The sequence below is a fragment of the Eptatretus burgeri genome, chromosome 14, assembly GCF_056783735.1.
Source record: "Eptatretus burgeri isolate ZD-2024b chromosome 14, Ebu_testis_v1, whole genome shotgun sequence".
Lineage (NCBI taxonomy): Eukaryota > Metazoa > Chordata > Myxini > Myxiniformes > Myxinidae > Eptatretus > Eptatretus burgeri.
Window position 1 is genome coordinate 72,143,287 of NC_140974.1, and position 121,950 is coordinate 72,265,236.

Genomic DNA, 121,950 nt, shown 5'->3' on the forward strand with positions numbered 1-121,950 from the left:
TGCGTGTGCCACTTGAGCTGGCACGGAGACTGCATTTGTGCAGCCCATGCACCGTTGTGGTTCACTGCGTTCAGTTCAAACCATTCATCCATCCATTCGTTGTGTTCATTGCGTGTGCCACTTGAGCTGGCAAGGAGACTACGTTTGTGCAGCCCATGCACCGTTGTGGTTCACTGCGTTCAGTTCAAAAGGGAAGGCCTTGGACTGCGTGTGAGCAGCCAGCCACGTTCCCTGTCACCTGCATTGTTTTGAGCCAGAGACTGCATGCGAGCAGCCAGGCTCCCTGTTAACTGCTTTCTTTTTGCAGAGCTCATTGATCCTGGGCCATGGTTTAGTGTAAAATTTGTAAGTTAAGGTTAAGATGTACTGTAAATATGAGTGCGCCCCCGGCATGTCTGTCCTAGCGCCGGCAATTTTATTCAAGTCGTCCGTGTGAGTGAGTTTGTTTAGGTAGTTACGCAGCCCTCAGGTTATTTATTTTGGGGACACGAATACCATGAATGTCGCACTCAGGGATCCGTAGGTAAAATGTACTAGGGGAAAACTTCACATGATGGCACACGAAAATTTGACGACTCGGGACAAGTCTGTAAAAAGGGGAGGGGGTAGTGTTGTGGTTGACCAAATTCGCAAACCACCATTCAGGTCCCTTAGGTGAGGTATCTCGGTAAGTTTGTGTCGTTAGGCCCAAACCCGTTGTCTAGAGGGAATAAATGTCATTCATGCGTGCTGCGACTTCAGGATAGCCGTTTTTCTTTTACTATCTTTATTTTGGACCAACCGCCATTATTACCACCACCAACCACGTCTCAACAGTCATCACAACATCAACCACTCACCACAACAGCCACGACCTTTACCGTCACACCTCGCAACCGTCGCATCGCCACCGTTCTTGCGCCGCTTGTGGGTACCGGTATTGGACTCGTGCAGGGCGCGCACCGAACAGCGTGTACAAAACATCACGGACTTTCCGCAGAAAAACGGATCAAAAACGACTCACGCCCACTTTTGTTCCGTCCAATCGGTGAGCGAGGGGCGATTTGGCCCCGCCTCCAGGGCGTTGGAGGGCGGTCGCTATATGCAAATTCATGGATCAAAAAGCATTCACCCCCACTTTTTCTCGGGCCAATGGGGAGCGAGGTGAAAGGTCGAAGGCAGGGGGTCAAAGGCGAAGCCACGGGGCTTATATAAGCGGCTGCGTTCGTCAGAAAAGTGTCGTGGTGTGCGTTGGAAAGAGTGAGTTCGGAGTTCAAGAGAGTCGTCGGAAGTTGCGCGTTGGAACGAGCTGTGCGTTGCAACGAGTTGTCGGCGGAGCTGTGGAGAGGTGGCGGCGGCGAAGACGGACGAGGGGGTGCTCGCGTCGGTGCCGGGAGCTGAAGGCGGGACGCCGACGGCGCGACCTGGTCGAGGTGGAGACGCTCGTCGCGGGACCCGAGACAGAGTAAAAATCCTCCTTACCCCGAGCATCAGCAACCCCCTCCTGTTTCCCCCCGCGCTGAGATAGTGCGACAAAAGGGGGCCCCCTTCCCACCCCCTACCAGACACTGTCCGCGAGGCCCGCGGAGTTGGGGCACCATCGCCACTTCGCGCCTCATCATCAGACGGGTAGGCCCGACACGGTCTCGGCCCCAGGCCCGCCTACCCCCTCATCCTGGAGGGTGGTTCTCTTTTCTTTTGCTTTGGGAATATGTGTTGTCGGCGCCGTCTGTGAAGTAGAATTGTGTAAGTGTTGCCGTGTGCTCGGTAGTCGGATAGCTCTGCATTGTGTCTTCGCTTTTACATTTGCTTTTTGTGTAAAATTGCATTGTGTTTCTTTTCCTTTTCCATGTGCTTTTGGTGGAATTGTATATGTGTGCTTCCCGTGTGCCACGAAATAAATGTGCTTATTATTGAACTGTTTTCCCGCTTCGCTTCGTCATTTCTTTCATTGAATCCCCATCTTGCTTCACGTAAAGGGTTGGTCATGGGCTAAGACGCCCGATAATTAATCGAACCGTCGAGGCCGACGAATAACACCGCTCGGTTATCCCGATAGTACGGAACGGGTCGCTTAAGTGGCCCGTGTCCGAAGTCGACCTGCGGCGAGGTGCGATCGCCCGGTCTACCCTCCGTGTGGGTACTTAGGTAGGTCGAATTTGGCGAGCAACCCTATCCCACGCGGGGGCCGATTGGCTCGATCGCGGTGAGACCGAAAGGTCCACCCGTGACTGGTTCCCGGCGTTAGTCCGAGAGGGTCACGACTGGATTGTCCGTCCGGTGGGCGACGTGCGCGATTCGAGTTACGTGGCCGTTCGCACGCCGGCGGGCGCGAATCCGTAACAATACGTTAAGAGCACGCTGAAAAACCATGAAGGACGCTGTCATATTTCGTGGTACGTTTAGTACGTCGTGAAATTTCAAGCATGCTGAAAATTTTACGACGTACTCGCCGTATGGCTCACACATTCCGCTACGCTGGGAATAAGTTGTAGGCACGATATGCGATCGTTGACACACGTCAACACAAGTTCCTTGTAAGTTACTCACAAGTCGAAACGCGTCGAGGTAATGTTTAGCATACCCGAAACTTATTTTCTCCGTCAAGGCACATTTTTCTTTTCTCCTTGGCTCCGTGAAGGCACGTGACGAAATATCTGAAGTTGTTGTTGTTGTTGTTGTTGTTGTGTGTGTGTGTGTGTTTTTTTTTTTTTTTTTTTTTTTTTTTTTTTTTTAAATAGCCTATCACGAATTGTAAAATATATTCGGACATTTGCTTTTAAGTGTCGACGTGACAATATCCTCAAACAGAAAATATTCACAGAGGAGGAACTAAGAATAAGACATGATCAAACCGAAGAGGCAATTGAACGTGACGTAACGGCACGTGATGAAATATCAGAACTTTTTTTTTTTTTTTTTTTTTAAACGCTGCCAATACGCCATTATATAGTAGCTGTAAATTAGAAACACGTTCAGTAAGTTCTGTGGTCGTCCGGAAGACGTCAATCAAATACATCTACATACATCAATATGCGTTGGAGGTACGTTACACATGGGTTCAAAGCATGTTACTCATTGGTTAGAAAGAAGTTTTGGGTACGCTAAGCATTACCTCGACGTGTTTTGAGTTCTGAGTAACTTAGAAGTAACGTGCCTCAAAGTGTGTCAACGATTGCATAATGTGCCTCGACGTGTGTGCAACGATCGTGTAACGTGCCTACAACACGTTACTCATAGGTTATAAATAAGTTTCGGGTACGCTAATCATTACCTCAACATGTTTCGACTTATGAGTAGCTTACAAGTAACGTGTGTCGACGTGTCAATGATCGCATAACATGCCTGCAACTTATGGCCAGCGTAGCGGAACGTGTGAGTCATACGCTGGCATACATCGTAAAATTTCATGCATGCTAAAATTTGATGACAACTGCAAAGTACAACGATGAAAGCCAGCATACTACGAAGTATGGCAGTGTTTTTCAGCGTCCTCTTAACGTATACAAACTTACCCATAACGTATTCGACGTGTGCCGGCGTTTTAGCCCAATTTTGCATATGTTGGCTAAATCGTCAAGGTGTGACAGGGCCTTTAAACTCGCTCGAATTTTCATTCCAATCGCAAATGGGGGAGGGGGAAACCCCAGCAATGGGGTTGAGGGAGACTTGGTCAAATGAGGGGGCTGGGGGGGAGGATGCATGTGGTGGACAAGATCAATACAGAATCAAACTCGGGAAGGGAAAACTGGAAATTATGGTGACGGGGGTGGGTGTTCATGGTGATAGGAAAGATCATGGTTTGGATGGGGGATTATCTGAGCTGGTGGTGAACAGCAGTGTTGAAGGCATGGAGGGAAGGTTGAGATTGAAGAGCGTGTACAAGTTGGTTCTGCAGGTGGAAGAAAAGAAAAGGAACGAATGAGTGGATGTGAGCAGTGATCCTGGAATTTGGGTCATCTTTCGATTTTGATAACTTCTGGGGATGACTTATTATTTTACAAATTTATACTCATGGGATGGCAGGAAAGCTCACTGCACTTGCCTCTGAGCTGTCCAGCATGGGTTCCAGTCTTGGCCCAGCGATAAACTGCCATTCTGGTGTTTTGCTGTCAGCGATGCATCGATGTGTGCTGTCCCATGGATTAATGTCATGACTGTCTTGACTGTTTGCATTGATTGGTGGAGGTCAGCTTCTTGTTTCCCCCAACACTTCGCACACCTTTTTAATGTTCTGTTTTCATCCATTCTCCCTGTCAGACAGAGTGACATTTGCCAACACAAGCAAAACCGGTTCATTCTACTTTCTTCAGTTCACTCTCCACTCGACATGTTCATGTGCCTTTCCCTTTAATTTTCAGCTTCGCTGAGATTTAAAACTTTTTCAGAATCTTTTGTCCATTTTTAAAATCATATTTATTACTTTTTACCTCCACCACTGAAGATGGAAGGAGGTTGTTTTTCCCCTGTTTGTCTTTGTGAGCATGACATCTCGCAAGGTTATTGATAGATTGGGATGAAACTTGGTGGACAGGTTGGGTGTGTGACAAGGAATTATTGGTTTATTTATTTTATTCATATGCACCTGTGGCTGCTTTGCTGTATCATTTTTTTTTTAGGGGGAGGACATGGCGATGAACTAGAACTTTTCTTGAGCATTATGCAAAGGGCCATAGAAAAAGCCCTTTCATTTGAACTTTTCTGCAGCATTACTTGGTTCCTCCGAAGAACACAAGGGTAGTTGTTTTTTGGCACACGAGATGTTTTTTTCAATGTGCCTTATTTTTTTATCATCTGGCATTTTTTACAAGCTATGCAATGCCCCTTCTTTTCTATAGTTTGGCACATATCATATAAAGGAGCCTTTTCCTATGCCCCTGGCATTTTCCCCAAGAATTCACCTTGCCTGTGAAACTGAGATGACAGTTTATAGCTGGGTCGGGATTGAAACCCAGACTACATATAGCGAGCATGCATACCTCTCGGCTCTCCTGCCGTGCGTGATGTGGCGATTCATTACTTCATCACTGAAAACATTTTTTTCTTTTCTTATTGTGGTCATATAATTTATTTTGCCTTCTTACCTCTGGTATGGAGCCGTGGTATTGCCAGTAAAGCTTGAAGAACATGTGCCAAGTGGCTTCACCAAGTAAGTACTCCACCAAATGGTTGAAGAAACTTTAAAAAACGGAATGTTCAATTTTTATTTGTATTTATATATGCCGATGTGATGGGTTGTATAATGGAAGAACGAGCAAAAAGGGGAAACTTGGAAAATAAAATTTCACATTTTTAGCGAGCCTGTTGCACAACAGAACAACACGTGACCAACGCATGTGAGTGGCCCCTGGACTTTATTGAAGTCGATCGACGTACAGTATTCAGTGACAGTGCTAATATTGTACTGCGCTCGTCAAGTGGCTTAAGCACTCCAACTAAACGGTTGATAAATGGCTCGTTTGGCATGCGATTCTCAATCACCGAACCGTCACATTAAACAAGCACTTCCTGGAGATACCTAAAATATTAAACATGTCCGAATTAGACAAAAGAACACCTTTTAGGAGTCAGAACTGCTTCTAAGTTTGATTCTGGAGCTTAAATATTGTAATTCAGCTTGGTTTGAGGTTCTCGTGGTTATCGCATGTGTGAAAATGAAATAAAACCACGAGCACTGGCATCTCCGGGTGTTTTTAGCATTGCAAAGTACACAGTGATTCGTACCTGATGGACAGGCATTCGATAATATGAGTGAGGAAAGTGGGGGGGAAAAAACCTATCGTTGAGATCTTTGTGGCCTGTTCCAAATCAAGGCATGGTTGAGCAGGCCAAAAAGCATGGCAGCTTCATTCCCTACCGAGATCACCCAGGATATGCCTTCAGACCCCCGAGACAGCGGTGACTGAGGATATGCCTGATTCAGGATATAATAAGGTTGTTAATTATCTTCGAAAGTGGTGTTTCAAGTAACCCAAACACCCAATTTTCACTCTTTCACTTCCCTGGAGTTTTCTTGGTTTGCACACAAAGTTTCAGGCTGCTCGGTTTCATGGTTTTGGAGTTATGGAGGAGACGCTCTCACACACACATTTATTCGTGTTGATTAAATAAGATTTTGAAATGTTTGTTTAACGATGATATTTTTATTTTATAATTGTTTGGCTCTCTGCGGTGAAGTTTCAGCTCTTGTAGTATTTGCCTGATCAGTGATCGATTTGGTTTATGCTTATACTGATGTGTTTAATTTATCATTTAACGTATGTTAAAATCACCAGCAAAGTGATTCACAGTGATCGAGCTATTGTGTGCTTGTGCATGTTTTGTTTTGTTTCAAGGCTCTGTCTGTGAGAAACACATTTAAATAACACCCCCCCCTTTCATTCCATTTTATTAAGGATCTGAAATGCAATTATTCTCACACTGAAACCAACTCAACTTGACACTTATGACTTACTAAAATCAGATTCTCAGTTTTGTCAGTCACCTTTGTCGCTCAATTACATTGCTCTGAAGGAAAACAAACAAAAGTGGAAATGTGGAAACAAATGTGAATCTGTCAACAGAACCTGATGAAGTCCAGCACTGATCACACGCAGCTCTTCCCTCTTCATATTCTGATGCCACAGTATGACACCACAATCCTCTTCTGGTGGACCATCACGATATCTTTTGACATTTTACCTTTGTTGTGGGATTGTGATGGAAGTAAAATGTCAAAAGATATTGTGATGGTAAACCACGAGGATTGTAGTGTCATCATAATGTGGCGTCATTCATCATGGTTATTGTTCTTCGTCGTTCTTCTTCCTCCATGACGACCCCACAAAAGTAAGATGTCGTGATTGTAATCCATACGAGGATTGTGGTGTCATTTCTTCGTTTGTTTGTTTTTTTAAATTTGTTTTTTTGAAGTTTCATCCTTCTGTTTTTATTTGTTAATTTGTTTTAAAATTATTGTAGTTGTATGGATAGAGATGTTTTTGTTGTCACCTTTTGTTTTGTTTCTTCAAAATGGCCAAACTTTCAGAGGTTCATCACTGAGTGCCAGGGAGCATTAAATGAAAAAATGATCGTTTTGTCCTTCCTCAGGTTTTAGCTTTGTGAAAAGCACTATTCAATGATTCCTGACCTCATTCCTTCTTGGGTGTAGAGAAATGTTTTTGGTCTCCTCAAAAATTTTATAATTTCATCCAAATGCCAACAGGATTAGAACGTTGGGCAATGCTGGGTACCCCCAGCTCATAGTAAATCAGGCCATTGTGTGTGTGTGTACATCTGAAAATCTTAGGGGGGGGAAGGGCTGGGCCAACCAGCATGTGATGGTCCAACAAATATTGCACATGTGATGGTCGGGAGTACCCAGGGTCCAGGTCATGACCACAAATTTTTTATTTATTTTTAATCCCTGCCCCCCTTGTGAGGAGTGTAAAGGGGGGTGGGAGGTGAGGTTATACTTACGATTTTAGCTCTTGGGAGTGTGTTATATAAAACTGGCACAAGCCTGTGGTTTAAAAAAACAAAAAACACAATTGAAAAGTGAAGCTTTTTATTCGTGAGATGCTGGAAAGAGATCAAAATTGAGAGGTTCAATATGTAATGTCCAGAGTTGGTGTAAGCACTTGGTGCTGAAAGATAAGAAGATAGTAAAATGAGTTTAACAACTTAGTCATGTATTCAAAACAATTTGAATGGGTAAACTTACCATATGTAGATAATTTTAGGCTTGGGACCAAAGTACAGGCTGTCCACAGTCTTGTTCCAGTTTAAGGACTTTATTACCACTAAAACAAAAGAGATACAATGATGTGTTTTTATTTTATTTTTTCAATTTGTCACATAATTCATAAAGTTTCTTGTATTCTTCAGTACACCTCAAACTGTACACCTCTCGTGGCACACAGCACATCCAAGCAATAATCCACTTCAATCCACATGTTGGCCAACATCTCTCATCACACTGATTATGCAATTGGTTATCCTTGCACAAAATCTTTCGATGTCAGCAACAGAAGTTTTTTTTTTTTGACAATCCCTCCTTTCCCCATCGGTCTTCCCTTCAATCCCGTGGCCGTTCAGTCATCCCTCTATTTTCACTTCATTCGTCCAACGAAACCGTTCATAAGGAACAGCTGAGCTGATTGGAAGTGGGACACACCCCAGATGTGTTAAACAGAAGACCTTTTTCTGGTTCTGCCATTTGTGGAACGAAAAAGTTAATTTCGGGTGCTATTTATTTTTTTATTTGCCCCCCCCCCTTTTCGCGTCTCAAAAGAAAAGATTGTGGACCACGATCGGTCGTGTGGGGGACCCATGCAATCAATCGTGTAGACCACGATGGGTTGCATGGCTCACGCCACCTCTGCCCGGGGCCCACGTTAAGCTTGGGGTGCCTCGGTACTGACCCTGCACACCCATGCGTTAATCCGTGACTGATGGAGCAGTAGAGCAATTGCTTCAGTCTGTCTGGCAGTCTGTTAAACAGAATTGAAAATCATTACAAACAGGAAACGTACAATTTTTAGGGACCTTATAAAGGCCACAAATGACTATTGCTACGAATCTGCACGACCAGCTTAGGAGGCATCGTGACCCCCTTGAGGGGCTTGATCCTATTTGCACTTTGTTTCCTTGGGAACAAAAACAGGCAAGAATAACTAAATCAACATGTTAAATAAGGTGGTGTAAAAGACAGTGCAGCAATGGCAATAAACTTCCCATTACATGGTTTGTTTTTTTCTTCTACAGCCTTTAAAACTTTCATTTTATTTCAATTGAATCATATATTTGAACAATGTAAAACTCAAATCGCCTTGTTTGCACTTCTGAAAACCATTAGTTTAGCAGTAATTAGGTAAAATCTTACGCCGTCTCGACCAATCAAATTTACCACGTGCTCTGTGGGAGGAGTGACGGCGAGATTCAGACAAAAATGGTGGCGCTGCTGGTGCAACGACAGAGCTTACTTCATCCAAAAGATATTTGTTTAACTGTTTATTACCCTTTTTGTGCAATCCACATCATGGTCCTTTAGTTATGTCTTTCTTGCAAAAAAAACCCAACTAACTACTGCTTTGAATTTTCACCCTTTTTGAAGAACTACATCATTCTGCTTTGGCTGCTGCTGCTGCTGTTGGTTGTGTTCATTGGGGAAATTAAAATGACAATAACAGACTCTAACCAAAAATACCTTATTGATACCCATCTATTTTAACAATCGTCTTGTACTCAACAGACCCTGATGTTTGGGCACAATGTATAGTACGCTTCAACAACGTAAACATAATGAAACACTTAAACCATTTTATTAAATGTATTATTGTTGCAGATTTTACAATTTAAATTTCTCAAACAATGCAATATTTGGTTGACTTACCTGTGGTACCTTTTACTAGAGATATTTAGTCTTGGTCTTTACAGTGCAAATTGTTATAAAATTTCACTTCACGAGACGGTTTCCTTTTCCCACATCATCGGTTATATACACCTCATTACAGGTGTGACTGGAAGGGCACTCGGTACAGTACATACCTCCACCACGCAATGTCTGATCCACGAGAACATATCGGGCCCAATTCATTTTTGAAATATGCTACATGTCGTTTTTGGCCCTATCAATGGTGAAGAATCAGTTTACAATTAAATAATTCTTGGATCCGGATTCGGATCTTCACCAAAATCGAATAGATTCGTCCTTATTTCACCCATAACCTGTCCAAGTTTCATCCGAATCCGTCCATAACTTAAGATATTGTGCTGTATATCGGTTTAGCCCTATCTCTCAATGGAGAAGATTGCCCAAAAAAAATTTCGGATCTCCACCAAAATCGAATTGATTTGTCTTTGTCACACACCCAACATTCCCACCAAATTTCATCCGAATACATCCACATTCTGAGATATCCTGTAAACAAACAAAGATGTCGTGCAGAGCACGAGACTTGCGAAATCCGTAAAACAAATTTGACCTTAAAATTAATTTGTGGTTGATTCACTGTTTATCATTGTTTCTTAAATTCAATTAAAATTAATTCAATGACCAAATATGCAACTCCTCTCCAAATTCCAAGTGAATCGGATGAAAATTGACAATTTTGGAAATTTGGCCTATTTTGTCCACAAAAATAATTGGTGGTTGAATTCGGTGACCTGATATGCAAATCCTTTTCAAATTTCAAGTCAATCGGATAAAAATTGAGCATTTTATAAATACCACCTACGTTGACCTTTTGACCTCAAACGATAGGCTTCTTGCTTATGACAAACTCCACCATATGGTGAAGATCGGTTTAAAATTGTGACCTGTAGGTGATAGACAGACAGACAAACAAACAAACGGACAGACAGAATAACAAAATCGATTAACCAATAGACTTGAAAAATCTTCGATTTTGCAAGTGACAAGAAAAAGATGTTGTGCAGAGCACGATTTTTTTTTTGTTGTCTACATTGTCAAGGCTCATATGAGAGCTAACACACAACGCACAGCAAGGGGGCATGAGACAAGAGGGGCGGAAGTGGGAAGGACAAAACAGTGGGGAACAGAGACATTAGGAGATCTGTGGAAGAGAGAGGGATGTGGCAGGGAACATGGGGAATAAAAGATGGACATTTCAGGGAGGAAAGCAGAGAATTTGAAGGAGGTGGGTTTAGGGTGGATTAATGGGGGTAGAAAACCGAGGATTTGGATGGGGGATGATAAGTGGTGGTGAACTGCTGTTTTGAAGGCCTGGAGGGAAGAATGGGATTGAATAGAGCGAGGGAGTTTATTCCAAAGGTGGGAAAAAAGAGGAATGAAAGAATGAAGGTGAGTTTTTTTTAAGTTTTTGTGATTTTGGTAGTTTTACCAGAAGGGGGTTGCTGGCGGACCTTGAGCGCCCTGCGGAAATATGATGGGGACAAATCTCAGAGTGGGGGGGGGGCGAGACCGGAGAGGAGATGGAAGAAGACAAAGACCACCGACCAGCCTGCGGTGAGAGAGTGAGAGTTCCAAAGACAGCCTCATCGCGGGAGATACCAATGATCCGAAATGCCTTGGTTTCCACAGTGTGAAGCCGAGAAAGGTGAGAGGCGGGTACACCAGCCCGGAGGGGAAAGCAGTACTCCATCAGGCTGCGGACGAAAGCTTTGTAAGTGGTCAGGGGCTGAGGTGGGCTGAGGAAGGACTTTGCACGACGGAGGATTCCCAGTCGGCGATTGGCTTTGGAGGCGAGGTTTGAAATGTGGCTTTCACAGGAAAGGTCATGGCAGATAGTGAGACCCAGAATCTTGAAAGAAAGGACTTCTTAGATGTAGATGGGGGGGGGGAGGGGGGTTCCAAACGGTCCTTTCACAGAGACATAGTGAGAGTGTGGGATTTGTTCGGATTGAAAGACATGTTCCACGTGTTGGACCAGTTTGTGATTTTACCCAGATTTGCAGAGAGTGAAGAAGCTGCTGCTTGCCGGTCTGAGGGATGGCAGATGGTGGAATCATCAGCAAAGAGGATTTTCCAAAGAGTCGGAGAGATCATTGATGAAAACCAGAAAGAGAACAGGACCCAGAACGCTACCTTGAGGAACTCCAACCTGGACAGGAAGAGGGCCACACTCCATTGAGGGCCACACGTTGACTGCGACAGGAGAGGAAGTCTTCTTGTGCCAGTAAATACTTATAACATCCACCCCATCTCCAAGGTTGCCATGGATACATTAAATTATCCATTTCATCAAGATTAAAATTGACGATCGCAATCAAAGTTCAGGTTCATCAGATGAAAATGGATTTTTTTTTTGTCAGATTGAAATTGATTTTCAAACTTTGACATCAATTAAGGAGTTGGTTTCCCCAATTCAGTGACCGACGATGCAAATCCTGTTCAACTTTCTCGTTCATAAGATGTAAATTGACGATTTTTAGAAATCCGACTCCAACATGACCTTTGACCTCAGTCACTCTGCTTCAGGTGAGACGACCTCCACGACTTGGTGAAGTTTCATGACGATCGGTTTGTTATTGTGTCCTGTGGGCGATTAAACAGACAGACGGGGGTGAACACACAACCTTCTAACACTTACCTTCGGTGGTGAGATGTAAACGATCTCGACGAGAGGACGGGCGCTGGGTGCGTTGGGTGCGTTGGGTGCGCTGGGTACATCCCCCTCACACACCTGGGTACAGTTGAAGTATTCAGGTGTTCTCGTTTCCTGCATTCTCACAGGAACACTCATGTTGTATAATAATAATACTGTCCTGTAATAAAAAAAACCAAACAAATGGAGGAACTTTCTCTCAACGAGACCCAGGTATGTTCATTCAGCAAGTTTATACCGTTGCTAAGGAACGGCTGGCTTGGCAAGCGCGAGCTTGCTGCTGCCTCATAACACGTGCTCTCATACCACCCCCACCCAACTCTCTCTCTCTTGATCACGTGTTGGTTGTGTTTTCAGCTTTAATGTTTCCGCATTTATAATTGTTATATCCATTGTGACTTAATTTTAAAACTCGAATGACTTGTTCTCCCTGAACGATTGTTTCTGTACATCGTGAAGTAAAATGATCGTGTAATCAATTCCGATTTTTCGTTTCCTTCCCACAGCCCGTCCTCCTCGTCGTTCCTTTTTCCGCTTCATTTGTGAACGAATGTTTTGAGTCGTTCACCGACGTCATCGGAACTGAAATCACCATGCGGTCACGGTCGCTGATGACGTCACGGCGTCGATGCTCAAATTTTTTTTTAAATCTCATCACTTCACGCTCGTTAATTGACCGTTAGGGTTAATTGACGTGAAAAAGAAGATGTACAAAATTTCAACTTGGTTTAAAAAATACTTTAATTGACATTGTCAGGATAGACGGTGGAGCAACTTTGTGGTCGTTCTTCCGTGCGGAGATATCGTGAAGATGATGGGTGTAAAGGAAGGTTGGAAATGCCGAAGGGATGTTTCAACAACGGATGTAGGTCTATAGTACGTATTATGTAGATGCTTGTACAATGTACAGTATCACGAGAGGCGGAGATAGATATCCCATCATGATACCTTTTGAGGAGTCTCACAAGCAATGTAAGCTCGTTTGGTGTTTCCTCCGCCTCTCCCATTCCGACCGGCAAGCCTGGTTTGTGTTGGCTCAGTGGTTCGGGAGGCTGGTGGACTCAGAGTGGACGCTCCAACCATTCCTTACACCACCGAGTATCTTCATTCCTGTCCCTCAACTACAACGACGTCCCATATTGATTTTTGTGAAGAACAACCATAATTTTACAAATTTACCTCAGGAGTACAACGACGTCTTGTATTGATTTTTGTAAAGAACAACCATGATTTTAGAAATAAACACATTTACAAATTTCCTTCAGGAGTACAACGGCGTCCCATATTGATGTCATTCCCTTGCGAACTACACAAAGGAACATTTCGTTCCGTGAACTTGTATCCTTTCCCTCTCCGGTTTAAAGGGCGTTTTGACGCCACACGGAGCGGTGAATCATAAATCCTCCTTTGACGTCATCGCGTCATGTCACGTGACTCGTTTGAACGTAGTGACGTCGGATGGCTGTCAGTTGGGCGGACAATGGTGGTGCGGGTTGAGGCAAGCTGTGGCGATCTGAGGACTCAGTGTTTACCTCAGCCACAGTTAAAGCCTGCCTTGCCGCCTTAGTGCGGCTTCCGCCGCCATTCTCAACATTTTATTTTATCTTATTTATATTTTTTGTTATTTTCAGCGGTTGTTTGCTTGTGTATTTGGAGTATCCCGAATTGGAGGCCCGTCGTCGCCCCGTGCAGCGCGATCTCCCTCCGGCTTGGCCTTCGAGGTCCGGACCGTCAGGATGACTTCGAACAACCTGGGTAAACCCGGGCCACCGAAGAAGGACACTACGAAAATGCGGATCCGGGCTTTCCCTGTAAGAGTTCTACATTCCCTCTTCACAAACCCCATGGGTTCCAGCACCCTTCGGACCCCGAACCGTAAACCGTATGTTCTGCTGCTTTTACTGTCCCCTCGGGCCTGCAATAGTCCCGCGCGGGTCTCGGCTAGATCGGTGTGCGGGACTCTGTGCTCGTTCGCCTCATGCATTTCTAGGCAAGGCTCTGATCGCGGCCTGCTATTGGGCCCGCACAGGTCTCGGCTAGATCGGTGTGCGGGACTCTGTGCTCGTTCGCCTCATGCATTTCTAGGCAAGGCTCTGATCGCGGCCTGCTATTGGGCCCGCACGGGTCTCGGCTAGATCGGTGTGCGGGACTCTGTGCTCGTTCGCCTCATGCATTTCTAGGCAAGGCCTGAATCGCGGCCTGCTATCGGGCCCCATTTAATTCCGTTATCACTCGACGGTGAAGGCAGAAGTTTATTCACTTTGTCTCTTCGAAGCGAACGGTTTGTAGAACCTGGCGATGTCCGATGCCCGACTCGTGGCTTGTTTTCCATCCTGACATATGGTGGTCGTGCCACGAGATGACACACGGGTCTCCGGTATAACATAAACACAGCACACTACTCTGTCTGTCTCTCTGTGTCTGTCTCTCTGTCTCTCTTTGTCCACTTAATTGACCCTCCTGCCTGTGAACGCCACGACTCGTAAAAAGAGATCTATTTTTATTTTATTTGTTTTTGCTCGTTTGAGTGACGTGTAGTTTATTTGTAAATGCCTGATTGTTCTTTCCTACAAGAAAAACAATGAAAAAGAACCTGCAATGACATGGTGTCCTGTAAAGAAGCAATTCGTTACATTTACACATTTGTTCGTTTACTAAAGGCAAGGAGGGTTCTTTTGCTTCCGAGAGAAGTCGACTGACCATCGGGTTACCTGTGATGAAAGAACAGGTAGAGAGAAGTCGACTGACCATTGGGTTACCTGTGCTGTGATGAAAGAACAGCTAGAGAGAAGTCGACTGACCATCGGGTTACCTGTGCTGTGATGAAAGAACAGCGAGAGAGAAGTCGACTGACCATCGGGTTACCTGTGCTGTGTGATGAAAGAACAGGTAGAGAGAAGTCGACTGACCATCGGGTTACCTGTGCTGTGTGATGAAAGAACAGCGAGAGAGAAGTCGACTGACCATCGGGTTACCTGTGCTGTGATGAAAGAACAGCTAGAGAGAAGTCGACTGACCATCGGGTTACCTGTGCTGTGTGATGAAAGAACAGCTAGAGAGAAGTCGACTGACCATCGGGTTACCTGTGCTGTGTGATGAAAGAACAGCTAGAGAGAAGTCGACTGACCATCGGGTTACCTGTGCTGTGTGATGAAAGAAGAGCTAGAGAGAAGTCGACTGACCATCGGGTTACCTGTGCTGAGTGATGAAAGAACAGGTAGAGAGAAGTCGACTGACCATCGGGTTACCTGTGATGAAAGAACAGCTAGAGAGAAGTCGACTGACCATCGGGTTACCTGTGCTGTGTGATGAAAGAACAGGTAGAGAGAAGTCGACTGACCATCGGGTTACCTGTGCTGTGATGAAAGAACAGCTAGAGAGAAGTCGACTGACCATCGGGTTACCTGTGCTGTGTGATGAAAGAACAGCTAGAGAGAAGTCGACTGACCATCGGGTTACCTGTGCTGTGTGATGAAAGAAGAGCTAGAGAGAAGTCGACTGACCATCGGGTTACCTGTGCTGAGTGATGAAAGAACAGGTAGAGAGAAGTCGACTGACCATCGGGTTACCTGTGATGAAAGAACAGCTAGAGAGAAGTCGACTGACCATCGGGTTACCTGTGCTGTGTGATGAAAGAACAGGTAGAGAGAAGTCGACTGACCATCGGGTTACCTGTGCTGTGTGATGAAAGAACAGGTAGAGAGAAGTCGACTGACCATCGGGTTACCTGTGCTGTGTGATGAAAGAACAGGTAGACTGTATGGAGGGAGGTGCTTCGGTGTAACTTCAATGAGACTTCAGTGCCAAGTGCGTTGATCGTTTGTTCGTTTGAGTTGTGACAGCACACATCGATGCTCTGCCTACTGTTTGCTTTGTTTGTGAAATCTTATTGAAGAGCTTGCTGTGATCCTGCATGGTTTTCCCATTGAATATTCAATGATACACTGGAGCAAAGTAGTGGTGGTGGTGGTGGTGGTGGAGCACTGTACGGCAGAAAGTTCAACGGAACGGTTCGATTGATGCGTCATAAGTCGAGGCAAGAGTTTTGTGATGAGACAAAAATTTGACAATCTATGGGGGGGGGGGATCCTAACATGGATGATACACCTGGCTTTACACTGGATTGGGGATTATAACATAAAGTTGTGGCCAAAAATATTGGCACCCCTGCACTTTTTTGAAACGACTCACAATTTTCTCTGAAAAGAAGTTGAAATTAACAAAAGTATTTTGTCTCCACAATTCTTCATTTCACATTTAATATTACAGAACCTTTGTTTTTGATTCTGGACTTTAATACATATCCTTTTAAATCAAAAAATAAAAATAAATGGCATTGACAATTATTCACACCCTCGATTTAATATTTGGTGTCAAGATTTTGATAATGTGAAGCACTTCCTGTGCCTTTGGACAAAATAACTACGGTGAAGCATTTCCTGTAGCCATGAATGAGCTTCCTTCACCTCTCTACTTGCAGATTGACCCACTCTTCTTGTGCAAACTGCTCCAGTTTTCCCAGATTTGAAGGGTGCCTTCTATCAACTGCTGTTTTCAGATCTCCCCACATGTGTTCAATGGGATTTAGATCTGGACTCATTCCTGGCCACTTCGAAAAAGTCCAGTGTTTTGTCTTGAACCATTCTTGGGTGCTTGGGGTCATTGTTTTGCTGCAAGACCCATGACCTTCGACGGAGACCCAACTTTCTGACGCTGGGTTGAACATTGCGATCCAAAATGCCTCCTTGGTAATCTCCTGATTTCATGATGCCATGTACACATTCAAGATACCCAGTGCCAGAGGCAGCACAGCAACCCCAAAACATCACTGAACCTCCTCCATATTTGACTGGAGGGAAGGTGTTCTTTTCTTTGAAGGCTTCATTTTGTTTTCTGCAAACAAAGATGATGTGCTTTATCAAAAAGCTCTGATTTGGTCTCGTATCTCCACAGGACATTCTCCCAGAAGGAATTTGACTCGTTCAGGTGTGCTTTGGCAAACTCCAGTCAGGCTTTTTTTTTTTTTGCCTCTCTCTCTCTCAACAGTGGGGTCCTCCTGGGTCTCCTACCATAGAACCCACTTTCATTGAGTTGGCGACGGATGGTGCGAGTTGAAACTGTCGTACCTTATTTCTGAAGGTCAGTATGAATCTGTTTGGTAGTTGATCGAGGTGCTTTTCTCCACCATTTAAACAATCCTTCACTGCAATCTTCGATCAAGTTTTCTGTTGTGGCCACATCCAGGGAGGTTGGCTACAGTGCCATGGGCCTTAAACTTCCTGATAGCATTGCGTACGGTGGACACAGGAACATCAAGATCTTTGGAGATGGACATGTGGCCTTGAGATAGTCCATGCTTGGCTACAACCTTGTATCTGTCCTCCTCAGACAATTCTCTGGTTTTCTTTTCTCCACGCTCATTGTGGTACACATGGACACAAAGCAGCAGAATGACTCCTTTTCTCTATTCAAACTGGTTGAATGAGTGATTTTTTTTAATTTTTTTTGTACTGCAGGTACCTGCAACTCACCACAGGTTTTTGTACTGCAGGTTCAATTCCAAAGTAAAGGAGAATCACCTGCTTGAAATATAATTATTTCTAACGATTTCTAAAAGGTGCCAATAATATTGTCCGGGCCATTTTAGGATTTCTGTGTGGAATAAGTGAAGATTTAGTAATTAATTTTTTGTTTGTTTGTTTCATTCCACTTGCAAACCCAACAAATACATCTGTGAATACCAAAAGATTTTATAATTTCAACAATTTTTCTGGAAGAAATGATGCATTATTTGAAAAAAAGTGCAAGGGTGCCAATATTTTCGGCCACGACTGGATGAGACACCAGTTTTACGCTGGATTGTGCATTGTATCATGGATGAGACGCCCGGCTTTACACTGGAATGTGTTGCGGCATCAAGGTCCTCGCCAGATAGGAGGATTTCGCTCTAGTACTTGGTGGACCAGTGTTTCTGTTTTAAGGACAGTTTGGCATGAAAAAAGGGATTCACACCCAATATGGAGTGAAGTTGTCTAATTACCCCCAACACCGAAAGTGGGTAGAGGTTGTGCTTTCGCCACTTTGTCTGTCTGTGAGCAGGATATCTGAAAAAAAGTTACGGACGGATTCTGACGAATCTTGGTGGACAGGTTGGGTGTTTGACAAGGACGAAGTGATTCGATTTTGGTGAAGGTAGGGTTGCAGATCGGGCCTATCAGTGGGATACGAAACGTAAAGTGTTCAGTGTGGCGGAGGTACACACACTACCGAGTCTCTTTCTAGTTTGTTATATATCTGTTTCTTAGAAACTGATCAATTGTAATCAGGCATTGTTAAAATAAGGAAAATTTTGGATTTTTTTTTTCCTTGTTCTGTAACATGATGTATTTATTTATTTGCACATAATTGGGGTTAATTTCTAACCTGGTACCATGCAAGTTTTGTTTTTACCTCAACTGTATCATCGATATTTTAAATGATTCCTCAAAGTTCTGTTTCATTTTGTTTCCTCTTCAGGCTCTTAATTGTGGACAAGACATGAGGTCACTTCGACTCGGCACAACGTAACAGGGCGAGACGTCATTGTCACTCTCGGTTATAGTTATAGTATTGCTGGTTGTAGTATGTTATATTAACCATCGTCGACTTTTGTTTGTCTTCCACCCGGGTTTTGATCCGTTCTGATGCTTTGGTAAGTCTTGCAGGCCAAAAAGTTGCCATCATTTACCGTGGCTTTGTCGACCTCCCTCCTTCCCGTCACTCCATCCTGTCGCTCCAGATGACCATGGATGAGAAGTATGTTGCAAGTATATGGAACCTGCTCAAAAATGCAATCCAGGAAATACAGAAGAAAAACAACAGTGGGCTGAGTTTCGAGGAACTGTACAGAAACGCGTACACCATGGTTCTGCACAAGCACGGGGAAAAACTCTACACGGGACTGCGGGAGGTTGTTTCTGAGCATCTTGTTAACAAGGTCAGTGAGGCGATCGTTTACACTTTGTACACATTCGTCCATCAACAAGACATGCTTTTTAAACGAGGAAGGAATTTGAAAAGGGATTGTTGAACCCACAATGGTTTTTCCACAAAGGAAGACAAGACCATTTGTGCACACTCTTCTCATTATATGAGGTTTGTTCACATTTGACCATGACCTTCTTCCTCTTCTTTTTTTTTGGATTCGCTATATATGCTAGATATCCCTTATTGTGTGTGTGTGTGTGTGTGTGTGTGTGTGTGTGTCTGCAACGCGAGGCTCCACAGCACAAACGAGCAAACCGATTTCGATGAAACTTTGCCAACATGTGCAGTATTTGTTGGGAATGTGCGCGTTTGAATTTCGTTGCCGAGCAACGACCCTTTGCTGTGCAGCGGCCAAAAAACCGCGTACAGTATTTTCAATACTTGTCCTTCAGTTTTGAATGTAGAGAAGCGAGACTTCGGAATTAAACACTTCGAGATATTTAGAAAATTTTACTTGAGCCGATTTTTGATTGAGGTTTTATTTTTCAAATGGTAGTCCTTCAAAAATCGGGTGTCTATTTACCGTCATTTTTTATGAGGAGTGCCAGTTGGCAAAATACGCAATAGGAAAAATCTTGCCAGGCAGAGGAACAATTGTATGTGAACCAATACGTCTTGGCAATGAATCTTCGTCGGTGGATCGGTCAGAATGAAAAGCATCGTATCCAGCGCTTCGACCCTAGCGAATCCCTCGTCGCCTACCGGCTTGTCTTTTTCTTTTTTGTTTTTCTTATTTTTTTCTTTTTTTCTTCTTCCTTTTTCCTGCTTCCTCCCTTCTTTTTCCTGCTTCATTTTTCCTCCTTCTCCCTCCTCCTCCTCCTCCTCCTCCTGTAGCAGGGAAGAATGTGGAAGATTTGGCCTGCTACTTACGTTGGGGGTACAACTACCGCAAAGAGACAATCCTGGTAGTTAAAATGATTCGGTGACTTGTTCAGGGGAGTGTAAGTGAAGTTGGTCCAGATCTACACTTGACGAAAAGTTGTATCTACGTTGTTCGTTTCTTTATTGCAGGTTATGTTTTCACCCCTGTTCGTCTGGGAGCAGGATATCTCAAAAAGTTATGGACGGGTTATTACAAAACTTGGTGAATGAGTTGGGTAGGTAACCGAACCAACTGATTAGATTTTGGTTAAGGTACGCACGCAGATCTGGTCTATCAGTGGGATACAAAACGTATACTGTTCAGCCTGGTGGAAGTACGCGCTCCACCGAGTGTCGTCGTTTAATTTGCTCTTTTAGTGCATTTTGCAATGTACAAGAACCTTTCTCAAACGTCGCCCTTGCTTGAGACACGTTGGCTTAAAACGTGCCGTTATTATGCCAAAGGCCTTCAACCGATGTATCCGTGTGACGTGAACTCTCACTGTGTACCCGTGCATACGCAGCTTTCGAAACACTCGACAACAACGTGCGGTGAACTAAATGGAACGATTTGAACATTTTTGGCAGCATAGCTCCATCTTTGCGCTCTACTTCTTGGGGTTCCTTCTTGGTCTTCCGTTTGATTCCAGTGCATTGATATATTTCGCTATCACCTCCCGTGGCGTATCCCATGATGAAGATATTTGTGTTCATGGCTCTGTGGATGTTCTTGAGCTTGTAAGTAATGAGACGTAATTGCCTGACATGATCACCTCCAAGCTGCCTCGTCGAGGTTTGAATCCTCACCCAGCTATAAAATGTCATCCTGGTGATTCACAGGCAGGGCCCCTTGGATGGACGTTGAGGAGCGTCCTGTCTGCCGGCATGAGTTGGAAGACGTTAAAAATCCCATGGTATCCTTCGCAAAGAGTAGGCGAGCTATCGCCAGCACCATTGACAAATTACAAATTCCTGCTCCAACTTACAGGGGGCACTGCATCAGCGGTACGTACAGGCGCACTCCCAGCAAAGAATCAACCAGCAGCCATAGGCTGCGTAGGAATGAATGAATTGCCTCTTGAGGAAGGTTGGAAGCAATAATCGGTGTTCACCGGTAATAATGACAAAAGTAACAGTTGGAGAATTATGCAGAACTTGAGGTAACCTGCTGGTAATAAATTAATTGTGAAATGGTATATGTCGTCATAGTAGTAGTAACGTCAGTGTGGTGCACGCTCTCAGTTACCCCTTTGATTCAGAGCTTGTGGGGAGTCACTGTCTCCCCCCCTTCTCCCCCAAGTATATGTAAGCATGCTCTTCACTTTGCTGTTTTTTTTTTTTTTAAAAAGAAAAGTTTTTACTGTGGATATTTGTGCTCATGGAGGAGTTAAATGAGAGAGAGCAACAGGTTCACAGACTGGTATGGGATCAGAGAGCAAGTCTGCACACCATTGGCAGAAAGGGTAGGTTAGGGGGGTTGGGGTTAGGGTCTGTGGAGAGGATCCGTGAGAGTGCGGTGGAAATGGGAGAAAGAATGAGGTGACTATTGGCAGCACTTTAGGAAAAACCAGAGGGAGGGAAATGAGATTATAAACAGAGTTTGTTCAGAAGATGAGATAATGGAGGTGTGCGTTCAGGTTAAAATCGGGGAGGGTAACTCAAGTCCATCCTGGCCTGGCTGGGGGGGCGCACTGACGAGAGGGCGTGAGGAATGGGGCCCGAAGCGAGGCGATAGAAAACTGAGACCACCAACCCGCCTGCGGTGGGCGAGAAGCAGACCTTGGGACTTGGTCTTGTGCCGAGAGATGGCAGTAACGTGGGGATCGGAATTATTTGTCATTATTTTGTGACAAGTTTGAGGTTGCCTTGTTTGGTCTTCCCATCCGAACATTTGAGTCACGACGCAGGCAATCCAGGTGAACAATCCCTCGTACTATTGATTTGTCCATTTCACTTTAATGTCTGTGTTGTGTATGTGATGTATGTATATAAGCTCCTTCAAAATAAGTAAACATTTTGGATTCCCCTTGCTATGTTTTGAATATTTATGTTTGGAACTTGCTTAGCCTGTTCAGGAGGTCTCCCTTTTTGGGCCTCCAGCAGCATTTGGTCGTCGCTGCTGTGATTTAATTGTGATGATATTTGTGACCTGTGCCAGGTGCGGGTGGACGTATTGAACTCTCTGAATAACAACTTGCTGCAGACGCTAAACCAGGCGTGGAACGACCATCAAACCTCCATGGTTATGATCCGTGACATCCTAATGTACATGGTACTGCTGTTGAATATATTCTCCGTTGTCATTGTTATTCGTCAAACACTTCTTACTGTCATTGTCGTCGGATGCTTTTGTGGCGCACAATGCCGACTTGTTGACCGCTTGCCCCCACACTAGGATCGAGTATACGTGCTGCAGAACAATGTGGAGAACGTGTACAACTTGGGACTTATCATCTTTCGAGACCAAGTGGTTCGTTACGGGAACATCCGTGAGCACTTGCAGCAAACCCTACTGAATCTGATCGCTAAAGAGCGGGGTGGAGATGTGGTTGATAGGTGAGGTAGAGTTAAATGAGGTTTTGGAAATGCAATTGGGGGGGGGGGTGAGGATTGAAAGAAATGGCAGTATTTATTGCAGATTCCAGTTTTGTCCGCAGGCTGTACTGGTAGGATGACCTTCCCTCTGATATTGCTTTTGCTGACGTGCTTTCTGCCATAATTGAGCTCTATTTATTCATCCGATGAGAAGAGCCATTCTTGTCCATGCTCCTCCTTAGTTGAACAGTCAAACTCTTACTTGATTTATCTTGCTTATCTTGCACATGCTGAGGGTAAAGTGGGGTTGAGTAATTGGTTCACTTTGTCTGTCTGCAAATGTCAGTTTATGATCGAGGAATAACTTTGTTTCGATTGAATGTTAACCTGCAGTAGTACAATACTTTGGCGCTGAATTTGTCCCGATCGTGCAGTACGTGCGCAGAAAGGAGTGAGATAATCTTTTTACTCCGTCTGCCTGTCTGGCAGTCAAACCAAATTGAAAATCATTCCAAACAGTTGAATAATACACTTGAACACTGTGGAACACAAGTCACCGCCTTGGAACGTTCAAACCCCTTCCGATTAGCAGTACGTGGACAAAAGTACACAGCATTTTACATCAAATTTGCTGCTCGCAGAACCCGCCCATGTCCTTGTTCTCAACACAGCATGCAGTAAGGTGTTCTATGAACTCTTTCGCTACCTTCGCCACCAAAGGTGGACGGATGCTATGTTTTCACATCTGTCTGTCCGTCTTGTTACTTGGCAAAAATTAATATATATATATATTTTTTTTTTGCCAAGTAGGTTAATCTGTTCCATGAGTTTGTTTGTATGCTCGCCTTCAGCTCAAACCGCTCGGCCAATTCTGAAAGTTTCGCAGACTGTAGGCACCATCACTGTGATGGTCAAGCAACAAAGTTTTGTGAGGTCAGTGTTGGCCAAAAGGTCAACATAGGCCAAATTTCTAAATTGGCGATTTTCATATCGGCTCACCGAATCCAACCACCAACTATGTGAAGGTCAAATTTGTTTGATGGATTTCGCAAGTATCGTGCTGTGATTGATGTCTTTCTTGTTTGTTTGTCTGAAAGCAACATATCTCAAAAGGTTGTGGGCGGATTGGGACAAAATTTTGTGGACAGGTTGGGTAGGTGATGAGGACGATGTTGTTAGATTTTGGTCAAGATTCAGTTCCGGATCCGAACACTAGAATTTTTGAAGTGATTCTTCACCATTGAGAGATAGGGCCAAAAAAACTACACACAGTGCGATATCTCAAAATGTTTTGAACAGATTTGGCTGAAACTTGGTGGACAAGTTGGGTGTGTTGCAAGGACAAATTGATTTATTCTATTTTGGTGAAGATCTGAATCCGGATGCAGATTCGAGTACTTTCTAATTTTCATACGGGATTCTTCACCATTGAGAAATGGAGCCAAAAACGATATAGAGCATGATATCTCAAAATGTATTTATAGATTATGACATAACTTGATGAATGAGTTGGTTAGATGACAAGAACAAGCCAATTAGATTGTGGTCCAGGTCAGCAGATCTGGCGTATCAAGTGGGATGGAAAACCTAAAGTGTTCAACCTGGCGGAGGTATGCACTCTACCGAGTACTGTTCTAGTTTTGTGTCATGTGGGACGGCGACGAAATCGGTTCCAAAACTTCCGTGCCAATTTCTAGATAATCGCACTGAGAATCCCAAGTGTTTAATTGGTAATTACGAACTTGCCTGAAGACCAATTTTATGTTCAAACACCAGTTTGGCTCAGAAACAAAGCATGAGCAATTTTCTGTTTCTTTCAACAATGAGGAAGTGAAACTGAATTCCATGAAGTTCTCGTGTTAACCCGTCAAAAGTTGAATTGCTATTCTTGTGTCTTCCACGGACGATATAACTCACGTACAACGATCCTCTAATGGAGAACCATCATTGTGACAAAGCAGTTGAAACGTGATTTTAGTCGAATGTTGATTGGGGAAACCTCCCCGTGAAAATGGTGAACTAACAAGTGCGAATGCCAATAGTACAAAATATTTGGAGGAACATTGAATTACGACAACTGCACAAACACCAGCAAGCTCGATGCAATGTCGTTTACATAAGTGGTATTTTGCATTTGCGCAACTTAGTGAAATGACTGCAGTGTCATCCTCGTCTCCAGAGAGGTCGTTATTCCCGCAAAGACGCGGAAGTTATGGAATATTTAACCTTTTGAAAACAAAGTGTGATTGGCAAAGAAAGCTCAGAAAGGTGCTGCTCTCTATTCCCTTCAGGATCTTCACTGGATTGACTCCTTTTTGTGGCCAGGTTTCCTGGCATTTCAATTATTTTTGATTTTTCTTTCTTTACTGCAATTCATATGCTGCATATGCCAAGCACCTTGTAAACGCGGCAGCAACACGATGGCCCAACCTTGTGGAAGACACAGTGGGGTGTTTACCGTTCTCCAGAGAATGGTAATGGTCGTGACGTCCAGTTTAACGTCCCGCTCGATGACTGCCCTTCCTTTGATGTACTCGTTTGACAGTTCAATGTTCATGTCAGAATCGAACCTTGACCAGACGGCTGAAAACGTGACGACGTTCACAAAACCGCACCGGTGGATCCATTTCTGATTTGCAATGGAAGGTTTGTGATCATTTGAAATATTTGTTCTTTAGCCTGTGAGGTTTTCTTTCTGTTTTGACTTCTATATTTGTAGTTTCTTTAACCTTACAGAGCTTTTGTGTTTTCATTGTATTACTTGAAGAAAATTTTGAGCAACATTCTCCAATGTTAACATTTTTATTCCTCCGTTCCTCTGGGAATTTCTTTTTCCTATTCTGTTATCAACTCCAAGCGCATACTTGCTTATACTTGGGAATTGTTTTTTTTAATAATTTTTTTTTTGCCCGATTTGAACGAAATTTGATACTGCACACCGCAGGAGAATGGTGAGTAAGGTAGGTTGAATTTATTTGGCTATCTTCTACCGTTTCGGCTGTATTTTGGGAACATACATACATACATATATACATACAAGATGAGAGTTTTAGTAATATTGTTGCGGAAATGGGCCCTTAGTGGGTTATTAAATATAGGATTAGCCCAGATCCCCCCTTAAATGCATGTTTAGCCAGGTTGTTTGGTAATCGGACGTTAAATGTGTGTCGGAAGGTGTAGCAGGCGGTCCAGTGTTCATACAGTGGTGGTGTACCGAGAGGCGCCTTCTTCTTCCTTCCCCCCTCTTAACCAGCGCCCTGACAGAGCCAGTCAACAAGACATACCAGCAACCCATTGGCGGAGAGCTGCTGCAGAGTCTAACGATGGACCAATCACGTGTCCCCGGAGGTGGTCCGAAAAGCCCGCCCCGAAAGGCAAGAGGAACTGCTTTTTCCTGTCTGCGATCTGCTTTATGAGGAGTCACTTGACCAGCTGTTCCTCCTTGGCCATGGATCCAGCATGCAGGTCATCCCCAGGTTCATCCTGAATCCAACCACAAAGCCTCTGACTGTCCTTACTCCCTGCACAGCTCGACCGCGTCTTTTCATCCCATCGATCCACCTGCAGAGTCCAACACCCAGATTTGGCCTAATCTGGTGGACTGGCCAGGCCTGGATTTGCGTACTGGACCTTGTGAAAAACCAGCTGGAACACACACCATAGAACTCACTCTCTTGTGCCGTCGACCTCACAGCAGCACCGAGGCTGCGTGCATGAGCTGTGCCGATAGGAGTACATCGCCGCCATTTTGCCACGCTGCGTGCTTGGTCTGGGCGCTCGAATCCAGCGACATCGGCTTGTCACGAGCCCCATTCGTACCTTCCACACCTTTCCTCTCGTCCATGAGGCACCACCAAGTACTCCGTGTCTTGTATGCATGTTGTCCAGGCCTAAGGCTTATTTTGCTAGAGCCCCCTGCAAAACCCGTATCCGTAGCTCCCGAGATAAGGACGGGTTATAGATGAATGATAACGTTATCGTGAATGCATGTGTCGTGTTCCTCTGTTTCCCCATTAAATCTGGCTGATTCATACGAAATTTGCCGCACTGAATTTATTTGTGTCGCGCTGAAGAACAATCGCTCGATTTGTATTAAAAACTAAACTGGCTACGGACTGCGGCAGACTTCGCTCGGTCTCTGATCAAACCCAGTCTGTAGCCGGGGGTATATCCCCAACTGGGAAGGCACAGGGGTACTTTGGTATTGTGATCTTAGGCGCGTGACCCAAGAACTGTGCCGAACTAGCCGGCGATATAACCCCTGAGATGCAGTGCTGTTAAGCGCTACCGAATCAACAACAATATATATATATATATATATATATATATATATATATATATATATATATATATATATATATATATATATATATATATATATTTACATACATTTATTATTTTTTTTCAAAGAGTTGTGGATGAATTATGATAAAAGTTGGTGGATGGAGTGGGTAGGTGACAAGAACAAGCCAATTAGATTTTGGTTCAGTGGAATTCAAAACGTAAACTGTTTATCCTGGAAGAGGTCCGCGCTCTACAGACATTCTCATTACCTCTGCCACTGAAGGTGAAGGAGGTTATGTTTTCACCCGTTTCTGTCTGTTTGTCTCTGCTTGTTTGTCTGTGTGCAGGATATGTCAAAAAGTTGTGGACAGATCCGGATGAAATTTTGTGGACAGGTTGGGTTCCCATCGTGTGCTGCCTTTTTGGCTGCTGGTCGCATCATTGTTTAAGGGCGCGGCTATGCCGCTGATGTAGTGCCCCTATTACCAGTATACTGGTGCTCACTTCGCCAACCTCAGAAGGATGACAGGCTGAGTCAACCCCCTGGTGTTAATTCAGTGGAAAAATGGGTCTCAAACTCAGGACCCGAGGATCCCAAGCCACCACCCTAACCGCTAAGCCAACACCTGGCAGACAAGGACCAACTGATTAGATTTTGGTGAAGATCTGGATCCAGATCGGACTACTATAATTTTTTCAATGATTCCTCACCATTGAAAGATGGGGCAAAAAATTATATGGGGCACGAGATCTCAAAAAGTTGTGGACGGATTCGGACAAAACTGGGTGGACACGTTGGGTGTGTGCCAAGGACGAATTGATTCAATGTTGGTGAAGATCAGAATCTGCATCTGGATACGAGAAATATTTAACTTTAAAGTGATTCTTCACCATTGCGAAATCGGGCCAAAAACGATATCGTACTGTATTGCGTGATATTTCAAAAATGTAACGGGCCCGATATGTTCTCGTGGATCAGGCTTTATGTGGTGGAGGTATGTGCTCTACCGAGTGCCCTTCCAGTTCACCATGTGTTTGTGATTTTTCTGCAAGAAGCATATGTATGTATCCATATTTTTAGGCCCCACACACAATTCTCCTTCCAAACTCCTCGTCGTCCTTCTCTCCGTCTCCGTCAGACCCTATTAACAACCAGCCCTTCTCCTTTCTTCCCGCTTCTCTTGTTTTTCACCATTCATGTTCTCAATATAATCCAAAGTGTTGCAGCGAATAAATAATAGTTAGTAGTCGAAGATGATTGTTCACATGTAACGTGAGAACATTCAGTTTGAATTTGTACTTGCTGCAGAAGCTGCAGCCGATACAACAACTAAACTCAGGGATAGCAAGCGATATAACTTGGTGTTTAGGAACACCTGAGAAGAGATGATCATTGGCTACCCGCAGTGTTTATTATCTTGCCAAAACGAAGTTTTTGTAAGATATGTTAGTCAGCTTGTATGTTTTTTTATTTTTTGTTTGTTTGTTTGTTTGTTTTTCTGTAATCATGTATAAAAAATTCTGCAGAGCACAGTTATCATTGGAAATTTTTGTAACTTCGCATATCAGAGGCCTATAGAGGTCCCTTTCAGCGCACAAAATTTTGTAGGTCAAAGGTCAAGGTCACTGTCGCAAATCAGGGGAGTCGACGAAACCCTTATTTTTTGAGTAATCTTGATCGGATCGTCTTCAAACTTCATGGGAATATAGTTCATGGTCTGGCGCTCAGCTGATTAATTTTTGGTGGCGATTGGCCTTGACCTTCATGGTTAGCGCCTCAGGTCAAACATATTTGACCCCAAGGTCAAATTTTCAAGTTTTAGGAACCATATCGTGTAGTACCTCAAATTGAACACCTCGATGAGTGCTTTCTAGATATGTCAAGCTTGAGACGTTATGATGTCATTTGGTGACGTTATGAGGCAAAAGCATATTTTTCATGGTTACTCTGTAGAACGATTCTCATCGGAATCTCTCGTAGGCAGATATTCCTCAAGGAGTCGCTCCTGGTGGATAGCAGCTCTGTTCACCTCAGTGTGACCTTAAAGAAGTCACACGTGGTCACCTTTTGGCAAGATACGGGTCACCCTGCGGGTGACATTGGTTTATTTTATTTTATTGTATACATGGTCAAGGCTTGTGAAACAGCTGGAACACAGAACAGATCAGGACGTAACATAACAAGAGGAACAGCAGGAGAAGGGAGGAAATAGATGGAGAACAGAGAAACCACAGAACGGAGAAAATAGACAGACATGGACAAACAAGGGATGCAGGTAACGATGAGGGGTAGGGGAGAATGCAAGGGGTGGACAAGATGGATATGGAAACAAAGTTTTGGGAGGGGTGGTTTAACGGGTGTAGAAAAGATCATGGTTTTGGATGGAGGATGATTTGAGGTTGTGGGCAACAGCTGTCTTGAAGACCTGGAGGGAAGAATTAAATTGAAGAGAATGTGTAAGTTGGTTCCACAGGCAGGAAAAAGAATAACAAGAGAGTGGAGGTGAGCAGTGGTTCTGGATTTAGGCAGTTTCAGTAGAGGCTGGTGGACTGTGTGCACCCTTTCGATACCTACATTGGGGTGGGGGGGTGTGGGAGTGGGGGTGGAAATATGGTGAGGTCATGGATGCAAGACCAGAAAGGAGGCGGAATATGACATAGACCACCGACCTGTCGGCAATGGTGAAGTGATCGGCTCATAGACTCAGCTTCATCATGAGAGATTCCAGTGATCCTGAAAGCATTGGTTTCCACAGCATCAAGCTGAACAAGATATGGGACAGGGGTGCCAGGTCATAGGGGAGAGCAGTACTCCATCAAGCTGTAGATGAAAGCCTTGTCGGTGGATTGGAGCTCAGGTGTGCCAAGGAAGGACCTTGCACGATGGAGGGATGCCCATTTGGCATCTGGCTTTGTAGACCAACTTTGATATGTGGCTTGCCCAAGAAAGATCATGACTGAGTGAGACCCAAGAGTTTGAGTGACAACTTTTTCGAGAGGGTTGTTGAGTCAGTAGATAGGAGGGTTTGTGGTATGATTCAGAGAGGGTGAGTGTGTGTGATTTCTCAGCGTTAGAAGACATTTTCCATGTCTTTGACCAGATTGTGATTATTTTTTGTTGTTGTTAAGGTCTGAAGAGAGGAAGTTTTGGTCTGCATTTATCTTTCAGAAGGATGTGTGTGCTTTTTGGCCATCCTCCCAACCCTACTTTTGCTGATAAAAGGAACAGTAATGACTGCTCGCCAGGCCTGGCATTTGACTGTGGCAGGAACTTGTAATTTGTTCAGGGTGCTGGTGATAACTCGCCGCCTCTTCCCAAAAGACACCGTGGGAGCTTTAACACCCACCAATGAAATACCATTGCTGGCAGACTGGTCCTCCTGCTTCAAGTCCTTCTGATGGATGGCACACGTCCACAGTCCTGCGTGCGAGATGCCAGGAAGGCAGTTTATAGTTGGTTTGAGATTCGAACCCAAACCGGAGGGCTCAACAGCACGGGTGGATAGCTCCAAGTTCTGCTCGTCCGATGAGTAAATAGATATCTCCTGGTGCAATGAATATGCACATTTTGATGAGTCTTAACGTCGGTCGAAGGAAATTGTTGATTGAAAGGAAAGTGCAAAATTCCTTTTCCGAAATTACCAACCCAGCTTGAATTTGGCAATCTTCGGTGAAAAGTAGTGAAGCAACAGAAATATGAATTTACGAGTTACTTGGTTGCTTCTGCATTCTGCCCGTTTGTAAAAACTTCGTTTTTAAGGGCTCAAGTACCTTCATTTGATACCTTGGTAACGAATCAGATAATACTTGTGAAATTTCTACCAACGGCTATCAGCAGTCTTGAATAAAGAATGCTCACGGACACTGTAATTTCATTTGATTTTACTCGATTGTAATATTTTTTTTGGAATAACCCAAATCTGAAAATTATTTAACCAGAGTCCATTTCACTGAAGGTATTTTTGCCTTTCCTTCCAGGATCTTGCATTTTTCCTCCACTCAGTGGTATAGCTTGCCTTGTTATTTACTCGTACTTCGGCTCCGTGTCCGCATTAAGTCGGCTCGAGCGCCACTTAACGTCGCGTGCCAGAAGTGATGCTGAGCCACGTTGCGTCTGTCTGGTATGTCCTGTTCGTCCAATTGGTTTCGAATCACATTGACTTGGGAATGCTTTGCACGTGTGACTGAATATGTGGGAAATCCATTAATAAGTGAATTGCATTTTCTGCTCGGGCGGCTTGATGACGTGTTCCTCACAGTTTTCTTGGTAGTGTGGACATGAACAGTCTGCAGCTCGGTCTCTTCTTGGCACGGATAAATCATTTGCAGTGAAGTGGAGGCATGGCATAAAATTAAAAAAAAAATTTTTTTTTTTTAAATCCAAGATCGAAAGGTTCTTAATGACGCACACAGACGCACACAGGCCACTGAGTTTGGAGGAAGTGCCGTCACTTCCTTGGATACTCTGGGTAGCAATGACATCGTAGCAATGGCACCGCATTCAACAGGGCATTTCCTCCTCCCCGTGGACATTGTCCGTGTTCTATACATTTAAATGCTGAACATGAAGCAATGAAGCAGCACTTCCTTTTTTTGATTAAGTCTTTAATATGACTCTGCCAGAACTTGAACCACTAACCTCCCAGACTCGGAGCAGATGCTACAACCATTACACCACCGAGTCTGGGAACACATCAAGGTAGTGTGTTTCGGTATAAAGGTATCAATACTTGCTGAAGGTGTAATTTCATGAGTTGCTCAAACGCTAATAAATAAGGCCCTCCCACAGCCTAAAGTATCTATTTCTCACCGGTTGTTTTTAAGAGTTTAATGTTTTTGCACTTGCGAAAAAATATCCGATAAAGCATCGTCTCGGGATTCATTCTGCAGTGTCTTCATTTGAGACTTTGTTCATGGTTGTGATTGGAAACTGACTGCAGAGAATAATAATATTAATATGGATTCCAAGCTTTTGGAAACCAAGCTCATCACAGAGAAATTAGAATGTTGCAATCGGATGCTGAGTAAAAAAACCAAACGGACTCACTGATGAACTTCACACAGAGGGGAGAATCACTCTGCCTTGCTTCCTCAAGACTGCATGTGATGTCATTCCGAACTCCTCGATACCATCGGTGCAACTTGCAACGGGCACTGAAGTTTTGCTTAAGAGCATGTCACTATCCTCGTACTCCAGCGAAATTGTAACAAGTTTTAAAAATCTCGGCAGCAAGCACCTCATTTTGCTTCAACCACAACTTTTAAATATCCTGCCGTTAGGTGACGCAAAAAGGTATGTATTATCATTTTGCTTTTCCAGCCTCCACTACATCTGCAATTTTTCCCCTTCATCACCACTAAAACACAAAAACGTGTGATGAACCTTGGGAATGTGATCATTTCTCAACCAGTAGCCATCCTGGCTTCGAAGTCGAGCTTACTTTTAGAGAGCTGCATGGGAAACTGAAATGTATAAGTTGGTAAAGTATACACGCTTCAACGTAGAAGGCCTCTCTTGGGCCTAACATGCTGTATAAAATGAGCCTACAATCTGTATTATAACTTTCATTCCATTGATGCTGATCTGGCAAAATAGTGGTTGTCACAGGTGAACGTAAAATGGTGGCCGTGTCTCAGGATCTGCTTCTTGCTCACTGCAGGCAGGTTGATGTCCTTGCAATCTTTCACTGGCTCTTTTATGGTGTGGCTCCTCCTTCACTCCAGCCCCCAACCCTGCCCCTCTAGGTCATGTGCATCGTTTCAGAAAACCTTATCTTGTTACCCTTCCCGAGTCTGAGTTTAACGATCACCTATGTTATCCCCAAGTCCGTTTTGCACTCTTCTCTCCAGGCCTTCAAACGTGCTACTTTTTCACACCTCATGGTCTCTCTCATTTCTAAAGCTTCACTTTTCTACAGTCCTTAAATCAACATCTCCCTTTCACCCACAACCCCTTTCCTTATGCTGTGGTTCATCCATGCATTCTAGTCCTGTTTCCCCTCTGCCCCATCATTTTGTTTGTTGACCCTTTGCCCTTTGTTACTCCTCTTTTTCAATGAGCCTCGGCACCTGGATTTGAAATAAATAAATAAAAACCACTATATTTTAGGCTTCTCAAATGATTTTTAAATGCCAGGGTTACGTTTTGGGTTTTTTTCTCAAGGTGTCCAGTATTTTGTACTATTGGCTTACGCTATACTAAAGTAGTGAAAAAGTTACTCAGTAGCAAACAAGTAAAGTAGCAATATGCTGCTATGTGAAAATAAGGTTGTGAATTTACGAGCTACTACAATTTGAAGAAGCTAATGAACTATCCAATTTTTTTTTTTAACCCCCCTTTTCCCCCATACTTTCTGCCCAACAGGGGATACATACGGAATGCATGCCAGATGTTAATGACACTTGGCATTGACAATCGTGTGGTTTATGAAGAAGACTTTGAAATCCCCTTTTTGAATATGTCTGCGGAATTTTTCCAGGTGAGGACACAGGAAATATGCAGGAAGACAAGCCGTCTTCAAGGGCTGAACTGGAACTATTTTGTTATGCATTCATGCTCTTTAACATTAATGCTTTTCAGGCTTTTAACTGGAATTTAGAATTAGGTCTGTGATCTTGGACACCAGCTTGGCCGGCTCAGCCTCCATGGGTTCCAGGGGCAGTGCCCTCATTCGGGTCATCATTTTGTGTGCAGCCTCGGCTGCTAGTTTACATTACTGCTGAGAGCGTGGCTGTCTGCTGATGCAGTGCTCCCTGCTTGTTAGGGCAGGAATTTGTCATTTGCTCAGGGTGCCAGCGAATACTCACCTCCTCTTTGTGAAGGTCACTGTGGGATTGTTAACCTCCACCAGCTGATGTCGGTGGACGGGAATTCCATTTAATATCCATCCAAGAGATGGCACGTGCATTGATGAATCACCCTACCTGTGAAACACTGCGGTGACCGTTTATAGCTCGGTTGAGATTCAAACCCATGCAAGACAGCCTGGAGGCAAGTGTGTGTACCTCTAGGGTCTAGGCCATCCTGACAGTCGCTCTCGATTATATAGCTACAAGTGAAAAATACAGGGATTCTACATATAGGATGAAAGTGAAATCTATATGTATAGTGTATACATACAAACTTTGTATTGAACAATCCTTTTTAATCTCACCTGTAACATATTTCAGGTGAGCTTATGGGATAGCGCATCATCTGTCCGAACACACTTGTAACTTTTCCGAAACTGCTGATTGGATTGTGACTAAACTTGGCTAAAATTTTCTTTTGTGTGGTAGCATTCAAGTTTATTCCCGACATCCCAGCCCCCCACCCTCATCTATAAGTAAATCATCGTCAAGTTTAAAAGTCCCGAAGGTGGATATACACGACCGGTCAAAAGATTTATAACACTCCAATTTTTCCAGTTTTTACTGAAATTTAAGCAGTTCAAGTCCAGTGAAAAACCTGAAATGGAACAAAGCTAAGTGGTAAACTGCCAGAGGTTGAAAAACACAAGTTTATGTTACCAAAAACTGAAAAATAATGTAAATTTCAGAGTTGTTAAAAAAGGCCTTTTCCAGGGAACAAGTAATGGGTGAGCAACTGCAACTGTTCTGCAGCAATGGCAGTAAATTAATCCTTGAAAGTTGATGCAAACCATTCCTACAGGTGTCCCAATTTTTGTTGATTAGTTACAAACCCTCTGTCTGTATAAAAGCAGTGTTGGAACAGACTGTGTTGCTCCAACCTCTGAAGCATTTTTTGGGCAATATTGCACTGCAGGAAGTCGTATATTGCATTCATAATGGTGAGAAAAAGACAATTAACGAAGGAAGACAGACAGACCATTATAATCCTTAAAAGTGTAGGTCTTTCCTTTAGAGAAATTCCAAATCGCCAAGGTGTCAGTGAGTAGAGTTTCCTACACCATCAAAAGGCACTTGGAAACTGGAGGAAACTCTGACAGGAAGAGATCTGGCAGACCCAAAGCCACAACACAATCAGAAAACAAGTTTCTGAGAGTCAACAGCTTGCGTGATAGGTGGCTCCCAGGACAGCAGCTTCAAGCACAACTTAACACTGGTCGAAGTAAGGAAGTCTCAGTTTCAGCTGTGAAGAGAAGACTTCGAGCTGCAGGTTTGACAGGTCGAGTGGGTAAGAAAGGGATTGCTAAGATTGCAAAATAAGAAAAAGAGGCTTTCCTGGGCCATGAAGCACCGCCAGTGGACAACTGAAAACTGGAGGAAGGTCTCATGGACCGATTAATCAAAATTTGAAATCTTCGGTTCATCACGCAGGGTTTTTGTACGCCATCGAGTAGGTGGAAGGATGATTCCTCAGTGTGTGACACCAACTGTCAAACTTGGAGGAGGAAGCGTGATGATCTGGGGCTCTTTCGCTGGATTCAGAGACGGCGACTTGCACAGAGTGACTGGCACCTTGAACCAAAAGGGCTACCACAGCATTTTTCAGCGCCATGCAATACCCTCTGGTCTACGCCGAGTTGGTCAGGGGTTCGTCCTACAGCAAGATAACGACCCAAAACATACCTCCGGGCTATGTTCGAACTACCTTAGAAGAAAGGAACAAGACTGGAGGCTTTAAATCGTGGAATGGCCAGCACAGTCTCCAGACTTAAACCCCATCGAGCTGGTTTGGGATGAACTGGACAGAAGGGTGAAAGCAAAGCAACCTACAAGTGCAACACATATGTGGGAACTTCTGCAACAGTGTTGGGAAGAACTTTCCAAATTATATTTGATTTCCATTGAAGAAAGAATGCCACGAGTATGTTTGGCTGTTATATCTGTAAAAGGTGGCTACTTTGATGAGTCAAAATTTGGATTGAATTTTGTTCAACAAAACGATTCCGTGAATTATTTTTTATCTGCAATTGTTTATTTGTTGTGTGCTTTAATTTCAGAGTATATTGAAACATTAAACTGCTTAAATTTCAGTAAAAAACTGGAAAAATTGGGGTGTTTTGAAACTTTTGACCAGTAGTGTATGTACATATTTGTGTATATATAAATATATGCAATATTTATATATATATATATATATATATATATATATATATATATATATATATATATATATATATATATATATATATATATATATATATATATATATATATATATATATATATATATAGCCTGGTGTTGGCGCAGTGGTTCGGGCAGCGGCTTGGGATCCAAAAGGTCCTGAGTTCAAGCCCGGTTGGGCCACTGAATTAATACACCAGGGGGTTGACTCAGCCTGTCATCCTTCCGAGGTCAGCGAAATGAGTACCAGTATACTGGGCCGGTGTATACCCCGGTTAAAATAGGTGTACCAAATCCCTGTGTTGTAAGAGGCAACCAGGGTTGCGTCAGGAAGGGCATCCGGCGTAAAACATGTGCCAAATCACTATGCGGATCATACGGATGATCCGCTGTGGCGATCCCGAACGGGAGCAGCCGAAAGAAGAAGAACATATATGTATACATACATACATACATACATACATACATACATACATACATACATACATACATACTAGACGACCCGTGAACCCGTTGGGTTCCCGATGTGACAGCGATTGATGAAAAAAAAAAAAATCATTTCAAGAAATAGAAAAAAAAGATAGCTCCAGCGAACTACACAGCTGAGGTTGTTTGCATTGATCAAATCCTCCCGAAGAGTACTTGACTGAATCAGGAATTGATTAAATTTTTGTGCTGCCGTGTACCGTTTTGGCTGTATTTGGGGAACATTCAAACATATATATATATATATATATATATATATATATATATATATATATATATATATATATATATATATATATACATATATATATATATATATATATACACAGCTCTGGAAAAAATTAAGAGACCACTGCAAAATTATCAGTTTTTCTGGTTTTATAATTTATAGGAATGTGTTTGAGTAAAATGAACATTTTTGTTTTATTCTATAAACTACTGACAACATTTCTCCCAAATTCCGAATAAAAAATTGTCATTTAGAGCATTTTTTTGCAGAAAATGACAACTAGTCAAAATAAAAACAAAGATTCAGTGTTTTCAGACCTCAAATAATACAAACAAAACAAGTTCATATTCATTTTTAAACAACACAATACGAATGTTTTCACTTAGGAAGAGTTCAGAAATCAATATTTTGTGGAATAACCCTGATTTTCAATCACAGCTTTCATGCGTCTTGGCATGCTCTCCACCAGTCTTTCACATTGCTGGTGGGTGACTTTATGCCCCTCCTGGCACAAAAATTCAAGCAGCTCGGCTTTGTTTGATGACTTGTGACCATCCATCTTCCTCTTGATCACATTCCAGAGGTTTTCAATGGGGTTCAGGTCTGGAGATTGGGCTGGCCATGACAGGGTCTTGATCTGATGGTCCTCCATCCACCTTGATTGACCTGGCTGTGTGGCATGGAGCATTGTCCTGCTGGAAAAACCAATCCTCACAGTTGGGGAACATTGTCAAAGCAGAAGGAAGCAAATGTTCTTCCAGGACAACCTTGTATGTGGCTTGATTCATGAGTCCTTCACAAAGACAAATCTGCCCGATTTCAGCCTTGCTGAAGCACCCCCAGATCATCACCGATCCACCACCAAATTTCACAGTGGTTGTGAGACACTGTGGCTTGTAGGCCTCTCCCGGTCTCCGTCTAACCATTAGACGACCAGGTACTGGGCAAAACTGAAAATTGGACTCGTCAGAGAAGATAACCTTACTCCAGTCCTCTACAGTCCAATCCTTATGGTCTTTTGCAAACCTCAGCCTGGCTCTTCTTTGCTTCTCATTGATGAAGGGCTTTTTTCTAGCTTTGCACAACTTCAGCCCTGCCTCTCGGAGCCTGTTTCTAACCGTCCTCGCCGTGCACTTCACCCCAGCTGCCGTTTGCCATTCTTTTTGTAGGTCACTTGATGTCATCCTACGGTTGTTAAGTGACATTCGAATGAGTCTGCGGTCATCCCGATCAGTGGAAAGTCGTTTTCGCCCTCTGCCAGTTTGTAGCTTTGTTGTCCCCAATGTCTGCTGCTTGACCTTGTTCTTATGAACCGGTTTTTGAAATTTTAGGGATGGAAGCAACGTAACGCTCACTGTATCCCTCTGCCAGTAAAGCCAGAATTGAACCCTTCTTTTCCTCACTCAAAACTTTTCTTTTCACCTCTTTTGGCATGGTCAATAGTTATTTTTTTGATTCCAATTACTTTTGAGGTACTACTAGCACTGTTTTTGCCATCCAGCTGGTCCTATTGCAAGAGGATAGTGATGACCACAGCAGTGGTTTTTGTACTTTTCCTTGTTAAATAAGATTTGGTTCAGGTGATCACCTAATCAGTACCTCACTAAGTAGAATCAGGTGTGCCTGTGTTGGAATTCAACAGACACTGGAATGGAATGGCTGCCATACATGTGGAGATGCTGATTTAATTTTTTTTGGAGTGGTCTCATAGTCTTTTCCAGAGCTGTATCTATATATGTATGTATGTATGTATATATATATATATATATATATATATATATATATATATATATATATATATATATATATATATATATATATATATATATATATATATACATATATATATATATATATATATATATATATACACACACATACATACAAGATGAGAGTTTTAGTACTATATAGATTACTGTATATGTCAAGGCTCGTATAAGAGCTAACGCACAGAACAGAAGATGAGAGGGAAGCACAAAACAGTGGGGAACAGATAAATTAGGAGATCTGTGCAATGGAGAGGGATGGGACGGGATAAACAAGATGGACACTCCAGGGACTTTCAGGAAGGAAAACAGGGAATTTGAAGGAGGTGGGTTTGGGGTGGATTAACAGAGGTAGAAAAGATCATGGTTTTGAATGGGGGAAGATCAGAGTTTGTGGTGAACAGCTGTTTTGAAGACCTGGAGGGATGAGTGGGATTGAAGAGAGTGTTGGAGTTTGTTCTCAAGGTGTGGGGAAAAAAAAAAGGAATGAAAGGGAGAAGGTGAGCAGTGATTCTTGATTTTGGCAGTTTTAAAAGAAGGGTGTTGTTGGTGGACCTTGAGTGCCCCACAGAAATATGGCGGGGGAGCGGGGGGGGACAAATCGCAGATAGAGCAGGAGGGGTGAGGCCTGAAAGGAGATGGTGGAAGACAGAAAGACCACCGACCTGCCTTGCCTTTGGTAAGAGAGTGAGAGACCCAAAGACAGCCTCACCGTGAAAGATACCAATGATCCCTAATGCCTTGGTTTCCACAGCGTGAAGCCGAGAAAGGTGAGAGGCAGGAGCATTAGCCCTGAGTGGAGAGCATTTCTCGATCGGGCTGTGGATGAAAGCTTAGTACGTGGTCAGGAGCTCAGGTGTGCCAAGGAAAATAATGTGCCACTACTTGAATTTCGATCTATTTTGGGTGCCATTTTGAATTGCAGGTGGGTTTTTTTGTTTGTTTTTTTGTTGAACCTTTAACAATCTTTTTCTACAAAATATATTTTGTGAGAGTCTGCCATTGTGTGCTGGTAGCCGGGTCAAATTCTAAATTCCTGCCCTAACCTCTAAAATCTTGCAACAGAGTAGTCTTGGGATGGGTCTTAGCCAGCAGCTTTCGCAACTTATCATGAGTGCCCCGATACTCTGTGACGAGTATGGGAAAACCTTGACTTTTTTTTTGTAATACCTTGACTGTTCTTGCATATTCATTCTGGAGATGGCCTGTGATTTGATGCATTATTTGTATTGTTAATAACTCTTGCACATTACAATTACACAGGTGGAGAGCCAGAAGTTCCTAGCAGAGAACAGCGCGTCAGTGTACATCAAAAAGGTGGAAGCACGCATTACGGAGGAGACGGAGCGTGCCGTACACTACCTCGACAAGTCAACAGAGGAGCCGATTGTGCGTGTTGTTGAGGAGGAACTGATCTCAAAACACATGAAAACCATCGTGGAGATGGAGAACTCTGGCTTGGTGCACATGCTTAAGCATGGCAAGACGGAAGGTGTGTGTTGAGGCCAAAATATGTCACACTCAATGATCCGTCACTTAATTTTCCCTTGTGAATAACCGCTGACCCCATCTTGTCGCTATTAATTGCACGTACTTTGGGTTGGCAATTTTAATGACAAGCTGTTGGTTGTTTAAGTTTATAGATATGTACTTGTTTTTTTATTTTTTATTTTATTTTTTAAGCTTGGGAGAGCTTGGTCATTACCAGAGTGAAAAGCCTCTTCATGGAAGAAGCTGTTTTTAATGAAAAAAAAAAAATTAAATATTTTAAAGAAAAATTGTAAAAGGATTTATGGATGGCATGCCAAATAGTAAGTAAGCAAGGTCGAGATGGTCACAAGAAATGATCATGTGAAACCATCCCGACATCTTTCTTTAAATAATGGTTGTTCTCTGCAAGTACTTGCGTCTGCACGCGCGCATTATTACTATTCATGTACATGTACAATCACAAACATGCACGAGTGTGTATGTATAATCGGTATTCGTGTGCGTGTGTATGCACCACCGCCACCGGTTGTCATCTCCACTTGTGAGTCTCGAAGGTTAAATGGTGCCTTCCCTTGTCCCAAAACATCCATCTTCATCCATCAAGGAACCACGACTCATGGACCAATCCATCTCCTTATCCGTGCTCTGTTTCCCCATCCATCCCCAAAGTGGCAAAAATGTTAATCTGCGCAACCTCCCATGTGACCTCCGGGGTATTCCCAGGTACGCCGATCCTATCCCGGGACACCTCTGCCCGCTCGGACATGGCGCCCCACTGCCACCAATCATCATCTCCACACATGGTCCCACCGTAGTTTTGTCTTTGTCTTTGTCTCATCCTTCCTTGGTCTCCCATCAAGCTGCAGTGCCAGGCTGCATCGCAAACACAAGTATAATGGCTTGATACCAGGCTCTTAGTGTGCAGTCCTCATCCCCACCGAAACCATGCTTGCGCCCCATCACATTGCTACTGCTGAGACACCATCGGTCGCCGATCATCTCCATTAGACTACATCGTTTATCACACGGTTGTGCCACTTGATGTTTAGTAGGTGTCTCCAGATGTTTCAACGGTGCATCATTAACCATTATATAAGCCGAAAGGCTTCAAAGTCATGAAGTGGATGAAACAGCGATGTGTTGCCCTGGCAAGCCCCAATAATGGCGAAACTGTTTGGTAGTTTCACTTTTCATCGCTTTGGTGACAGCATTTGACTTTGACATTTTTGCACTGCTGGAAGGCCTTTTGGGTTTGCAGTCATGATTTTGTCTTGATGGTATCATCACGGCATTTGTCCAAGTTGGAGAATTTCAATAATTGCATTCATTCAACTCCCGATTGTTTAAAAACAATGGTGATGCTTCCTGGTTGTGATTGGTGGGGGAAACACAATGTGTCCATGTGACCCATGTGGGTTCAAAATACAATCTGGCCTCACCAATCACAATTGGAGGTGCCTCATTAGCTCGTATCTGTATATTTATCGCACATCTGGCAACGATGTTGTCCGACTCTACGGTTATATCCCAACATTAACCACACCTCTAAGTAGTTTTTTTTCTGTTGGCGCTACTGTTGGTCTGTCCGTCATTTTACGCAATTAACCACACCCATTGTGTGATTTCCCCTAAGGCAATTGTCACTGGCCCCACCCCCACCAAGACTCATTGACAGGTGTGGTCCCGTCTACCCCTCGTTCCCACCATATTGTTATGCGTAGTTAAGCAGTTATGCCTACTTTGTGGAATCCTTTCAAGTTATGAAAAATTGAGTTGTCGTGGATTTTCAGACTACAAAATGTAGTAGATACAGTCCGTGTTTAAACCAAGTACTATACATAGGTTGAACCAATTTTGTAGCTCAGCGATGCTGTCCAAAAGTTTAATGAGTCTTATTGGATGTGAAATCCTCCACAAACAACTGATATGTACTTCATAGGTTATTCTCTTGGTAGATTGTTGTTGTTTTTTTGAGGATTTGTGTTGTATTAAACATACGGAGTGTTGGTGCCATCTCTGCATAGGAAGTCTGTTGACTTCCTGATTCATGTGAAAGTATGCTGATGTGTCACTGGTACCCTGAACAAATTACCTGTCCTGTGTACCTCCACTACAGACTTGGCATGTATGTACAAGCTGTTTGGACGCGTGCCAAATGGTCTGAAGGCGATGTGCGAGTGCATGAGTGGGTACCTGCGAGAGCAGGGAAAAGCTCTTGTAACAGAGGAGGGTGAAGGAAAAAATCCAGTGGATTATATACAGGTACAGATTTTTGCCAATTGGAGTATCTTATCTTGATCATACGAAGGTAAGTCAAAAAGTATCTGCAATATATTTTTATTTAAGTAATATAACTACCATTGAGCATGTACAAGAGCATAATTTTTCCACATAGTCCCCCTCATTTTCAACACACTTAGTCCATCGGTTCATAAGCTTCTGTATGCCCTCAGAAAAAAAATGTTTTTGGCCGAGTGACGAGCCACACATGCACCGCTTCTTTCACTTGTTTGTCACTGGCAAAGTGGCGGGCTCTTAAAGCGTATTTGAGTGGTCCAAAAGGGTGAAAGTCCGAAGGGGCCAGGTCAGGACTGTATGGAGGATGCTCCAACGCCGGAGAGTTTCCACAGTATGGGCGGCAGTGTGTGGACGAGTGTTATCATGCAACACCTTTTGACAGTAGCCCTCGGCGTTTCCATCGAATAGCTGATTTCAACTGGTCCCGGAACATTTCACAACAACGGACACTGTTTAACGTTGTGCCCCCCCCCCCCCATCTTGATCGGGTTCCAAAATTGAGCCTTGTGAATCCCAGAAAAGTGTAACCATCCAGTTTTCCAGCCTATGCTTGACATTTGAACTTCTTTTTGACAAGTGATGTCAAATGTTTCCACTCAGTACTCTGGCGTTTGCTCTCTGGCTCATAATGGTGGATCCACGTCTCATCTCCATTGACAATGCATCTGAAATATGCATTCCCTTCATGACAAAAGCGGTTCAGAAGGCTTTGACAGATTGTCACATGGTTGTGCTTGTGCCCTTCTGTGAGTTGTTTTGGAACTCATCTTGCAGAAACTTTATGAAAGCCAAGTTGGTTGTTGTTGATTTCATGTGCAGCACCATGATTTATGTTCAGATGTTGTGTCACTTCGTCAGGAGTCAATGTTTCCTTCTGTTGTGGATGTGGACGGGCATCCGGATCGTTCATCATCAGTGATACTTGAGCGACTGTTTTTGAACATGGTAATCCAATCATACACACACCGCTGCGGTAAAGCACTGTTCCCATATTGTGCTGAAAGTCTGCGATTGATTTCTGCTCCCTGGTATGCCTTCAGACCACAGAAATCATATCGCTACACGCTGCTCTTCTTTGGTGCAAACGGACAGCGGAGTGGTCATGTTAACTCCTTGCAACGACACAACTACTGATTTCTCAAGGTTGAAACTGCTTCACAATGGCACCGACAGTTCGTGCTTGTACCTGAAAGTACAAGAAGCAATGTAGTCAACACAACACAGTTTTAATAAATCATTGCGGATACCTTTTGACCCACTCATATACATACATATACAGTATACATACGTACGTACATACATACATACAGTACTGTATTAGAAAAATTTATGGAAACATTTGAAAAACTGGGTGTAAAATGCCAATAACATGTGACAGAATCACATCTCATGTGTATAAATGAAATGCTCCATAGTACACTGTAATTGGTCATCATGCAAGTGGTCAGGAAGTGCTACATCTGCAGAAGGACTATAAAAGTATAGAAAGTGATATCATTGTATTGTGGTGAACACTATAGATCTTGGGAAGGAAATGTCACATGACAATCATACATAAATCAAAGTCTGCGTTTTTGACTGAAGGTTACTCCATGCGGCAAGTTGCAGCCCGACTTCGTTTCAGTAGGAGCTGCATGCAAAAGTCTGAGGAGGAAACGTGAAACTGGGACTGTCGACAATAGAAGCTGTTGAGGAAGCAAGCTCAAACTCTCCAAAAGTGATGTTAAGTACTTCAGGGTATGTTCTCCACACGACGGGCAACAATCCAGAGGTTTTGCTGATGACTGAGCTGAAAGTACAGGCATTAACATTTTGGCAAGAACAATAAAATACACATAAGTGCAGTATGGTCTCAATGGATGTGTAGCTGCCTGAAAACCTTTGCTGAGGAGTGGCAACCAAGCAAAAATACTGAAATGGGCAATATAAATTAAACAGCAGGATGATCAAACCTGTAAGACTGTGCTCTTTGAAGATGAGTTCAAGTTTGAACTGTTTGACAATAATCAATGGCAGTTTGTTCAAAGACACCTTGAGGAAGTGGCATAAGAGTCAGTGAATAACAGCAACAGTGAAGCATAGGGGTTGATCAATACAAGTATGGGGCTACATCTTTGTTGAGGGTGTCAGATTTACATGGTATCAAAGTAGCACCAACTGCCAACAGGCACAAGCAGGTTCTGATCCCTTGTGCCATTCCTTCAGGAACATGTCTTGTTGGGTTTGGGTTGATCTTACAACATGATTATGACCCCCAAGCACATAGTGCTGATAGAAAGTCTACACCCCCTTTCAAAATTTTTGCCTTATCGCCTGGAATTAAATTACATTAAATCAGACTTTTCCTCCTTTATTTACACATCATAAACCACAACTTCCAAGTGAAAAACAAATTAAACAAATTTCAGAAAATTAATTAAAAATACAAAACTAGAATATCTTGGTTGGATAAGTGTCCACCTCCCTCATAATAGCAATTACAAATTAGCTCAGGTGTAACCAATCACCTTCAAAATGACACACTAAGTTAATTGGCCCCCACTTGTTTTAAATTGTAGTGATTATGATGATTTCAGAATAAAATCAGCTGTTCCTGTAGGTTTCCTCTGCCGGGAAGTGCATTTCACAGCAAAGACTCAGCTATGAGCACCACGGAGTTTACAAAAGACCTCTGGGATAAAGTTGTGGAAAGGCACAGATCAGGAGATGGGGATAAAAATATTTCAAAGGCCTTGAATATCCCTTGGAGCACAGTCAAGACAATCTTGAAGAAGTGGAAGGCGTATGGTACCACCAAGACCCTCCCTTTATCAGGCCGTCCCTCCAAATTGGATGACCAAGCGAGGAGGAGAATGATCAGAGAGGCCACAAGCCAATGGCAACTTTGAAAGAGCTACAGGCCTTTATGGCAAAGACTGGTCACTGTGTGCATGTGACAACAAGATCCCAAGCACTCCTCAAGTCTGGCCTGTACGGTGGGGTGGCAAGAAGGAAGCCGTTTCTCAAAAAGGCCACCTTGAGTCCCGTTGGAGGGATGCAAGAAACCACTCCGGAGATTCTGAAGCCATGTGGCAAAAAGGTTTTGTGGTCTGACGAAACCAAGATGGAACTTTTTGGCCTAATGCAAAATGTCACGTTTGGTGCAAACCAAATATAGCACATCACCCAAAGAACACCATCCCTACTGTGAAACATCGTGGTGGCAGCATCATGTTATGGGGATGTTTTTCATCAGCAAGGATTGGGGCACTTGTCAGGATAGAAGGGAAAATGGATGGAGCAAAACAAAAAAATCCGAGAGGAAAACTTGCAAGAAAGCTGAAATTGGGTTTGAAGTTCACCTTTCAGCATGATGACGCGAAGCACACAGCCAAGGCTACGTTGGAGGGGCTAAGGAACAAAAAGATAAATGTGCTTGAGTGGCTCAGTCAGAGCCCCAATCTGAATCCAATGAAAAATCTGTGGTACGACTTGAAGATTGCTGTCCACCAACACTCCCCACGCAACTTCACTGAGCTTGAACAGTTTCGTACAGAAGAATGGGCAAATATTGTCCAATCGAGGTGTGCAAAGTTGGTAGAGATCTATCCCAACAGACTCACCGCTGTAATTGCTGTCAACGGTGCTTCCACCAAGTATTAACTTAGGGTGAGACACTTATCCAACCAAGATATTCTAGTTTTGTATTTTTAATTAATTTTCTGAAATGCAAAGAATTTGTTTTTCACTTGGAAGTTGTGGGTTACGATGCAATAAAGGTGGAAAAAGTCTGATTTAATGTAATTTAATTCCAGGCAATAAGGCAACAAAAGGTGAAAATTCTGAAAGAGGGTGAAGACTATCTTGAACGTGAATAGTCTGATAGAACAGTCACAACAAATCCTCTGCCTGCACACAGTCCTTATATGAACATCATAGTGGTGATACAGCATCTATATGGCTTGAGAGAGTCCAACAGAAACCAGACACCTTGGACATATTCTGGAACATGCTACCGGACATTTGGAACAACATTCCACAGTCAAGCATTGATAAACTGTATGACGGCATTGAAAACAAGGTGCCCCATTCTATTCATAGCAAAGGCCTCACATACCAAATACTTGCGCACTGTACCATCTGTTCATTTTATTTATGTTACATTCTGTACTAATGCATTGTGTGTATTATATTTATCTGAGTTGTAATTATTATTATTTGTGCATATCCTATGTTTACATAATTATTTCCATTAGTGCATGGTTTATTGTGTTTAGGTTGTTTTACATGCTTATTGCTTTGGTTCATCGTTTCCAACCCCTGGTAATATACCATTCCACACTCTCTGCCATGAGACAAACCAAACATATAATTTATGATGTAATCAGCCCCAGAATGTTCTGCATGCATGCGCAGAAACTCCGATTGATAGCGATATTTGGCTCATGTGAACTGCTAGTGTGTGTGCGTGCGTGCACGTGCGATAAGGATTGTTACCTAAATTGGCTTCCAAAGGTTCCAAAAGAGGCTGAAAATGTTTGGAAAAGTACATGAGAAAAAGCTGAGTTGTGGGCTCTACCTTTGCACAACAAAAGACTTGGAGGGAGAAACCATATGTAGTTTGAGTGTTTCTAAATACGAACAGGGAAAAGTATCTGGGGTGTGTGGATGCACTGGGTACGTTAAACATCTACTTTGAGAATGATATTTACCAATAATCATGTGGTTTTTTTTGGGGGGGGGGAGGGGGGTGGGGGCGAGGGAGTTAACTGCAGACTTATAAATACAATATATTGTTTGTCCATTTTGAAATTGCTACTCTTTCATTTAAATGCGGAAAATTGTGTTTAAAAGACTTTCATTCACAGATTTCACCCTATCAATCCATCCACTTGTAGTGGGGCAGATAACAGCAATTTTTGAGAGGAATCGTGCAAATGATGATACAAGCATCAAATTTGGCACGTTTTTTTCTCCAGGGGATTCTAATCAAATCTGCCTGATTGGCCATTTGAAAATCCAAATTTTGATATATTTGGAAAAAAAAAAAATTTTTCAAAAAAGTCAAGATCACGAATCAATGTTGGATGCTGGCTGAGATTGGTGAATGTTTCAGAAACATCATCAAAGACGTTCCAAGTCTGCCATGCAGTTTTCTTCCCTTTACTGCGGAAGGCAGACACGACGTCTCATCCAGTGAACGCATGGAAGTATGGGATCCCTCTCGCTTTCTCAGGCCCAATTGCAGAAACTACCTCATGGACTGAAATCCATCGTGCCTTGGCTCCTTGGCCAAAGGCAATCCACATGTTCTCAAGACCTATTTCCTGTAAGGATGGCAGTACAGATATTGCTATGACTAGTACGTCCGTGTCATTCGCCTTGATGATAATGGACTTGCTACCATCCGTCGTTGCATCCCTGGCGTGTACAAATATTTGAGTGTCAGCTTCTTCATGACAACATGGAGACACAGCATCCAGTGACTTCCTTGTGTTGCTAATGGCATCTTCTCCTTTTGTGACAATGACTGTGCTTGTTGTCCGTGCTTCACACATCTTTTCCGCAAGGAAGTGAAACAGCTCAGTCTTGTTGCTGTCATCTCGAAGAAAGCTTCTCCAATTACTTGGGGTCTTACTGGTTCCTGTCACTTCTTCTGATTCCTTGCCCCCTTTTCGACCTTGCCTCGGACTTCAGACTTGAATTCTTGAACACATCAAACACTACATCCACCCTCTCGTACCTGGCACCATAGGATTCCACCTTTGGGATGATGTCTTCTTTAGCATAGTCATCAAATATCTTTGAAGTGTGAGGAGGTAGGGCATTGATAAGTACTGAGCCATCAATGATGACTGCATCTCCCCTTGGTTCTCTGTCTGGGATGTTCACTTGTGTTTCAAGAATTTCAGCCAGCTGTGACTTCAAATTTTTTTTGAAGTATTTTTTTTTTTTTCAAATTTTTCAAAATTTGGATTTTCAAATGGCCAATCGGGCAGATTTGATCAGAAAGCCCTGCAGAACAGAAATGCCAAATTTGATGCTTGTATCATAATTTTCACGATTTTTCTACTATGTACTACACTATGGGACCACACTCTGTACAGAGCGTTGATGCTGCCTTCGCGGTCTCCTTGGCTATTGGGTACAATCCAAGACGGGTCGCCGCTCTGACACAGGATACCAGCAAGCTTGCACTCATTTTGCCGACCTCGGAAGGATGACAGGCATAGTCAACCCACCTGGTATTAATTCAATCGGAAGTGTGGGATTTGAACACAGGATCCTCAGATCCCAAGCCCAGCACCCTAACCATGAAGCCAACACCAGGCATACCCTATCAATGACAGGTTAAAAGAGCCCTGTCTCACAGAATTGAGGTACCAAAAACGCGCAGTGCATTCATGAAAGGCCTCCATAACAAAAGGATATGCGTTATAGCATTCATTCGTCATTTTGAAAGTCCAGCATTAATTCCAAGTGCCTTTTCAGCACAAGGGAAGTACAGAACACCTGATTGCAAGTTTCCACAAAGCTTTTTTTTTGTTTTGTACACAGAGTCTAGGCTTGAGGATTAGCAAGAACACTTAACGGATTCGGACGCATCAGAACAAAAGGAACAGCAGAGAGAGAGGGGGTAAATTCCAATAGCAGAGTTGAAGGACAAAATAGTGGGAGACTTTGACAAATTACGGGAAGAGGAGGATGCATGGGGAGGACAAGATGGACACAGAAACAAACTCTCAGAAAGGAAAAAAAAATTAGAAATTTAGAAGGTGGTGTGCTTGGGCACCGGGCGTAGTGGCGTGCACCTGTAATCCGGCTACTCGGAAGCTTGGATTGGAGGATCGCTTGAGGACGGGAGCTCTGCACTGGGCCACGCTATGAGAGGGTGTCGGGCAGCCCAGAATCATGGCGAAACCCAATCCTTATCCCTGTGTCGTAAGAGGCGACCAGGGTTGCGTCAGGAAGGGCATCCGTCGTAAAACCTATGCCAAATCAGTATGCGGATCATAACGGATGATCCGCTGTGGCGACCCCTCACGGGAGCAGCCGAAAGACGAACAACAACAAGGTGGTGTGTTTGGGCATGGATATGAGGGAGGGCTGGTGGGTCGGGGTTGGGGGTGGTTAATGAAAGTAGAAAAGATGGTTTTGGATGGTGGTGAACACCTGAAGGAAAGAATGAGACCTGAAGTGAATTTGGAAGTTCATTCTCCAGATGGGGAAAAAGAGGAACAAATGAGTGGAGGTGAGCAGTGATCTTGGATTTTGGAAGTTTCACCAGGAGGTTGATGGTGGATCATGTGTGCCCTGCAGAAACCTGGGGGGGACAAAGCATGGAAAAGGCAGAGGGTGAAAGACCAGAAAGAAGGCGGTTGAAGACAGAAACCACGGACCTGTCTGCGATCACGAAGTGATAGGCCCATAGATTCGGCTTCATCGTGGGAAATTCCAATAACCGTGAAGGCCTTGGTTTCCACTGCATCAAGCTGAGCAAGATGTGAGGTTAGGGTGCCAGCCCAGAGGGGAGAGCAGTACTCCATGGGAGTTCAGGTGTGCTAAGGAAGGACTTTGTGCAACGGAAGATGCCCAGTCAGCGACTGACTTTGGAAGCCAACTTTGAAATTTGGTTTACTCAAGCAAGATCATGGCTCAAAGTGAGTTCCAGGAGTTTGAATGACTGAACTTCCTCAAGGGCATTGTTGAGAAAGTAGATAGGAGGGTTTGCCAGATGGTCCTTTTCAGAGAGAGATCGTGAGAGTGAGAGATTTGTCATGATTGAAAGAGCTATTCCAAGTGTTTGACCAGCTTGTGATTTTTATCAAAGGCTGAAGAGGTTAGAAGCTGCAGCCTGCCTGTTTGAAGGATTTGGGATGTCACAGCAGTCATCAGTTGTTGGAGTGGAGTTGTTATCAAACAGATAAATGTCATTTTCGATTGTCAGAGAGATCATTGATAAAGATTAGGAAAGGACTGGGCCCAGAACACTGCTTTGTGGGAATCCAGCCCAGGGAGAGGAGATGAAAGGATTCTGTAGAGTTGCTACACATTGGCTCTGAGAGTGGAGGAAGTCAGCAAGCCATGTGTGAAGTTTGCCTTGGTGGGATTCCAGACTATCGAAAGCTCAACATATGTCCAGAGGCGGCCCTGATCTCATTTCTGATATTGACACCCTCCATCCATTGTTAGGTGAGTGGAAGCAGAATGTCCAAGGTAGAGTGATCTGGTCTGAAACCGAATGGTGATCTGAGATGAGGTTTTTGGCGATAAGGAAAGATTTCATATCAGCTGCGATGATGGATTACATGACCTTGCTGATGATTGGAAGTTGAGAGGTCTGTAGTTAAGCAGATCAGTTTTTGCACCTTTTTTTAGGAAATGCAGTGATATTGGCTGATTTTCAAGTCGATGGAGGATGACCTCGAGCAAATGAGAGGGTAAAAAGGGCAAGGTTATTTAGGACACGTGAGCTGATGCTGTCCGGTCCAGTTGCAAAATCGGAGTTGACAATTGCCGGAAAGTTTTCCACCTTCTCAAGTTTAATAGAGACAGACTCCAGGAGGAGTTGGGTGTTGGGTAGAGTGGGTACAGAGAGCGAGGGGTGGGGACACAATATTTGGAAGCAAACACAGAATTGAGGCATGAGGCCTTCTCATGAATGAAGTTGGCTGTGATGCTATTTGTGGAGATGGAAGGGATGGAAGTGGAGCATACTCAAAAGACAGACCTAACAAGGTGCCACCAGGTTTTAGAGGAGGGAGTCGAGTTTGAAAGTTCAATCTTGAGGTTGGATAGATGTTGATTTCTGGCTCTCCTGAGAGTGGACTCACACCTGTCGTGGGATTTGTGGAATGCACTGAGATTTCCTCCGGTCGGGTTTTCTTTCCAGGAAGAGAAGGCAAGCTGTTTCAGAGCAACCGCCTCACAACAGGATTCAGTGTACCATTGGTGAGAAGAAGGGGGGGGGGGTCAAATAATTGAACATGAGATGGGATGGATCTGTGCCAGAGAGATAGAGATAGAGATAGAGATATAGAGATATTCTGTGGAAGAATTCCCAGGCTGAGTTAATATCAGGAGCAGTAGATATGGGAGACCAGTCCCGAAGAGAGATGGCTGCTTGCAGTCCCTGGTCAATCTATTTGAGTGAAATGCCAGACCTGTCAGTGCTGAGGCAGCTCTCTGAGAATTGCCAAGGAGATGTTGACTCAAGCATAATTCGACAAAGCAATTGGAGCAGAGGAAGGGCAGGAGACATTTTCAGGGAATTTGTCATCACCAAGTCCAGAAGGAAGGATTTGCCATTGGGAGAAATCCGGGTCGGTAAGTTCACTGATTGAGTCAATTTTGTGGAGTCGCAGAAGTCCTTTGCTGAAGTGCCATGGTTGGTGAGAGGGACATCAACACCATCACCCAGCCAGTTGACATGGTGACAATTGAAATCACCTCGTATGAGGAAGGGAGAGTTGGTATGAGTGGTTAAAAGTTTAATTGAATCTTTACCAAAATTGATCTGAAAAAATTCGGATCTTTACCAAAATTGAATCAAGTTGTCCTTGCCATACACCCAACCTGTCCACCAAGTTTCGTCGGAATCCGTCTAACTTTTTGAGATATCCTGCTATATATCGTTTTTGGCCCGGTCTCTCAATGGTGAAGAATCACTTAAAATGTTCTAGTAGTCGGATCCCGATTCGGATCTTCACCAAAATCGAATCAATTTGTCGTGGTCAAACACCCAACCTGTACACCAAGTTTCATCCAGATCCGTCCACAACTTTTTGAGATATCCTGTACAAAAACAGACAGAAAGGGGTGAAAACATAACCTCCTTCACCTTTGGTGGTGGAGGTAACAATCAATCCATTACATTGCCACATATGGCAGAAAAATGAGAGGAATTGTATAATTTACAACCTTCAAGCAGGATTTTCTATTAGCCATGTTGCAAGCCTCCTTAACATGAACAGAGGAAGAGTTTATGACCTCAGACGTTAAGCCACTCGATCAAAAAGAGATGTGTCAAGAAGTGGACGTCCAAGGATAACGACTCGGGACCGATACGTCTGCACAACCCATCGATGCAATCAGTTTCAAACTGCCCAGAGTACTGCAAACACACTTCCTGAACCTTGCAGGATAAATGTCAACATCATCTTGAGGAGTGTCTGTGATGGAGGGATCTGTGTTCTTTATCCTCTTCTGCACCACGGCACATCCAAGCATTTTTGGTGGTCAAATCAGAATGTCTGATGGACACAGGCAATGGGCAAGTGTGAAGTTCAATGACTAAACAAGGTTTCTCCTTGAAAGGCATGATGATGATGATGATCATGATGATGATGATGATCATGATGATGATGATGATGATGATGGTGGTGGCCGTGCACGAGTTTACAGAAAACGCAATGAGCAGTATAATCCAGTCTGTGATCAGAAAGCCCCAACATTTGGATGTGGAAGTGTCATGATGTGGAGTGGTATTGCTGAAACCTTTCACAGTGACTTGATCCGTATCCATGGCAATCTTAAGGCAGATCGATATGTTTGAGATCTTGCGACAACCTGTGTGCACTATCCCTCAACAACATGGTCCAGAATCATCTTTATGCATGATAATGCTGCTGCGCACAGGGCCATTTGATGAAGCAATATTCTTGTGAATGCCAATGTTGATGTCTTGTCACCCTGGCCTGCCATCTCGCAAGGTTTAAACACGATTGAACATTTCTGGGATGTCATTGATTGTCACATTAGAACTTTGCCAAGACAGCTACAGACCCTCTGAGCTGAAATAGGAGCTGATTCGGGAGCTGGAATAGGAATGCCATTCCAGAGGCTCAGATTTCAGTGCTTATATGGTCAGTGCGACGACGGTGCAATACAATGAATGCTGTCAGAGGTAGACGTACCCAGTATTTAGATTGTTGCTTCCATGTTAGATGCGATGTGAAAACATTCGCCACAGTGCAGCATTACTTGATTATCATAATGAAATGGACTGAATTATTCAGCATTTACCTCAATCAGAACTTTCCACCTCACCTGTGTCCCATCAGGTCAGGTCAAGTATGGCAGCATGCGCCGGGGCAGCGCGTTGTTGCGTCCACTTTTGCCGGTACTCCACGGCCTCCGTCTGGCCCCCAGCAGATGCCTGGCCCTTCCCCATCTCCTCGAGATGCTGATCAATCTGCTGCAACCACGAGGCACATGGTCAGCCCATTGGCTTCCTCCACTTGCGACGCTCACTCGCTGAGAGAATCTGGTGAGAAGGATCAGTGTCAGGAACACGAGCCACATGTCCATACAGCCACAGCTGGCGCTCACAGACTATGCAGGTAACGATCTCATTTGAGTCTCTCTCAGCAACCGCTCGTTGGACACAAAGTCCGACCAGCGATAGCCAAGGATTATCCGAAGAGACCTGGTGCTAAAGGAATTGAGTCTCCTTTTCAGATCCCTGGTCAGAGTCAAAGTCTCACATCCGTAGAGCAAGACTGGAAACACCAAGGACCTGAAGACTCAGACTTTTGTCCTGCACAGATACCGAGAGCACCACACCCCATGATCCAGTGAATCCATGACTCCTCAGGCCCAACCCAGACGTCTATTGACCTCCGGCTCACAGCCAGGAGAGACATGAATATCACTGCCAAGATAAGTGAATCTCTCCGTCACCTCAACATCCTCACCACAAACAGGTACATACAAAATACCAGCATCCAAGATGTCATTGAAAGCCTGGATCTTAGTTTTAACCCAGGAAACACATAATCCCAGCGGTTCAGACTCCTCATTCAGCACCTCGAGGGCCCCCAAAAGGATATCCAGAGTCTCCGCAAGGACGACTGCATCATCTGCGAAATCAAGGTCTTAGATCTTGACATTCTCAAACGATGCACTGCAGCTTGATCTCTCCAACTTCCTCCACAGAATCCAGTCCATTAAAGTGCTGAAAAGTGTGGGGGCCAGTGCACACCCCTGACAAACTCCAGTAACAAGTGGAAATATGTCGGAGATGGTATCATCACATCTCACAGCACTCTCAGTACCAGAGCATAGTTCAAACATCAGATCGATCCGTTGTGGTGGCACCCTACGAAGACCAAGAATCCTCCAGAGGGCATCCCGATTCACTGAATCGAACGCTTTGCAGAGATCAACATAGGCTGCAAGCAGCCCCTGCCAAAACTCTCGTTCGCGTTCGGTGAGGACACGAAGAGCAAGGATACGGTCAATCGTTGACCTCTTTGGTGTAAAGCCCGACTGCTCTGGGTTCTGGTGCTCAAGCAGATGGTTGCGAACCCTATCAATAATTATCCGAGCAAAGACCTTGCCCGGCACTGAGAGCAGCGTCAACCCTCGGTAGTTGTTGCAGTCCTGGCGATCACCCTTCCCTTTCCAGAGAGGGACAACAAGGCCCCTCTTCCAGTCAGAGCACAGAATTGCATTCAATGACACGAGTACAGCATTTCCACCAGCCTTGAGTAGTTCAGCAGGGATGCAACAGATCCTCAGAGCTTTACCCCATTTCAACCAATTCACCACAACCTTTGTTTCCACAAATGAAGATGGATCACAGTTGATTGGAAGGTCAGCAATAGGGATAGTGACACCCCTGACATCCATCTCAACAGCTGTTGGATCAGCGTGGTACAGCTGCTCAAAGTAACTGGCCTAGCGGGTCTTCACTTCGGACTGCTCTGTCAATAGCCCACCACCCTCCGCTCTCACTGCAGTACACCGAGGGACGGGCTTGGGTGAACGCAATGCGCGAATTCTCCTGTAAGCAGGGTGAGAATCATTTGACCACAGGTGATACTTTACCCCCTCGCAGATTCCTTACACATAGGCGTCCTTGTCCACCCTCAGCGCATGTACAGTTTTATGCCTCAACTCCCTGAACAGCTCAGCTCTGCCATTAAGCCTGGCCCTGTGATTCTGATCAATGGGATCCAGTGTCCCTTGAGAGACAAAATTCTTCCTCGCCCTTTGGTGCGTTCCAAAACATCTATCGGCAACATCAAGGATGGTGGTCTTGAAGGCACTCCACAACTTTTCAGGATTCCCCAAAGCACACAAACCCCCCAAAATCTCCACTCATCCTGTTCGCAAACTCCTCAGCTCCCCTCTCATCCTTGAGCTTGCCATCATCCAGCCTAGCCTGGGATGGTACCATTCTCCCAGATTTAAGCTGCAGCTTCAGAGTTGCTACAACAATTTTGTGGTCAGTATTGAGGAAATGAGCACTTCAGTGGAGTCTGCAGTTCTGGATCATCCTCCAGTGACCATCAACGAGCACATGGGTCAATGTCCTTTGTCACATCACCAGCGTTGGAATATCAAGTCCAGCGATGAGCTTGTGGGTGCTGAAACCATGAACCAGCCACCCTAATCCATGACTTCTTGCAAAGTCAAGGATCTTAATGCTATTCTGGTTCACAGTTCCACACCCATGGGGACCAAAACATGTCTCGTAACCATCCCTATCAGTTCCAGTTGATGCATTGAAATCTTGCCTGAGGCACTGGTCAACTACAGACTCCAGTGTGGCACAGAATGCGTCCTTCATGGTGAGATCACTCGTCTCAGTCGGAGCATATACAGGGACCAGGGAAACGACACCCAAGGAGTGATGAATCCTTCGTCTCATAATACGCTCGTTGACCGGTGTTACCTAAATTATCATTGGAGTCAGCTTATTGGACACAACTACAGCAACTCCTTGGGTATGGTAACCATCAGAGCGACCAGACCAATCGTAGGTGTAACCACCCGCCATGATCTCGCCACTATCCGGTCTCCGAACCTCAGAGAGTGCTGCAATACTGATGTTTACATGCTTGAGCTCGGATGATAACAGAGACAGTTGATCATCCTCTCGGGATAGGACATTCCAGGTACTCACCCGAAGGGAGCGCCTCAGGTTAACTCGAGTAGACCGCCGTCTGGTGGATAACACCTCAGCATCACCCTGACACACAATACCGTAATCCAACCCAGGAAGGTTATGCCGTGTTTTTCTTGCTGTCATCAAAGAATGGGTGGGGGGGGGGGGTCCCGAAGGCTTTGCCCCAATCCCGTCATCTGGTGAGCTGCACTGCGAAGGGCAGCAGCACAGGAGGTACTCCCATGGAGTGGGTGCGTTCCATGATCTCACATAAATATATCGCATCAACGACAATCAAGTCTTCGGGCTTTTTTTTTCTCTTGGCACTGTCAGTCTGAAAAAAGTTTTCTACATTCTGTTTAGTTTTGTATCTCAAAATATGTTGTCATATCATCATGAAGCCGTAACACTGCATAGGAATGCTTTAACTCTGTCAGCCATAAAATTGGCCAGATGCACCAAAAACATAACCTCTTTCTTGAAAATCTCTCGTGTGTATTATATGTGGGATGAGTGCACCATTTTCTCTAATGATCCCACTCATTCTGCTTCCACCCCAGGGTTTGCTTGACCTGAAAGATCGGTTTGACCATTTCCTTCAGCAGTCCTTTGCCAACGATCGTCTATTTAAGCAGACTATCTCGAGTGACTTTGAACATTTTTTGAACCTGAATGCACGGTCCCCTGAGTATCTCTCCCTTTTCATTGATGATAAGCTCAAGAAGGGTGTGAAGGGGGTGAGTAATGCTTGAATAACACCAGCAGACATACTTTGTGAGATGGGAAATGTTTTACTCTTGCTGTATGTTTCTGATGTCATCTTGTCACTTCCCATTGAATATACATACGCCTGTGCCTGCTGCTTCATCGCATTGGCTGCAACATTCCTTTTGGTGCAATGCTTTTTTTTCTCTTGGAGAAAAACTCTTTTAATCCTGCATTAAATGCCAACCTGTAAAGCAGAAAACGTTTGCTTTTAGTATTTGTGATATTGTGGTACATGATGTGTTGCAGCTTTCGGAGCAGGAAGTCGAGGCCATCTTGGACAAGGCAATGATTTTGTTCCGTTTTTTGCAAGAGAAGGACGTGTTTGAGCGCTATTACAAACAGCACTTAGCACGCCGGCTGCTTACCAACAAGAGTGTCTCTGATGACTCGGAGAAAAATATGATCTCCAAGCTTAAAGTATGGCTGCTGAACTGCTTTTCCACTTCTGCACCCACACCACCATTTCATAATCTTCACTTTTGTGGACCTCGAGAATATGAACTCTGCACGCTATTGCTCACAGTCACTTTGTCAAAAAATTTAAATTTGCTTCGGGATAGTTTGGATCGCCTCTGTTATGTATATGGCATCAGTTCTACATGATGGAGAATGACATTCGGCACTTGTTGGTGTGGTTTCTGAAAGATAGCTAACTGAAGTCTTGCACAAAATACAGTAACTGTGTAGAAGCCCTGATGAGATGATCTAACATGTTTCATACATGCTCAAAACAAAGTTGTCCCTTACGAATGCACCATCATCAGCAAATCATATTTCATGTGAACAAATTTTTTGGATCTTGCACTTAGCTCTAAGTCTGGTAAGATTGAACACTTTGCCATCTGATCTTGATCATAATGTAAAAACACAGGTTGGAAAGTTTATTGAGATTGTTGGAAGAATGGCTGCAAGAAATGTGGAGACTTGGTGGTGTAATGGTTAGAGCTTCCGCTCCGAGTCTGGGAGGTCAGTGGTTCAAACTCTGGTCGAGTCACACCAAAGACTGTTAAAATGGGATGTGTTGCTTCCGTTTAAAAGGATCCCCATAGGTTGGGGATCTGAGGGATGACACGGACAATCTCAATAGGTTGGCATCCATGGGGAGGAGGAAATTCCTCCATAGAAAACATCCCGTGAAGTGTGGCGAGAAAGGCGGCGCGATTGTTGTGACCTCACTCGTACACAGAGTAATGTGTCTGCGTCTGCGTCAGCCAGCTGCACTATGAGCCTCATATTGTGTAAAAAAAAAAAAAAAAAGTGTTGGAGCCAATATTTCGCCCTGCTTTTCACAATGATCGCCAAACAATTTGAGGTAATATTGTTGTGGGCCGGGGGTCGGTAGTGAGGGCGACCGCTAGACAGAGCAGTCGGGCCGTCTCCCACCGAACACCAGAATTGAAACGTCGTCACCCTGGATAACTCCGGAGTCAACGGGTCACTTAAAGGACCGTGGTCACCAATATTCTGGCGGCGTGAGGTAGGGTCCACTTGTCTATTCCAATTTACCCAAGTACCCACGCCGTCTAACTACCAGGGAAGCCACACCCTCGGCCGACTTTGTCCGAACCGAGTCGCTGTTACCGACTCTGATCCGGCATAACCGAGCGGAAGTTACCAAAGCCGCGCCCGACAAAATGAACAACTTGCGGCACAGACGGCCTCACTATTTCTCAAACCCGCACCGTGCTGGGTCAATTGTCCATTGTAAGCTTTTGTCCACAGCCTGATTGAGTACTGCTCTCCCTTCTGGGCTGGTGCTCCCACCTCTCACGTTTCTGGGCTTCACGCTGTGGAAACCAAGGTATCTGGGATCATTGGTTTCTCCCGTGATGAAGCTGAGTCTTTGGGTCTCTCACTCTCTCACCGCAGGCAGGTCGGTGGTCTTTCTGTCTTCTACCGTCTCCTCTTCTACCTTGCCCCGGCTCTGTCTGAGATATCCCCCCCCTCCATATTTCTGCAGGGTGCTCCAAGGTCTGCCAGCAACCCCCTTTTGGTAGAACTATCAAAATCAAGAATTACTGCTCACCTTCACTCTCTCATTACTCTTTTTTTCCCCCCGCCTTTGGAACAAACTCCCACACTCTCTTCAATCCCACTCTTCCCTCCAGGTCTTCAAAGCAGCTGTTCACCACCATCTCTTATCTTCCCCCATCCAAAACCACAATCTTTTCTACCCCCGTTAATCCACCCCAAACCCATCTCCTTCAAATTCCCTGCTTTCCTTTCTGAAAGTCCCTGTAGTGTCCATCTTGTTTACCCTGTGTACCACACCCCATTCCTCTCCCTTCCACAGATCTCCTCATGTCTCTGTTCTCACTGCTTTTTCCTTCCCTCTCCTGCTCCCCTTGTTGTGCGTTTGTGTGTTAGCTCTCATACGAGCCTCGACAGTGCATACAAAAAAAAAAAAATCTTTTGAGAAACCCTGCTCACAGCCAAACAGGGGTGAAAGCGTAACCTCCGTCCACCTTCGGGAACGGAGCCAAATATGCATTTGGCCAGTGATTGTAATTCAACATTTTGCATTTTTGTTGTATTTGTCAAAACCACTTGGTTTCACTTCAAATAAATGTTCAAAAAGCATTTCTTGAATTATTTTTCTTCTACCCATGTTTTTATGACCCCGACATTTGACTCTGTCAATAGGAGGGGTTTTCAAATTGTTTTCTCCTCCTCATCCTCCTCACATTTACGTCATTGCTGTGATTGGTCATCAGATTTGTCGTCGGACCGTCCACGAGATCAGTAACCAATCACAGCTCGAGCGCTTCAGAGCTCCTGTCAATCATAGAGTTAGGCCACGCCGAGGCACGTGGTCAGTCCGTCTTCACAGTTTAAACAGTCACCGCACAAAGGACATGTCTTCGTTAACATATGGATAGATTTGTGTTTCTGTCATCTTTAACTGCAATGTCACCTTACATTGTGTAGTCAAGCTGACAGGAACTTGTATCGACATTCATTTTATCGAAGAAATCGACATCATGATGTACAAGGGGTGGGGGTCGCGCATAGTCTCCATCTTGTTATGTTTGGTAATGGGCTATGTATTGTCAACATCATTCGGTAATCAGCTTTCATTCAACATCAGGGTCATTCGTGGTATCAGCTTGCTTATAAACGAAATTTGTTTGCTAATTTATTTTATTCACTTTTAACAAGGTGGGTTGCCGTCTCTTGGTTGTTTTATTTGTCATCTCAAGAGTTGAGAACAATTTTCTCCTGCTGTTGTTTTGGCACCACAAAATCTGACCTTTGGGACCGCGTGCAGACGGAGTGTGGTTGCCAGTTCACGTCGAAGCTTGAAGGAATGTTCAAAGACATGTCCATCTCGAACACGACCATGGAGGAGTTCAGACAACATCTGCAGATTACTGGGGTGAGGGCCCCTTTCTTCTTTCCTGCATGCATGTAAAGGGCTGTAATTGTTGTTCTTTGTTCAGAGGCACATCTGCCTACTCACTGGCAAGGCTGCAAAATGATTTATTCATTACTGTAAGGAAACCCAGTTATGCTTTAACCTTTGCCATGGGGGGAGTACGACTGGTATGTCGTCATTGGTGGAGAGGTGTTTGCATTACACCTTTTCCTTGAAGTTTGTGATGCATTTTAATTTTCAGTGCTGACAGTGTAGACAGCTTCAGGATTTGGTCAAACACGTTTATGGTCTTGTTTTTTTTTTATCAACAGTTATGTGCTTGCCATCTGTGGACATTATTTGGTTCAATACAGCCTGGGCAGATTGTGGGGAAGGGGTGGGTGCATCATGCCACACCTCTCCCTGCTGTAAATCTTATACCACAACCCCCATGAATTCAACAAATGCTGTACATACAGTTAGGTGATTAAAAATGGGGGTTTTTTTTTTTTAAGTCGAGGACAACAATGTGACTCTTGTAAGACCTTCAACAAACACCTGAGTAAAGCGGACGATGTGATCCTGCCACAACCATCCAACCATTGCCTCGCAATAATGAATTTGTTGCTCGTTGCACAGCAATAAAAAAGCAGATTAGGAGATTTATGGGTAAAGGTTGGGGCTCATAGCCTGGAGTGCCCCGAGTCAGTGTTCTGGGCTCAGTCCTATTCATAATCTTCATCAACAGTCTCTTCGACTTTCTGGAAAACCCTCTTTATCGATTTGCTGATGACTTCACCCTCTTCCGTGACATCCTTCATCTTTCAGATTGGTTGGCAGCATTTCCTATCTTCAGGCCTTGACAAAATTACAAGTTAGTCAAACAATGGAATATGTCTTTCAATCCTGACAAATGTCACACACTCACTATCTCTGAAATGACCATCTGGCAAGTTGCGGCTTTCAAGGAGATGACCTGCATGAGCAGTGGACAACCCATCAGTTCCTGTCTGACAGGATGGTTGACAGCCACCCGTGAATTGATGAGACTCGGTGTTACTTCAGTCAACTGAAACACGAAGAAGGGATTGCCAAGTTTGACGTGTTGTTTGAGGTGGCCAAGCACATACTGGTTTTGCCTCACGGTAACACCAAAGAAGAGAGGATGTTATTGACGGGGGGGGGGGGGGGTTGACAATGCCATTGTTTATCCATTTTGTTCACTCCTTCTCCCTTACAATTTTTTTCTGATGCTATGTTTTTAATCTCAAGCTGCCCTTCATGGGATGGGATGTTTTTATTTTTATGTTGAAGGCTGCAGTCACGGACTAAATAGTCCTCATCGAGGCCAGGCCTTAAATATATAAAGAAAAGTAAAAGAGAGAATGCAAAGTGAGGAGTGAAAATGAGTGAGTCAGAAAAGTGTGTGTTGTTTGTTTACAAGGAGGAGAGATTAAAGCTTGCCTGGTAGTTGTAGTTTGAGTGAGACAGAAAGTAAGACCAGCAATCCTGACACCGAGAATGTAAGATGATTCCGAGCACCACTTTAACGTTCCAAGTACCACCCTGAGTGGTTGCTGTCGACAACCTACTACCTAAGGATAAGTTGCGTGTGGATAAGTGAAAGGTCTTTTTGCATTACGGTGGATGCACAATATGAATGTATTTGGTTCAGACGTCGCTGCATGGAGTAGATTTGACTGTACGTGTGCTCACGACCGGTTACTGGCCTACGCAAGCTGCTACGCCAAAGTGCAACGTCCCTCATGCTTCTCGCCATGCCTTTGAGGTGTTCCGCAGGTGAGTGTGAAGTCATCAATGATGGGCCTAACCCGAAAGAGATAATGGTCTTTATGTTGAACTCCCCATCCCTACCGATTCGGAGATTTTGGAAAAGTTGCAAACCACCCATTAATTAGATTAATACGTATGAAGGTCGAGACGTGGTGTCGTAATATTTGGCTTGGCTAGGATGTTGAATCTGGGTTAGATTTTTTTTATACCGATTAGTTTATTCATGGGTTTATTCATGATTTGGCAGAAGTGTAGAGATCTGATTGTTCAGTTTGGAACTCATGACACGGGTGGGTTTAATTATCTCACCCACTGATACAAACTGAACGCCCTCGTTGAGTCAAGAAACCACGATTTGAGTGGACATTTGCTAAATAAATTGTTTTTCTTTGTTTGGTTGTTTGTTTCCATGGATGTTTGTTCGGTTTGTGCTGCCGTCGTCACGATGTTCTCATATGCCTGATAATGTTTCTTCTGTTCTTTAAAATAAAAATAAAAATACATACATGTATATATATATTATTGTTCTCTTTTACTCCAATCACTGTAGGTTTTATCTGGCAAAGCACAGTGGGCGACAACTTACTCTGCAACATCACATGGGCTCAGCTGACCTCAATGCCACATTCTATGGGCCTGTGAAACGTGTATGTATACTGCAATAGGAAACGACTGATTTGAGCAGCACGTTTATCATTTATTCTTGCCTGTACTGGCGATCTCAGCCAAGATGCGTCTAGAGGCACACATGCAGCAGCTTTTGTGGAACATTAATTTTAAATGGAGGGAACATGTGGGTGCACTACAAATCCCACATTAATATTATATATATATATATATATATATATATATATATATATATATATATATATATATATATATATATATATATATATATATATATATATATATATATATATATACATACATATACATATATATTATCTAGCAAATCCTCTACGTCATCAAAGAGCAGTTGTATGGTACAGTAACAATTTGGGCCAAAAAAACCCAAAAGCTATTTTCAGCATTTTGGTGGGGATGCCAACAAAATGAATTCTCCAAAGTCTAATCTCATCTTCTCAAATGTTGAGTAACTGCTTTTTTAATAACCATGAATGATGCAACTCATTTATGATTTTCCTCTTATAGAGAACCATCTTTTTCCTCTGAAAACGTCCACAATTATTCCCACTTTCTTGTGGGGGTTAGCCCAAGTCTTTCACGAACCAGCTGGTCAGGCCTGACGTTCGACAAAGGTTAGGGCAGGAATTTGTAATTTGTTCCGGATGCCGACAATAGCTTGGTTATTCTTCGCTGCAGACACCGTGGGATCTTTAGTGTCCCACCGTGTCGTGAAAGACACCGTGGGATGACGCAGCCCTGCCATGACGCAGCCCCGCCATCACACATGTTGATCACCCCCCCCCCCGTTTGTTTTTCTGTCCACTCGCCTCCAGCCCAAACTGCTCAGCCGATCGTTCTGAAATTTTCGGAGATTATGGTTACCCACCCTGCGACGGTCCCGCATTGAAGTTTCGTAAAATTTGGTCGATCAAAAAGGTCAACATAAGCCAAAAGGCCAATTTGGGCCGAGTTTTCTAAAATCCTCAAATTTCATCCGATTGACTTGAAATTTGAAGAGCATTTGCATATCAGGTTTCTGAATTCAACCACATATTAACTTTTAGGTCAAGACAGACCACAGTCCAACATAGGCCAAAAAGTTCAACATGAGCTGAATTTCTAAAATTGTCAATTTTCATTCCGTTTGCTTGAAATGTGAAGACCATCTGCATATCAGATCACCAAATTCAACCAACTATTATTTTGAGGTCACTATCGCCCAAAAGGTCAATATCGGCCAAAAGGTCTACCTGGGCCAAATTTTAAAATTGTTTCTAAAATTGTCAATTTTCATCCGATTGACTTGAAATTTGTAGACCATTTACAAATACTTGCAACTTCTCTGAAACAATACATACGATTTTGATGAAACCTTACTACAACCTTCATCACCATGTATGCACCAAAGTTTGTTCATGCAATTCGAAACATCAGGGTCCAAGGGGATTTAAGGGGGGTTGCCCCCCAAAATATATATTTGCTTGCTACTCCAAAACTACACACATAATTCCAAGGAAACTTGACCACCACTTTTATCACCTGTGATGTACCAAAGATTGTTCACACCATTTCAAAAAATCGGGATCTCATGGAGTTTGCGGGGGGAGGGGGGGTTGCCCCCTCAAAATATGCATTTGCTTTCTTCTCAGAAACTACACACACAATTCCGATGAAACTTGACCACCAACTTCATCACCCGTGATGTACTAAAGTTTGTTCACGGCATTAAAAAAAATATCCATCGGTATTTACTTTCTTCTCCGTTACATATTTTTGTGGTCATCCATGCCGACCAGTGATTCTCTAGTTATCTTATCCAGCTGCTTCCAGGTGAGCGCCCAGGGTATTACTCCTATGTTTTTGCCAATACAGAGCTGTCAGTTGCCTTTATAGCGCCCAAATAAAGGAATGCGTCATAAGAATGTGTTGTATGCTTGAAACAAGATTGCCCGTAGCTCAGGTATTACTCTGCAAGTAATAATAATGCAGGAGAATAAACAGAAGAAAAACAATAGGTTACCCACCCTGAAAGGCTTGATGATACCCTAATAATCCGAACAATAACAGTAGGTTTCCCAGCTTTATATGTTTGGAACCATAACCATAATAATGAAAATTATTTTAAAAAAAAACTATTAATGTGTTCGTGTTCATCCATATTCTCATTTTGAAGCTTTGTTGAAAATTTGGTGACAAAAGCTCAAATAGTAAAAAAAAGTTACGGCCCAGACACACACACACAGAGAGAAGTGATTGCAAGATCCGGTCTTCCGTTGCACGGTGGACGGGCTAACAAAATCCACTCCGTGGGAGTACCTCCTGTACCTCAGGTTGTGGTGGTGCGTGTTGGGGTGGTGCTGAGGTGTCGTCCATCAGGTGGTCTCCTTGGGTTAACCTGAGGCATTCCTTTTGGGTGGGTACCTGGAATGTCCTCACTCTAAGAGTGGATGATCACTGTCAGCTACCATCTGAGCTCCAGCGATTGAACATCAGTATTGCAGCACTCTCTGAGGTTCAGAGATGGGATAGTGGTGAGATCATGGGGGGGGGGGGGGGTGATTACACAGTTTTGTCTCCCAAGGGACAATGTACACCATTGACCAGGCTCCCAGGGACAGGCTTTTTGGCAAAGCTGACCTGTTCAGGGAGTTGGGGCATAAATCTTATTTGTGCTCAGGGTAGACAAGGAGGCCAATGTGCAAATAATCTGTGAAGGGGTACATCATCACCTGTGGTCAATGATTCTCGTCCTGCTAACAGAGGAATTTGTGCATTGCGTTCCTCCGAGCCCGTACATGGGTGTACTGCAGTTATAGTGGACGGTGCTTGGCTTTTGACAGAGGAATCTGAAGTGAAGGCTTACTGGGCCGGTTACTTTGAGCGGCTGGCTGTACCACGCTCATCCACAAGCTGTTGAGTTGGGTGTCGGGCGTGTAACTATCCCTATTGCTGACCCTCCAATCAACTATGAACCGCCTTTGTTTGTGGAAACACAGGCTGCGGTGAACCATTTGAAAGGGGATAAAGCTCCTGGGATCTGTGGCATCCATGCTGAACTTCTCAAGTTTGATGGAAATGCTGTACTCAGGTCGTTGCATACAGTTCTGTGCTCTGCCTGGAGCACAGGCATCATCCCAACAGACTGGAAGAGGGGCTGCTCCACCGCATGCTCCCATACCTGACCTGTCCTGATTATCAATATCATGTTTTCCTATTATTTTCGAGCTTCAACTTATGCCTATTTTTGAAGAGAAAATAACTTATTGACTATCACTTCAGTAATGTTTTTTTTTTTCACCCAAATCTGCCAATCGTGTGATTGAATTGTCTGTTTGAGTCGCAACTGTACACCATGAGATTGAAATCGAGTCTCATTCACCACGTGGTTCCATCATTTTAATCATTTTGATTTGTTTTTGGGTGGTGGGGGGCGGCTTTCAGGATGATAGCGACGTCAGTGTTGGTGGTGCCCAGTTGACCGGCAGCAACACTCGAAAGCACATCTTACAGGTGTCGACCTTCCAGATGACGATCTTGATGTTGTTCAACAGCAGAGATCGATGTACTTTTGAGGTGAGAAGTTTTCCAAACTTTTGTCCTCTCGGATGTTTTTCATTGGCTGTTTTGCTGTGATTTCTTCATTTTTCACCGGGTGACATATTACCTCTTGGTCCACAGTAACATTTTTGGTATAGCCATCGTTTTAAGAAAGAACCGAGTTTAAAATAATAGCTTGGTTGTGAGTAGGGAAAGAATACTGGTTCTGGCTCACTTTTCCCCATGTAAATGAATGGGGGATTTTCAGCCATGAAATTTTTCTTTTTTTTTCCCCTGAAAAAATAAATCCCCTTTTTAGCCCAAGGTATATTTATTTGTCTCCCCTTTTAACCTGGAGCCTGGTGTTGGCTTAGTGGTTAGGGTGGCGGCTTGGGATCCCAGGGTCCTGAGTTCAAATCCCGTTGGCTGCTGAATTAACACCAGGGGGTTGACTCAGCCTGCCATCCTTCCGAGGTCGGCGAAATGAGTGCCAGTGTACTGGTCCCGGTGTATGCCCCGGTTAGAATAGGTGTACCATATCCCTGTGTGTCGTAAGAGGCGACCAGGGTTGGTGTCAGGAAGGGCATCCGGCCATAAAACATTGCCTCAAGAAAAAGCCAAACCCCTGCACAGCAGGGAAAAATGGCTGTAAAAACGGTCATTTTTTATTTCCCCTTTTAACCTAGGGGCTCTCTATTCAAATAACCCATACAACAAGATAAAGATTTGTTAAAGGTGATTCGAAAGAAATATCTGAAACGCCTAAGCCCCGGGACACTCTTTATCAAATAACCAATGCATATTGTTTAGCTCACTCATTGAACCTATAAACATTTGTTCATTCTCAAATTCCTTCAATAGTTTAATTTTCTTTGCACAATAATCCCCATCTAAAATATTGAAAAACAAAACATTTGAATCTTTATATTTTTTAAGATACCCCTTTTGTGCCATTACGAAATGATAAACTTCTCTTAATGATCTCATCTGACCACCTCCTGAGTTGCATATCATTTTGATATTGTAGTAAATTATTTTTCCATTGTTCAATTGATAACCATCAAATTTTTCAGTCCATTCAAACATATTTATTATTTTCTTTACATCCTCTAACTTATTGGTTTTTAAATTGATTCGCATATTTGTTTTATTTACCTTTGTTTTAGATATTTTTTCAATAAGACTTATTTGATATTTTTCACATTCATTATGTTTTCCATTTATATACCAAGACTGAGATTTTCTCCACTCTTTAGTTTGACTAATACTTGGTTCGACCATTTATATATTGTGAAAAACGCGGCGGAAGCCCTTAAAAACCCTAACCCATCTTCCCATCGTTAAAACTTGTGTCCATATGGAACACAATATTCTATTCACTCTATCATACAATACCCATATGGAACACAATCTATTTTATACACTCTATCATACAATATCCATATGGAACACAATCTATTCCATTATCTAAAATAAATCTCTTATCATCAAAGGCTCCTAATGCCTTTTTATTTACTTCTTCACTATATATCTTATGTTTATAACTTCTTATTGTATTCATTTTCCTATATTCTTCTTTGTTATTCATCAAACAATTATAATAATTTCTAAAAGTTATTGATTTCTTTATTACATATTTCTTTATTCCCTTTAACCTTTTATCAATCTGATCACCATACTTATAAGCATATGCCTTTGCTCTCAATCCAATAAACTCACTCATTACTTTTCCACCCAACTCATCCTTAAACTTACCAATAACCTTTTCATTCTTTTTTGAAAATAACTCACTCTTCTTACTAAAATTACTTGTATCATATACTCCAATGTTTTTCTTCATATCCTTATAAACATCATCAGTTTTTATATCTAGAATAAAACTATCGGTGTCCATATACAACAATGAAGCATTTTCACCATACTCTTTCTTTAAATCATTATACAAATAATCATACATCAATATCTTTGATAAATCAAGAACTGCTGTTCCAATATAAATTGGTTTATCCATGACAATACTTTCCTTTTTCATATGAATAGCAGAAAAGTTCTCTGAAAAAACCTCTTCTCTCTCAAAACTTGGTTTATTTATCAATCTAGAAGCTTCTTTCCAAGATGTTGCAAATCTAATGTTTTGCCTGTTTCTAACATTCTCCATTGTCTTTCCAAAGACAGCATTATTCATCAATTTATAGAATTCCCCTTCAAATTTTACTTTTGTATTTGTTCTCATATCTGTATTGAATTTAATATACTTTTTCATCCAAGGACTTTGTTTAAATTTTAAAACTCTATGAATTTTAGCTACTCTCAACCCAGCAGATAAATATTGTCTCAAGTTCCTTTGATGCAAAACATATCCCTCTTTATCATAGAATGTTGTTAATAACTTTTCTGTTGATTTGCCTTTAATATTAAAACTTTTATGATAATCACTGAACCATTCTTTCTTTGGGGTTTCTTTCTCACATGCAAAAGGAAGGTCTTTATGCTTATTATGAAGATCACTCGGGTACTTCAAATCAACTTCAAAATAATAACCTTCTTCTTTGTCATTCAATTTCTCTTGAGAAGAAATAACAATATTCATCAAAGCCTTTTCATAATCCTTTTCTTCCACCCACTCTAATTTACCATAAGGCAGAGATTGAGACATTGCCCATCCATACAAATTATTAGCATCAAAGTACATCAAATAATTACTATCTTTTTCACTCTCATAATTTGGAAGATATTTATTATTTGCTTTAGCATATCTTTTGAACATACTTGTGATATTCCACCTCTCTTAGACTTCTCAATCATCAAAAGCATATCTACATCACTGACTAAATCTATATCTTGTTTTGTCATTTTCAACATTGCACTCCAAGCTAAACCAGGAGCTGTGAAATAGTGGGCAGGATCTAATCCATAACAATTTTTATTATGACAGAGTGATCTAAAAGCTTCAAACACATCAGCTAACAATAAAACATCTGTTTTTAGATACAAATCATGATATTCTCCAAGGTTCTTTATCTTAAATATTTTCCAAATTTCTTGTGCGTGTTTATATTCCTTTTCACTTATCTCTTCTTCATAAAGGTTATTATAGAAACTTTCTTTTGAAGGAAGTTGTGTTTCTTTAAATCTCATAAATGAATCCATATAACCATAAGGATAAATTCCCTTACTTGTAAGAATTTTCTCTTTACTTTGAATTTCATTCCTTGTTTCAATTTCCTCTCTAGTTAGAATTCCCTCTTTAATCAGAATTTCATCTATAATCAGAATTTCCTCTTTAGTTAGAATTTCATTCTTTGTTCGAATTTTGTGTATAATTAGAATTTCATCTTCAGTAAGAATTTCTTCATTCATTTCCCCATTAATTAGAATTTCCTCTTTACTTTGAATTCTCTCTTTAATCTGAATTTCCTCTTTAGTTAGAATTTCCTCTTTTGGAAAGAATGAATTAAGATTTGGAAAAGAGCCCGTGGAGCTTAGATTTGATGCGAGGTTGGCTAGTGGCGTTCCCATAAACTTGTAAGAATCAAGAAACCTTATACGAGTTATAGGTTTTGTGAATATCATTTTTGTAAATGAAATATACTTTTGACTTGTGTTTGTTATGGCAGAAATATTCCCTGGTGTTTTTGAAAGTTCATTTATAAATAGATGTGTGTCATAGTTGGCGCTGTTGTGAAGAAAGACTGGAATAAAAGAAGGTAATTTATAATTAAGATTACAACAGGAATGAGCGGGACCTCTATATTTACCAGTAAGATGACAATGATCCCTAACTTTAGACTCCTCAATTTCCTCCTCACAAATATGACAGATATTGTTCTTTCTAAATTCTAATTTTTCTTCTATGGTTAATTTCATCGGTTCATTTGTTTCTTTCATTAATTTACTTAGTCTTATACAATCCTTTTCTAATCGTTTTACAAACTCTTGTGAAGCATTTTTTCCACTATACTGTTCAAGTTTATTATACTTTTCTCCAACAGATGATTTGATATAATAACAGAAACCACAAGGAATATGTTTTTGATATTTATTTGTATATGGTTCTTTTGGATTAGGAGAAGCAGTATTTATCTTTTTAAGGATACATTCAAAATCAGCGTATATCACAAATGGGTGCATGATAGATTTATTATAATCTTCAAAAGAAATCTTTTCACCAGGTTTAGGCATTGTAATTACAGCTGATTTATGATTACTACAATATTTTGAATGTTGTTCTAATCGTTCTTTTGTATGAAATGAATTAAGACATCGCTTACAAGGATATATTTTGTTTGCTGTTCTGAATACCTGAGAAGAGATTAATCTTGATAAATTATTGATGTATGTGTAATGTGAATTATTTCCAACACTAAAATATAAAAGATCAATGTGTGTTTCTTCATTTTTATAGTTGTTTGAAATTTTTAATATTTGAACTTTGTTTGTATCCGTTAATCCATATACATTAATAGAAAGATTATTCTTTTTCTCAAATTTAGGAATATCTGTTAGTGGCATTGGGAAATTAAAATCTTTAATGTCCAAGGTATTCTCATATTTCATATATTGTTTTACTCTTTCTGAATTACATTTTGGTGGATGTAAGTGAGCAAGAACAGACCAGAGAAAACATTTATTATCAATATTCTTAATATTAACAACTGCCTTCTTTCGTTTTATTTCTTTTGGTAATTCAATATAAGAAGAAGCTTTAAGAGGGTTTGATTTTAGAATGTGTACATCTAAAAAGATGATTTTTTAATATTGAATCCACTTCCTACCACTGTATTATCAACATCCTCCTCTTGTCTTGATAGTTCTTCATAAACCCCACTATTCAAAAAATCTTGAAATGATGTTATAAAATGAAGATCTGTCCTCATATAAGGAGTTTGTTCTTCATCTTGTCTTTTCATATTCATTTTCACTCCCATATAAAACTTTAAAGTTTTCATTTCTTTTAATGTTTTTTAATAAATTTTTTAACATCAGGTTTCACTATTTCAATTGATTCAATTATTGATGATGGACCGGGTTCTCCAAATTGAAAAATCCTTATTTTTATATGCCCTTTAAATGCCCCATCAGTGTTTTCAATATAATAGTCTCCCTTTACTTTAAACTCATTTTTCTTGTGTTTTTGTGATTGAAGATGCCTATTATAACTACTCTTCAAAACATCCTTTGAGCAGGTATCACAATGTTTTCTTTCCAACTCAAGAGGGGATATTTTGTGAAATAGATTAAATGTGTGTTTGTTGGTTCGGAGGTGTTTTCTATAATGTTTATATTCGTGATTACAAACATCGCAGTATGTTGTATTCACCATATTTATATAATAAAACTTTGCTTAAACTAAAAATTTCTTGATGAAAATTTCGTTTATTTTACAGGTGAATCTGTGCTTAAACTAAAATTTTCTTGATGATAATTTCGTTTATTTTACAGGTGAATCTGTGCTTAAACTAAAATTTTCTTGGTGAAAATTTCGTTTATTTTACAGGTGAATCTGTGCTTAAACTAAAATTTTCTTGATGAAAATTTCGTTTATTTTACAGGTGAATCTGTGCTTAAACTAAAATTTTCTTGATGAAAATTTCGTTTATTTTACAGGTGAATCTGTGCTTAAAACCATTTTATCCTCCAACTTTTTCACTTAATAAATACAATGTTTCAAGACACAAAAGACAAGTTTCAATCAATCTCTTCATTTGTTAAAGATGCTGAGAAATATGTCAAGGATGTAAAATTGAACAAAGATAAATATAACAACTATTGGATAAAAACAATTATGGTGGATATGATGAGTTCTTCAATTTACTTCAGTGGAAGGGCTTTTAGTATACCTGGAAGAACATCAATTAAGGTATCTCTAACAAAAGTTTCTCCTCTCCTTCTGGCAATATATTCAAAACTAGAAAAAGCAATGAAACAAGAAAAGGTATCAAAAAATAAAAACCTTATGGATGAAGCTTTAGAAAGAAAAGATAAGACCATCTGTAATATGCAAGGAGAAATTTGTATTTTTTTCAACAACCCTAAAGATATAAATCCTGATGAAATAAAGGATGTTAATATATCAGGTGAAATGACATTTCGTTCAATTATAGTTAAGGATCATTTTAAAATTACCTTTAATATAAAAAATGTAGCAGTTGAATCTGTTAATGAAAAAATGTATATCGATATCGATGGTAATGTTTTTTCTACTAATTAAATGAGCCAATATTCAACTGAAGATTTTGAAGATTATGAGAGTGATTATGATACCGAGAGTTTGCATTCAAACGATAGTTATGACACCGAGAGTTTGTGTTCAAATGATAGTTATGAAAGTATAGATGATTCTGAAAGTATCGAAGATGATATCGAAGATGAATTTCAGTTTAAGTAAAGTTTTACTTTATAAATATGAATAGTTTACTCGATTTTGAGCCTCTTGAATTCCATGATTCTCCATATGACAAATTTGAGAATTGTCCTGCGTGTGAAAGACGGGATTAAACACAGAGTCAAAAGCCTATAAACAATGTATATTCTGTGATTATCTTCTAATTAATGATAATCAAAAATATAAAAAGGAAAATAATTCTTTTAGATTTACACCAAAAATGAATTACTTTACAAGATTGATTCGAGAAATGAATGTAAAGAACGAGGGTGAGAACACACCTTTCCTTACAAGGGAAGAAACTGAACGTATTAGAGAAATGTTCAAAGGATTGTTGTTATATCTTATTCATGGATGTGATTTTCAGGGAAATATCAACACAAGATATTGCATAAATAAAATAATGGATTATCTTGAAATTAAACCTGAACTTAGGATAAAATATAGAATTTCGAAAAAAGCCAAGAATAAATTAAATAACCTGTTTTCCAAATATATAAATGAATGATTTTTTACCTATTTGGGAAAATAAGATAAAATTTGACAACCATAAAAATCTCCCAAATTCATTAAGATGCCTCATAGTTGGTTCAAGTGGATGTGGAAAAACCTGCTTACTTTTAAAGATGCTCCTCACTCCCAACTTTTTAGATTATGATAATTTAATAATTTTCACAAAGTCGAGTTTTCAACCAGAGTATCAACTACTCTCACAAGGTTTTAATGCTGGTCTTCAAAAAGAAGATATAATCGGTTTATTTAAACTTCAAAAAAACCTAAATGATTTTAACATTGAAGATATAATACAACTATTTTGTGATACACAGAGATGTAAAAAGAAATCAAAACCGATAACTTGTATTCTGAGTGATAATACGGATGATATACCGTCTCCCCAAGATTTGGATAAATCCAAAAAGAACCTCGTTATCTTTGATGATTGTGTTAATGAGAGAAACCAAACGGTAATGGACAGCTACTACACAAGAGGGAGACATTCTTCTTGTAATTGTATTTATCTTAGTCAATCGTACTTTCAGCTTCCTCGTCGTTCCATCAGAAACAATGCTAATACTTTTATTTTATTCAAGTTAAATTCAATAGATATAAACAATTTTTGGAGAGACAATTGTTCTACATTATGTAGTAAAAAGGAATTTGGGGATTACATGAAACACACGACTGAAAAATATAAATATATTGTTGTGAAACAAGATGAGATATTAAATGATATTTTTCAATAAATAAATGGATGCGAAAGAAAGAGCAAGAAGATTTAGGGAACATCAAGAGTTGGTTTCAAAAGTTGTAAAACAGCAGGAAGACATAAAGAAGAAACGCAGACAGAAACTAACGGGCGAAGAAGCATTTGAAAGAAAACAAGAGAAATTTTTTAAACCACTTTTAAAAACTTCCCAAGGAAAAATGAAAGATGTTTCCACATTTCCCACGGTAGAATATACTCCTAAAAAACTTCAAATGTTAAAAGATTTCAGTCAAATGACGGAGGAAGAATTAGAGCATTTAGGAGAATTAGAATATGATGATGAAGGTTTATTTCAACAACTGGAAGAGATTAATCGACCCCCTGATTATATTGTGAATGCTCTTCAAAACAATGAATATTCAGCGGATTCAAAAACCAAAGCAGGACTCATTCCAACAGAACAATCAGCAATATTTCATCTTGTTCAAGAAAAGGTATTGATATTTAATGATGAATTAAGGTTCTTGGGTTCTGCTCAACCCCCTGTTAAACTAACTCCAAGATTAATGTTTCTTCTCACAAAAGATGGAAGACAAGGTTCAACTGTGAGGGATGAATCAAAGTATATTGATAAACCATTGGATATGGAAAATAATGATGATAGAGTATATATTGATCTGCTGAACACTCTAAATTATAAGGTTATTCTTTCTGGTAAAAGTAGGAAGAATGAGAAGGAGAAACACATTATTCAGGCTTTAAGTATCCTTGGTTCAGGTGTTAGTTTTCTTCCAAATGACCCATCGCAATTAGTTAATAGACTGTTATTGTTGTTAGGCAGTAAGAAGGCTGGAAATAACAATTGTTTTAATGAAGCATCAGCCATTTTAGACCAGTTGATGAACATGAAAATAATTAATAAATATCAATATAAAGACATTTTATCTCATATTAAATAAGATGAGAAGCACAATCCTTAGTTTCAATTTCACAACAAGCGACCACACATCTTCATTCCCATACCCACTACAACTTGACACAACAAAAGAATATGAGGCATCTTTATTGTCCATGGAAACTTATAATACCTTATTTAATATAACCGAGAAAAATGACAAGTTTAGTTATAATCCAGGAAGTGGATACAAAACGATAACAGTCTCACCCGGAGCATATGAGATTTCTCAAATATCTTCCGAAATTGCTCGTCTTATGAAAGAACAGGGTGATGAACCAAAAAATATTGTTATAAACATTCAAAAACATACTTCAAAATCAACGATTAAAGTTAAAAATAACTACAAGGTTGATTTCACAATTGATAATTCATTTAGAGAGTTATTGGGTTTCTCCTCAAAAAAGATTGAAACTAATGGGACGTTTTACAGTGATAATGTCATTCAAATATCCTCAGGAATAAATTCGGTGTTAATTCACTGTGATTTGATTGATGGTGCTTATAATGATGGGAAAAAACAAATACAATATTTTCATTCAGCGCATACTCAACCCCAATTGGTTATAAATTCAATATGGAACCCAAAAATTTGGTTTATCTTCCTGTGTCAGGAAAAACCATACACAGAGTAAATTTTAGGATAACCGACCAAGATAATCGTGTGATTTCTTTTAATGGAGAAGTTATATCCATCAGAATTCACCTACGTGAAGTTTTCCAATAAATAAATACGATGGTTATTTTGAGGAAACACGAGTTGGGAAAATATAAAATAATTACAGGGGATGGGATGTTCCTTTCCCCATACTACAAGGGTGAAGGTATGTATCTTGGTAGAGGAGACTATAAACCTAAGAGACAAAGGGGTGTTGGACATCAATTTAGAGGAGATGGGATAATTGATACTCTCATGGGTATTGGTTCAACTATTCTTAAACATAAAGATCTAATTGGTTCAACTGCTTCTGCTGTGGGAAATGTAGCAGGTGCCGTAAAGAGTATAAAAGATGCTCAGAAGGAATCTCATAAATTACAAGCAATAAAAGAAATTAAGAAAGGCAAAACTCAGTTGTCCCCCCAAGAACGACAGAAAATAATTCAAATACTTGGATCAGGGTTTCAAAAGTTTTAACATCTTTTTTTCCTAAATAAATACAAGTATGGAAGCAATTGATAGTATCTATGATTTGGATGATACTATTATTATCTCAAACTCCACTAAAAAGAAGATTACTTCAAGGTAAATGCAATAACTGGAACAGACTGGAATACGAATGGTACAAAAAGTTTTGAAATAAATAATCAACAAACCTATTTGAATCTCTCCGAAAGTTTCTTGTTGTGTAAATTTAAATTCACTAAGGCTGGGAATAACACAAACGCTACACTTGTAAATGATTTCTTCTGGAAAATGTTTGATAGTGTGCGTTTGTATATTGGAACACAAGAAGTTGAAGCGGTTGATTATGTCTCTGCTGTATCTGAAATGATAAAATTTACACTCTATACATTCAGTGATAGAATGGGAAAGGGGTCTGTCGAAGGTTTTATTCCTGATATGTCAACGGGAACAAACACAGACCCTGGGTATACTCAAAGGAAAGGAATGTATAATGATGATACAAAAGCAGAAAATAGTTTTACTGTGGCAGTTCCTCTTAAAGGTATATTTGGATTTTGTGATCATGATAAAGTTCTGTATGGCCTTAAAATTAGATTTCAACTACAAAGGAATGATAATGAAAATCGATTGCTTTTTGGTGTTGGTAGTGCTTTTGGTGATCAGAATAAATTTGTAATTGAGGAAATGAGTTGGTATATCAGTGAATATACTCCTAATCTTAAAACAGAAGAGATGTTGAATCGAAGACTTAACTCAAAGAAACCACTCAGTGTATCATACCTCAAAAGAAGATGTCAACACGTTAAACTCAATCAAACAACTTACACGTGGAATTTGGGTGTTCTGGAAGGAAAGCCACGATATCTGTGGATCATTTTTAAAAAGCCAGATGGTGATACTGCGACTGATAAGAATAATGCATTGAGTGATAATGCTAAGGTGAAACAACTTCGCGTTTCTCTAGATGGAACATTTTACCCACGAGATAGATTGGAAATTAATTGGGAAAAAAATGATTTTGCTGAAGCATACAAGTCTTACCAAAAGGTGTGTGAAAGTAATGGAAATAAAGAACCTATTTTGGATATGACAGCATTTAAAAGTTTGTATACAATCTATGCGTTTGACCTGAGCGCTCAAAAGGAAACTATAAAGTCTAATCGAGTGGATACTTCCCTATACATTGAAAGAGGAGAGAGTGAAGAAGTTGATACATATTGTTTGCTTTTGGAAGAAACAGAATTGCAGATTAATACAGATAATGGTGTGATGATTAGTCTCACATAATTTTTTGTTAAATAAATGAGTGGCAAAGTACCAACTGGGGTATATGTTAATCAAATCAATCTTCATAAACTATCATCTTGTGTTCAAAATCAAAAGCCTTGTACGATTAACGTTAATACAATTCAGAGAAAAGGAGCAGTAAGAATTGATGTTTTTCTCACAAGAGAACAGGTTAAAATCTTGAATGACACTGGCTCACTTAAAATTAAAATGACAAAACCAATGTTGAAAAAATATTCAATAAGAGAGACGAGTGGAGGATTTCTCCCATTTCTAATTCCTTTATTTGCTGGTTTAAGTGCGGTTGGAGCATTGACGGGTGGTATTTCAACAGCGGTGAAAACTGCCAACGAAAGGAAGGCTCAACTCCAGGCTCAAAAAGAATTGGAAAGACATAACAAAGAGTTGGAGAAACAAATTAGTGGAAGTGGTGTAATTGTAGATTTTGCTGAAAAACTTGAAGGTCTGCCTGATAAAGCGAGATTGTTAGTTGGAGATATGCTTTCTTCTATAGCACAAGCAGGTGTAAAATTAACGAAAAGAGGTAATGGATTATATCTTTCTAATAAATAAATGAGCATTGATGAGTGGTTGAAAAAATTTGGAAAGAATACAACATCAAATTTACAACTTGTCAAATATTGTAAGAAATTAAAAATTCATAATGTGGTTATTTGTATGAGAGATGAATTAACAAATGTGCCGAAACATACAAAGAATATTATTATGAACTTAGAAGATAATAATGGGAACGGTTCTCATTGGGTTTGTATTTTTAATAGTCAAGACAAATATTATTTTGATAGTTTTGGTCTTCCACCACCTGTTGAAGTCATAAAATTCTTACAGAATGGTGTTTATCAAACATTTCAAGTCCAAGAATTAAATTCCAAGTGTTGTGGCCAATTATGCCTATATGTGTTATTTCAACTCAACAAAAATAAAAAATTTTATGATATTATTTTTAATCTAATATAAATGACTTATGTTGGTAAAGATGGTTCTATCTTTGGTTTATCTCAAGAACTGGATATTGATTTCTCAAATTATTACACAAAGGCACAGGCTGAACGACATAAATATAATATAACCAAAAATATTAACATGAAAAATGCTTATAAATTAAAAAATTATCCAAGCCCGACTGACGCGAATGACTTGGTGAGATTAAGCGATTTATCACAATATATATCCTTAAATAAAACAGCCGTGTATTCCAAAGATACAGAAGTGTTGATATTATCTCCAGGTCATACAGAATTCACAGTTCGAATTAAAATAAATTTTTATAAAGAAGGGCGTATCGTTTGTATGAGAATAGAACAATGGGGGTATGATATGAATGATTTAGGGTATAATTGGTCATTTAAAATTAACCTCGAAGACCTGGAACAATTAAATCAGTCTCGTAAGGAAGAATATTATCCACTTGGTATCGAGAATGAGTTTTGTGGGGCTACGATTAGTAAACAACAAATAAAAGAATTTAATAAGGGTAAATATAATAATGGTTTTGCCCTTGTTTATCTCATGAAAACAGAAAAAACAGGATTATATATAATAAGTAAGGAAATACAAAATGATTTAACTATGGGAAGATGGGGAGGTGTTTCGTGCCATAATATTGTTCTAACATATATTTCTAATACATAAATGACAGCAAGAAGGCTTCAAGAAAATTATCATTTCTGTGTCCAAGCATACCTTCAAGAAAAGGGTATTCGGTATTTTAATAAATATGTTCTACAACATAAGAATGAGGTATTTTCAATAAAAGATTGGCATTATGCTGATGTTGATAAACCGACAACTTTAGATTTAATTAGAATGTTAAATAATGAAAAAATTATAAAGTTAAGAAAAGGTAAGGCTCTTTTAGAAATTCAAAAGAAATTTTATTGGTTTCCTGTTGTAAAAAAAATTATTTTGGATACAGGAATAACAAGAAATCCTGATGAATATATGTATAATATTCTATGGGGTGTAAGCGATTCAAGGATAGTAAGGGATGAGGAGGGAGTTGAAGAAGAGAGGGAAGAGGAGGAAAAGGAGAAGAGGGAGAAGAAAGAGAAGGAGGAAAAAGAGAAGAGAGAGAAGGAGGAGAGGGAGAAGAGAGAGAGGGAGGAAAGAGAGAAGAGAGAGAGGGAGGAGAGAGAGAAGAGAGAGAGGGAGGAGAGGGAGAAGAAAGAGAAGGAGAGGGAGGAGAGGGAGAAGAAAGAGAAGGAGGAGAGGGAGGAAAGAGCGAGACAAAATAAATATCAAAATATGGAAACCAGTGAGATTAAAAAAAGATTAGGGGTATTACAGAAAATAACTCAACCCACCGAGGAGGAAAACAAAGAATTGATAAGTCTATTTACAATACTTTCGACAAGACTATTGACATCGAGAAGACAGGTATTTTAATTCAAGTTTTTCATTTTTATTTTTTTTTCTTAAATAAATGGGGGAGAGAGTGAAGGCATTTCTAAGGATTCTTTATGTTTTAAAAATCAAGATTCAAATGTGCATGTTGGAAACTAAAAAGGTTTTTGCACTCTGCAGGAATTTTTCTCATAAATAAATGAGTTATTGTCTCAAATGTAAAAAGAAAACTAATACTAAAAATATTTCATATATTAAAAGTAAAAATAACAGGGTTATACAAAAAGGTATATGTTCGGTGTGTGGTTCAAAAAATCAATTTATCTCCCAACACAAACTAGGAGGAGATATCCAAAAGTTTTTATCAGGAAGTAAATTTACAACTACTGGAATACCAGGGGAATTACATCTTCCAGGGTATTCTTTCTGTGGCCCAGGCACAAACTTGGATAAAAGATTAGATGAGGCAGACAATCCTAAATCCTGGAGTCGGCCTATCAATAGAGTTGATGAAGTGTGCATGAGACACGATATTGATTATGGGAATACCACAACGTTGGAAGAAAAGCATGAAGCCGATAGAGAAATGTTGTATAATTTGTCTCTGATACAAAATCCAACCTTGAGAGAAAAAGTTGATCGGTTCATTGTGAAGAAGATGATCAGTGCTAAATTGAAACTTGGACTTGGAAATTCAAAAAACTTATAGGCTCTAATGATGCCATTAAGACTGAAGAGCAATTAGCTGATGAATTACATAAACCAATATTCACAAAGTTTCAGAGAAGGAAAGTTTATTCCAAGGAAGTAGATTATATCTGGTCTGCTGATTTGATTGAACTCAATAATGATAAGGGGTACAAGTATGCTTTAACCGTTATTGATTTGAGGAGTAGATATGCGTGGGTTGTACCATTAAAAAACAAAACAGGTAATACTCTTATGTTAGCCTTCCAACAGATATTTAATAAAAGTAAGAGAAAACCTAAAAAATTGTGGACTGATGAGGGTAGGGAGTTTTATAACAAGACATTTATGAATTTTCTAAAAAATAACAGTATTACATTATACAGTACCTTTAATGAAGGGAAGGCAGTTGTTGTTGAACGTTTTAATCGTACCTTAAAAGAGAGACTATATAAAAAATTCACACAACTCGGTTCACAACAATGGTCATCTTTTATTCAAGATATTGTGGATAAGTACAATGACACGATTCACACGTCAACAAATATGAAGCCATCAGAAACATTTACAAAATTAAAATATGAAAAAGAGATTAATGTCAGAAAACCTAAGTTCAAAGTTGGTGATATCGTAAGAATATATAGGTGGAAATCTCATTTTGAAAAAGGTTATACGAAAAGATGGACCAACGAGCTTTTTAAAATTGTTGATGTAATAGATACGGTTCCTTGGACTTATAAGATATATGATTTGGAAGGGGAAGAGATTTTAGGTTCATTTTATTCACAGGAATTACAAAAGACAAAGATAAATTGAAATTTTTTGACTCCGCCCCTTTTTGGCTCCACCCACACAAGCCCCCGCCCACACAAGCCCCGCCCACACAAACCCCACACAAACCCCACCACACACCCCCCACAAGCTCCAATAAATTGAAATTTTTGACTCCGCCCCTTTTTGACTCCGCCCACACACGCCCCTCCCACCGAAGCCCCGCCCACACAAACCCCACACAAACCCCACACAAGCTCCACACAACCTCCACACAAAAACTCCACACAAGCTCCACACACACAAACCCCACACAAGCTCCACCCATATTCATCATATTCACATAATTAGTGATTAGTTAATTAGTTCCCCACACACACAACGTGTTTATTTAATTAAAAAATTATCCACCCATCCACACAAGCTCCACTCATCCACCCATCCCCCCATCTCTCCACCCATCCATTTATCCACATAAGCCTCATCCACATTCACCCCTCCCACACAAGCTCCACCCACATAAACCCCTGCCCATATAAACCCTGCCCACATAAACCCCTCCCACATAAGCCCTGCCTACACAAGCTCCACACAAAAACTCCACACACATAAACCCCTCCCACACAAGCTCCACCCGCATAAACCCCCGCCCACACAAGCCCCACCCACACAAGCCCCACCCACACACACACACCCCGCCCACACAAGCCCCTCCCACACACACCCCACCCACACAAGCCCCGCCCACACAAGCCCCACCCCCTCATCCCCCCTGTGCGCCCCCACCTTTGACCCACCACCTCCCTCATCCCACCCCCACCCTTCCCCACCCACACACATGGGGAGGGGAGGGATGGGAGGAGGGGGTGATGGGTCATTGGGGGAGCGCAGCTACCCCCTCCCCCCCCAACCCCTCCCCCCCAACCCCCCCTTTACATCTCTTTTATTCTTTTCTTGTAATTCAGAATCAAGTAATTGTAAACAAAACAAATATAATTTATTAATATTGAAAATATTAAATATTCATTTGCGAGAATGTACAATCTTTCCCAGCAATCTTCTTCAGATGCCTTGTGATTTCGAAACTCAGACACCATATTCTGTTTTGAAACAAAAAGTGGATAATAATTAGGTTCTATAAAGATAATTACATGGTAATATGAATAAGCCTCGTTGACCACTGAATTAACACACCAGGAGCCTGTCATCCTTTCAAGGTCAATAAAATGAATTCCAGTGTACTGACAAAACCACGTCCAAACTAATGATGCAACCAACATAAGGCGACATTCTAAAGAGAGAGTGATATTAATAATAATTCAGAAATATTTACCTCCAGAAAATCATGTGTTGTACGAGTGATATTAATAATAATTCAGAAATATTTACCTCCAGAAAATCATGTGTTGTACGAGTGATATTAATAATAATTCAGAAATATTTACCTCCAGAAAATCATGTGTTGTACAAGATTGCTTCAACAGCTGATGTTGTGCGATAGTGCTGAAAAAAAAAAAAAAATAAGTCAAGGGTATAGATGAAGAGACAGACAGGGAAAGCAACACACACACACACACACACGCACACACACACACATACACACACACATAGACACACACACACACGTGCCTCACCATTGGTTTAATTCATTCGAGATCAGAGACCAGTCATTATAAATCATTGGCCTCTTCAATAAGAGCAGAGAGAGGTAGGTAGAAAGACAGACAGAGAGAGAGGCACACACACGTGTCTCACCATTGGTTTAATTCCTTCGAGATGAGAGGACGTGATAAGACTTCATGCCACTCATTGAAAATGTCTTTCAATTCTCTTCTAAAATCATTGATCTCTTCAATAAGAGTATTAATTTCATGAACCACGTCGTGATATGTGAACTCAATTTCTTCCAATGCCCTGTCAGGGAAAAAATATATATATATCAGAATTATCATGATTTAATTAATAATCATTTGCTTCATCGTTCAAAGAGAAAAGCATACACAAACTTACCAACTCTGTAGTGGGCTGTTGGCTTCATCGGAAGAAATATCGTCCATGCCTCAGTTGTAAAAATGAAATCCCGTCTGGCAGAAACTTTGTCTGGCGAACCGCTTATAAAGCAACGATGAGGAAATTGCTTAATCATTGGGTGTGGGCACAGGAAATGACAAGCTTCTCTTAATGATCTCATCTGGCCACCGCCCGAGTTGCAAATCGTTTTTGGACATAAACCACGCCATAAAAGTTTTGATTCAAATGTTTTCAGTTCGTGTTCTGAGATAAAATATAAACACGAGACCTTGTCTCACAGAATAGTTCCTATTTTTTCACAGCATGACAGTCCAAAACCACTTCCTCATTCACACAGCACGGCCGTGTCAAAAACACTTCCTCATTTTCACGGCATGAACTGAAAACATTTGAAACAAAACTTTTTTTCTGGCATGGTTTATGTACAAAAATGATTTGCAACTCAGGAGGTGGTCAGATGAGATCATTAAGAGAAGTTTATCATTTCGTAATGGCACAAAAGGGGTATCTTAAAAAATATAAAGATTCAAATGTTTTGTTTTTCAATATTTTAGATGGGGATTATTGTGCAAAGAAAATTAAACTATTGAAGGAATTTGAGAATGAACAAATGTTTATAGGTTCAATGAGTGAGCTAAACAATATGCATTGGTTATTTGATAAAGAGTGTCCCGGGGCTTAGGCGTTTCAGATATTTCTTTCGAATCACCTTTAACAAATCTTTATCTTGTTGTATGGGTTATTTGAATAGAGAGCCCCTAGGTTAAAAGGGGAAATAAAAAAATGACCGTTTTTACAGCCATTTTTCCCTGCTGTGCAGGGGTTTGGCTTTTTCTTGAGGCAATGTTTTATGGCTGGATGCCCTTCCTGACACCAACCCTGGTCGCCTCTTACGACACACAGGGATATGGTACACCTATTCTAACCGGGGCATACACCAGGACCAGTACACTGGCACTCATTTCGCCGACCTCGGAAGGATGGCAGGCTGAGTCAACCCCCTGGTGTTAATTCAGCAGCCAACGGGATTTGAACTCAGGACCCTGGGATCCCAAGCCGCCACCCTAACCACTAAGCCAACACCAGGCTCCAGGTTAAAAGGGGAGACAAATAAATATACCTTGGGCTAAAAAGGGGATTTATTTTTTAGGGGAAAAAAAAAGAAAAATTTCATGGCTGAAAATCCCCCATTCATTTACATGGGGAAAAGTGAGCCAGAACCAGTATTCTTTCCCTACTGTTGTGGATTAAATGTGTGGTCGTTTGTTTTTTGTTGTCATCCTGATTACACTGAACAACAAAATTTTTTTACTGGAGATGTGTAAAGTGATTTAGACTAATTTGGGTACGCTGATTTCAAAAATCATAACCGTTTTGCTGTATCACGTCAGGATTTTTAGTAACAGAAATATTCCCATTGCCTAGAAGTCAGGATTTCAATGAAATTTACAAAAATTCATTTATTCATTTATTTCATCATGAATGCTTCAAAATTATAGAAATTACAGAAAAACTCCACTAGAATGTAATTAAAAATGCTTTAGGCATTTGGCTTTGCGTTTGTGCTGCTCTGTGTCAGTTTCACGATGCAGGAACCAGCAGAAATCGCCCATCATGTTCGGGTTGTGCCGCCCTTGGTAACGCGTCTCCATGAGTGAAATCTCTTGGTGGAATCGCTCGCCGTGCTCGTCCGAGACTGCTCCCAAGTTGTCAGGGAAGAAGTTCAGGTGCTGGTGTAGGAAATGGATTTTCAGGGACATCCTGGAGCCAAGTTTCCTGAAGGACTCCAGCAGCTGCTGCACTATTTCTTCATAGTTGTCCGCGCGCTCGTTCCCCAAGAAGTTGTCCGTCACAGCTTTGAAGCTCCTCCACGCTGCCAGCTCTTTGGGGTTTAGAGTTGTCGGAAAAGTTTAGGTCCTTCATAATCTGTCGGATTTGCGGTCCAACAAAGACACCAGCCTTGATCTTGGCCTCCGACAAGGTGTTGCCAAACTTTTCCTTGAGGTATAAAAACCCACGCCCATTCAGATCCATTGCCCGTACAAAACTTTTCATCAAGCCGAGCTTTATGTGGAGTGGTGGAAGGAAAACCTTGGCTGGGTCGACAAGGACGACATGCTTCAAATTGTGTCGACCAGGTACATGCTCTTTTCGCTCTTCCCAATCTTTCTTCGTCCAGTGATTCTTGTCGTCTCTGCTATCCCAGAGACAAAGGAAGCACATGTATTTCGTGTAGCCTGACTGCAGCCCTAACAACAGCGCCACCACTTTCAAGTCTCCGCAGATGTGCCAGTTGAAGTCATTGTACTTGATGGAATCAAGCAGCTGCCGCATAGTCTCATAGGTCTCTGTCATGCCGAACGCGTGAGCCAGTGGGACTGATGGTTTCTCGTTGCCATTGTGGAGCAAAACAGCCTTCAAGCTGTTCTTCCCAGTCGATGAAGAGGCGCCAGTCTGCAGGATCGTGATCACACCCAAGTTCTTTCAACAGACCGTTGATGTCACTGCAGAATGTCATCGTGTCTTCCATCTCAAAGAACTCAGCCATGTCTCTGTGACGTGCTCTGAACAAGGATATCTTGGTGTTAGGTTCAAGTAGATTCCACTGCTGCAGCCTTGATCCAAGCAGCTCTGCCTTCGCCTTTGACAGCGAGAGATCTCTTACAAGATCATTTAAGTCTCCCTGGTTCAGAAGGTGTGATTCTTGAGTGTCGGGTTCCAAGGTTCATCATCACCATCCTCTTCACCACTGCTTACAGCTATGTTCTGATCAGCTGGAGGTGTTGGAACGGGGTTCTCGTCATCATGAGGCACAGGTTTACGAGCAGAGACGCAGTCAGCGTACTTGATGTGACCTTTATTCTTCTTGTTGAAGCCGGCGATGCTTGTGCAGCAGAAATAACAATCATCATGATGATTCTGCGGCTCACGCCATATCATGGGCACCGCAAATGGCATGCTCGCGCGCTTGCCCACCAACCACTGAGTCAAGGTTGTGTGACAGCTTGTGCAGCAGATGTCTGGTGCCCAGCTCTGTTCTTGGTCCCCCACCTTACACCCGAAGTAGTGAAAGTAGGCGGCCTTCATTTTCACTGCTGTAGATATATTTCGCTGTTGATCTTTTTTGGTATACCGACCACAGACATAACAGAAGTTGTCAGGATGATTGGTACAGGAACGCCTACTCATCTTTATCTGAAAGAAAGAAATATAACACAAGTTAACAACAATTGTACGAAATAGACATGTTAAAGACATATATGAATTTCATTGAAATCCTGACTTCTAGGCAATGGGAATATTTCTGTTCCTGAAAATCCTGACGTGATACAGCAAAACGGTTATGATTTTTGAAATCAGCGTACCCAAATTAGTCTTAATCACTTTACACATCTCCAGTAAAAAAATTTTTTTGAAATTTGTTGTTCAGTGTTATATAAGATGTGATCTGTTTTTTATTAATGCTGGTATGATATATATATATATATATATATATATATATATATATATATATATATATATATATATATATATATATATATATATATATATATATATATATATATATATATACACCAGACTAACGTGTGCGATGGCAGAGGGCAAGGTACAGCAAGGTAAACAATGGGAAACTTGTGAGATGATTCCTTTGAAGAATTGCTTTGTGGCTGCAGAATTCTGCATATGAAGCAACAAGATGACTGTTTGTCGCCAAATCCCTTTTTCTTAGCAAGTGTGGTGTCGCTGTCCGATTTTAAAATACAGGCTTGGTGTGATGTCTATCCACCACCATTTTCTAAAACGGCTTCATCTCGACGTCTATCGAGTTAGTTGGCATACTTTTTACAGGTAAACCTATCTCTCGATGTTTTATTTATTTATTTATTTGTTTATTTTTAATCTGTTCATCATCGTCTTGACTTTCTGAAGGATCCCAGAAGAGCACAATGTACAATGATGTAGTGTATTGGAATGATTTCCATTTACCTTGAGCCAATCGGCAGTGTTATCCAAAAATTTGTTATCCCCATGCATTTAGATAAAAATGGGGGATATTGTTATCTGCTCTGTCTGTCTGTCCGTCTCCTTCAGTCTGTCCTCCTTAACAGTTGTTTTTCACCAAACTTGGTAGTTATGATCACCACATGGCAAAAAGGTACGAGAGCAGTATCATTTTTGGCCCTGCCCCCTGGATCCCTGGATCCCTGGATCGGGTTCATAAGGTCACATATCAAAAAATGCAATTTGCGGCACATTTAAAAACATTTTCGAATGAAACTTTGTACATGCCATCACCATTGGGGGATTCATTAAATATGTAACGATTTATTGGATTTGACCCCCGGTTCATGCCATAAGGGGTGGGGACTTAGGGTCACATGGGTTTAGAACATCCTGATTATCCTTGAAAAAAGTTTTGTTTTGTGTTTCTTAACTCCAAATTTGATATTGGGTCATTCCTGGTGGTATTTAACTTTAACATCGACTTCACTCTAATTGTATTTAATTTTGTTTCTACATCTATAGTCGTCATAAGTCCCTGAACACCCCTGAGTACAGCCTCAATACTCAGCCCATCCATCCATGGGACCATACTCTGTGCAGAGCGTTGGTGCTGCCTTAGCAGTCTCCTTGGCTATTGGACACAATCCTGGACAGGTCGCCACTCCGACGCAGGATACTCAGCCCAATGCACAGTAAAGCAGCATTAGTAGAGTAATCTCCCAATTCACAAACTTTCAACCTTGCGTACAAAGATTTTTGACACCAAATATTGGATTTATGACATCAAAATCCAACATTTTACAAACTTTTGCTCAACCTCAGTGAATCCAGTTTTCAAGTAAAAATTCAAAATATGACCTCATGAACTTTTGCTCCAAAACTTTGATCGTGGACTTTGATATTTTGGACAATGATGTTCGAGTGTCACTTCCTTCGGTCACTTCGACGTCGTCGCATTTGTGCTGAAGTGCAGTGCTGGTGCATTTTATTGACTCGGTTTAAGCGGTTTTGTGCATTACTGTTTTAATCCAGAACGACGGCTCTTAAAAGGAAGATAAGTGCTAAAGTAAGTGATACGAGTGGAAAGAAAGATCGCAAAGTGATTCAGTTAGAAATTCTAAGAAAGTTTGATGTTGGTGCCCACCTTACGGATATTGCATTGGCAAGGTCAAGATCACATGCAACGATGATTGCGATACACACAATAACAAAGAAAAGATCATGCCAAATGCTCAATCTGTGACACCTTCCAATGTTGTGAAAATCCTAAAAACATGCACAGTCACTCTGTAATGGGAAAAACACCAAGGAATGCATCCCCTCGTGATATCGTGATATGATATCTATGGGAAAATCACTCCCGATGTACGAACTTCCGATTGACAAACCACTTTTCAAGAAAACAAAGTGTTGGTAAATCGAGAGATTGCTAATGAATGTTGGTTTTAATTGTCGTACAACCAAATAAAGAGAGTGATGGCTCCAACTCCATGGACAGATTCATTTGAATCTGCAATACACGTAATGGTGTACAGCGCACACAAAACCTCCTTGGAATTGCTGTGTGCAAAATTTCAGGTGTTCTTATTGGTGTGCATTTTTATGGTTTGCACCTTGGAAATACCGAGGGAGAATGAATCCTGGATTTGTGTCCCGCACGCCTTTTAAGCCTTGGTCGACTGCAGATCAATAGTTTGTTTAACCATGAAGTTCATGATGTTTCCATTCGTTTAATTAATAAGATTAATGAACGATGCACAGATGCAATGCTTTGTTTTCGCTGTTTTACCGTGTGCAGTCAATTGCTGCTTTCTTTTTAAGGCCGAAAGACAGTTTTTTTGATGCTTTTGTGTTGGTTTAATGCTGCTGTTGGACAGAAAAGGGCGATTTATCGGGTGTTTGTGAAATCTTGCTTTGAGGTTAATAAAGGTTTTTTTTTTTGTTTTTTTTTTTACTTGATTATTATCTCCGCCACCGAAGGTAGATGGAGGTCATGTTTTCACCCCATGTCTGTTACTTGTGAAAATCAAATTTTTTTCAAGTATATTGGTTCGTCGAGTGTATTGTTCTGTTTGTCTGTTTGGTTATAGGTCAATCGTCTCCAGGTCACATTTTTAAACTGATCTTCACAAAACTTCACAAAATGGTCGAGTTGGTCATAAGCAAAAAGCTTGTTGTTTTTGAGCTCAAAAGGTCAACATAGGCCAAAGGTCGACAACTTTGTCATATTTCTAAAATCAAATTTCATCCGATTTGAAGAGCATTTGCATATCAGGTCACTGAATTCAAACACCAATTATTTTTGATGTCAGCCTCGGCCAAAGTTCAACAACGTCGGAGCAATTTCTAAAATCCTCGATTTTCATCCAGTTTACTTTAAAATTTGAAGAGGATTTATATTTCAGGTCACTGAATTCAACGAGCAATTACTGTTGAGGTCAAATTTGTTTCATGGATTTCGCAAGTCTCGTGCCCAGCATGACATCTTGTTTGTTTGTTTGTGCGCAGGATGTCTCAAAAAGTTGTGGATGGATTCGGATGAAATTTGGTGGGCAGGTTGGGTTTGTGAAGATCTGGATACGGATACGAAAATTTTGTTTTTTAATTTTTCAAGTGATTCTTTCTTCACCATTGAGAGATGGGGCCAAAAACTATACAGATCATGATATTTCAAAAAGTTATGAATGGATTATGGCAAAACTTGGTGGATGAATTGGGTAGGTGATAATAAGTAGCCAATTCTATTTTGGTTTAGGTCCAGATCTAGATCCGGCCTTTCAGTGGGATTCAAAATGTGAACTGTTCAGCCTAGCGGAGTGTGCCCTTCTAGTTTTTTTGTTTGTTTGTCTGTTTGTTTGTTTTTTTTGTTTGTTTTTGTTTTTTAAATCTCGATTGATTGAAACTATTTTCTCAAGTCGCTGTTTTTGATTCCATTTTACACTTGTCTTTCCATTTGTCTGTAGGAGATTCAGCAGGAGACTGACATACCCGAGAAGGAACTGGTAAGGGCCCTACAATCACTTGCTTGTGGGAAGCCCACACAGCGAGTCCTCACCAAGGAACCCAAGAGTAAAGAGATGGAAGCGAGTCACTCCTTCACGGTCAATGACCAGTTCACGTCCAAACTACACCGCGTCAAAATACAGACAGGTCAACTACTACACGTCATCTTGCCTTCACCACTTCAATATTTGCACTTCACCTCTGAAACCATTTAGAAGAGTCTTGCTCACGTATCTCGAACCCTTTTATATCAACATCCTCTCCTCCTCCCACTTCTTTAATGATGCCAATTATTCACACCTTCTTGTGGGGTCGGCCAAGGAACATTTTTGGGCCCCATGTCATCACAAATTGGCTGGCCAGGCCTGACCTTTCGACCGAAGATTGCACAAGTTTGTAATTTGTCCAAGGTGCCAGTAATAACACGCCTACTCTTTGTGAAAGACATCGTGGGATCTTTATTTCCAACAACAACCAGTGCTAGCAGATGGGTCCTCTGGCTTAACGTCTCCACAATGGACGGCACACACACTGCTACATTTGCCCTGCACGAGAAACACCAGGGTGACGGTTTATAGCTGGCTTAAGATTCGAACCCAGGCTGGATGGCTCAGAAGCGAGTACAGGTGTTTGTACATTTTGGCCATCCTGCCAGCCCCGGTACTGTCCGTCATCCTACATACGTTGATGAAGTTTTGAACTCCCAGACCGTTTTCCTTATTGCAACACGTCATCGATCGTTAAATTGCCAGGAGTGAACGAAAATTGAATCTGGCAAATTGAAATACAGCTCGTGTCACTAAAATGGCAATAATACATTTACCTGGCTTGAGGAACTGCAAAAGGTGCTTTTTGATTTGTTTTGTTACCTTCGCATTCTGCGAAAGGTTATGTTTTGGTTGGCGTGTATTTATTTATTTATTTATTTATTTATTTGTAATCTTATGATTCGTATAACTCAAAAAGTATTAAACCGAATTGCATGAAATTTGGTGGGATGATTGGTTATTAGCCAGGAAGCATTCGATTAGATTTTGGGATCGTTCGGGTCAAAGGTCAAGGTCACGAAAAGGTCAAAATCGTCTTTTTACGATAATACGGTCAATTCTTATTCAATTTGCATGCAACTAACGCCAAAATGTTCAGAAGTCAACGCCTCATCTTGTGATATGCAATATGACACAATGACGCCCATACTCTTGTTACTGGTTAGGGGTCAAAGGTCAGGGGGGTCACGACCTTGAAAACGAGATTACCTTCTCTTGTTGAAACGTTGTATTCACCGAGCTTGCGAGTGAAGACTCGCCAAAACGACGTGAGTTGATTGTTGTTTAGTCCGTAGCCCCCGAAAGTCGGGGAGGGGTCATGACATTATAGATATGTGGTTTGTGTCATAAGACCATTCATATGAAACCAGTTCCCCACACTCATACCAAGAACAAAAAAAGTAGTGGCGGCGAAGGTATGCGCTCTATGAGTGCCCGTTCTAGTTTTAGAAGAGATTGTGGGTTTTTTTTCCAAGTCCGTGTTTGATAACTTCTCACATATCAGTGCATTCTTATTGGTCGCGTATTTTGGCATGAGCTTCCTCACGGCAATACATGTTACACGCATTATTTATGAAAAATAATACCGAGTTGTGTTTCTGAAGGAAAATCTCACGAGCTGACTGAGTTTCACTTTTCAAACAAACCTGCGAACTACACTAATGCCGAAAAAGCAATCTCTCCGATGGACGTGCGACACGAATACCTCCGCAAATGGCAACTTAACCCGATGTTGTTAATTAATTATTTGCTCTTTGTGACAAACACCTGTACATTCGATGAACTGTGATCTTATAAAGGATCCACAGCGTATCATCAATTTGGATCTCGATGGGTGCGTGATTGTGACCATTAATGTTCACAATGATCTTCGTCTTGCACGGCATGGCTTTGGCCCATTTTGTCTTCCGTACTTCTTCTATTCAATGAAGCTACTCGGTGGGTTTATTCGAAGCAGGAATATCCAGGCAATGTATCAATCTGCACGCTGTTGAGTGTCACGTCACTCAAATGGATCGGTATCTGTACAGCCAAGCTATTGTAGAGCTCCTTTATATGTTTCATGTTCCATGTATTGCTCAGATATTTTTCTCAACGTGCATACAAATGAAAAGTGTTCACACTTGCTTGATCGCAAAAATTTTGCCGTATGGTAGCTTTAGCCTCGTACGTTTCATTGAATGGTCTGAGCAGATGTAGATAAAATATAACGATAATTTTCTTCCGTTGGGTCGTCACGATTTATGCATGACAACAAGGTGCGCCGTTTTCCTTGCGATAGTTGGGGGGGGGGGTTCACCCCGGTTATCGAATTTGGCAGTTGATGTCATGAAATTAATTTATATCGGTCATCTCTGTTAATACACCCAATAATAGTACAGAAAGGTTTACCATTGTCAACGACTTACAAAAGCACCTATCTGCAGGTGTGTAATCAAATGTTGTGCACCTGAGGTTTGATGACATCATTACTTCGTCGAGAATCACGGGAATTGTAAAAACTGCAAGGGGAAGAACTCCGCACAACCAACTTGGGGTTCCGTTAAAGAAAAACAAAACAAAACGCTCATAAAGTGCAATGTTTCGGCCACAGAGTGACCTTCATCAGCCCAACGATGAGTACCGATGATAAATCTCTCTTTATTTTAATGGGCATGCGTACAAAACAAAACACTTGCACTTCAAATATGGTCTGATCTGCCATGGAATATCATGTATTTTCTCGGTAGATTATGTTTCTTACATAACTGTATTTAATTGTTGTACGTATCAATACTGTCGGACTCTGCGATTCGCTATTCGTGGATCCCGTGCATTCGCGGGTCATAGTGTGTTACCTGCTTCTACGGTCACGCTTCACATATTCACCGGGTTATTTTTTAATTGATTATTTAACACTTCAGGACAGGTCTCCTATATCCACCCGGGAAATTGGACATCCGCAACATCATGACATTGCATCATAAAAAAGGTGCAAAAACGGATCCCCTTAACTTCAGCCCAATTAGCTTACTGTAATCCCAATCATCAGCAAGGTTATGGAATCCATCGCAGTTGACAAAAAAAAAATCATTCCTTTTCTCCAACAGCCTCATTTCAGATCATCAATTCGGAGTCAGACCTGGTCACTCTTCCTTGGACATGCTTCTTCTACTCTCCCAACAATGGTGGAGGCCCTTGATATCAAACATGAGACCAGGGCCGTTTCTCTGGACATATCTCGAGCTTTTGATGCAGTCTCGCATCCTGCTCGTTTCAGCCTTGCTCTCCAAACTGTCTGCCTATGGAATGGAAGCCAAGGCCAACTCCACTCTTGGATTGCTGACTTTGTCCACTCTCATAGTCAATGTGTGGCTCTCATTGGAACCCTTTCATCTCCTCTCCCCTGTCAAGGCTTGGGTATCCCAACACAGTGTTCTAGGCCCTATATTATTCCTAATCTTCATCAATGATCTCGCCGACTCTCTGGGAAATCCTCTTTATCTCTCTGCTGATGACTCCACTCTCTCCTGTGACGTCTCTCATCCTTCTGACAAGCAGCAGCCTCTTCCCTCTCCTCGGACCTTGACAAAATCACAAACTGGTCAAACATAATTTTCCTTATGTATCCAAATTGTCCACCCTTTGCATTCTCCGTTACCCTTCATCATTACCTGCATCCCTTGTTTGTCCGTCTCCGTCTACTTTCTCCCCCTGCCCTGCTGTTGGTGTGTCCCCCTTCTCCTGCTGCTCTCTTCATGTTGTGTTCTGATTTGTTCTGTGTAATTGCTCTTCCATGAGCCTCGACCATGTAAAAAAACAAACAATGCATCGGCATTTGCGGAATTTTTCAGGATCGTATCCCTTGCGAATAGCGGGGTTATGAACTTGTTAACTCTGCCACCGAAGGTGAACAGAGGTTATGTTTTCACCCCTGTCAGGCATCCGTCTGTCTGTAAGCAGTATATATCAAAAAGTTAGACAAATTTGGCCGAAAATTGGTGGACAGGTTTGGTGTGTAACAGGGACGAATTGATTTGATTTTGGTGAAGATCCGGATATGACGATTCAAGTGCTTCTTCACCATCGAGAAATGAGGTCAACAACGATCTATCGCACAATATCTCAAAAACCTGTGGATGAGTTGGTGGCAAGAACAAGCCAATTATATTTTTGGTTTCGATCCAGATCCGTCCTATCATTGGGATACGAAACGTAAACTGTTCAGCCTGGCGAAGGTATGCACTCTACCACGTGCCGATCTAGTTTATCCTGCAACGTTTTCGAACCACATTTCGGTTTAGTTCCGCTCAATTTGTGCGTTTATAAACACTCTGCGGCTGCATTCTTCATGCGCCCGCTTTTCTCGAAACTTGTTTTGTGACAAAATGCCCGTGATGACACTGTGTACGACTGTATAATACTATAATCCTTCGCAACACTTTGCCGCCTTTGCTAACTTTCCTTCCACTTTCCTTACCTTTGCAACAACTTTATCTTTTGTGCCATGTACACATTTCACGTGTAAAAGTGTCCAAATGTTTTTTTAATTTTTACTCACGCGTTTGCATTTCCTCCCTTAATAAGTCCTTGCTCTCCTCCCAATCTCAACTACTTTAAAAAAAAAAATGTATTTCGAAATATGTCCCTCCCTCCTGGTACTTGTGTGTATGTTTCCATCTGTCCATCCATTTTCTTTTTTAATTAGTCGGAGAATAATGTTAAAGGTAGTTTGCTGGTTTACAAACACAAAAGCTCAAACGTTGATAAAATACCTTCCCCTGATTCTACTGGTTATGTGACCTGTTTCAAGGATTTTGAAGACGTTGCTTTTAATGAACAAAGCCGCCTCAAATTACTTTGTTCAGATGTTGCAAAACCAGCAGTTGTTTCACTTTTTGTCATTACAAGTTCCCTTACAAGGAACTTCAACGCAGGATAAAGCCATTGGGCACATCAACGCACGTGCTAGTATTACCAGGCTCCGGTTGTTCGTACTCTATCCATTTTAAATGCTGAGCATCTCGCAAGGATGCAGCACATATCATGTTTCATCTTTGCTATGCCTCGGCGCAGGTTCAAACCACCAACCTCCCAGGCTCGGAAGTTAAATTATTACTTATCCAGTTCAACATCAATCGTTTTTTGTTTTTTTTAATCTTTTATTTTTACATTTTCCGTTTTACCGTGTGTGTGCTTATAACAGCTGAGGAGGAGGATGCTGTATGTAAACCTTTAGCAAAAAGTAAAAACGAGTCAAGTCTTTGTCTTGTGAAAGAGTTTAAATCATTTCAAGTCCAAGGGTCATCACAATGCAAAAGTAAGAAAGTTGATATTGCTCATTTGTGTAAATAACCTCTCTACTCTTTTCTTTTGTGGTCTCGGTACCAACTACCAAATGTTGTAATCCAGTATGCGTTAAAATATTTTGTGAAATTTGGCAGACAGTGCCCTCGTGCTATTACTTACTTTTTCCTTCCACGACCAGTGGCGGCAAAGCAGGGTGAGACGGATCCGGAGCGGAAAGAGACCCGGCAGAAAGTGGACGATGACCGCAAGCACGAGATTGAGGCAGCCATCGTACGCATAATGAAATCTCGGAAGAAGATGCAGCACAACGTACTTGTCGCGGAGGTACTTGCATTTCCTCCCTTAATAATTCCTTACTCTCAGCATACTAGGCTTTATCGTCATTGCTCGTTACCCCTGTAATGCCGACTTCCCTATCTATGATGCTCTTTGACGGTCACACCTTCCTTGTCCCTAGGTGACGCAGCAATTACGTGCACGGTTCCTGCCAAGCCCTATTGTAATCAAAAAGCGCATCGAAGGCTTGATTGAACGGGAGTACCTGGCACGTACGCCGGACGACCGCAAGGTGTACACCTATGTGGCATGAGACACTGGCTACTCGAACCCCCTCCCTCCCACTCCCCCACTGTCACGAGGGACGTTTCTGGATCAGCCTCCCGATTTCCCCCTATCCGCCTCCTTTCCTCTTCGCCCAACTTACCTCGTCTTCCCCTTCAAATTTCAACAGCCCAAGTCAGTTCTTTAATTCCCCCATCTTGTTTCACTTCCTCTGTCTATGCTTACTCTCAGCACCTCAGTCTGCCTGCTCTTTTGCTGTTCCCCACATGATCCCGTTTCCCAAATTCCCGAATCCTGCTCGACAGGGAGTAATTTTGGGGTCGGGGTGGAGTCCGTGTGCGTGGCCATCCGTTCTCACCATCCCGCTCTACCTCCTGACTTTGCAGGATGTGCAGTGTGTGTGTGTGTGAACATGATGTATGTACTTTAATGTATTTGTATCGTTAGCCACCCTACATGTTACCCACTTGAGTAAAAAAAAATTAAAGATTTAACTTTGTCGGGAGAAGAAACGGAGTGAGGGGCAAGCAACCAGTTGCTGCTTTTGTTTTATTTTTGTTGTTCACCTCGTTCGTTGAGATTGCGTTCAAATTTAATGCATAGGATGTATTACGCCCACAACAATAAAGTGACAAAATACTTTGGTGATTTAATTGTGGATTTATTTATATTCTGTGTGTTTTTCTGAACCAGTAAGAAAAATACGTCAAAATAACAAACTTAAACAAAACCATGACTTAGACTATATTTAAAGGGCAAATAGCAGAATGAGATCGGATGCCTTAAGGCAACGGAATGCAGGAATGCAACTCGAGCTTTTGGCCGCTCATGCAAACTCGCAATGAAAACTACATTTCTGAGTCTGAATGCCAGAATTCTTTAAAAGCGTTGTTGTTGGTCTGGTGGAAAGGAACTCGATTTTTTTTTCCCCACATGATGGATCAGCATACCAAAGGAGAATATTTAATTTCGTATATGCGGAGGAAGAACATTCAACGATTCACTGAAACATTCGAATGAACTTCACTGAAACAGAAGCCTGAAGCAATCCCTCTAATACACAATTTGACATCCAAAAAATGGGAGGGTGAGACATTTGGCAATTCAACTACAGGATGAGCTGATAGGTACTCGGCAAAAGAACTCACAACTGCAATACGTGTCCATTTTGGGTGGGAGGGGAGAGTATGACACACTCATGACAAAAGTTTGCAGTGTTAACAACCAGGTCACCCTGTTTCTATGCAGCGAGCATAACCTTTCTTCGTAGTAACATATCGCTTTAATCAATATGTAGGTCAAAAGACTGTCGGGAAAAGGGAAACATTACGGACAGCCAATTCAACTATAGTACAGAAATTAAATTGATAAAGTACCAGCAACAATTCAACAAGGGAATATAATTGAGAATACATGAATATAATTATTTTTCTTCCACATTGATAATTCCCCTGAAAAAAGTTGAAGTGTCTGTCATGACTTATCGACTCCCTGGTGGAGACGCGAGTTGATATTTTGACTCCACACCGGTCGTGCGTGCCACCGTATGGCACAGACTCACCACATGTGAACAGTTAATAAATGGTGTTTTTAATTCGGCCGAACCAGTTTCTTCGCAAGAGCTTGTATTTTCCTCTGCACCACCACCACATACGGTATGCACATTTGTACGGTATATACCATGTTTGTTTAACATTGTGACAAAGCGAGGAAGATGTAATTTTTTTATGCCGTCGAACCGTGCATGGCTTGAGCAGTTGTCGGGTCACCGTGCATTTCGGTTTGCATTTCCTGGTACCGTCGTCTTTGGGAGAAATACATTCTCGAGCTAGAGCAAGCTGTTCTTGTGTTGAGCAAACGTCGCGTTGGCGTGCACCGTAGGGTTAAGTGTGGGAGCCAGATGTCTTGGTTGTCCCTCACACAACTTGCGTCCTGAAGATTGTCAGATTGAAAGTCGATACCTAAACAAAACAATAAAAGCTGCAATTTGTATTGATACATGCATACTTACAGTACTCCACTTTGTAAACAATCTGGATACAATTGTCCATGTTGTATCAACCTCCAGGACAGAATTCAGTGTAACTTTGTTATTGACTGTTTCAATCTGCCAGCATAGCTTTCAACGTTATACAATGTTTCACTCTGGCATGTTCAAGGGCAGCAGCTTTTAACAGTTAATATTGCAACCTCCTGTGGCTGCACAGTGTACATGCCTCATAATGTGTTTTTTATTTATTTATTTTGTTCTCATGTGTAAAAGTTCAAGTGCTGCGGTATTTATATAAATCTATCACTCATTCACATGTCCTTAATATATATATTTTTTTCATATACAATGTCGAGGCTCTTATAATTGCGAACACACACAGAACGTGTAACGAGAAGCAGGAGACCGGGGGGGGGGGCAGCAGACCGGGGAGGGGCAGGAGAGGGAAGCACAAAACAGTGGGGAATAGAAACATTAAGAGATGGGAAAGGGATGGCACAGGGAACACGGGGTAAACAAGATGGACACTACAGGGACTTTTCTGGTCCTCACACGACAGGAACTTTCAGGAAGGAAAATAGGGAAGTTGAGAGGTGGATTAATGAGGGTGGAAAAGATGGTTTTGGATGGGGGAAGATAAGAGATGGTAGTGAACAGCTGTTTTGAAGACTTGGAGGGAAGAGTGGGATTGAAGAGTGTGGGAGTTTGTTCCAAAGGTGGGAAAAACGAAAATGAAAGAGTGGAGGTGAGCAGTGATTCTTAATTTTGGTAGTTTTACCACAAGGGGGTTGCTGGCGGACCTTGAGCGCCTTGCTGAAATATGGCGGGGGGGGACATATCGCAGTCAGAGCAGTGGGTGGGGGGGGGGAGTGGGGTATAGGCTGGAGAGAGGACGGTAGAATACAGAAAGACCACTGACCTGCCTTCCCGAGAGAGAGAGAGAGACCCAAAGACAGCCTCATCGTGGGAGATACCAATGATACTAATGCCTTGGTTTCCACAGCGTGAAGCTGAGAAAGGTGAAAGGCAGGAGTTCCAGCTCAGAGGAGAGAGCAGTTCTCCATCAGGCGACAGATCAAAGCTTTGTACACGGTCAGGAACTCAGGTGTGCCAAGGAAGGACTTTCCACGATAGAGGATGCCCAGTCGGCGACTGGTTTTGGAGGCCAGCTTAGAAATGTGGCTTTCCCAGGAAAGATGATGACAGATAGTGAGACTCAGAAGCTTGAAAGAAAGGATTTCTTCAAGAGAATCGTTGAAAAGTCAGTGGGGGGCGGGGGGGGGGGGAGTTCCAGACATTCCTTTCGGAGAGACAAAGTGAGAGTGTGAGATTTGTCGGGATTGAAATACATGTTCCACGTGTTTGATCAGCTTGTGATTTTATCCAGATCTGCAGAGTGAAGAGGCTGCTGCTTGCTGATCTGAGGGATGGCAGATGGTATGGCAGAGGGTGGAGTCATCAGCAAAGTGATGTGCTACCGCATAACAACCCTTTGTTTATTCCTTATGAATAATCAAAGGGTTGTTATGAGATAGTACATTTAAAGGTGACTTGTTCCCATCAGCCTTCTTTTTATGCCTCTGCTGACTAATTCACCGGAGGAATTATGCTTTCAGGTTATTCGTACGTCCGCGGTAATTTTTTCGTTTTCTCTGCAACCGCTTATCTGATTGACACAAAATTTTCACCATATGTGCGGATGCGCATGTGGAATGTTTTAACGATAATTCTGATGTCATAGGTCACGTGGTGTGGCAGCCATGTTGGAAAAAAGGGGAAAATTTGGACCTATGTATCTCTGAAACTGCTACATGGAAAAAATTGAAACTTGGCCCATGTGAAGTACTTACTCCCCATGGGAAACAAGTGTGATTTTTTTTTTGTCATAGTTATTATGACGTCATTATTGTATACGTCAAACGCTTTATCTGATTAGTTTGAAAAATTTTGAGGGACTAGGGATAAATTGTATGGGTAGAAAAAGTTGATGATGTCATCGGTCACTTGTTTTGGCATCTATGATTTTTTTGAAGAGTAAACCTTTAAAAATCTTCTTCTCCAGAACGGCTTGACAGATCGAGGGGAAACTACACCCACATGTTCCCCGATCCTTGGGAATACCAGGGTGTTCATGAATAAGTAATAGGTCACATGGTCTGGCAGACATATTGGTTTGACCGAAAATCTTAAAAAATTTATCTCTCTTGAACCGCTTCATCAATCGACGTGAAACGTCAGTTATGATCTCGTAGTCATGGGGAATATGTCTTAAATTTCAACCTGATCAACTGCATGGTCTGGCAGTTAGAATAATTCAGTATTTTGAATCTGGGTTCAGGGATTTAAATCAAACTTGGTACCACTATGTATAATGTGGATGGAGGCATATCTGGTGACGTCGAAGAGTGCCCTTCTAGTTTTGTTATATAGTGTGAACATCCTGAACCATTCGCCACCTGGAAACCCCTTGTTACTTTCATTTTGAATACTACATAGGGAGAGGGGGGAGAGAGATCTTCAACAGGCACTTCCAGAGCCTACAACCCAAAGGGGCAGTGTAATGATCATGTGGGCTGTGTGGGCAGAACTCCTTAATCACACTGACGAAGTACAGTAGATGTGATAAAACGTACTCGTCAGGACCTGTGGAACATCCTTGTAATGTAAATTGTAACATCAAGTCCTCAACTCTTCCCCCCTCCCACTCACAAAACCCAAGTCCTCTCCCTTCACCTTCCAACCTGAAGATGTCAATCCCCTCCCCCACCCCAAGCCTTCAAACCCCCTCTCCACCCCCACCACAACTCCTTAATCCCCTCACTCCCCAACGCCTCAACCTCCCCCTCCCAACTCTGTCCAATCTTTGCTCTTCCACCCCCAACTCTGTCCTCACCCTTCTCTCACTCATAAAAGCAATTGGCATTCCCACATCGATCATACCATATTTCTTCATTACCTCATTGAAACAGCAGAATATTGAACACATTCCCCTCACCTACCATGCTCTCTCCAACTTCGCAGAAACCCATCACGGTCGTCTGTTCAACTCACAATCCCACAAGTTGTGCGGAAACTCCATGAAATGGCAATCTCAAGTGACCATGAGCAGCCTAATTGTGCTTATTAACGACCTGAAACCAATTATCTCCTTCCTGATGCATATATTATAAACACTACATCAAAAGTAAATGATGACAGATGTTTTCTTTCAGAATGTCATGTGATTCTCGGAACTTCTCACAACAATGACCTTTTATAAGGACGTGGGTTTTCTGATCTCTGGTCGAGTCATTTACGATCAAATCGTCGGAAATAATAGCAATGACCTGCATAACCTACGCGATGAAAGCCTTGCTTGAGAGAATGGCACAGTTATTTGTAATTGGACAACAGACCGGTTCCTCGATCGCTGAGACCTTGATGTACTGTGATCTTCATGCCCTGTGATGCCGATCAGATTCAACCTTTCGATATCTGATGATACTTTTAACAGTTGCATTGGTTGTTTTACACAAAGAAAAACTAATAGGGAGGGAATGGCAATTGTGAAGATGACAGCTCTGAACCAACATGGTGGTCGCATTATTTATTTATTTTTAATGTTGAAATTGTGGGTGTAGTCAGGCAAACTGCCCAACCAATGGATGGAACGGAATGTTGTACACAGACAGGTGGACGGACGGACAAACAGGCATGTAATTATATAGATAAAGATAATTATGCATTCTCACTGTAGTATTAAATATTTTTCAAACACAGGAATTGTCGGTGTGTAAGGCCTGACGATATATTATCCAGTTTATATGAACGAATGTCAGTGTGTGTGTGTGCGTGTGCGTGTTTTGTTCATAAAGCATAACATTTTCTCTCTGCTAACTCCCCTGTCTGACCCCAATCTCTCTCTGTCCCATCTACACTCTACACCCCCTCCTAAAACAGTGCAGCACCCTCCACACATCTCTCCCTCTGTCTCTCCCTCTCCTTCTGTCTCTGGACATGTCCTGACGTTGTTTATCTCCGGACCGTGCTTGTCTCTGGATCTGTCTGGGCCGTGTTTGTTTGTCTCCGGATGTGTCCGGGCAGTGTTTGTCTCTGGGCTGTGTTCATCTCCAGACATGACGGGCGGTGTTTGTCTCTGGGTAGTATTTATAGTATGACTAGTAGAAAATGGATTTCAGACATTATTTTTTTTCCATCTTCACTATTATTCTATGTAGAATCATTTTGATGGAGCGGTATGAATTGACGCTTCACCGTATGTCTGCCTTCCTTTCCCCTCCACCTCCTCACTCTTCCCCCTCTTTCTCCTCCCCCTTTTATATTCCTGTCGGTGAAGAGACTGGTGTTATGTGCTAGTATTAATCTGTTGTTGTGTTGCAGTGAAACAGTTTGACCCTCTCCTCTTCAAGCCCCACTCCGAGTGAATGAGTGAGACAAGCTCTGAAAAGCCAATCACAACATATAATGACGTCACTCATGGTCAAGGGGAGAAGCATATCGCAGATGGTAGGCTTTACGATTTGTCCTTCCATAGGTACGTAGACATTGGCTGAGCAGGAAAGGGCAGTTTTTGTGTCTCGTTAATCGAACAGTCTTTTATTACCTGATGGACATGCATGATGCATCGAGATATTTGACGGAATAATATCTGCATTTAACATGTGCTCTATTTAATTGAACAAAATTACAGATTACAACACTTACAATATTAATAATGATCACTTTAACATATTCAACTACATCCACTAAAACGTTTGAGTGTCACTACAAAAAAAAATCTTACTAATCATATACCTGTAATGCAAATACCACCTTGATGAAAAGGTAGAACCGATACAATCACAATGCTCATTTCGGAAACAAGTTTTAATAAGTTTTTTTTTTTAAATTGTTCAGTTGAATTTGCTGATGTGAATGAAGAGGGTATGCCGTTCCACTCCATTGCAGCGGTCACAGTGAAAGCTGTATGTACAGCATTGGGTCGGGTCTTGGGATACAGGCAGATGAATTGTTCTGAATAGGAATGGAGGTTGTGTCTGGGTGGAAGATGATGATGTAGATTATAGTGAGCTGAAGTTGGTTTGACTTGATTGATTTTAAAACCTTTTAAAATGAACTTCGGGTAACCCACCCTCCAAAGTCACGTTGACCTGACCTCAGCCAACTTACACTAGACTTTTGACCTTTGACTTGGCCTATGTACAATAGACTTTTGACCTTTGACTTGGCTTATGTACACAAGACTTTTGACCTTTGACTTGGCCTATGTACACAAGACTTTCGACCTTTGACTTGGCCTACTACACTGCACTTTCGACCTTTGACTTGGCCTATGTACACTAGACTTTCGACCTTTGACTTGGCCTATGTACACTAGACTTTCGACCTTTGACTTGGCCTACTACACTGTAGTTTCGACCTTTGACTTGGCCTATGTACACTAGACTTTTGACCTTTGACTTGGCCTACTACACTGTACTTTCGACCTTTGACTTGGCCTATGTACACTAGACTTTTGACCTTTGACTTGGCCTATGCACACAAGACTTTCAACCTTTGACTTGGCCTACTACACTGCACTTTCGACCTTTGACTTGGCCTATGTACACTAGACTTTTGACCTTTGACTTGGCCTACTACACTGTACTTTCGACCTTTGACTTGGCCTATGTACACAAGACTTTTGACCTTTGACTTGGCCTATGTACACAAGACTTTCGACCTTTGACTTGGCCTATGTACACTAGACTTTTGACCTTTGACTTGGCCTATGTACACAAGACTTTCAACCTTTGACTTGGCCTACTACACTGCACTTTCGACCTTTGACTTGGCCTATGTACACTAGACTTTTGACCTTTGACTTGGCCTATGTACACTAGACTTTTGACCTTTGACTTGGCCTACTACACTGTACTTTCGACCTTTGACTTGGCCTATGTACACAAGACTTTTGACCTTTGACTTGGCCTATGTACACAAGACTTTCGACCTTTGACTTGGCCTATGTACACTAGACTTTTGACCTTTGACTTGGCCTATGTACACTAGACTTTTGACCTTTGACTTGGCCTACTACACTGTACTTTCGACCTTTGACTTGGCCTATGTACACAAGACTTTTGACCTTTGACTTGGCCTATGTACACAAGACTTTCGACCTTTGACTTGGCCTATGTACACTAGACTTTTGACCTTTGACTTGGCCTATGTACACAAGACTTTCAACCTTTGACTTGGCCTACTACACTGCACTTTCGACCTTTGACTTGGCCTATGTACACTAGACTTTTGACCTTTGACTTGGCCTACTACACTGTACTTTCGACCTTTGACTTGGCCTATGTACACAAGACTTTTGACCTTTGACTTGGCCTATGTACACTAGACTTTTGACCTTTGACTTGGCCTATGTACACTAGACTTTTGACCTTTGACTTGGCCTATGTACACAAGACTTTCAACCTTTGACTTGGCCTACTACACTGCACTTTCGACCTTTGACTTGGCCTATGTACACTAGACTTTTGACCTTTGACTTGGCCTACTACACTGTACTTTCGACCTTTGACTTGGCCTATGTACACAAGACTTTTGACCTTTGACTTGGCCTATGTACACTAGACTTTTGACCTTTGACTTGGCCTATGTACACTAGACTTTTGACCTTTGACTTGGCCTATGTACACAAGACTTTCAACCTTTGACTTGGCCTACTACACTGCACTTTCGACCTTTGACTTGGCCTATGTACACTAGACTTTTGACCTTTGACTTGGCCTACTACACTGTACTTTCGACCTTTGACTTGGCCTATGTACACAAGACTTTTGACCTTTGACTTGGCCTATGTACACTAGACTTTTGACCTTTGACTTGGCCTATGTACACTAGACTTTTGACCTTTGACTTGGCCTATGTACACAAGACTTTCAACCTTTGACTTGGCCTACTACACTGCACTTTCGACCTTTGACTTGGCCTATGTACACTAGACTTTTGACCTTTGACTTGGCCTATGTACACTAGACTTTTGACCTTTGACTTGGCCTACTACACTGTACTTTCGACCTTTGACTTGGCCTATGTACACAAGACTTTTGACCTTTGACTTGGCCTATGTACACAAGACTTTCGACCTTTGACTTGGCCTATGTACACTAGACTTTTGACCTTTGACTTGGCCTATGTACACTAGACTTTTGACCTTTGACTTGGCCTACTACACTGTACTTTCGACCTTTGACTTGGCCTATGTACACAAGACTTTTGACCTTTGACTTGGCCTATGTACACAAGACTTTCGACCTTTGACTTGGCCTATGTACACTAGACTTTTGACCTTTGACTTGGCCTATGTACACTAGACTTTTGACCTTTGACTTGGCCTACTACACTGTACTTTCGACCTTTGACTTGGCCTATGTACACAAGACTTTTGACCTTTGACTTGGCCTATGTACACAAGACTTTCGACCTTTGACTTGGCCTATGTACACTAGACTTTTGACCTTTGACTTGGCCTATGTACACAAGACTTTCAACCTTTGACTTGGCCTACTACACTGCACTTTCGACCTTTGACTTGGCCTATGTACACTAGACTTTTGACCTTTGACTTGGCCTACTACACTGTACTTTCGACCTTTGACTTGGCCTATGTACACAAGACTTTTGACCTTTGACTTGGCCTATGTACACAAGACTTTCAACCTTTGACTTGGCCTATGTACACAAGACTTTCAACCTTTGACTTGGCCTACTACACTGCACTTTTGACCTTTGACTTGGCCTATGTACACAAGACTTTTGACCTTTGACTTGGCCTACTACACTGTACTTTCGACCTTTGACTTGGCCTATGTACACTAGACTTTTGACCTTTGACTTGGCCTACTACACTAGACTTTTGACCTTTGACCTTTACTTTTGACTCGGCCTACTTTGAAGTTCTTTTTACCTTTTACACTATACCTTTTGCCTTGTTTGAAAAATATATTCAATTATCACATAATCAGCTTCTATTACTTTAGAAAGTGTGCGTGTCTGTTTGGTTTTAAAAAAAACAAAACAAAACAAAGAAGAGTTAAGACAAATTGTAATCATGTTGTCTGTCTCCTCAACATTCTGATCCCCTTGTTAGGGACAGATTAGGACAAAATACACTCACAGCCACACTGCAGGTGGGACTCTGCGCTTGAAGATGTTCCGCAGCGTCTGTATCTCGTCGCTGGGTTGCACATGAAAGGCGCAGCTTTTGCACAAGGTCTCAGCCCCAAAGTGCCTCAAGATAAGGCGCCAATTAGCCACAGCCAGACTGTACCGGCCTTGCCAGAGCGGACAGCGCACCCCCAGCCATATGCTCTCATCGAGCGAGCGTACGCAGTCTGGAGGCGCCACCACCTCCAGGCTGGGCCAAGGCAGGTGGAGTTCTCCGGCGAGCAGGTGGCTCAGGTAAGAGCAGAACACGGCCCAGAAACGGTCGACCTCTCCTTCGCTCCAGTGGGTCTCCCCACCGGGACTCGGTTGCACTGCGAGAAGTCCCAAAGACGAGCGCCGAGGGATAACGTCCGCTCTTCGACTCTGTGGATCTTTGCTGCAAAATGGAAATTTCATTATGACGACTGATTATGACGACATGGCTCGACTTGTTAAACGGAAAAAAACGATTGTGTGTACTTCGTGTCTGTCTCAACGTCTCCCTCAACACGCAGGGTAATGTGGAGAATTTCGGGCGATCGTTCGATTCCCATTGGTCCGCAATGACTCACCTGTACCGACGGCAGCCAATAGCGTGACGCGACCTACCTGAGCGTTCCCTCCACATGGAGTGATCATCGAATTTGTCATCAATGAAGTTTCAGAGGGATGATTTTTAAAGTTCTGCACCTCTAGTGTGCATGCTCTCAACATTTTAAAGGTAGAACAAGGCAACCTGTGCCTGCTGGTTGCATCTTTTTCTGGGGGGCACTGCTGTGCCACTGATGCAGTGCCCCTATCACCAGTACACCGGTACTCATTTCGCCAACCTCAGAAGGATGACAAGCTCAGTCAACCCCACACGGTGTTGATTCAATGGAAAACAGGGGCTCAGACTCAAGACCCTCAGATCTAAACCATTCAGACAATACGAGCCTTTGTGCGCGTGCGCGCACACACACTCACACTCACACTCACACTCACACTCACACACACACACACACACGTTGTTTCGGGATTATGAGAAGCTGAACGAGGTCTTCCCAGGACTTAAAATGTCTCTTCGTTCTGTACGTTCATGTTTTGAGGATCAAGTTGTGACGTTTTCAGGTTGAGGTGTCAGAACATCTGCAGGTGTTCCGTATCAGGTAGCATCTTTTCCTCGAAGGTGTCCTTGAAGGATTGTCAGTGAATCCCGGACAGGTTCCAGTTGTAGACATTTTGTTGTGGTGTCCTCCTGGAATCTCTTCCAAACCCTTTGTGTTTTTAGATCCTCCTGGAGGATCTCGAAGTCTCACGTTGTTGTTCTTGTGGACTTTTTTGTTTCACAGCCTACAGTTTTCATCGAAACTTCCTGAAACTTGGCATATATATGTAAAAAATACCCTGCGTAGACATTAACCATCTCCGATTTTGAAAATTCCTCCGAGAAAAAAAGTTATGACGTCAAAATATCTCCGCTAATGGAAACCACCCAAAAAATTATCTCCGAAACTAGGCAAGCTTTTTGAATTCTGTTTGCAGGAATCGAACAGGGCATTAGCAGAGATGAATTACCGCACAAATGATACATAACTATGACGTCATATAAATTTTTATGACGTCATTCCTATTTTTTGACATTTTTTGTTTCACAACCCAGAGTTTTCATCGGATCTTCGTGAAACTTGCCATGTATATGCAGAAAGCCCACGCGCAGGCAATAACCGTCTCCGATTTTGGGAAATTCTTCCGAGAAAAAAAGTTGACGTCATAATATCGTCACTAATGGAAATCGCCTATACCATTATCTCCGAAACTCGGCAAGCTGTTTGAATTTTGTTTGCGGGAATCAAGCCGGGCATTAGCACAGATAATTATTTATCGCAAACCTGATACATCACAATGACGTCATATTTCGTTTTTATGACGTCATCATTAAGAGGACGAGGATCTTCGCTCATTTGAGCTTGTTGTTGTTTTTTGACATTCTGGGCCCTCTGTCTATCACCGCGATGAGATTTTCTCCCTTTGCTCCCGTCGTCTTATCTGGAGCCTCGTGTACTTCGCGGTCCGTGAACGGATCGTTTTCAGTGATCAGGGCGCACGGACCAGTCGGGTCACGTGTGAGTGTTCGGTTGTTGTTATTTAATCGGTTTGTTTCACACTTCTTGCTCATTCGCCATCGGATTAAACGGACTCGCCTGTTGGAGAGAAGAATATTAAGAAATAAAGAAACAAAACCCATGAATTTTCCCGTTGCAGATAAAAAATATATAAATATATACAGTATATACTGTGTCTCTCATTCGATCGATTAATGGAGTGCGACGTGTGGGGGATTCCAACGAGGTGGCGAAAGCGTCATGTTCATCGACTTCCGGTTTCGTCATCCGCACTTCCTGGGGATTTCGTCTTTTTTTTTTTCTTTTCCTTTTTTTTTTTTCCTTTTCCTTTTTTTCTCTTTTCCTTTTTTTTGTTTTCCTTTTTTCCCGGAAGTCCTGTTTTCTCCACACTGTACCACTCACTGTACACTGCACCAACGTACTCCTTATAGCCGCTGGATCGTCGTGAATCGGAACGATCCTCCACCGATTCGATTTTGCTTTGATTGTGTTACAATAACAAACCGAGACCCGGTGGAGTGGACCGAGCGACGGAAGATCGTTTTACAAACCGATGAGGATAAGGAAGAGAGAAGAGGTTTTTCCCACACAACGTTCCGTGTCATGGACGTGTCGCGGCGTGAAAATACCGCATTGGAAGAAAGAAAGAAAAACCACAAAACAAGAAGAGAATGATGTTTGAAGAGAACGAAGAAACGTTCATTCGTGAAGAGAATGAGGAAACGCACGTGGTGAGGATACACGAGGGAACACGGAGCTCGGCGGGAGAGTCGGGTGAGAGGGAGGGACACGATGTGGAGAGGGAGGGACACGATGTGGAGAGGGAGGGACACGATGTGGAGACTGAGGTAAACGTGCTGAAAGAGAGAGAGTTGGCGGAAACACCCCGAGAACTCGTCCTGTGGGCAGCGCAAAGGAACCGCGTGAGTAAACATGAGGGTGTACTTGTACCTCACACAAGGGTACACGAGGATCCACGAGGGTACACGAGGATCCACAAGGGTACATGAGGATACACAAGAATCCACAAGGGTACTTGAGGGTAGTTAAGGGTACATGAGGATACACAAGGGTACTTGAGGGTACACGAGGATCCACAAGGGTACACGAGGATACACGAAGATCCACAAGGATCCAAAAGGGTACTTGAGGATACACGAGGATCCACAAGGATACACGAGGATCCACAAGGATCCACAAGGGTACTTGAGGATACACGAGGATCCACAAGGATACACGAGGATACACGAAGATCCACAAGGATACACGAAGATCCACAAGGATGCATGAGGGTACACGAGGATCCACAAGAATACATGAGGGTACACGAGGATACACGAAGATACACGAGGATCCACAAGGATACACGAGGATCCACAAGGATACACGAGGATCCACAAGGGTACATGAGGATACACAAGAATCCACAAGGGTACTTGAGGGTAGTTAAGGGTACATGAGGATACACAAGGGTACTTGAGGGTACACGAGGATCCACAAGGGTACTTGGGGTAGTTAAGGGTACATGAGGATACACAAGGGTACTTGAGGGTACACGAGGATCCACAAGGGTACACGAGGATACACGAAGATCCACAAGGATCCAAAAGGGTACTTGAGGGTACACGAGGATCAAAAAGGGTACTTGAGGATACACGAGGATCCACAAGGGTACTTGAGGATACACGAGGATCCACAAGGATACACGAGGATACACGAAGATCCACGAGGGTACATGAGGATACACAAGAATCCACAAGGGTACTTGAGGGTAGTTAAGGGTACATGAGGATACACAAGGGTACTTGAGGGTACACGAGGATCCACAAGGGTACACGAGGATACACGAAGATCCACAAGGATCCAAAAGGGTACTTGAGGGTACACGAGGATCCACAAGGGTACTTGAGGATACACGAGGATCCACAAGGATACACGAGGATACACGAAGATCCACAAGGATACACGAGGATCCACAAGGATGCATGAGGGTACACGAGGATCCACAAGAATACATGAGGGTACACGAGGATACACGAAGATACACGAGGATCCACAAGGATACACGAGGATCCACAAGGATACATGAGGATACACAAAGATGTACAAAGGTACACGAGGATACACAAGGATACTTGAGGGTACACGAAGATACATGAGGATACACAAAGATATACAAAGGTACACAATGATGCACACAATGGTATACAAGGATATGCATAGATAAACAAGAGTACACAAGACTATCCAAGGATAGACAGGTGGATACATGAGGACACACAAGGTTACACGAGGATACACGAAGATACACGAGGATCCACAAGGACACACAAGGACACCTGAGGATAGACAAGGATACATGAGGATCCGCAAGGATAAACAAGACTACACAGTTGTATACAAGGACACACGTCGATGCATAGGATACTCGAGGATACACCAGGGTAGACAAGGGGACACAATGACACACAAGGACCCATAAGGGTACACGAGGACCTACAAGTGTCTACAATGGTACACGAGTATACGCAACGATACAGGAGGATACACAAAGGTACACGAGGATACACAAGGGCACCTAATGGTACACAAGGATAGACAGGTGTATACAAGGGTACACAAGGACACACATGGATGCAGAGGATATATGAAGATAGACAAGGACCTACAAGGGTACATGAGGATACAGAAAGGTACACGAGGATCCACGATGATACACAAGGGTACACAGCACATGAAGATACACTAGGGTACACAAGGATCTATGAGGATACACAAGGATAAACATAGGTACAGGAGAATACATGAGGATACACTTGGATACACAAAGGTACATGACGATGATACACGACAGCACACAAGGATCCACGAGGATACACATCGGTACAGGAGGATCCACGATGATACACAAGGGTACACAGCACATGAAGATACACTAGGGTACACAAGGGTCTATGAGGATACACAAGGATAAACGTAGGTACAGGAGAATACATGAGGATACACTTGGATACAAAAAGGTACATGATGATGATACACGACAGCACACAAGGATCCACGAGGATACACATAGGTACAGGAGGATCCACGAGGATACACAACGGTATACGAGGAACCACGAGGGTACACGAAGATACACAAAGGTACATAAGGGTACACGAGAATACATGAGGATACACAAGGGCACGCAATGGTACACAAGGGTAGGCAATGATATGCAGGGATGCACAAGACTACACAAGGTTACGCAAGGGAACGCACTACTATACAAAGGTAGACAGGTGTATGCAAGGGTACACAAGGACTCGCATGGATGCATAAGAAACATGATAAACGAGGGCACACATGGTTACACAAGGATACACGAAGGTATACGAGGATATACAAGGATACGCAATGGTACACAAAGACACGCAAGGATACATGAGGATAGACAAGGACACACAAGGATACACGAGGAACTTTGATGCAGGATGAGGCCATTCGGCCCTTTAAGCCCGCACTTCATCTCCACCTTATTAATTGGATGAAACAGTTGATCAGTTTTAATTTACTCGGAGACAGTGTGGATAAGAACGGTGGGGGCAAGCACTGACGTGCCTTGTACAAACCTGACGAGTCACGTCAATGCGACTGTAGCGGTCAGGTGTTTCAGCCATCTGGAGTCGGATTGCAGGTCTTTCCACTTCTTCTGCGATAACAGTGGGATCATCGAGCCAGCCAAGCACTTTGCTATTTAAGCGTCACTGTATTATAACCAATTAAGCCAAGCGATTCTGAGACGAGTAGTGCTGTCCGGGGTGCGGCATTTAATATCGGCTCCAATTAGACCTCAACGGGTCATTCTTGGTTTCCCCAGGGGAACCAGGACAACCAGAATTCACCCCGAGACCAGGTATATCTCAATAACGAATGGCGCACGTGGAAGGGAATATACAGGAAGCAATCAGTCAAAAAATAACCAGTATGTAATAAATAATTGCAACCCCTTACCCACTACTGTTTGTGCACCCACAAAGCAACCAACCGAACGGGAGATCCTGAAATATCCAATGCCTTCGGGCCAAATCAAGCACATCGTGGTCAAGAGACAAGACAGGAAATACCCGAACTGTACCTGCATCGCACGGCTGGTATTAGGATGCAGGGCCGCAAATGCGTCATGTCCCCTTTCAAGTCTGGTCAGTGCACCGTCCCAGCACTTGAGAGCACACAGAAAGGAGGAAGAGCGGCGTGCCTGGCTGGTGGGGATGTGGTGCAGCAGGACAGCCTGGCAAAATCCTTGTGTACAGCCTTCCATTGCGTTTGTCTCAAGAAACTCCTCAAATCCCCTCCTCAAAGGAGATTTGAGAAAACTCAAAGCCCGGGCTTTTAAGGTCTCTGCCCCCCACCTGGAGTCCGGATGTGCTTCGCCCATCCACTCTCACTCGCTGTTTCGCCGGAGCCTAGTCTAGGGGTGGAGCAGACCTCCAGACAGTGTGGGCTCCTCAATGTAGAGTAATGAAGTAGGGAATGTATGGCAGGCATTTTTTTTTCATTTCTGATGTCACTCAGCCTATCGACACTCGAACTCGGCGATCTTCAGCATTTTTAAGAGGGGAGCCTCTTTTGCCAATAAGACATCAGTGTGAGAGCCGCCCAACCGCCTTCGCAGGACTCCGTAATGGCTGCTATTAGGCCCTGCCCCCACATCCTCTTCTTCATTGTCATTATCTGCACTGCAAACATAATTGTTTGTGTCGTGCCATCTACTGATACAGTTTGCTACTTTTATGCTTCACCTTGTAAAACTCATTTGAAACCAATGAGTCGATTTGATTGCGTTTATGGCGGATTATGATGGGGTGTTTTCACATTCGTGTATTGTCGGGCGCACGTCAGGGGCCGCACTTTCGGCCACCATGGGCCACCAGCGGCTCGCGGGCCGTGCGATGAAGAACAGAGCTCGAACTCATCATTAGATTAATTTTTTCACGGATCATTGTCTTCATTGTCCTTTCCATGACCATACCGTGGGATGACAATCAGTCGAGGTTTTCACTTGTATTTTGGAGTCAGATTTATTTGATGCATTTATTTATTTTTGCATTGTTGGTTCCCATTCAGGTACACACCCTCTCTCAGCTTCTCACCTCCAACAAATCCTTGAACAGTATTCAGGATGCTGATGGTTACAGCGCCCTGCATCGTGCCGCCTCACACGGCCATCTTTCGGCCGTCCGTTGCCTACTCTCATCGGGTGCAGACACCGGGCTCCCAACTAATGAGGGCTGGACTCCTCTGCATTGCTCCTGCCGCTGGAACTACGCAGAAGTTGCCTCCTTACTGCTGCAGTGTGGTGCAGACATTAATGCATCAAGCAAGGTAAATGAGCACCAGACAAGAATGATTGTCGACTCTAATGATTGTTTTCCATTTCTGTAATTCATACTGCTTTTAAGTACAGTATATCCTTCAGTAATGACGAAGAAAGTAATTTTTACCTCCACCACCGAAGATGTACGGAGGTTATGTTTTCACCTCTGTCTGTCTGTTACTTAGCGAAACAAATTTTGCCAAGTATGTTGATCTGTTCAGTTAGTTCGTTTTTGTTTGTTATGACAAAAATTAAAACTTCTTGTTTCTGTGAGTGCGATAAGTGCGTCTCTGAGTTGTCTGTGAGTGTGATAACTCGCACACACTTTCAGCTATCTTCGTCAAACTTTACCAGAGGATTCTGAAGGACAAAAATGAGGCTGTCAATTATTTTTTGTCAATATAGGTCAAAAGGTCAACATGGACCAAAGGTCAACAACTTGGTCACATTTCTAAAATCCTCAATTTTCATCCAATTGGCTTGCAATTTGAAGAGCATTTTCATATCAGCTCGCTGAATTCAACCACCAATTTTTCTTGAGGTCAACATCGGCCAAAGGTCAACAACATATCGGCGCGATTTGTAAAATCCTCAATTTTTTTCTCCAATTGACCCGAAATTTCAACAGGATTTGCATATGTCACTGAATTCAACCATTAATTATTTTTTGAGGTCAAGATGCCAACATAGGCCGAATTTCTAAAAATTCTCACCCGACTCTTGGCTCCAAACGTTACAGATTCGGCGCCACCCTCACCACTGCCGTCTCCGGGGTTATAACACCGGCTGGCTCGGCACAGGCCTCGGGTCACGCGTCTTCAATCGCGATACCAACGTACCCCTGGACCTTACCAGTTAGGGAAATAGACCCCGATTACAGACTGCTTTTGTCAGATGCCGAGCGTTTTCTGCCAGTCTGTAACCATTTTGGTTTTATATACCAATCGAACAGATCGTTCCTCGATGCTACACGAATTAATCCACAGCGGCAACTTCATACGCATCAGCCAGATTTATTGGGGAACATCGGGGAACACAACACAAGCAAAACATTCACGACAATGTTTTAATTAATCTATAAACCGTTCTTAACTGGGGAACTACGGATTACGGGTTTCGAGGGGGTCCCTACCGAGATATACCTTAAACAACATGCAGACAAGACATAGACAGCATGCGGACAAGACAGAGTACTTGGTGATGTTTCATGGACGAGAGGAAAGTGTCAAAAGCACGAATGTCGCTCGTAACAAGCAGATGTCCATAGATTCGAGCCCCCAAGCTCGAGCACGCTGCGTGGCAAAATGGAGCTCGTCCTCCTTTTGTCGCAGACTTCACGCACGCACTCTCGCGCGTTCAGACCCCGCGAGGTCGACTGCACCAGAGCGAAAGGTCGATGATTGGTTTCAGCTGGTTTCTCACAAGGTTCAGCATACAAGTCCAGGCCTGGCCTGTTCACCAGACAAGGCCAAATCGAGCTCCGGCAGGCTGGGTCCATGGGATTCCAAGACGTCGTCGAGCCGTGAGGTGAGTAGGGACAGTCGGAGGCTCCGTCGTTTCTTTCTTGCCTTCCTGGCGCACGCTCGCCTCGAAGCCCGACTTCTCAACCAGCAGATCGCGCCTCGACTCCCGTCGTTTCTCTCTTGCCTTCCCAGGGCACGCTCGCCTCGGAGCCCAACTGCTCAATTAACAGATCGCGCCTCGCACCCGTCGTTCCTCTCTTGCCTTCCCACCTCGAAGCCCGACTGCTCAACCAGCAGATTGCGCCTTGACACCCGTTGTTTCTCTCTTGCCTTCCCGGCGCACGCTCGCCTCAGAGCCCAACTGCTCAACTCCGTCCTCTCAGTTTCTTACCACCTTTTCTTTTTGGGGTGCACCCTTTTATGAAGTCAACAAACTCCTCCCCTTAGTTTCACTTCCTCTTTTTGGCCACTCCCCCTCTCAGCGCTGGGCGGAGTCTCGCCCGGAGAGAGGAAGGAAGAAGAAGGATCTCTCGATCCACCACCACTGCACAAACAAATAACAGCCTGTGACATCTCCCAACACACATGTAACGTCAAATTACCCAACAACCTGGCTAAACATGCATTTAATGGGGGATCTGGGCTAATCCTATATTTAGTAGCATACGAAGGGCCATTTCCGTAACAAATATATATATATATATATATATATATATATATATATATATATATATATATATATATATATATATATATATATATATATATCATGATATCTCAAAAAGTTGTGGACGAGTTATGACAAAACTCGGTGGATGAGTTGGTGAGGTGACGAGAACAAGCGGATTACATTTTCGTTCGTTCAGGTCCGGATCCAGGTCCGGCCTATCCGTATCAGTGGGATACAAAACGTAAACAGGTCAGCCTGACGGAGTTATGCACTCTATCAAGTACCATTCTAAATGGTCTTATATTTTGACCGATTTATATGGAATAACTTCATTGAATTTCTCAAAATGCATATATTGAGGCAGCCATGTCTTGTCCATGATTGCCTGAAATGCATTTCAGAATCCATGCATGTTGCACAGCAAATTGTAGATGAGTCCATTGTAATTGATGCTGTTGTTGCCAGCAAGCAGTAAGCAGAAAGCTACCCAGAATTATTGGGCACTTGGCCAATCTGGCTGCATTATAGGATTGCAGGACAGACTGCTGGCATGCCGTACAGCTCAATGAAGAGGGGGAAGGACACCTGTCGTATCACACCCTCTCACCCAGACTCTGGCCGGTTCGACGTGGGGGAACAAAAGGGCAAGGCACTCTTAACCTCTCTTGCCACTCATTCGGACAGTGTTGGCACCCTGGCAAAGCAGCAAAGCAGATGTCTAAAACAGACTCATTGATGTACCATACATATAGCACTCAAATCTGAACCAGGGGAATGGCATTCCTTGCCCGAATCGGCTCCGATTCCAGCTTAGAGGGTCTGTAGCCGTCTTGGCAAAGACCAAACGCGACGATCAATGATATCCCAGAGATGTTCAATTGGGTTTACACCTGATAATTTACACCTCATAATACACCAGGCCAGGGTGTCATGACATTAACATTGGCAATGACAAGACCGTTCCTTGTTTGAATGGCCATGTGATCACGGGCATTATCATGCATAAAGATGATTCCTGGAACATGTTGTTGAAAGGTAAGCAACACATGTTCCTGTAAGATCTCATAAACGTATCGATCTACCTGGTGTTGATCCTAGTGTTGGCTTCGCGGTTTTGGTGGTGACTTGGGATCTGAGGGTCCTGAGTTCAAGCCCCGTCGGCAGCTGAAATAACATCAGGGGGTTGACTCAGTCTGTCATCCTTCCGAGGTCGTTGAAATGAGTACCAGTGTAGCAGCCAAACGGCTGCACACGAAGGGAAGGGGTATCAATGGATTTATTAATAATCTGGTGTTGGTGTGGTGCAGGCATGATGGGCCGAATGGCCTCCTCCTGTGCAAAAATTTCCTTGTAATTTCATTGATCTAGCATCAGATTGCCATGGATACAGATCATGTTGCTGTGAAAGGTGTCAGTAATGTCACCCCACATCTTGAGACTTCCACGTCCAAAGTTTGGGGCTTCCTGGACACAGACTGGGATATATCGCTCATTGCGATTTCTGTCTACTCGTACAAGACCACCATGCCTTTCAAGAAGAAACCTGGATTAGTCACTGAACATAACACTTTCCCATTGCCACAGCATCCGTCAGACATGCTGATTTGACCACTTCAAGCACACTTGGATATGTTGCTGTGCAAGTCTTTGACGCTGAACAGAATGACGATCACAAATCCCTGCATCATAGAGATGCCTCAAGACAGTGTTGATATTTATCCTGCAAGGTCCAGGGAGTGTGTTTGCAGTATTCTGGGCAGTTTGAAACCGATTGCATCGATGGGGCATGTGAATGTATCGGTCCTGAGTCATTATCCTGGGACGTCCACTCCTTTTTGTTTTCTTTTGTTTGTATACATAGTTGAGGCTCACGGTAGAGCTAGTACACTGAAGGATCAGAACGTAACAGACAAAAACAGGATGCAAAACACGCAAAAGGAATAGTGGAGACGCACACAAAAGGAGTACCATGAAATAACGCACGGGACAAAACAGCAACACTTTAACGAATAACAAAACACAAAATACAACAAATCCGGTTTGGAAAAGTCAGCTGGGTGAGGTGGAAATGAGCAGCTCAGATTTTTCACCTTGCACACGAATACATCGGTCCCGAATCGTTTTTCCTGGGACGTCCACTTCTTGCCACATTTCTTGTTGATCCAGTGACTTGGTAAAAAATCTTCTTTGGTCAGATATCTCTCCTTCTCTTCACATTGTAGAGCCTTGCAGCATGGCTAATGGAAGACCCTGCTTGAAGACGTTCAATTATTTAATTCCTCGTTTCCTTTTTTGACAGACGTGGGATTGCAATGGATTGTTAAAGAATGTGATCATTGTATTTTATTGGATGATCCACACGATGGTGTCTTGAAAAGACTGTTTCAAATTTGCTCGGAATGCCTCGTGTCGCCTCTAAAACCCCAAGCGTGCATGAGTTGCTCGTGCTGAACGATTATTGTATGAGGAAATTGTCGTGTGGAAACTTGCAACCAAGTGTTCTACACATCCCTCGTGCCAAAGAGGCACGCTGGAACAGTCCTTCAACAATTGCATTATCAATTCAATAATTACTTTGTATGTTTATAATCATGTTTGGAACCCCTCATCAATAATAATAATATAATCATCAATAATAATCATGTTTGGTTTCTTTTATGGAGTGTCTCGAATAACTGACCCCCAAAATGTCACAATATTAACACATGATTGTACTTCAGAGCATTTCATTTTTACCAACGGGATGCGATTCCATCACATGGTGTTTGCATCTTCTACCTATTTTTTTTTCTTGGTCCACAGTTATTTCCAAAACTGTGTCCGACGTACGTGTTCGTATTGTTGTCAAATTTGATGTCCAGCATTGCAATATACTGTGATACGAGTACAAAAGCCTGAACTCTGATACGCACCACGATATATTATAATCATGAAGTCTGACTAAAAGCTGTTGTTGGAACTTGTTCCTACCTACTTTGTTGTTTGTTGTTTTCCAGCAATGTCAGGTGTTCCGGTAATTTGAGTTGTTGCAAACGTTTTCCAAAATGGATGTGCATCGATAATAATGGTTGATGGAACCAACTGTTGTGACTCAAACAAGACCCATGTTGAGCAGTTGATTTTGGGCAATCGTTGCATCAATGTGTGTGATGCTGTCGTGTAACTGTGCATCATCACTGGAAGCGTGGAAACCATCTTTCATTCACACATGAAATTCAATGAAGTCGGTGCCAGGGCAGTTCCAACCGAACTCTCAATCGAACGGATAACATTTGGGATGCATGCTGATCGACGATACCGCCTACAAACGAAGACGTTTCCAATTCTACTCGAGGAGTATCTGGGCACCATCAACTTTCAAAGTGAATCGACCTGGTTCATGTTCCCATATGTCAAACCATAGCTCATGATGTGAGGAATCCAGGTTCAAATCGTACATACGATGTTATGTGTCAGTGGTCCACTGATGTACTCATGTAATCGTACACTGACGTCTTTGTCCAGCACGTGATTTATGTAGAAACTTTATCATGAGCCTGAGATTAATGTTTTTTTTTTTGTGAAGTAATGAAAATGTCAAAGCAGCTGTCCTGCACATCTTTATTAAACATCTCTATGTATCTATTATAAAGACCTTTCCACAAAATTATGGTAAGTTTCATCAACCTCACTTGACATTCCAATTTTGAAGAACAAGAATTTCAGGTCAATCTTGAACCACCCCTACATTACACTGCATGTGCATAATATCAAAATAAACATTTATTATCATATTTTAAATTCCTGTCGTCACATCTGCTTTCTTGCCTTGTTGGTAGGGCGGTCAAACTCCTCTGCACATCGCAGCAGGAACAAAGGGCACCCGGGATGTACTGAGCGTGCTGTTGTCCAGCCGGTACGTTCGCCCTGAACTGCAGAACACGGTCGGTGAAACTGCGCATGATCTGGCTCTCCGCACAGACCGTTTTGCTTACCTCTTTGATATGGTGGATCCATGTGTGACCTTTGCTGGCTATTGAGACACGTGTTGTTTTGGTATGTTCTGGGTGTGCATCTCAAGATGATTCAGAGGTTTTACAAACTCAAAGCAATCAACATCAATTGAATGTGTTTTTGCGTTCAACCGCAGACAACCCAAACAAAAACACAGCAATTAAAATGCAAGCAATGAACGAAGGCAAACCGTGATGTGTATTTATTGTCCAACAGATGGTGAGTCACGTGACAGCGGATGCGATTTGATTCTGTTTGTTTAAAACTGATTCTGTTTGTGACATGCATGTTTTCTCTTTATTTGAATTAGAAAATAAACTCCATGGTTATAGTGGCCTTTCATTTCTTTAGTTTGGTTTTGCAATTCCTTTCTTGAATGGGTGAACGTTCAGATCTGCAAATGCAAACATCTCTTCACCGGAAGTTTATACTTTCAAAGTGGGTGTAAGAAGGTTCTGACACCGTGACCCAAGGAACCGGCCAAAACAATATTGTTACCTTATTTCGGCAAGACTTTGGAGATGGCCAACTGTTGGTTGTACCCATTCGGAATCTTGATCGCACACAAACCTCGGGAAACACTCCGCGCACAGCTGTCTAGGCACAAAGACAGAGTGAATACACTCGACAAGATGAAAGTGGTCTACAAAATTCCATGTTGAGACTGTGACGCCAATTATGTGGGCCGTCAGATATCTTTCATATGGTGAGTCCAAGCGACTCAAGACCCGGTCGACGCAGCACCAGCAAGCAGTAGCATGTGGAGACAAGCTGTCGCTGGTGGTGGTGCATTGTTATAACCTACAACACAACTTCGTGTGGGAGAACATTGTAGTTGAAGCCGAGGAATACAGCCGGGGCCAGCCAGGAAATTCTCAAGACGTGGCTTTCGGGCACACAGTCGATTAACCATCATGTCGACCTTCATGCTGCCTATCAAGGATTATGCAATCGCTCACTCCCCCCACCTACGGGTGCGAAGGTCAAGCCCGATAACCATGGATGGGGCAGATATGAAACACATGATACCGAACCGATGATCCACACACCCAAACCGAAAGCAAATCAAGACTCCAATCCCACTCTCTTTATTAAATCTGTCCCTAAACTTCATGCTGATTGTTCCCCCTTGCAGCCCACTCATAATGCGTAGCTGTTCCCGTCGGACATAATAAGTATAGCTGATGTCTCTGCAGCTGCACGTCTGGTGTCTTATTGTTACTTCTGAGGACGGAAGATGTTATTCTTCTGAAACGTCAGGATTTTAACAAAGAGTTTTATTATTTCGGCTCGGCGTGCTTTACTTTACGTACTATATATATATATATATATATATATATATATATATATATATATAGTTGCAAATTCGCGCCCGCCGGTGTGCAGACGGCCCGTGACTCGAATCACGGGACGTCGCTCACCGGACGGAAAATTCAGTCGTGACCCTCTCGGACCAACGTCGGGAGCTAGTCACGGGTGGGGGTTTAACCTCACCACGATCGTGCCAATTGCCCACCCGCGCAGGATAGGGTCGCTCGCCAAATTCGATCCACCGAAGTACCTGCGCGAATGGTCAACCGGGCGATCGCACCTCGCCGCAGGTCGACTCCAGACACGGGCCGCTTGGGCGGCCCGTTCCGTGCTGTCGGGATAACCGAGCGGTGTTATCGCCGACCTGGACGGTTCAGATTAATTACCGGGCGTATTAAGCCCACTACGAACCCTTTACGTGAAGCAGGATGGAGGGTCAATAAAGAAAAGACGAAGCGAAACGGGAAAACAGTTCACACAATGCACATTTATTACGCGACACACGGAAAGCACACATATACAGCCAAACAGTCAAAATGCACCTATATCAGTAAAACAAAAGAAACAATGACGCAGAGTTACTACCGAATACGCGTACACACGGCAACACTTATACAGTTCTACTTTACAGACGGCACCAACACACATTTACTCAAAAGCAAAGGAAAGAAGCCACCCTCATAGATAAGGGGCAGACAGGCCTGGAGGCCAATATGTGCGCGTGACCTGAAGGAGCGGCCAGGTCCGCGAGACCGGGGGGGGGGGTCCTACCCGCGTCCTCGTGACGCATTGGCGGACGAGCCGCAGATGTGGCCGCGTGGCTGTGCCCCGACTCCGTGCTCCTTGGCGGGTTTTGTTGGCACGACGTTTGGAGTGGGTGGGAACGGGGCCCCCTTTTTGCACTATCTCAGCGTGGGGGAAAGGGGGAATTGTTGATGCCCTGGGGGAGGAGAATGGCTGGCTGGCTGGCTTGGGTCCCGCGACGAGCGATCTCACACCGCGACCTTGTCGCCGACCGCCGTCCTTCTCGCCTCGGACCCGAGCTCCTTTGCCTCTTCCTGCAACTTTCCTCAGCCGACTGCAGAACCCAACTCGATGCCACACCGATGACTCGACACACACTGCTACTGCCACACTT

At 42.4% G+C, this 121,950-nt stretch overlaps 3 protein-coding genes and 2 long non-coding RNA genes across 6 annotated transcripts; 3 read left to right on the forward strand and 2 right to left on the reverse strand.

Moving 5' to 3' along the window:
• Positions 1-7,127: 7,127 nt before the first annotated feature.
• LOC147013588 (uncharacterized) lies at positions 7,128-12,587 on the reverse strand. Its single transcript, XR_015051381.1, has 3 exons — positions 12,286-12,587; positions 12,033-12,161; positions 7,128-7,760 (listed from the first exon to the last, which is right to left on the reverse strand). It is a non-coding gene; the product is annotated as an uncharacterized LOC147013588 (long non-coding RNA).
• An 898-nt stretch (positions 12,588-13,485) lies between these two features.
• CUL3 (cullin 3) lies at positions 13,486-96,366 on the forward strand. The gene is made up of 16 exons (XM_085855504.1): positions 13,486-13,858; positions 18,826-19,023; positions 22,093-22,206; positions 22,330-22,490; positions 33,118-33,232; positions 39,528-39,756; positions 41,872-42,017; positions 56,487-56,663; positions 56,941-57,111; positions 59,963-60,070; positions 61,725-61,849; positions 62,394-62,490; positions 65,912-66,043; positions 89,789-89,975; positions 95,343-95,488; positions 95,622-96,366. The coding sequence occupies exons 1-16, from the start codon at positions 13,784-13,786 to the stop codon at positions 95,751-95,753; spliced, it is 2,313 nt and encodes a 770-aa protein (XP_085711630.1). The 5' UTR covers positions 13,486-13,783; the 3' UTR covers positions 95,754-96,366.
• Positions 42,077-106,574, reverse strand: LOC147013590 (uncharacterized). The gene is made up of 4 exons (XM_085855516.1): positions 105,886-106,574; positions 95,324-97,686; positions 53,082-53,298; positions 42,077-43,239 (listed from the first exon to the last, which is right to left on the reverse strand). Exons 1-2 carry the CDS (start codon positions 106,329-106,331, stop codon positions 97,668-97,670), a joined length of 465 nt encoding a protein of 154 aa, XP_085711642.1. The 5' UTR covers positions 106,332-106,574; the 3' UTR covers positions 42,077-43,239; positions 53,082-53,298; positions 95,324-97,667.
• LOC147013591 (uncharacterized) lies at positions 43,064-45,856 on the forward strand. Its single transcript, XR_015051380.1, has 2 exons — positions 43,064-43,196; positions 43,638-45,856. It is a non-coding gene; the product is annotated as an uncharacterized LOC147013591 (long non-coding RNA).
• Positions 106,575-108,374: 1,800 nt separating the features above from the next.
• LOC147013592 (ankyrin repeat domain-containing protein 49-like) lies at positions 108,375-119,843 on the forward strand. 2 transcript variants are annotated; one of them, XM_085855510.1, is made up of 3 exons: positions 108,375-108,750; positions 113,126-113,383; positions 119,327-119,843. In XM_085855510.1, exons 1-3 carry the CDS (start codon positions 108,691-108,693, stop codon positions 119,525-119,527), a joined length of 519 nt encoding a protein of 172 aa, XP_085711636.1. In that variant the 5' UTR covers positions 108,375-108,690; the 3' UTR covers positions 119,528-119,843. The 2 variants fall into 2 exon arrangements, with proteins under 2 accessions (XP_085711636.1, XP_085711635.1); XM_085855509.1 differs by having other exon boundaries at positions 108,387-108,942.
• Positions 119,844-121,950: the final 2,107 nt, after the last annotated feature.

Excerpts from the sequence above, each read along its gene's own strand:
- LOC147013592 (XM_085855509.1), top strand. The coding sequence starts at position 108,691 with ATGATGTTTGAAGAGAACGAAGAAACGTTCATTCGTGAAGAGAATGAG. Across the intron at positions 108,943-113,125 it reads GGGCAGCGCAAAGGAACCGC|GTACACACCCTCTCTCAGCT; the intron begins GTGAGTAAACAT and ends GTTCCCATTCAG. Across the intron at positions 113,384-119,326 it reads ACATTAATGCATCAAGCAAG|GGCGGTCAAACTCCTCTGCA; the intron begins GTAAATGAGCAC and ends CCTTGTTGGTAG.
- LOC147013590 (XM_085855516.1), bottom strand. The coding sequence starts at position 106,331 with ATGAAATTTCCATTTTGCAGCAAAGATCCACAGAGTCGAAGAGCGGAC.
- CUL3 (XM_085855504.1), top strand. The coding sequence starts at position 13,784 with ATGACTTCGAACAACCTGGGTAAACCCGGGCCACCGAAGAAGGACACT. Across the intron at positions 22,207-22,329 it reads GTGACATCCTAATGTACATG|GATCGAGTATACGTGCTGCA; the intron begins GTACTGCTGTTG and ends CCCCCACACTAG. Across the intron at positions 61,850-62,393 it reads GCCTTTGAGGTGTTCCGCAG|GTTTTATCTGGCAAAGCACA; the intron begins GTGAGTGTGAAG and ends CAATCACTGTAG.